The sequence below is a fragment of the Ictidomys tridecemlineatus genome, chromosome 7 (genome assembly GCF_052094955.1).
Source record: "Ictidomys tridecemlineatus isolate mIctTri1 chromosome 7, mIctTri1.hap1, whole genome shotgun sequence".
NCBI lineage: Eukaryota > Metazoa > Chordata > Mammalia > Rodentia > Sciuridae > Ictidomys > Ictidomys tridecemlineatus.
The window spans coordinates 37,555,485-37,659,393 of NC_135483.1; the positions used below are offsets into that span (position 1 = coordinate 37,555,485).

The following is a 103,909-nucleotide window of genomic DNA, read 5'->3' on the forward strand; positions in this document are numbered from 1 at the left end:
ACTAACCAAAAATATATTTTCTGAGAGCTGTCTCTTGTTTCAGTCAGATAACAAGGAACTGCTTCATGGAAGCTATGATAAATGTCAATTTTATAGGACTGTGTGGAAGAAAATAAGTAGTATGCCAGATGATTCATTAAAGAATCTGGATCTTATCCCAGTCGGGGTCAGGACAATGAAGGTCAGAATATGGGGCTGACTCCAGTCCTGAACTGCAGCCAAAGTAGAAGTCAAGAATCAGGATTGATACACTCTCAGAGGCCCATGTAATTAATCATGTATTTATTAAATCTCACATTTGGGCTTTGGTTAGGTCCGAACAGTGAAGGATATGGAAAACAACAATCCCCAGGGAGAAAAGGAGGGAGGGCAAAGGGTCCCAGGGAGAGCAAGAAAACAATGGGCTCTGGACTTTCACAATTTCCAGTTCTATAACTGTTTCCCTGACTGCCCAATGGACTCATTTTGCTATGATTACATCTCATTAGACCCTATAAAAAACCTTCTCCTGGGATTGCGGATATAACTCAGTTGGTTGAGTGCTTGCCTCACATGATACAAGACTCTAGGTTTGATCCCCAGCACCATCAAAAAAAAAAAAAAAAAATCAAACCCCTATTGTAACCAGTTGCCATTTTCTCTCTTGAAAATGTCCCACTCTGCTGATCCATTGTGGCCTGTCACTATTTCTTTTACTTTCTCTTTCATGGGCTTTCACACAGGAGTTTGAAAGACGGAGCAATAAGACACAATCTTTGCCTCCAAACACTCAAAGTGTTCCCAGAGTCCTTGGCGAAGGCCCCTTCTCCAGTAGTCCAACAGGCCAGATTCTGCTCTGTATCCCAATATGCCAATCAAACAGTCAGCAGTGGTGAAGGACGGGAGGAGTTTTTCATCAGCGTGGTCACACCAGGAAGAAATATAAGGGCCCAGTGACCAAAGATTTGTCTCCAAGGGACTGACAGGAACTTTGAGGGTTCCCCCACTTTCCTTGCCCTTTTCCTTTCCCCCTGGAACTTTGAGGTTTCATAGAAAAGGAGGACAAAGTCAAGGGTTGGGAGCTTGCATGACTGGGGGATTTGTATACCTGATAGAGTGAGTAATCCTGGTCAGGGGCTGGGAATGTGGCTCAGGCGGTAGCGTGCTCGTCTGGCATGCGTGCGGCCCGGGTTCGATCCCCAGCACCACATACCAACAATGATGTTGTGTCCGCCGAGAACTAAGAAATAAATATTAAAAAAATTCCTCTCTCTCTCTCTCTCTCTCTCTCTCTCTCTCTCCCCCCCCCCCTCTCACTCTCTCTTTAAAAAAAAAAAAAAAAAAAAAGTAATCCTGGTCAGACTGTGGTCTGGTTGATCTTTGTCTCCGGGGCCAGTTCTGTGAAGCTCTGGGAGGGTTATCATTGCTTGAGGGGATGATTTGATTCCCAGCAGGAGACAATTGTTCCTGCTTAGGGGCACAGCCTGAGTTCCCCTGAGTGGGGTAATTGCTTCCTTTTAGGCAAAGTCGACAGGGTGATCTGTTCTGCAAGAAGAGGCTCAAGTAGTTTCTTCTGTACCTCATCCTAAAAATGCTTATCAACCAGGCCTTTCGTTCCTGGAATCCAAAGTAATGATTAAGTTGGTTAGATCATTGATTGGGCCCTTCTTCATAATGAGAGAAACCACCGGTGAGCAGATGGAGTCCTTAGGAGGTAGGTAGAATGGCTAACAATAAAACAACATATTCTGATTAACAGTGATATTAAAATGGCACTCTATGTAATGATCAATGTTTAAAGATTTAGAATGCAACCAAATACATCTGTGTTGGTCAGAGTCCAGTCAGGAGAATAGAAACCATTCTAGATATTTCAGATGGAAGGAGTATAACATAGGGAATTGGTTGTTGTAATCAAACATTTCACAACTGTGATCTTGACCATGAAGTAAGTCATAAGCAAGTCATAAGTAAGTCATAACTCTTAATTCCCTGTCATAGGCAGTTCACTAGGCCCTGACTCCAACTGCTGACTCCAACTGCTCCTTTTGTGTGTGTGGTCCCAGGGATTGAACCCAGGGCCTTGTGCATGGGAGGCTAGCACCCTACCAACTGAGCTATATCTCCAATGTGTCTTAACTCCTTTCCTTATCAGCCTCTTTCACACACTGATTACAATACCCACATATCCAAGACTAGAGGCTCCTGATATCAAACACCAGGGATGGCACTTTCTTTCTTGGATCCAGGGAATTTTTCAAAATACCCAATCCCTGGGAAGCACATAAAACCTAGCTCACTCCACCCAGCTTGCCCTACAGAAGCACCTCCTATAGTTCCAACTTGCTTTTACCTTGTCCCCCTGCATGGCCCGGTGGGGCAGCTTTCTCTCTCGTGGGGATCTGTATGTATCAAAGAGTTCTGCCTTTTATCTATTGAAGTGTTACTGTGTTGTGTCTCAGCATCAAAAGAATCTTAAATTTTAGTTACACAGACATGGGAAGGCAGGAAAGAGACAGCCGGGTGATACAGAGGTTGGCGAAGGCAGAAAGGAAGCAGCTGGCTGGAGCTGAAACCTTGAGGGGAAGGGCTGTACAGACCCCTCCAGAAGCAGAGAGCGAAGAGCAGAAAGACCCTCCACTCTCCCTGTCTCTCCCCTTCTGATCTTCTCCCAGAGCTTTCCACTGGTCAAATTCCCAGAAACCAGCTGCCAAGGGGACCCGGAAGACATAACTTTCCACCACACAGGAGCAGGGGATATACCCATGTTCATAGCAGTACTCTGGACAGGAGTCAAAAGGGGGAAGCAACACAAGTATTCAGCGACAGATGAATGGACAAACAAAATGTGATATACACACAGAACGGAATATCATTCAGTCACAAAAAGGAAGGAAATTCTGACATCTGCTATGACATGGAACTTTGAGGACCTTAGGCTAAGTGAAAGAACCAGCCACTGTAGAATTCTATTTATCTGAGGTACTGAGAGTGGTCACAATCACAGAGACAGAAAGTAGAAGGATTATTGCCTTGGGCCATGAGGAGGCCAAGTTTCAGATTTGCAAGATGAAAAAGTTCTGGAGAGAGGTTTCACAACAGAGGGAATAAACTAAACACTGCTAAACTGTACACTTGATACGGTTGAAGATTTTTTTACCACGTTAAAAAATAAAATAAGGCATGAAATTGAAATACATATTACAACCTAGATAAACCTGAAAAAACACTGTTAAAGTGGAACAAACCAGATATAAATGAACAAATATTAAATGATTCCACTTGCACGAAGCCGCATAAAGTAGTCAAGTTCATAGAGGCCGGAAGTAGAATAGAAGTTACCAGAGACTGTGGGGAGGGTGGGAAATGATTGCTTAATGGATACAGTTTCTGTTTGGGGTGATGAAAAACATCTGCAAATGGGTAGTGGTGATGTTTGCACAACCTTATGTATGTACTTTTTAAAAATTTTTTTAAATGTTTATTTTTTAGTTTTTTAGGTGAACACAATATCTTTATTTTATTTTTATGTGGTGCTGAGGATCAAACCCAGTGCCTCACGCATGCCAAGCGAGCACACTACCACTTGAGCAATATCCCAAGCCCCGAATATACTTAATGTCACTGAATTGTAGAAGTAAAAATGGTTAAGTGCAAAAGTAATAAATTTTATGCTATATGTATTTTACTCAATTAAAAGAAAAAAAAAAAAACAGCAGGGAAAGGGGGAGACAGATTTGAGAGCAAGCAGACCCACCATCTAGGCAATGCATTATCTAACCCTGAAGTGATAGCAAGTACCTGCTCTGATGATGTCGAAAGACAGACTCTAGTAACGCCTTAGGCCATGGAGCGGAAAGACCAGCTAACCTCCTCTTTCTTGTTTTTATAGAATTTTTTAAAAAAATCTTTATTTTTTAGTTTTAGGTGCACACAATATCTTTATTTTATTTTTATGTGGTGTTGAGGATCCAACCCAGCGCCCTGCACATGCCAGGCAAGCGCGCTACACTTGAGCCACATCCCCAGCCCATAGAATTTTTTAAAAATATATTTTTAGTTATAAATGGCATAATACCTTTATTTTGTTAATTTATATTTATGTGGTGCTGAGGATCGAATCCAGTGCCTCACACATGCTAGGCAAGTGCCCTACCACTGACCGACAACCCCAGCCCCTGTAGAATTTTTTAATAAAAGGCATGAGCTCAATTATATAATTTGCAAATGATTGTGTCCTTGAGAAAATCACTTGTTCTCTCTGAATTTTACAAAATGGGAATGATAATCCTGCAGTTGTGATTGCTGAGAGGATTACAGTATAAACCATGTTAAGTGCTTGGCACATACTAAGTGTAGAGAATCATACATTTTAACAAAATTGACACTTACGGAGCGCTGCTAGTGTTTTATATGTGCAATTGGCCCTCTGAACCAGAGGGTTCCAAGTCCTTGGATTCAACCAACTGGTGATAGAAAATGTTTAGAAAAAAAAAAATGTCTGTACTGAGTATGAAACTATTTTCTAATCATTATTCCCTAAGTTATAAGGTACAATAATTTGTTAGATAGTAGCTAGTAGTGGTCAGTGAAATACATGGTAAGGTCATAAAGTGTTCTTTAAATTACTTTAGGGTCCTTCTTCAAACTATTTTAAGAAATCAAATGGTAGCAGTTAATCTGTAGATAACAAACAGAAGCAAGGGAGCTATTTGTAAAACACATGAGGAGAAAAGGATTAATGGGACTGACTCTTGACAGGACCCACTGAGGTCGATGTGAAGTTAGGAATTAGGGCTACAAGTGTCTCCAATTGTCTGGGAAGGAAGATTCCTTTAGTAGCTCAGGGGCACCAGGGTAACTTCTGACCAGCTACTGACCCCAGTGCCCACATTACCATGGGATTGACTTGTAGATGAAGCCCCCCTGAATAGGATGGCCACCATGACAGTTCCAGAGAGGACCAGCTAAGGTCAAAAACTCCACCACCCAACGTGAAGGAGGAGTTGAACACCTGATTGGGGAGGGTTGCTGAAGGAGGACTCAAGTCAACCATAAAACAGTAATAAATTGGGGGACAGCATTGTCTCCTTTGTTGTTCTCTGTTTGGAAGACGGCCGACTCTCTCTTTTTTTTAAAAATCTTTATTATTTTTTATTATTATCATTTTTATTATTATTAGTTGTTCAATACATTACAAAGCTCTTGACATATCATATTTCATACATTTGATTCAAGTGGATTATGAACTCCCATTTTTATCCCGTATACAGATTGCAGATTCACATCGGTTACACATCCATGTTTTTACATACTGCCATACTAGTGTCTATTGTATTAAAGGACTCTCTCTCTTGAGAGTGCTCTCTGCTTGAGCTCCACTTTGCTTCTACTTTACATTCACCTATAATAAGTTCTTTTGCATGACTTTTGGTGTCTGACTTTAAATTTTCTTTCACTGGAACATAAGAACCAAAGTTGGGAGTTTCAGCTCCCTGCTTTCCCGTGACAAATTTACTTAGAATTTACATTGAGGGCCTGGGGATGTGGCTCAAGCAGTAGCGCGCTCGCCTAGCATGCGTGTGGCCCGGTTCGATCCTCAGCACCACATACAAAGAAAGATGTTGTGTCCTCCGAGAACTAATATTAAAATTCTCTCTCTTTCTCTCTCTCTGTCCCCCTCTCTCTCTCACTCTCTCTTTAAAAAAAAAAAGAAAGAAAAAGAAAAAAAAATTTACATTGAATTAGGTGTTATAAATAAAATAGAGGTGATTTAAAGTATAGAGAAGGATGTATGTAGATGATGTGCAACTACTGTACCATAGACAAGGTACTTGATTATCAAAGGGATCCTAGAACAAGCTCCCTACCGAGACCAAGAAAGAACTATATTTAATAAGGATCACAACAAACCTGTGAAGTAGGCATTAAGAAATCCTCATTTTTCAGAGGAGAAAGCAGAGGTTCAAAGACTTTAAGTCACTTGCCTAGTGTCCTCTGCTAGGAATTGTCAGACTGGGATTGGCTTCAGGAGGGTCTCACTACATTCTGCTCTTGATGCACAATTCGAAGCACTTGTATAAAGCACTAATTTAAAATGTCAGCCAAGTACAGGTAGCCTTGTGTATAAAATATACACAGAGCTAGAATTGCTACATATTAACACAATAGAGTTTCTATTCCCAGAGACTTAAAAACATCTAATTACATCTCAACTTTTTTGTTTTGTGGTGCTGGGGATTGAACCCAGGGCCTTGGGCATGCAATGCAAGTATTTTACTAACTGAGCTATCCCTAGCCTTACATCTCAACTTTTTTTTTCCTCCTTAAATAGACCTTTATTTTATTTATTTATATATGGTGCTGAGAATCAAATCCAGTGCCTCACACATGCCAGACAAGTGCACTACCACTGAGCCCCAGCCCCAGCCCTTCATCTCAACTTTTAAGAACAAGCTTTAGTAGTTTTTTTCTGAACCAATGCATGTAATATAGTAGCAGGTGTTTTTGTGTTTCTGATCATGTAATGTACTACCTGTAAATACAGTTTTCTTTTCTTTTCTTTCTTTTTTTTTTTTTTTTTTGAGAGAGAGAGAGAGAGAGAGAGAGAGAGAGAGAGTGAGCTTGAGCCACATCTCCAGCCCCAATACAGTTTTCCATTTTGTAAAAGAAGAAGAAAAAGAAGTTTAAGTAACATTGATTTAGCTTTCTACATTTTTTAATTTGTTTCCTTCACAGCTGATCAGAGTCAGCTCAGAATGTCTGGGGATCCTCTAATTGAGATAGTCACATCTTCCATGTACCCAGGGTTTTGTCTCCAAGGCTTTAAGTTTATGAGACCTGTGTTTCTTATGACTCACATCAGCACTTTAATTTTTCACTTTCCATCCATGGCTGTAAATTTAGAAGGACTAAATTGCAATAAAATATTTAAATGTTTGCACAAATAGTTCATTAAGAGGGGAACACAGGGGCTAGAGTTGTAGCTCAGTGGTAGAGCGCTTGCCTAGCATGTGTGAGGCACTGAGTCTGATCCTCAGCATCACATAAAAATAAATAATGGTATCATGTCCATCTACCACACACACACACACACACACACACACACACATGCAAGGCAAATATATATCTATATCTATATAAAGATAGATAAATAAATATATATATATAGATATAGATATTTATGGAACTCTGCTGTGCTGCTGGCCTATGCCTATAATTCCAGCTACTCAGGAGGCTGAGGCAGGAGAATCACAGGTTCAAGGTTAGCCTGAGAAATATGAGACCATATTTCAAAATAAAATAAAGAAAGGACTAGGGATGTAGCTTAGCAGTGCTTGCCTGGCATACCTGAGGCCCTAGTTCTTCACCCAAACTGACAATACTAGCAAATGACATAATGGAACTGTTGCTTGTTAGCTGAGAGATGGAAATTCAAACTCAGCAGAAGTAACTTGCTCTACATGCGTGTGGTAGATAGTATTACTGTCCTGTTCACCAAACGATCGGTTCCCACTCCATGATGCCCCTCAAAAACATTTGGAATAATAATATGAACAATTTCTTGTTCTATCACTCAGATCTCATCACATCCTAAAATTTTGCCTTTTTTTCTTTTTTTTTGGTACTGGGATTGAACTCAGGAGCACTCGACCATTGGGCCACATCCCCAACTCTATTTTTTATTTTATTTAGGGACAGGGTCTCACTGAGTTGCTTAGTGCCTTGCCATTGCTGAAGCTCGTTTTGAACTCCGTGATCCTTCTGCCTTAGCCTTCCGAGTTGCTGGGATTACAGGTATATGCCACCTTACCTGGCCAAATTTTGTCATTTTTGCCTTGTATTATTTTAAAGAAATAAAACATTATAGACACACTTAGTTCAAGCTTCCTGCATAGCCCTCCCTATCATATTCCTCTCCTTCAAAAATCCATTGACCTAAGCAACTTAGTGAGATATAAAATTTAAAAAGGGGCTTGGGAGCCAGGTGCAGTGGCGCACACCTGTAATTCCAGCGGCATTAAGGCTGAGGCAGGAGGATCACGAGTTCAAAGCCAGCCTCAGCAATAACAAGGCGCTAAGCAACTCAGTGAGACCCTGCCTCTAAATAAAACAAAACATAGGGCTGACTCAGCGATTGCGAGTCCCTGAGTTCAATCAGTGGTACCCACCCAAGAGAAAAAGAGCTGGGGTTGTGGCTCATTGCTTAAGCACCCCCACGTACAATCCCTGGTACCAAAACAAAGAAAGAAACTAAAAACAAAAACAAAATCATTGAAAAGCTAGAAACCATCAAAATAAAAAACCCACTTTGAAAAAAATACACCTCTTTTTATGTAAATCGAGAAAGATTTTTAAAAATGAAACACAATTTCTTTTATTATTTATTTATTTATTTATTAGGTGGACACAATATCTTTATTTTATATTTATGTGGTGCTGAGGATCAAACCCAGTGCCTCATGCATGCTAGGTGAGCACTCTACCGCTGAGCCAGCCCCTTTCTTTTCTCTCTTTTTTAAAAAAAATATTTGTTTTAGTTGTTGATAGACCTTTATTTATTTACATGTGGTACTGAGAATCAAACCCAGTGCCTCATACATGACAGGCAAGTGTGCTACCGCTGAGCCCCAGCCCTAGCCCAGGATTTCTTTTATTTAGATGTAAACATCAGATAATCATTAAAAATGCCAGCCTGGTACATGGCAGCTTTTAGAGGTGGGAGAAGAGCAAACCTGAGGTGTTGGTAGTGGTGGTGGAAAAGGGAGCCAGGTGGCACTATGAAGAGTTCTTGTCTCCTTTCTGTGGAGGCTGATGACTTTAGGAAGTCAGAAAATGCCTACTGGTTGAACTAGAAGACCATGGTCCATGTGGTTGATGCCTGCAAGAGCCATCTTAAGAACCAGGAGCTTCCCTACCAGGAGAAGCTGGCCTTAGGATCTGGTTAGGGTGCAACTAAACAGGGTTCAAAGCTTTGGACTTCTGAGGCCTGTGAGGTCCCAAGGATGTTGCTTCCTCTTTGCCCTTTTTCTCAGAACAAATCACCCAGGGGTATGGTTCAAGTGTTTTGTTTTGGTTCTTATAGCCTAAGGAAAGTTATCTTTTTTTTTTTTTTTTTTTTGCATTGGTTCAAATACCACCAGTCTTTTGGCTGCAATTCAAATAACTGGAAACAAAGACGACATTTACATTTTCTTTTCTTCTTCAAATGAGGGATTAGATTAGATGAAGCAAATCCCAGGAAGTTTCTGCAAGGGTCTTTCCTTGTGGTATTCCACTATTTTAGATTGCATGAAGCAGTCTCTGGTTTCTGTGCCAAGTCCCTGCAGCACAAAGGATTTAACACTCTCCTGAGACCAGCTTGAAACAAGGCCGAGGGTACTTTGTTCATGGAAATGTTTGGCAGCCTTTCCTGTTTTCCCAACAGGGAAAAAAAATTGCTCTTTTAAAAATGAACTGCTCTAACATCCGGAAGTCCATACTGATATAAATAAATGAGTGAATAAATAAATATGGGAGAAGATGCATATTCTCCATGTAGAAAAATTCCAAATAATTTATGTAGATACTTTGCCCTCAAGGAAGTGAAGAACGATTTCCTACTCCTTGGGTGTGGGCTGTGCATAGTGACTGCCCCTCAAGAACTTGGTATGGCAAGAGAGGATAAGAAAAGTGATGTTAGGGATGGAGGTGTAGCTCAGTGGTAGAGTGCTTGCTTAGTATGTATGAAGCCCTGGGTTCAATCCCAGCACTTCCAAGAAACAACAACAAAACAAGAGTGACTTTGTAGTGGAGAAATTTGCTCTATACATCACTTTTCCCTCACTGTAATGAAATAGCTGAGATAACCAATTTATAAAGGGAAAAGGTCTATTTTGGCCCCCTGGTTTGGGAGGTTTCAGTCCATGATAAATTAGCCATTGCTTTGGGCCTGTGGCAAGGCAGCACATAATGGTATAGAGTACATGGTATAGAGCAAAATCACCTATTGGCCAAGAAGTGAAAGAGAGGAAGAATGAGGAACTGGGGACCCACAATTCCTTTTGAGGAATCCACGTCCCCTGACCTAAGGACCTCCAACAAGTCCCCACTTCTCAATGGTTCCACCACTTCCCAGTAGCACCTCTCTGGGAACAAACCTTTAACACATGGGTTTTTGAAGAACATCCTAGATCCAAACTACAGCACCTGCTTTCTTTCAAAAATAGTCACATGCTGGGGATGGGGTGTAGCTCAGTGGCAGTGAAAGGGTAAAGTTTCTAAGCTGGAAAGCTTGAATGTAAAAGATTAGGTATTATTAAATTCCTCTCTGGGGCTGGGGATGTGGCTCAAGCGGTAGCGCGCTCGCCTAGCATGCGTGCGGCCCGGGTTCGATCCTCAGCAGCACCACATGCCAACAAAGATGTTGTGTCCGCCAAGAACTAAGAAAAAAATAAATAAATGTTAAAATTCTCTCTCTCTCTCTCTCTGTCCCCCTCTGTCTCTCACTCTCTAAAAAAAAAAATAAAAAAAAATAAAATAAAATAAATTCCTCTGTTACACCCAGATTCCTGAGATAGTTAAGACAACGCCCTACTGGCCATTTAGCCTAGGGCCCTGTGCAGTTTGTCACAGGGACCCAACCAATCAGTTTGAATGTGTAACCCGCTTAGGAATGACCAATCACCCCTGCTCGACCTGTTCCCGCCAATGAATGTGCTAATCATGTCTCAGAGTTGTTGTTCAATTTTCCCATGCCTCATGATGATTTGTTCTGATGTATGCAAAGCCCACCACCCTCTCCAGAAAGTGTACTTAAGCTCTGCTTGACCTCTGCTCTGGGCTCTGGGCTGCTCTCCCTTCTTGAGTGAGTATAGAGCCCCAGCGCGCTGGAATAGATCCCCAATAAATCCCCTTTTGCCAATTGCATGGAGTAAGTCTCTTGTGTGGTCTCTCCCTCCGACGCTCCGCTGGACCCCTTTTACAGTACAGCACTTGCTTAGCATGTGCAAGGCCCTGAGTTTGATCACAGCACTATAAAATAAATAAATAAATAAATAAATAAATAAAAGGTAAAAAGGTCACATGCTGTCTAACAATATTTTGGTCAATGACATACATATGAGGGCAGTCCCACAAATTATAATACAATTGAAAAATTCCTGTTGCCTAGTTACATCACAGTCATGATGTAACTAAACAGTACAATACAATAACACCCTAGATACTTACTATGCTATAAATAAATACTTCTTAAAAAAAAAAAAGGAACAGTCTGCTGTTATGTTGGCAATGGCCTTGTAGATCCTTGGTTTGCCACATAGTGATGGCCCTATGTCATCATTCTATGGTGCTTGACCTAGATAATCGAGGTTTACATAAGAATTCACATGATAAAGTCACCTAATAAGCACTTTTGTCAGCAGCAGCTCATGTGTTAATCGGCATAGTGATTATAGTTCTGAAAAGTTTTTTTTTCCTTTTCTTTTCTTTTTTTTTTTTTTGCATTGCTGGGATCAAACCCAAGTCATCAATCATACCTGGCAAAGGGTCTATCATGGAGCTCCACCTCCAGCCCCACACAAAAGTTTTATATTCCCCAGGTCCACATTGTGGATCCCAATTTAAATCAATTTCAATTTGAAAATTCATATGGGAATCCAAAGCTAAACCAACTTTTCCTTTTTCTTTTCACTTATTTATTTTCCCTGTAGTACTAATGATTTCACCTGGGGTTTCAAGCATGCTAGGCCCAAAGACAATCCCAAAGAAATGTTAATGAACAGCCCCAGCAGATTTGAAGATAGCCCATCCCAAAAAAGTGTTCATGAAGTCCTTCCTGCCCAGATTACTTCTTTGGCCCACCTGTGTTCCACCCTTCAGGTCTTCCAACCTACATTTCATCACTGAAAGAACTATAAAAAGGGGAGACAACCACACTTCCATGGATTCCACCTCTTGGGTCCCCTTCTTCCTCCGGGAGAAGTCTTTTCTGCTGTCCTTTAATAAACTTCTAATTTATACTCTGACCTTGCCTCGGCGTGCTTCTCTGGTGTTATTCTTCAACATCCGGGAAGCAAGGACTTGTCACCAGTCAACAGCGGTAACAGTATCTCACTAAGTTGCCCAGCCTGGCCTCAGACTTGTGATCCTCCTACCTCAGCCTCCTGCATCACTGGGAGTTCAGGCAGCTGCCACAGTGATTGGCTTAAACTTTATTTAAAACAATGAAGGATCACCATGAACACCGTGCCCCTCTGGTTTTGCACGTTGCCCTTCGACTGCTCTCCACCTTTTCTCCTTACACAACTCTTCCTAGGGCTCAGATTACTCCCCACCTAACTTCTGCCTTCCTTATATAAAGAATTAGCACCAAGCATAACGTGTTGTATTCTCTAATTGATTTTGCAAGGTTTACAAGTGTGTTACTAAGTTCCTTCTTCCTCTCATTGCTTAAATAGGTGAGTGTTATCTAGACATGCTGATTGGCGGAGGAGCAGCTGGCATGGCAAATGGAAAGACATTGGATTTCCAGCTCCAGCACCTGGCTCTGGGATCTCGGTAAACATTCATGGACTATTTAGCATGGGCCAGGTGCTCTGCTGGATGTGGATTGAAAAGGAACTCACCAAAGCACATCTCCTTCCCTCTGCACACTCACATAAACCATGTTTCCCAGATTTTCTTGCCAAGAAAAACCTGCAAGGCCATGAGGCTGAGTTTGGGCAGTAGAATATGGTAAAAAGTGATGAAGGCCTCTTCCAGGCCCAGCCTATAAACACTCCCTAACAAGCATCCATTTCCCTCTTTCTTGACTAAAAACCATCTTAACATTTAGAAATTCTGGTTATGGAACATAGGAAGTATTAGACAAATACTTGGTAACTGGTTCATTTGCCTCTGTGATTTCAAAATGCTAATACCTGGAAGGGATATATTGTAAGGGTCCAGCGGAGCGTCGGAGGAAGAGACCACACAAGAGACCAGCTTCATGCAATAGGCAGGAGGGAGTTTATTGAACCAGCATGCTGGGGCTCAAGGCTCACTCAGGAAGGGAGAGCAGCCCAGAGCCCAGAGCAGAGGTCAAGCAGAGCTTAAGTACACTATTTGGAGAGGGTGGGGGGCTTTGCATACATCAGAACAAATCATCTTGAGGCGAGGGAAAATTGAACAACAACCCTGAGCCATGATTAGTACATCTATTGGCGGGAACAATCTGGGCAGGGGTGATTGGTCACCCCTGAGCGGGGTACACATTTAAACTGATTGGTTTTGTGGCCTGGATGCTTACGTCTGAGCTATTTGGAGCCCTTAGCTAATAAACAACCAGGGAATCAATGGAAATATTTACTGGGCAGTTCAGGTATTGTTCTTACAGAGATTACAGGTTCTGGGGGTAGCAGAGGAATTTTAACAATACCTGGCCTATTATTATTATTTTTAGCCCAAGCCTTTCAATTTAGAAACCTTACAATCCCCAGTCTTTTACACTTTAACTCAGACTCTTGCAGCTTAGAGTCAGCCTAGAAATTTTACCTTTACAATATTGGCTAACAGTGTCTGAAACGATTAAAACGGAGTTGCACATTGTAGACTGAGTTCTTTCCCAAACACACTGTTTGAGTTTGTTTGACCCACTAGGTGATGACTGAATTAAAATTTGTAAATATCATCCATCCCTTATTAAATCAACTACATGTTTTGTTATGTGTTCCATTTCTAGCAACATAATTCCAAAGCAGTTTATCTTGAAGTCATAGTCCGATTTTTTTTTTTTAAGAGAGAGAGAGAGAGAGAGAGAGAGAGAGAGAGAGAGAATTTTAATATTTATTTTTTAGTTTTTGGACACAACATCTTTGTTTGTATGTAGTGCTGAGGATCGAACCCTGGCCGCACACATGCCAGGTGAGCGGGCTACCGCTTGAGCCACATCCCCAGCCCATCAATCGTCCAATTTTTAAAAAAAATATTTTTAGTTGTAGATGGACACAATACCTTTATTTTATTAATTTTTTGTGTGTGGTGCTGAGGATCGAACCCAATGCCTCATATGTGCTAGGCAAGCACTCAACCACTGAGCCAGGACCCCAGCCTCATAGTCCAATCTTATTTTAAACATTTCCTCTGAGTTGTGGTGAATGTATTTATTTGGTCACTTGACAGTCAACCATTGTTGTTCTCATAAAATATTTGACTGAATAGCAAAACCGCCTAGATTCTGAGGCCTTAGTTTTTTCCTAAGCTATAATTTCCAGGTCATTATTGCAGTAAGTTTTCCTGGATTCCAGGGAATGTATAAAACTTGTAATAAAAAGGATAATTGAATACTTGGCATCTTGACACAGCTTTCCTCAAGATGTCCAGGCAGCTCCAGGGGAGGGTTAACAAGTTTGAGATGAGAACCAGATAAGAGCAGTGTCAGCAGACAGAATTCCTCAGTGCTTGGAAGCCTGTGGATCCACATCTATCTTAATGAAAAGGTGGCCCATCACTGTGAGATTAGAATAGGGGGTTCAAATCCAACTGTGCTTCATTTAGTTCTCAGTGTTCTGCCCAGAGCAGTTCAAGTAATATCAACCATCAAACAAGGATAATTGGCTTTTTAAAAAATTTTGCACAAAGAGATTGAACCCAGGGGCACTTAGCCACTAAGCCATGACCCAGCCCTTTTTTATACAGGGTCTTGCTAAGGTTCATAGGGCCTTGCTGAGTTGCTGAAGCTGGCTTTGAAAGTTAGATCCTCCTGCCCGACTCTCCTGAGTCACTGAGATTATAGGCATGTGCCACTGCGCCTGGCAAGAGACCAGTGATATTTTGATACATGTATGCATTGTGTAATAATCAAATCAGGGTATTTATCATATCTATCACCTCATATATTTATCATTTCTTGGTTGTAAAAACATTCCAAATCTTCTCTTTAGTTATTTTGAAATACTCAATACCATATTAACCATAGTTGACCTACTGTGCAATACAAGGCCAGACACTATGCTTTCCATCTGACTGTAACTGTGTCCCCATTGACCGATCTCTCTAAACCCCCCACCCCACTACCCTCTCCAGCCTCTGATAACAACTCTCTACCTCCATAGTATCACTTTCTTTAATTCCATATATGAGTCAGATCATGAAGTTTTTATCTTTTTTTTAAAGAGAGAGTGAGAGGAGAGAGAGAGAGAGAGAGAGAGAGAGAGAGAGAGAGAGAGAGAGAGAGAATTTTTAAAATATTTATTTATTTATTTATTTTTAAAGAGAGAGGGGAGAGAGAGAGAGAGAGAGAATTTTTAATATTTATTTTTTAGTTCTTGGCGGACACAACATCTTTGTTGGTATGTGGTGCTGAGGATCGAACCTGGGCCGCACGCATGCCAGGCGAGCGCACTACCACTTGAGCCACATCCCCAGCCCCATGAAGTTTTTATCTTGCTCTGTGCCTGATTTATCTCACTTAACATAATGTTGCCCAATATTATGAATTGGATATGAAGTGCCCCCAAAAAATTCTGTGTTAATGCAGGAATGTCTGGAGGAGAAAAAATTGTGAGAGCTGAAATCTAATCAGTCCATCCTAGTTTGAATGATCTGACTGGGTGGTAACCCTAGGCAGGTGGGGTGTCTGAGGAGGTGAGTCATAGGAGGCATTCTCTAGAAGGGTTCTTCTCCCCGCAGCCATTTCACCTCTTTCTCTGCTTCTTAGCCACCCTGAGATGAGCAGCTCTCCTCTGCCTTACCCTAATACCATGATTTACAGCTTCATCTTGGGCCCAGAGCAATGGACTTGGCCGACCATAGACCAAAACTCTGAGTCCAAATAAACTCTTCCTCTTCTAAGTTGTTCTTGTTGGATATTTTGGTCCCAGTAATAAAAAACCTAATATACCCAGATTCATCCACATTGCCTCAAGTAACAGGACTTTATTATTGTTAAGGCTGAATAGTTTTCCAGTATGTGTGCATGTGTCCTTTTCTGTACTCATTCATTCATTGATGGACACATAGGTGGATTCCATATCTTGGCTATTGTGAATCGCACTGCAATAAACATGGGAGCAAGCCCAGAGTCTTGAACATTGCAGGTACTCAGTACAAAAAACAGAAAGTGTATCTTTCTGGGGCTGGGGATATAGCTCAGTTGGTAGAGTGCTTGCCTTGCATGCACAAGGCCCTGGGTTCGATCTCCAACACACACATACACACACAAAAGAAAGTGTATCTTTCTGGTTCTGTTAGGTCAAATGCATCATCTTTGTAAGATAGGCAACACATAGACATGGATCCATCTGCTCATGTGTTAATGCCTACATCTGGCTAGTCACAGGTTTTGGGAGATCAAGAGGCAAGATCAACAGATGCAATCTTTTACACAGAGCTGTGTACAGAATAAATTCCTGGCATGCCAGGTATAGTGGTTCATGCCTGTGATCCCAGTGACTGAGGCTGAGGCAGGAGGATCAAAGCCAGCCTCCACAATTTAGTGAGACCCTAAGCAACTTAGTGAGAGCCTGCCTCAAAGTATAAAAATAAAAAGGGCTGGGGATGTAGCTCAGTGGTCAAAGCCCCCCCCCTCCTGGTTCAATCTCTGGTAAAAAAAAAAAAAAGAAAAGAATAAATTCCTGGCAGCATATCTGATCCTTGCTGGGTTCACCTTCTTTTTCCTTCAGAGGACTTTTAATTTTGTGCATTTTCATAGTAAGTATTCAATAAATCTCTATTGAGCTGTGGGTTGAAACAAGAAGGACAGAGTGGGAGATTTTAAATGTCCTCATTATCCTCCCAATTTCCTCTTTAAAAATGTCACTTGGTCATTGTTCCCTTTTAAGTTTTATAGCCCCAGAGAAATGAACAATTGGATAATACATGTTGGATATAAATTCTAATTCCCTTTCTGGGAATGTGTCTTGGTGACACTCTGTACTATTTTCCTTTGAACTTTGGATAGTGTAGAAATGTATGCAGAAGGTTTTTAGAGGCAGCTGAGCCACATAGCATCACCTAATGCCCCTGGCTCTATTCCTTAATATAAAGTTATGGTGGACATGAAGGCCCCTAGCTATCATCATGTCTTCCACACAGACTATGTGGAGATATTTCCTAAAGTCTAATTCCTGAGAAGATAAGTTCACTTCCAATTAGTTGTTAGAGTAAAAATGACATTTTATCTATGGGTACTAGGGATTGAACTCAGGGGCACTTGACCACTGAGTCACATCTCCAGCCCTACTTTGTATTTTTACTTAGAGACAGGGTCTCAATGAGTTGCTTAGCACCTTGCCATTGCTGAGGCTGGTTTTCACTTTTTTTTTTGGTGCTGGGAATCAAACTCAGGGCCTTATGCATGCAAGGCGAGCACTCTATCAACTGAGCTATATCCCCAGCCCTGCCTTTGAACTCTTTTTTTTTTTTTTTAATTAATTTTTAGTTGTTAATGGACCTTCATTTTATTTATTTATATGTGGTGCTGAGAATTGAACCCAGTGCCTCACACATGCTAGGCAAGTGCTGTACCACTGAGCCAGGACCCAAACCCCTCCCTTTGAACTCTTGATCCTCCTGTTTCAGCCTTCCAAGCCACTGGGCTTACAGGCTTGTGCCAGCATGCCTGGCTGACATTTTTATATTTTATTTATTTATTTTTATGTGGTGCTGAGGATTGAACCCAGGGCCTCACATGTGCTAGATGAGCGCTTTGCCACTGAGCTACAGCCCTAGCTCCTATATTTTAAATCATATGTATAATTTTTTTAAAATTTCTTTTTTCCCTCCAAAGGCATAGACAGAGGTTTATTTAGGAAGGTAGATATTTATTCAATGGAGAATGAGGCCGTCTCCAGAAAGAGAGAGAGTCTTAAAAAACATTTCTCAGCTCATCCATCTTTCTTATGGTCAGGTTGATAGAAGTAAGCAGGTAGTCCAGATCAGGTGTCTCTCCAACAGTATATTACCAGTTTGTTAGTGTTAATGAAACCAATGTAAAATTGGGGTCTCCCAAACACATTGCCATTTATATTAATTGATATAAGGTCGGTAGGGTCCAAACACAGATGGCTTTTACTCTTCTCATCAGCACCTTCATTTATTTTCTGATGATTCGAGACATCCTGGAAGATACCATCATTCCCCATTTTATTTATTTATTTACTTATTTAATATTTATTTTTTAGTTGTAGTTGGACACAATATCTTTATTTTATTTACATGGTGCTGAGGATCGAACCCAGGGCCTCCCACATGCTAGATGAGTTGTTTACCTCTGAGACACAACCCAGCCTCCCCCAGCGGCCCCATTTTAGTAATTAAGAATCCAGTCTGGTTTCTAACTCCAGCTTAGTCCTCATTCCTTATCCTATGCCAGCCCTGGCTAGGATATGACTTAGGGGCTTACAGATGGGTGGGGGTTTGCTCTGTGCATCCATTTCTCTCCCTCTCCCACCATGGAGTGGTATTTGGGACTTTGGGATTAACTCTGAGGTTTTATGAGCATCAGAGTTAATGTGCACACAGTACCTGCTATGGAATCAAGGTCCCATAGAGGATGGCTATTAATTAAAACTATCCAAGGTTCATGGACCTAGACTACACCTATTACTCATTCCACCCTTAATAAGTATATTTCACCAATGCATATTCAACAAATGTGTTTGTGATGTGTTATTAAGGAAAAAAATCCAAATTCCAAGATGTGTTTTCTTTTTGGTACTGGGTATTGAATCTAGGGATGCTTAACCACTGAGCCACATCCTCAGCCCTTTTTATTTTAAGACAGGGCCTTGCTAAGTTGTTGAGGCTGTTCTTGAACTTGCCATCCTCCTGCCTCAGCCTCTTGAGCAACTGGGATTACAGGAGTGTGCCACCGTGCCGGTTCAAATTTTGTTTTAAACACATTTCTACTCTAATCATCTTAATCATTCCATGTTCAAATTTGACATATAGAGGAAAACTGGTACATTTTTCCTAACTTCAAGAAGATCTGAACATTTGTTTAGACTGGTAAACTTAACTTTAAAGAGATGGGTGGGGTCTCAGAACATGGAATGAATATTAGAAACTCAATTTCCTATTACAAACATAAATGAATAAATACAATTTCACATAAATGAATGAATACAATTTCTTCCAACAAACAAGTAAATTCAAGGCATGACATTTCTGAGAAATCAGGGGATAATAAGATTGCTTTCTGAGCTCTTCCTGCCCTTGCTCAAGGGCAGAGAGAGAAAGTGTGGAGGGGAGTCTTTCTTTCCTGTGGGGCAGATTAAATAACTTTCTTGTGATGATCATTCTGAACCTTCTTGGATCAGGGTTTGGGTAGATTTGATAAGTTCTGTTATCTTTAGTTTTGTACTTGATTTTTTTTTTTTTTTTTTGGTGGTGTTGGGGATTGAACCCAGGGCCTTGTGCATGCAAGGTAAGCACTCTATCAACTGAGAATGTCCCCAGCCCCTAGTGTTGTGCTTTATGACACAGTAGAGACTGGCTGAGAGACAGTGGCTTTTGTTATTGTGCAAAAATCACCACCTCATATTTTATGTGACTTACATGAATAAAAATTTTGGATTGTATACACACATTATAGAAGGATGTATGCTGTATATCACATCCTTGAAGTTAAAGACATAACATTTAGTCATTAAAAGGTCTCAGATTGAGCTTCTTGTGAACAAATTATTTAAATTTATGGTGATAATATTCAGAGCACACATTTTCCAGGAAGGAGTTTCACTTGGAACTGACTACAGTCTATGTTGTTGTGTCTTCAAGGTAACTGACTTGTAGTTTCTCCAGCCCTTTCCTCTTATCTGTACTCCAAAAGCAATGGCTGGGTCAGTGCATTCTTTTCCCAAAGTCCAGTATCAGCTCAAAGATGCTCAGCTATCTCCAGGATGTTACTGTTACAGCCTTGTATTCTCCTGTTTGTACATGGATTTTATTTAATTTTTCAAAAACCTTTTTATTAGTGCATTACAATTACACATAATCTCAGGGTTCATTTTGACATAATCATATATGCATGGAGTCAGACTGTTTTATTGATTCTGACCAGTTCAGAATTCATGGGCCTCACATTTTTATTGGTTACCCACAGGGTGTCAGAGGCAATGACTGTTCAGACCTTTACGTTCACTTCAGTTATTTCTGATGTGAACATAAAGTTATTTCAAGCTCCAGGTGATAACAAACCAAACCTACCATCCCCAATTGGTGCCTATGGTCTGTCACACAGCAGCAGAATCTAACATGGAGAGATTCCAGAGTTTGCCTGGGTAGACAGTTTTTTTTTGGTACTGTAAGGGGGGTCCGGCGGAACGTCGGAGGGAGAGACCACACAAGAGACTTACTCCATGCAATTGGCAAAAGGGGATTTATTGGGGATCCATTCCAGCGCGCTGGGACTCTGTGCCCACTCAAGAAGGGAGAGCAGCCCAGAGCCCAGAGCAAAGGTCAAGCAGAGCTTAAGTACACTTTTTGGAGAGGGCGGTGGGCTTTGCATACATCAGAACAAATCATCATGAGGCGAGGGGAAATTGAACAACAACTCTGAGACGTGATTGGCAAATTCATGGGCGGGAACAGGTCAGGCGGGGGTGATTGGTCATTCCTAAGGGGGGGGGTACACATTCAAATTGATTGGTTCCGGCCCTGTGACAAACTGCACAGGGCCCTAGGCTAAATGGCCAGTAGGGTGTTGTCTTAACTATCTCAGGAATCTGGGTGTAACAGAGGAACTCAATAATACCTAATCTTTTACATTTTAATTCAAGCCTTCCAGCTTAGAAACTTTACCCTTTCAGTACCAGGAATTGAATTTAGGGGCACTGAGCCACATCCCCAACCTTATTTTGGATTTTATTTAGAGACAAGAGTCTCATTGAGGGCTGGGGATGTGGCTCAAGCGGTAGCGCACTTGCCTGGCATACGTGCGGCCCGGGTTCGATCCTCAGCACCACATACCAACAAAGATGTTGTGTCTGCCGAGAACTGAAAAAAAAAAAAATAAATATTTAAAAAAAAAAAAAAAAGAGTCTCATTGAGTTGCTTAGTGCCTTGACATTGCTGAGGCTGGCTTTGAACTTGCAATTCTCCTGTCTCACTGGGATTCCAGGCATGCGCCAACAAACCCGGCTTGGCCATTAATTGTCCTGTCCTGCAGGACACATCAACGTGGGCAGCGAACCTAGATGGGGAGGAATGAAGGGACAAGAGACAGGAAAGGTGACAGCAAGACAAAAGTTCTGATCAAGCTGCAAACTTTTATTGTTCACACAGGGGTATTTATATGCTGGGGATGGGGAAGCTCTCAAATCATCAATTGCTGGATGTGGGTGGGTATTCATATGCTAGGGATGGGGAAGGTCTCCAATCAGCAATTGCTGGATGTGGGTGGGTATTCATATGCTAGGGATGGGGAAGGTCTCCGCAATTGCTGGATGTGGGTGGTAAAACTGCCAGCTGCAAGATGTCTGATGATCCTGATAACCGCAGGATGTTCCAGGGAGATAGGTAGCTGCAGGATGCCTTCCGGGCAGGATGTCTCCCAGGGGGCTGTCAGGCTAATCTTTGAAGGAGAATGTCCTTCTAGTCCCAGACAATTAATTTACATTTTTATAAAACTATATAAGCAATAGCCATACAATAATTGCACGCCTGGGCATTCACTACAGATTATTGGAAACTTCTGTTCACACAAAAACATGTATAGAAGTTTTATTCATAAAAACTCAAAGCTGGAAAAAAAAATCTAATGTCCTTTCATAGATGAATATTTAAACCAACTGTGGTACATCTATATTATATCAGCAAAAAAGAGTGAGCTATTGATACATAATTTGAATCTTTCTCAAGGGAATTATGCTGAGTGAAAAAAGCCAATCTCCACAGGAATCTACTGTATGATTCCCTTTGTACTAACATTCTTAAAAAAAAACTTGAATATTTTAGTCACAAGTTTTTAATTTCTAGATTGTGCTTCAGGACAAGATAACTTACATCCCAGAGGCCATCCACTCCCTGGATGCTATCCAAAATGATCTATAATTTTTAACCTATTTGATTAGTCATAACAATGGGGTAAAGGATGGCAGACAGGCAAAAACACTGACCTCAAGGTTCTTCTCTGTGTAGTTCCGAGTGTCTAATAATTCTTTCTTCTTTTCTTTCAGTTTTGAAATAGTTTTCCAGATCTTCCTCCTCTTCCCCTTTTCTTCTTTTTCCTCCCCCTTTTTTCCTTTTCCCTTCTCCTCATCCTATTTTTCCTCTTCCTCCTTCTCTTCTTCCACCTTCTCTTCCCCTTCTTCTATCTCTCCTCTTCTTCTTCCTCGCCCCTTATACAACATTCTTTTTTTAAAGAATTTTTTTAGTTGTAGATGGACACAACCTTTATTTTATGTATTCATTTTTTTATGTGGTGTTGAGGATCAAACCCAGTGCCTCACATGTACAAGGCAAACGCTCTACCACTGAGCCAAACCCCAGCATTATACAACATTCTTGAGATGGCAAAATTGTAGAGAATAGATTCCAGGCTGCCACTGGTTAGGGACAGGGGTGGGTGGAGGGAGGTGGGTGTGGTTATAAAAGGGCAGCACCAGGGCTCAGTCCTGATAGGAGCCTGTGTCCTAACCGTGGTGCTCATTGCATGAATCTACAAGATAAGTCTTGCCATATTAAACACACACACAGAAGTGCACTGAAGAGCTTGGTGGATCACATCAATGTAATTTTCCTGGTTGTGATATTGTAGTGGCACCTCCTTTCTCCACAGGGAAAAAAAAAAAAAAAAAAAAACTGGGCTTCTCCAGAAATCTTCACCATGGCTGATTTTAGGACTGTCAGCAAAAGAGTCTCTACCAAAGAGTTCAGTGTAGAGAAACTTCCAATTTTCGTGTTGCCCTGTCTTACTTGGCCATTGGCGGGGAAGAAATCAGCACTCCAGATGCTGGACACCCCCCTACTAGTTCTTCACAAACATGTATAGTAATTTGTAGAAATGTGTAAACAAGGCCTCTGGCCTTGAGCTGGGCTTCACAGAGATGTCTACGTTTCTAAGATAAGTTACCAATTAGGCTCCCTGGTAACAGCTGGCAGGGGGAGGAAAGAAAGGGGAGAAGCTCTCCCCTTCCCAGGTGTTGTCCTTGAAGAGTGAACTTGCCCAAAACAGTGAGAGGAAAAAACTGCTTTTATGTGAATTTCTGAGCCCCTCCCCTTACATGCTGGGTATAAAATTCTGAAACTACATGAACTCGGGGTTCAGGGGATTGATGGATTACAGCAAAAGCTTTGCCCTCTGAACCTGGTTGCAGCCAAGTGAAACTGTTGCCTGCTGTCTTCAGTGCCTTGCCTCATCTGTCCTTACAACAATATTGTACTATAGTTTTATATGACTTTGGATGTGGTGGAGCATGTCTATAATCCCAGCTGCTTGGAAGGCTGATGCAAGAGGATTGCAAGTTTGAGACCAGCCTAGGCAACTTAGCAAGACCCTATCTCAAAATAAAAAATAAAACAGGCTGGAGAATTTGGCTCAGTGGTAGAGTACCCCTGAGTTCAATCCTCAGTACTGGGGGGAAAAAAAAAATCTAGTTCCTAAATTAACTAGGCACAATCAGCCACAAGTGGCTACAGTATTTGGCAGGAGGTCTTGCAGGGCTGGGCTGTCTCAGAACTGGACTATGCAGGGATGGGAATAGTATTCTGTGTGGCATGGATTATAAGAACAGGCAGTAAGGAGTGTGCAAAGGAGATCAGTGGAAAATGGAGGTAAAAGGTCAATTGGAATCAGATTTATGGGACTTGAATGGAAGATACAGAAGTGTCATAAGCAACCCCTTTCTTTTTTCATCCATTCCTGGGGACTAAGACATATCAGTAGGTATTTTCTTTATTCCTTTCTCCAGCTACAAAGACATCATCAGTGAATATAATGTAACATATTCAAGCAGCACCTCTTGATGGATATTTGGGTTGTTTCCAGTCTTAGTAAACACAATGCCTTATGTAGAAGACAATTTATATTTTATACAATGTTATCTTGGACCCGGTGGATCCAGGGGTGGCCTTCCGGTGCTCCTGCCTAGAATTCACTTCTAGCCCTTCAAGCAACTTTGCAAGTAATGGACAGGAAATCCCTGCTTCCTTCCGTAGATTCAAGGGTCAGCCTTATCCAGAGGAATGCAAGCAGATGCATCAGGGGGCATACAACTGCCTGCTCTAGTGCCACCACAGAGACCACACTTATCACTGCAGCATATCATTCACTCAAATGAAAGGGATAAGCTTCCCGATGGAGTTCTCCTATTCCCTGAAACCGAACAAGTGCCTTGTTGACAGTCTGCAGCTCAAAATCATTTTATTTTTTTGGGGGAAGGGTGGAGATTGAACTCCAGAATATTCTACCATGCCTCAAATCTGTTGGGTTACTGGGGATATGAGTGTGTATCACCACATCTGGCTCAAAATAACTTTATTTTTCTTTTACCTTTGTTTTTAATTATTTATTTTTATATGGTGCTGAGGATCAAACCCAGGGCCTTGCATGTGCTAAGTGAGCGCTCTACTGGTGAGCCACAACCCCAGCCCCTCAAAATAATTTTAATCAAATAGGGAGCATATGGAGAAAAAATGAAGTTGGGTCTTTACTTTATAGAAGGATAATTCCCAAACCTATAAATTTTTTTTTCATGCCTAATAATGAAACCAGAAAAACACTAGAAAAATGTACGAAAACTATTTAATAACCTGAATGAGAAAGTTTCTCTAACTATGAAAACAGAGCAGAAAGTCTTTGAGATTTATGGCTTGATACTGAAGACATGATTTATAGAAGAGTCAATAATTTGAACTTTTTCAAAATTCAAAACTCTTGTTCTGCAAAAGTCCCTGTTTAAGAAATGAAAACACAAGCTATAGAATGGGGAAAAAATTGTAAAGTATATATGTGACAAATGGGCTTTATCTAGATAGAATATGTAAAGAAATCTCAAAATCTAATTGTGGAAAACCAACAACCATTAAGAAAATGACCAAAAAACATCAGCAGACATTTCATCCAAGATGATACAGGGATGGCAAAGATGTTCAATAATATCACTAGCTGTTAGGGAAATGCAAATGAAAGCCACATGAAATATCACTGTATATCTATTAGAGTCTAAAGGGGGAAAAAAAAAGCATTACCAAATTCTGGATCTCTCTTCTATTGCTAGTGGAAATAAAGTGGTAGAGACACTCTGGAAAATAATTTGGCACTTCCTATAAGATCTCAAATCACACTCCTGGACATTTATCTCAAGAGAATGAAAAATTTACAAATTTTCAAACCCTGTACATGTTCATGGCACTTTTTTTGGCATGTGTGTTGCTGGGGATTGAAGCCAGGGCTTTGGGCATTTGAGACAAGCACTCTAACAACTGAGCCATATCCCAACCCTTGTTTTGTTTTTGGTACCAGGGATTGAACTGGGGGGCACTTGACCACAGAGTCACATCCCCAACCGTATTTTGTATTTTATTTAGAGACAGGGTCTCACTGAATTGCTTAGTGCATCACCATTGCTGAAGGCTGGCTGCTACTGCACACGCCTGTAATCTCAGTGACTTGGGAGTCTGAGACTGGAGGATTGCAAGTTCAAAGCCAGCCTCAGCAAAAAAAAAGCTTGGCGATAAACAACTCAGTGAGACCCTGTCTCTAAATAAAATACAAAAATTAGGACTGGGAATGTGGCTCAGTGGTTGAGTGCCCTTTAGTTCAATTCCTTGTACCCCCCTAAACAAAACAACAACAAAAAACCCCCCAAAACACTTTTCAGTCTTTTTTCTGTGAGTAGGATGGGTACTGGGGGTTGACCTCAGAGTTGCTTATCCCCAACCTTTTTTTTTTTTTTAGTGCTGGGGGTTGAACCCAAGGCCTTGTGCATGCAAGGCAAGCACTCTACCAACTGAGCTATATTCATTCCCAGCCCCCCAACCTTTTTTTAAAAAAAATTCTAAAACAGGAAGCTAGCTCAATTGGCAGAGTGCTTGCCTTGCATGCATAAGGCCCTGGGTTCCAATGCCCGGCACCAAAAAAAAAAAAAAAAAAAAAAGGAAAAAAAAAATCAAGAAAAAGTATCTCACTTGATCAGTATATACTTTTCCCACTCCCTTACTGCATCTGTTATACTAATGATGATGATTGGTAGTTTAGTAGTAAACCTGTCTTGCTCTGACTTTGATCATTTTACTTAGGTTAAAAAACAAAAACAAAAACAAACCAATTAAGTTGGGTGTGATGGCATATACCTGTAATCCAAGTGAGGCTGAGGTAGAACCACAAATTTGAGGCCAGCTGCAGCAACTGTCTCAAAGAAAAAAAAAAAAGTGGGGGGGATAGAAATAGCTATAGCTAGTGGTGGGTTCAATCCCCAGGACTGCAAAACCAACAAAACCCTGAATTGGGATGCCTATTGAATTTTGTTAGACATCTTCAACATAAATGTCATGACTGTGTACCTTTCCTGCTTTAATTTTGTAATGAAACCATGCATGTTAGATTTCCTACTATCAACCCACACTTGCATCCCTGGTCAGTTGTTATTAACAGAAATGCCAACTTCCTGGCATTCGGATGCCTCCTTTCCTAGTTTCAGGTAGATTTTCTTCCATGTTTCATCATTTTGGCTATTTCAATTTTGACTATGCAAGAAAACAACTGCAACTTTTCCAGTAATCTAATACTTGTTAATTACTAAAGATAACTCAGAAGATAAACAAATCATACACAATTCTGTTACCTTAAGTTCGCAAACAGTGCTTGCTTAACTTGCTACAAACTTCCTTTGGCGTTTATTAGTAAGTTTCCAGTCTCACAAAAACCTCAGGTATCCTAAATCTAAGTGGAGCACTTGATGCTTTTCTGGATTCTGGGGGATTACTGTTGCGAGAGCTCTGCCGCCTCTTCTCTTAAGGAAAAGCTGCCACTTAAGAGTTGTGCATTAAACTGGGTGTCAATGCCACTCACATTCAGCCATTGTGTTTATGTATACTTACAATTCCCCAGAAGGTATCAGCAGAAGGGGTGGCAATAAGGCCAGACAGATGTTACAAGGGACCCTTAGTCACTTCTGAAACTAAAAAGGACCTGGGCCTATTTAGGTTTTTGAGAATAGCCATTTTCATCCACGCCTTTCCTCCCATTATCAAACAGCAAAAGTCATGTTCACTCCCAGTGTTCTCCTATACGCAATATTCTATTTCTTAAGCAGAACGGTGGTTTCAGAGGTGTTCATTTTATTATGCTTTATGTACATGTTACATATATTCATTTTGAATGCCTTGATACAAATAAAGAAAAGCACATTTATACAAATAAGAATGCTGTTACCATGGAATGACCTCGAATCTACTTAAAATTTTCTTCAATTAACTTAACAAACCTCAGTACTTCAACAGTGAGGTGCTAAGCAACTCAATGAAACCCTGCCTCTTAACAAGGCTAGGGATGTGGCTCAGTGATAGAGTAGCTCTCATTTCAATCCCTGGTACCTCCTAAAACAACAACAAAAACTTGTTATAGACTTGGGTGCATGCCTGTAATCCCAGTAATTTAGGAGGCTGATACAGATGTAGCTCTGTAGCAAAGCACCCCTAGGTATCCAAAAATCAAAACCAGAAATAAACAAAAACTTGCTATAATCTGTAGTTGCAGTGTGTGAAAAGAGGCAAACATTCCTCTCATCCTGTCTCCAGAGTTAAAAGCAGTCACTGAGTGGCAGATATTTCTTCCAGAAATCGGGACATTATTAGCTGCATTTGAACAGGAAAAAAAAAAAAAAAAAAAAAAAAAAGAGCCTTCAAAATTCTGTTCAGCTGCAAAAGCTAAAACTTGACCTCAAAAAGGCTTGGGTGCAACAGATCATTTTACTGTGTGATAGAGTTTTCTAGCACTATTCAATATCCAATTCTCTTTCTCCTCAGCAATAAAATCCGTAAAAGTTAATTTGGTGCAGGGCAACGCAGAATAAAGACTAATTTCTCATCTTCCTTTGTAGCCAGTGGGACAAAGCAACTATGATTGTTAGCCTCTGGAGTGAGGATGGTAGCTGCCATCTTGGGGGGGTAGTGTTCAGATCCCTAAAGGAAGTTTCTAAAGGGAGCAGCTGTCCTGACCATGACATGAAAGCCACATGTTGAAATGGGGAGGAGCAATATGTAAGGGACTGGATAGCACTACAGAGCATCATCTTATCCTCAACTGTTTCGCAGATTTCTATAAGCAAGAGAAACAAACTTCTACTTTGTATAAATCACTACTGCTTGGAAACAGAGTGAAACTATCACATAAAAAAACCAATGGATGTCAGTTTTGGCTTAATTTCCTTAACTTAAATGGTTTATACAGGTGACACACTATATCTTGCTGTCCTTAAATCTATTGCTAAGATGCCCTAACATAACAGATATTTCCCATGGATAACACTATGTCAACAAATGGCCATTTTCAGAAGAACTCAATTCCAAATATATGGCTCCCCAGGGCAAAGTCTGAACTTTTTTTTTTTTGGGGGGTAGGGGTAGAGGTGGGAATCAAGAACAAAAAGTACCTGCCTTTGACTAGTTTAGGATGTTAAAAATGAAGTCCCTTCCCAAAAGAGAACTGTAACAAACAATTTAAACAAAACAAAATGGTTTGTTTTATTTACAATACTCAATGCATCTTACAAATGATATTTTCATTCCCTAAGCCTTTTGGAAAGTAATTCCATTTTGTGCAATGAGTTTACAGGAAAATCGTAAGATATCTGTTTGACATCTTAAACCTAAATCCTAAATTTTGAAAGATAATTCACACTATATTAATAAAGGACTATTTTTTAATTAAGAAAAACTAAACTCTGTAGTTAAATATTGCCCTCTGGCATCTTTAGCCCAAATACAAACTGGATTAGCCTATGAAATAATAATACCATTAGATTTGGATAAATTACTCTGACCTCCCCATCCCAACAAAATGCATGCACAAAGTAAACATAGTAAATTACATTAATCACATTTTATTTCAATACTTTCTTTTTGGACTCTCTCAACTATTATTTGCTCAATTCAGGGTATGGATAGATAGGATTCCAGTCTGGAGAAATCTGAAACCAGCCAGTAGTCCCTGTTCCAGAATAATGAAGAAAGACTTCAGTTAGGACCTGGAGACCGGCCAGGATTAGGGAGTTTTGGGAGGGTTTATTGGAGGGGTAGGAGGGCTTGCTTGTGAATAGCAATTCCCTCCAGAACTGGCAAAACCTGAAGGGGTCAGTTATTTTCCTACTAGCAGTCTGGGGAGCATCTAATTCATGCTTCCATAGAACAACAGGCTCCTCTTTCTCCCCTCCTCCCTGAATCATTACTTATAGTTTGGTGTCTTCTGAGTTGATAGAAGCCAGCTCCTCTGTTCAGATACCAGAAACTGCTTTGATGTCACATACACATTTTATGGAACAGGCAAGGAGCAATGAACAACACTTGTGCAAGGGTTTACACCTCATGCATGTAAGAGAACAGGATTAATTTTGTCATTCATATAGCTGCCACCTCTTAATACATAAAATGATGGCTTAACTACTGAGAGAAGGGACAGAGATTATCTCCATACTGGATCCATTCCAACTGAGTAATGTGTTTGTTTCTCCATCTCAACAATCATCACTCCTCAATTCTTTTTTTTTTTTTTTGTAGTGCTGAGTCTCGAACTCAGGGACTTGTGCATACCAGGCAAGCAACTCTACCACTGAGCTACTTTCCCAGCACTCTCCTCAATCTTTAACACCTGGCAAAGGTGGCTGAATGGGGAGATACTGAACTATTGTTTGACAGTCAAAAGAATTCTAAGATAAAGAAATAGTGAGGTAGAGTTGAGAGAGTTCAATTAAAATTTTAAGCATAGACATTTTGGCACATTCTAAAATTACAGACTCCCTATCAAATTCTCCTTTTGATACCTTTACAAAGTGCTGACAACTTAGGAATTTTCAGGTCTATTTAGGAAATATGTAAGTAAAGCTAACAAAATAAAGTTATTTGAAGAAATCCATTCCTGGCATTTTACCTAATATTTACCCCCATATTGAAGCAAATAAAAACAATGCTATCCATTTGCTGAATTTATTTAAACAAATCAATTTAGAAATATCATAGAATTAAACAAAACTCTGACATGTAAACATACTGCCATGTTCCTGAAACAGATGTTAACACCTGATGAAAGTTAATAATTGCCTATTAGGAAAGCTGTCCATTAATAAGGCCAGTCTTCAACAAAACTAAAACCATTCTGTTTCTTTAGCTTTCCTAGACTGACAATGCAATACTATCAAGCCACAATCAAATATAATAAAGACGACATTGGATGGATAGATCAGTACCATTGGTTACAGCTGTTAAACAGTTTCATTCTTGGTGCCACATAAAAACAAGCCAATCACATCAAATAAATCATGGCTTTTTTCTTTATCACAATTTACTAAGTGATGTTAATTATGGTCCTTGTCAAACACATCTGGTAAAGGCTATTTACAGTGTACATGGCCGAGCATGCACTATTTATAGTTACAAAGATACCTGCCAGTTTATTACAATAGAATTACACAGTGCCTGAAAATGGTGAAACATCTCACACATCATTTAAATCAATACAGTTTCAAGCAGAAAATGTTCCTTATTTGACCACAATTGCAATAATTACATGAAAATTCTTATAAAAACATGAATCCCCTTCAAGAAATTGATGCATATTCTACGCACTACAGGTTAAGGCAGTAAAAAAATGTATTCCTGATAACTGGAGGTCTTGACAATGTCAATTAAAGCTGTCTGACTCTAGTTTTTCATTCTCCATCACATACTCAAAGTTTGTGAATAATTTCATTTTTAAAGTCAAAAAATTATTAGCAAGTAAGAGTTGACACTGGAAAAAAAGTAACTGCTAGGGAAAGGAAAAATTCTAGGTTGGATTTGCTTGAAAGTTTTCAAATCATAAACAAGAGCATTATTTGTTAGTTTGAACCTTAAGTTTATAAAATGAATACATATAGTTTACTTTTTTAATTTAAAATATACTGTACTTTGAACAATTCAAGTAATGTAAGACTATCAAAAATAACTTCATAAGCCATACAAGTGTCAATTGCATTTGCAATGTTTTAATTAAGAACTTTTTAAAAATTGCAACTAAACCATGACAGTTTAGTTAAACAAATGGTAAATGACTTTTTATTTGCACTTGTGATTCCTTTAATACAAATTGCTACCAACAAATATGTAAAGATATGGCAGATTATGCATTTGATCAAAGCACTTTCATATAAGCATAAAACAGATTCAAATGGTACAAGTTCGTGCATAAGATCCAAGGAGTTGCCTACTAACTTAGAGGCAGCCCTCTCTCTAATCAGAATCCATTATTCCTCAGTTGCAGATGAGACAGGGCACAATCTGTTGTAAACAGGGAACTGTTGTAAAACCAGGATAATATTCTTAAATTAAGATCATTCTTGTTCAATTGAAAAGTCTTTCCCAAGTGTCTTCCAGCACTGTAGTATATTCTGCTGACCTCTTAATTTCATAAATTAACTCTCCTTTGATTCCATTTTTACGGTGGTTGTATTCACAGTTTTGTTTTAAAAATTGGTTTAAATTTATATAAAACTCTGTACATGTTCACAAATTATTGCATAAACAGCATAATCTTCAAGACAGTGTTTGCAAACACATGTCCAATTCAGGAAAAAAAAAAAATTCACGTTTCCCGTCTGGCTTTTTTCTTCTTTTTTATTTGTTTGGGAGATTCCCAGTTAGTTTCAGACTTGGCTAAAAGGGGGTGGGGGATGGAGAGAGAAAAAAAGTTAAGAGTATAATAAACATTGTTATGTTTCAATAATACAAAAATAGTAGCTGAAAAAAAAATGCTTTAAAATTCTCAAGTTTAAAAAAAATTCAAGTTTTATGTTTAGATTTTCAAGCCCTAATTGAATATTTTAAAGTTAGTCCATATCTGCCTCCCTTTTTTCTTTTTAATCCTAATGTATTATGAGATGTGATCATATGGAAGCTAAAATATTCAACCAATTTTGACCTAGAGAAAGCATTTTTTTTTTTTTTTGAGATGGGGGTCTGGTTGTATTGCCTAAATTACTCCTAAACATCTGGGCTTGAGTGATCTTCCTGCCTCAACTTCTCCAGTAGGTGGAACTACAGGTGTGTGCCATGTCACCCAGTCACCATTTAATATGGCTCAGCTTAACTAATACAAGAGAAAAATGGGTAATATGGACACTAGAGGTAGCTGTAGGGAGACAAGGAGGAGAAAAAGTACAGAACAATTTGATGTCACAATACATATACAAAGAAAAAGGGAGAAGGACCAGACAGATAGGTAGGCAGGAACCCAGTCTTCCTCTGTTCTTGGCCATTTGCTTTCTCCTTCAGTTATTTTAGCAACTTGGCCCTCACAACTGGAGTTCACAATATTCTAAGAAATCTAGCACTTGCAAGAGGAAGTAAGGGCTACTCAATTACTCCATTAAACTTCTTCTTTTTTTTTTCTAATATTTATTTCTTAGTTCTCGGCGGACACAACATTTTTGTTGGTATGTGGTGCTGAGGATCGAACCTGGGCCGCACGCATGCCAGGCGAGCGCGCTACCACCTGAGCCACATTCCCAGCCCTCCATTAAACTTCTAAGATCAGAATCTTCACACTTGTATACAAAAAAAAGTGAACAGTACAGAAGTAAACAAAATAACCAAAAAAGAAAATTTCTTACTCTGTGAAGGAGGCACACTATTTTGCTTGGTATTTGACTTGGATTTTTCTGTATCTTGTAGCATCGGTGGCACTTGGGAAGAGCTTTTGTCAGAATCACTCTTTGATAAGATAACAGATGGCTCGGTAGGAACAGCAGGTGGAAGAGTCTTGATAGGCTATTTTGGAATAAAATTACCTCAGATGTTTATAATATTTTCAAATAAAATTAAGTATACTAATATCAAGAGGTTATTTGGCAGGAAGTAAGATGTTCTAAGTTATCAGCAGAAGCACTGCAACTCATGTCTGCCCTCTAGTGACACGGCCAAATAAACCATGACTTCACATTACTTACGAATACAGGTTGAGATAAAAATGGAAGGTATAAAATAATAAAATATCTAATGAATCTCAAATAGGAGTCAATAATCCCATTTTCATTAATTTTTCTTTTTTTGGTACCGGGGATTGAACTCAGGGGCACTCCACCACTGAGCCATATCCCCAGCCCCATTTTATGTTTTATTTAGAGACAGGGTCTCACTGAGTTTCCCAGCAACTCACTTTTGCTGAGGCTGGCTCATGATCCTCCTGCCTTAGCCTGGGATAGTAGGTGAGTGTCACTGCACCCAGCTCATTAATTTTTATGATTTCTATTTCATTATAAATAGCACTTTTTAATATTTTTTAGACATTCAATGGTTCTGCTGACTTTCTACCAACTTTGAACTTTTACATCCCAGTGCTTTCAAACTCCCAATCCTTCTGCCTTAGTCTCTTGAGTTGCTGGCACTAGAGGTATGTGTCAGCACCCGCAGGAGGGCCTAAATTCTCCTTACTGAGGCATAACCATTAATGAATGGTCAGGACCAATTAATACTAAAAAGGCTAGTATTTGAAGTGTCTTGAGGCTGTGAGAGATCAGATTCTTTCACTAGCTAGCTCTACCTGCAATCATTATTTTGAATTTCCTATAGAAACAGGGTAAGTAATGTTTCCATTGTCCATCTTCCTTCCTCCAGTCTCCATGAGTTCAAGAAGGTCCAACAGGAAAAGAACTTCTTTAGAGAAGTGGTATGAGTAAAGGCAACTACTAGTATTCCTTTGTTCTATTTCAGGTGTCTGAAGTTACACTGGATTGCTTGGTTTATCTTTTATAATGTTACCTGTATTTATTCCATATGCAAAAGTTTTATTGCATATTTTCAATAATTTCCCCCTCTATCTTACCACTTATTTACAGTAAATCATAGAAGGTTTCAAATATTCTTTACAAGATGGCTTTTGAAAAGGATTTAAATACAACACCAAAATGTCAGCTGACTCTTTTCCATTTACCATTAAATTTCTACATATACTCAGATTGCATCTGTTTACCTGAAAACACTTATAGGGAATCAAGAACTTCACACCCAAATAGCAAATATTATTAAAGCTCTGTTTTAGTACAAGACGTTTAAAAATTCTTTCTTAGCAGTAACTCAATTTGTCAAAAGCTGTTTTACTAAATATGAAAGTTCTCACAAAGACAAGGATGTTTGACTGCTTTGTTCTCTTTGTTCACTTCAAACATGTAGTTGGTCCTCAGTAAAATTTCGGAATGGGCAAATAAAAGAACCAGGAAGGGGCTGGGGTTGTGGCTCAGGGGTAGAGCACTCATCTAGCACATTCGAGGCCCTGGGTTTGATCCTCAGTACCACATAAGACAGCATTCAAAAACTTTTTACCATGGGACTGGGGTTGTAGGTCAATGGTAGAGCACTTGCCTCAGCACCACATAAAAATAAAGGTATTGTGTTCATCTACAACTAAAAATATTAAACAATTTGTTATCAAATTTTGGAAGATTGAACCAATGATTTTATGTGTATACTCTGGGGATAATACAACCAGGCACATTTTTCTCTAAACCATCTATCCCTTATGTGCCTAGATATCCAGTAAAAGAAAAGTATATAGTACCCACCCCCATCTTTATCTGTGGGAGATATGTTCTAAGACCCTCAGTGGATGCTTGAAAACTGAGGTAGTACCAAATCTAATATACTATGCTTTTCCTATTCACTCTTCCTGTAGATCTTAGTCAAGAACTTTCTCTTTTCTTGTAAAGAAGCACTTTATATGGGCTGGAGTTGTGGCTCAGCGGTAGAGTGCTCGTCTTGCACATGTGGGACCTTGGGTTCGATCCTCGGCACCACATAGAAAAAATAAATGAGCGAAAAAAAAGGTATTGGGTCCAACTACAACTATAAAAAAATAAAATATCTTAATTAATTATTTTTTTACATTTGAATCAGATGGGATATAATTTCTCGTTTTTCTGAGTGTATAGGTTGCAGGATTACATTGGTCATGTAGTTACATGCAGTCTTACCTTTGGCACATTCAATTCACCAGCATCACTTCTCTTGTGCTTTGGGGCCATTATTATTTTTTTAAAAAATTTTAGTTGCAGATAGACACAATACCTTTATTTTAATCATTTATTTTTTATGTGGTACTGAGGATTGAACCCAGGCAAGAGCTAGGCAAGTGCTCTACCAATGAGTTATAACCACAGACCCATGGAGCCATTATTAAGTAGAATAAAAGTAAAGGTTATTTAAATTGCACTGTGATATTAAGACAGTTAAACTGATAACTGAGAGGGCTATTATGTGATTAACGAGCAGGTAACATATATGGCATTAATTAGCTGAACAAAGGGATGACTCATATCTGGGAAGGGCAAGAAATAATGCAATTTCAACATACCACTCAGAATGACAAGTACTTTAAAATATATGAGTTATTTATTTCTGAAAAATTCCACTTAATATTTTCAGACTACATGTGATCATAGAAACCAAAACTGGGTGAAGGGGAACTGCTGTGTAGTGGCTCCAATTTTATTACTGATAGATATGTAGCTATGGGCAAATTATTCAACTTCTCTAGCATCATTTATGATAGGTCTCACCTTCTCTTTGTTTTCTGGACTAGTTTGTGTTTAAAGTACTTACTGCAGTGCTTCAGCAAAATTTTAATGATACAATTCTTGAGTCAGTAAAACTACTACTATTCCTTAAAAATTACCTGGCTATTTTTGATGAGTACTTCAACTGGATCACTAGTGCTTGTGGTCTTCAAGGAAAATGCTTTTTCTTGTTTTGGACGGGCTTTAGAGGTATTCACTGGAAGCTCTTCTCTAATCTCTTTTTCTAATTCTTCTGTGTCCTTCAGAGAAAAGTAGTTTGTGTATTAGATAATAAAAATCATTCATTCTTTACTAATTAAAATTTATTTTTCTTATTGTCCTTAAGATGCCACAAGAAAATAATTTCATTTCAGAAGTTGTCCAAATGACTTTTAGAACATATTATTGATCACTTTTGATTTTTCCAGGGAGTTATATCAATTGTGAATGGAAAAAAAAAAAAGACATATACTGCTGTACATGGTCATGCATGTCTGAAATCCCAGCTCCCTGGGAGGCTGATGGAGAAGAATTACAAGTTTGAGCATGGCATCAGCAACATAGCAACACCTTGTTTCAAAATTAAAAATAAAGGGTTGGGGATGTAGCTTAAACATAAAATACTCCTATGGTTAATCCGTAGTACAAGAAAAAACAAACAAACAAAAAAATTCCACAAAGTTTTTCACTGAATGACTTTTTCAAGGAACAAAATATTTATACATACATAGTAGAAAGGACATAGATAGGGAATTCAAATTTTGGCCATACCACAATCTAGCTATTTAATTTCAGGGACAAATCAGTTGTTTTCCTGGGGTCTCAGTTTCCTCAACTGTATTAAATAAAGTCTGCCTATAAAATTTCTAAGCCCTATCTAAGTTTTAACATTTCCAGTCTTGTCCTTTAACTTTTCAAAAGATTTCAACAAAATAATTCTATGCTTAGGTATATGCAATAACTATAAATATATTAAACAGAACCATCACCGTGAATTGTACTATTTTTAATATTTTATTTGTTTGCATTAGTTATACATGACAGCAGAATGCATTTCGACTTATTGTACACAAATGGAGCACAAATTTTCACTTCTCTGGTCATATACAATGTAGAGTCACACCATTCATGCAATCATACATGTATACTGGTAATGTCCTCATCATTCCATCATCTTTCCCACCCCTGAATTAATATATTATTCTTTAGCTAACACATACATGTAAATGGTGGTGGTTCTTTTATCTTTTTTATTTTTATTTTATTTTAAAAAAATATTTATTTATTTTTTAGGTGTAGATGGACACAACACAATGCCTTTATTTTTATGTGGTGCTGAGGATGGAACCGGGGTCCTGCCCATGTTAGGCGAGCGCTCTACCACTGAGCCACAATCCCAGCCCCAGTTTTTATCTTTTTTTAAACATGCAAATTTGTTTAGGATAGTAGTAGGTTTAGATAGTAATCCAACACTGTGATGTGAATTTAAGCTTAGCAGGTAACTTTATAAGCATGCATCAGAAGACAATGATTTATTTCTATCCTAAATTGAACTTCAATAGTGAAAGACTCCACCAACCACATATCAACAATTGAAAATAATTAACCAAAAAAGAAAAATTCGAAAATGTAGTAATCGTTTATGAATAGGATACTATGTGGTATGTACTCTGTGTAGGACTTTACGGATATATCATTTTTTATTTTTTGGTACGGGGAATCAAACCCAGGACACTAAACCACTGAGCCACATACCAAGCACATTTTTATATTTTATTTTCAGATAGGTTCTTGCTAAGTTGCATAGATCCTCGCTAAATTGCTGAGACTGGCTTAGAACTTTTTTTTGCAATCATCTGATCATCTTGCCTCAGCCCCCTGAGGCTGATTATAGGAGTATGCCACTGTGTCCAGTTGATATTTCATTTTTTAAAACTATTTATTTATTTATCTTAGTTACAGGTGGACACTGTATCTTTATTCTACTTTCAGGGGTGCTGAGGATTGAACCCAGTGCCTCATGCATGCTAGGTGAGTGCTCTACCTCTGAGCCATAACCTATCCCTGATATTTCATTTAATTCTTAAAATATCCTAGGCAAGTAAGTAACTTTTGCAAAGCGAAAAACCAAACAAAAACAAAGTAAATGGCAGAATGGGTACCGGACACAGATCTGATTCTAAACCCAGAATACTTTACTCACATATTTTAAATTCTTATTTATTTATTTTTATTTCTTACTTAAATTCTTTTTTTGTGGTATTGGGGATTGAAGGCAGAGCCTGGTGCATATGAGGCTAGCACTCTATCCACTGAGCTATCGCCCCAGCCCCTACTTACTATATTAAAAAAAAAACACAGATCAAATAATTCTAAAAATATTCCTTATCCAAACTGCTTGGAACCAGAAGTGTTTCTGATTTCAGAATTTTTGGATTTTGGAATTTATATAGACAACAGTGGTCAAAAGTACCAAAGAAAACTTTAACACAATAATGATGTTTGCCATACATTGAGCTTTTGAAAGACATGTATCTATTCTACAAAATTTCTTCCAAAAGAAACTCTTCCCCCACCCCCGCAAAAAAATGTATTAGTAAAAGCCATAAATAGAAGCAGAATGGTGCTTGGGGTTGTTGCTCAGAATACTCAGCGGTAGAGCACTCACCTAGCACGTTCAAGACCCCTGGGTTCAATCCTCAGCACCACATAAAAATAAATAAATAAAGGTATTGTGTCTGACTACAACTAAAAAAAAAAAAAAAAAAAAAAAGAAAAGAAAGAAACAGAAAACTTAGAAAAAAACCTAGCTAAAACAGATTTCACATAGTATTACTAACAAAGAATATGTCAATAAATATTTATCACATAATTCTGGCTAAGAAGAAACCACACCTATTATGTAGTTTTAATTTTTCATAGCCATTGGTCTTATCCCTGTTAACCTTAATGCCTATTCATTTTTACAATTGGAAAATAAAAAACAAAACACTCTTGGGCGGGGTTTGGCTCAGTGGTGAAGGACACTTGCCTAGCACATGTGAGCACTGGGTTTGATCCCTAGCACCAATAAAAAAACTAAATAAAGAAATAAAAATAAAACCACAAGTTGTGATATAATGAAATAATGCTTTCAAAAATAAATCCATGTATACTTCTAACAATCTGATATGTTTGAAATTAAAATAACTTTAAAAACAATTTTTTGGGTACTGGGGATTAAACCTAGGAATGCCCTACCACTGAGCTACATCATTAGCCCTTTTTATTTTTTACTTTATTTTGAGAAATGGTATCCATAAATTGCCTAGTCTGGCCATGAACTTGAGACCCTCTTGCCTTAGCTTTCCAAGTAGGCTGGGATTTAAAGTGTGGGCTATCATGCTCAGCTGAAATAACATCTTTGATTTCATCTTTATTTTAATCTAATTTTTTTCCCAGATAGGAGAAAAGAAATGTAGGACTGATGCAAAACAACAACAACAAAAAACCAAAAAACAACTTTTTTTTTTTTTTTTTTAAAGATAGAGTGAGAGAGATGAGAGAGAGAGAGGGAGAGAGAATTTTTAATATTTATTTTTTAGTTCTCGGTGGACACAACATCTTTGTTGGTATGTGGTGCTGAGGATCGAACCCGGGCCACACGCATGCCAGGTGAGCGCGCTACCGCTTGAGCCACATCCCCAGCCCCAAAAAAACAACTTTCTAATGATCAGAAACCAAAAAACCTGAAGGAACACTAAGTGAAATAACCAGAAAACTCAGTAAAGTAGAAGATTCCATTTGTTATGCACATGGATTTTCTAATTGTGGTAAATATTAACCTTCCAGTTACTCAAAGGCAATTTTTTTTTTTTTTTTTTTGGATACTGTGGATTTAACCAACCAGGATGTTAATCACTGAGCTAGTCCCCAGTCCTTTTTATTATGAGACATGGTCTTATTAAGATGTTTATGGCCTCATTAAGTTGCTGAGGCTGGCTTTAACTTGCAATCTTCCTGTCTCAACCTCCCAAGCTGCTGGGATTATAGGGGTTCAAAAATCCAGCTCAAAGTGAATTTGTGTGTATAGAATAATGTACTTCCTTTTCCATTTTATCATTTTATTATAAAAAATGCATTTGAGTAATCTGGAAATTTTATTTTTAGGTTTAGTGACCCTCGTAATGAGTTTTTAGGGCAATAAAATTTTTATGACAATATAAGGTATCCATTCTTTAAAGTTTGTGATTTTTCAAATGCTTTTCAAGTAACTATCTGATATTTTGTCATTTATTTCTACCTATTTTTAGCATCTTTTTTTTTGAGAGAGAGAGAATTTTTTAATATATATTTTTAGTTTTTGGTGGACATAACATTTATTTCATTTTTATGTGGTGCTGAGGATCGAACCCAGCATCACGCGCATGCCAGGCGACCGCACTACCGCTTGAGCCACACCCCCAACCCTATTTTTTAGTATCTAAACACCATCTTTTCACATTTTCAACAACAGGTATGTAAAGAATACATATTATTTTGGTAATTTACCTGTGCAAGAGCGTTATCTTCACCTTGCTTCTTCTTTTTCTTTTTTTTCTTTTTAGATTTTCCAGTTGGAAGAGCTCCCTCTCCCTTTTCTTTATCATCATCTGAAACCTGATATTAAAAGCAAAAATATTGAGTGAACCAATAGGTTAAATTTCCACTATACAGTAAATTATTATGAAATAATTTCATTCATTAGGTTCAGCTTTATCCCCCCCAAATCTAAATAAGAATTAGTAATGAGTGATAAAACTGACCAAGAAGTACACAGAATTTCATGCTCCTGTTTTCTAGGATAGCCTCCTTTTTGCCATGTCTTTCATTCCTTATTACAAAAAAATTAGAGAGCTGTATAAACCTTCATGCTTTCTTTATTTATCTGGTGTAGATGGACACAACACAATGCCTTTATTTTTATGTGGTGCTGAGGATTGAACTCGGGTCCTGCCCATGCTAGGTGAGCACTCTATTGCTGAGCCACAATCCCAGCCCAACTTTCATGTTTCAACAACTTATTTGATGGGTAAATCAAATAGAATTTTGGAGTAAAAATGCAGAGTCACACACATTATTTGCAAAACCACACAACAGTTCCAACAAACTAGGATCTAGACTATATGAAGAACAAAGTAAATCGGTAGAAAGAGAAAAACAAGATCACACAAACACAGTCCATGGGAATGTAAAGTGATACAGCCATCACAGAAAACAGTTGGAAAGTTTCTTAACATAATAGTAAATATGTATCTACAAAACACCAGTGATTACACTCCTGGTTATTCATCCCAGAGAAATGAAAACTTATATTCACACAAAAACCCTTGAACTGTGTGTTTAGCAGTTTTATTCATAACACCCTGAAAATGCTTTTCAATAGGAGGATGGCTAAATTAACTGAGGTATGTTCAGATCACAGCTTATTACTCAGCAGTAAAATGGTACAAATTGCTGATACACACAACAAACTGGACGAATCTCCAAAAAATTCTGCTGGGTGGAAAATATGAACAGACAAACAAGAAATCCAAAATTCAATACCAAAAGGCCACATACTATATAATTCCATTAATATAACATTTTTTGTTTGAGGGGGCTATATATAAGGTTAATATGAGGAACCCTAACGTGGTGGTGGAAGAAAATGTTCTGTATCGTGACTGTATTAATGTCAATATCCTGGTTACAATGCTGTACCACAGTGTTTATAAAGATGTTACTGCTGATGAAAACTGGGTAAAGGGTACAGAAGATTGCTCAGCATCATTATTTGTTCTTATTTTTTAAAAAAATTTTTTAAACTTTTTTTTAACTTGTTTATAGACCTTTATTTATTAATTTATACATGGTGCTGAGAATCAAACCCAGTGCCTCACACATGCCAGGCAAGTGCACTGCCGCTGAGCCCCAGCCCCAGAATTCTTTTGTGTTTTTCTTTAAAAATACTTGTATTCACATGTACCACAGAGGTGAACTTTCCATGGAAAATGTTTCTTGCTTATTCTCACAGGTGACAACCTAGGTTTCTATATTATCCTTATAGCAAGAGATGATCTGGGTAATTGCAATTTTTCTGCTCAGCATCATAGTCACTAGGATGATTTTGGTGATGTCATAAACCACCAAATAGCTTTTACTAACAGATGGAAAAACAAAGTAACAAAGATGACTAACCAATTTTTAGTTCAAGTTAATTGCCAGTTGTGAGGAAACTTATAGAGGTTATAACACAGAAAGCATTTCATAAGCTTGAAAGGATTAAAACGTCACTGCACACGCCTATGATCTCAGCAACTCAGGAGCCTAAGGCAGGAGGATACCAAGTTTGAGGCCAGACTGGATAACTCTTCCTAAGGGCTGGAGGTATATATAGTTCAGTGGCAATGCTTTCCTGGGTTCATCCCCAGTACTGCAAAAACAAAACCTAACAACAAAAAAACCCTCACATGAATCTATGCAAACTATGAAGGATATTCAGGTCACAAGAACTGTCTTCCGTTTGTTTCTCAGACCATTATAATCAATTTCTTTCTTTCTTTTAAAAATATTTTTTAGGGCTGGGGATGTGGCTCAAGTCGTAGCGCACTCGCCTGGCATGCGTGCGGCCCGGGTTCGATCCTCAGCACAACATACAAACAAAGATGTTGTGTCCACCAAAAACTAGAAAATAAATATTTAAAAAAAAATATTTTTTAGTTGTAGATGGACATAATATATTTATTTATTTTTATGTGGTGCTGAGGATCAAACCCAGTGCCTTACAAGTGCAAGACAAGTGTTCTACAATAGAGCTACAGTCCCAGCCCTATCTATGATCCATTTCTTACAAATATGAAATATAAGTTCCCTAAGACAAAAGGCTTGTTTTGTTAATGAGAAGGCCAAAATCAACTCTATAGCATCTTTTAACCCATGTAACAGAGTTGACTTTACAAATAAAAAAAAAAAATTTTTTTTTCTTTTTTAAATTACAGTTAGACAACATTCCTTTATTTTATTTATTTTTATGTGGTGCTGAGGATCAAACCCAGTGCCTTGCATGTGCTAGGCAAGAGCTCTACCACTAAGTCACAACCCCAGTCCCCACTTTACAAATTTTTGACTGTAAAAAGAAGAAAGGCTGGGGTTGTAAATCAGTGGTAGAGTGCTTGCCTAGCACATGTGAGGTGCTGGGTTTGATCCTTAGCACCACATAAAAATAAATTAAGTATTGTGTCCAACCACACACAACTAAAAAATAAATGTTAAAAAAAAAGAAGAGAGGGCTGGGGATGTGGCTCAAGCGGTAGCGCGCTCGCCTGACATGCGTGCGGCCCGGGTTCGATCCTCAGCACCACATACCAACAAAGATGTTGTGTCCGCCGAGAACTAAACAATAAAACATTAAAAATTCTCTCTCTCTCTCTCTCTCTCCTCTCTCACTCTCTCTTAAAAAAAAAAAAAAAAAAAAAAAAAAAAAAAAAAAAAAAAGAAGAGAAAAGAAAAGAAAAAAGATGCTGGGCCAGGTGCGGTAGCACATGCCTATAAACCCAGAGGTTCAGGAGGCTGAGACGAGAAGATCGTGAGTTCAAGGCCAGCCTGAGCAACAGTGAGGTGCTAAGCAACTTGGTGAGACCCTGTCTCTGAATAAAATACAAAATAGGGATGGGGATGTGGTTAAGTGATTTGAGTGTCCCTGAAAGATGCTGAACATGGTGGTATTTACCTGTAATCCCAGCTATTTGGGAGGCTGAGGCAGGAGGATCACAAGTTTGAGGCTGGCCTAGGCAACTTAGCAAGACCCTGTCTCAAAATTTAAAAATATCTTTAAAAATTTATACGAATTTTATTTAAATCTATACCTAAAAGGGGTAGGGATGTAGCTCAGTGGTTGAACTTTCCCAGTTTGCACAATGACCTGGGTTCAATCCCTGATAGCATAACATTATGATAAATCTTAAAATCTTTTACAACTCTTGCTGATCCTGTTCTCATTTTGGTAACAATGACTGCAACTTCTTGTGTGTCCATCTAATCAATTTGTTTTTTTAAGTTGTAGATGGACATAATAATGTTATTTTATTTATTTATTTTTATGTGATGCTGAGGATTAAATCTAGTACTTCACACATGCTAGGCAAGCACTCTACCACTGAGCTACAACCCCAGCCCCATCCAAACAATTTTTCTATAAATTATGTGTCCACACATAAAAATTTTACATAAGTGGTACTACTGTGTCTTTCAGTAATTTGCATATTGTTCAGTATTTTTTTTTTGATGGGGGGTACTAGGGATTGAACTCAGGGCACTCAACCACTGAGCTGCATCCCTAGCCCTATTTTTGAATTTTATTTAGAGAAAGGATCTCACTGAGTTGCTTAATGCCTCAATTTTCCTGAGGACGGCTTTGTACTTGTGATCCTCCTGCCTCAGTGTCCCAAACCATTGGGATTACAGGCATGCACCACTGTGCCTGGTTTCAGTATGTCTTTGAGATTGTGTTCATACTGTTATTAATGTAACTTTAAAATATTTTTTTTGTTTTCATTGTTTTAGTTGGATACAATACCTTTATTTTTTATTTTTATGTGGTGATGAGGATAGAACCCAGTGCCCTGCATGTGCTACGCAAGTGCTGTACCGCTGAACCACAACCTCAGCCCCTAGTGTTGCTTTAATCTATTTATTTTTAATTTCTCTTTAATATGCCATTGGATGAACATACTAATTTTATTTACCCACTCTCCAATGAGGGACTTTTAGATGGCATCCTGTTTGCTTAGAAATATAAAGACAATCTGTAAATAGATTCAGGAAAAGAACTGTTATGATGTGTGATAAAGTCACTACTCATTGATTTTGCCAAATTCTAGTGATTAAGTACAGGGAAGTCCAGTTGGAGAAATACAGACTTTTGGTTATATACTCACTAAACATTCAACAAATACTGGAATGATTTCTGTGTGGAAAGGTAGTGTACAAGGAAGCTTTTGCAGACCTAGTTTAAATCTCATTTTTTTCCACCTCAAATTTCATATTCCTTACTAATTTTACATGTATTATAACTTGCCAACTCCTACCTACCATTAGTCCCTCTCCCTTTCTCTGGTCACTGAAGCTGAGTGGTAGTACACCTTATTAAAAGCCAATCCATTCACTTGTGCCCATGGCTTCCCCATCCCCTACTGCCTCTTCTAGATACTATTCTATTAGCCAAATATGATCTTTTATTTATGTTTAAATTTTTACTTTATTCCAGATTCTTTCTCTTTTGTCTACAAAGCAAGAGGAGTTGGGCAAACTACAAATTAATCCCAACACCAGCTTGAAAAACGTTCACTTCCATACTGTATGGATGCTTACAGCATAGTTGAATGGCTGCAAAAGATCATATGGTTTCTTTTATAAAAAGTCTGCCCAACTCGCACTAAAGCTTTTTCTTATCATTAAAATGCAAACAACCCTTTCCCCCACTACAAAATCCTGATACCACTATTACTGTCATCTACTACCTCTCTCCACCATTCCATTCCAAATTTATTTTTTAATTTTTGGGGTACTAGGAATGAAACCCAGGGATGCTTAACCACTGAACCACATCCCTAGCTCCCTTTTGTATTTTATTAGAGACAGGGTCTCACTGAGTTGCTCAGGACCTCAAAAAATTGCTGAAGCTGGTTCTGAACTCATGATCCTCCTGCCTCAGGCTCCGGAGCCACTGGGATTACAGGTGCGCACAACTGTGCTGGGCTCCACACCTATTTAAAAAAAATTGTTAGTACTACTTTCTATCCTTTAATCATTTCATATTCTAAAATATGGCTTCTATTTCAAGATTTATTTTCTCTCTCTTGTTTTTTTTTTGGGGGGGGGTCATGGGACTGAATCCAGGGTCTCATGCATGCTAAATACCAGTGCATTACACTCTAATCTACTATTCCAAGATTTGTAATGATGTTGCTCTAAATTACCAGGAAGGAAATCCAGTCATTTTTAAGTCCTAATGTTACCTGCTACTTGCTATTTCTGATGTTATCACTCTCTCTTTTTTTTTTTTGGTACTGGAGATTAGGGTGTTTAACCACTGAGCCACAACTCCCAATCCCTTTTTTATTTTTTTGGTACCAGGGATTAAACTCAGGGGCACTCAACCACTAAGCCACATCCCTAGCTCTATTTTGTATTTTATTTAAAGACAGGGTCTCACTGAGTTGCTTGGCATCTTATTTTTCACCGAGACTGGCTTTGAACTCGCGATCCTCCTGCCTCAGCCTCCGAGGCGCTGGATGGAATTATATATAGGTGTGCACCACTGTGCCTGGCCCAAATCATTTTATTTTGAGACAGGGCTTTACTAATTTGCTAAGGCTGGTTTTGAACCCGTGATCCTCCTGGTCTCAGCCTCTTGATTCATGGGATTATAGGCATATACTACCATACCCAGCACTGCCTCCTTGATACTTTCTTTCTTTCTTTTTTTTTTTTTAAAGAGAGAGTGAGAGAATTTTAACATTTATTTATTTTTTTCTTAGTTCTCGGCGGACACAACATCTTCGTTTGTATGTGGTGCTGAGGATGGAACCCGGGCCACACGCACGCTAGGCGAGTGCGCTACCGCTTGAGCCACATCCCCAGCCCCCTCCTTGATACTTTCAACTGCCTGAGCCTCTGTAACCCAGAACTCTCTACCCTTAGTCTCTTTCATTAACAAACACCCACTTATCCCTTATACTCACCTTTTGATCATCAGGAATTGGTTCCTGGGACTTCAGAAGTGAAGCTCTTTCATCTACCCAGTTCCCCCACTCTTCTGCTGGTGCATTCCAATCAGAACTGGGATCAGCAGAAGACAGACCATCTAAAATTAACAGTGTAAATTAGCTATCATTTCTGCCATAAACTAAAATGAAAAAACTAAAAATTCCTTATGTTGAACTAAACTGTAATTTTAAATTATTGTTGTTCTTTTTCCTCAAGCACATTTTAAGAGCTAGAAAAAATAGTAGCATAATGGCAACACACTTTATCCAAATTTTGCTAGGTATATAGTTAAGTGGTATTTCTAAGATAGTACAGAAAACTTATTAACCATTTAATTTTATCCTCCTTATTTCCTTTATCAGTCTCCTGAATTTGTACTTCCTCCTATCTTTATCTCAGTCTAGGATTTGGTTGGAATTTTGCTCTGATAATCATATATTTTTTAACTGATTTATTTTCTATGGTACAGAATTAACTTTTAACACCAGTATCAAAATTATACCTCCCCATTCTTGTGTACCTTTCAAGACGATGTTCTCCAAATCACAAAGTTATGTACTTCTATTTTTTTGATACTGGGGATTGAACTTAGGGGCACTCGACCACCGAGCCACATCTCCACTCCTATTTTGTATTTTATTTAGAGATAGAGTCTCACTGAGTTACTTAGTCTCACCATTGCTGAGGCTGGCTTTGAACTTGTGATTCTTTTGCTTCATCTCCCGAGCCACTGGAATTACAGGCATGCGACACCATGCCCCAGCCTTCTTCTCTTTTAATACTTGGTAATCTGTGTACTTTACAGATTATTCAATGCTTCCTAACCTGATGATTCACATAGATGTTTGAGACACTTTCAGGGCTTTAATCATCCTAGTCTCGCAAGTTATTTTTATTCTAGATTTCTAAATTCTTTTCTTTCGCTCTAGGCAGCACCAAATTTTTGCTGTGTGTATGTGCGTGTGCGTGTGTGTGTGTGTGTGTGTGTATGTGTTGGGAACAACTGGGAACTGAACCCAGGGTCTACAACAGAGCTACACCCATAACTCTTTCATTTTGAGAGATGGTTTTGCTAAGTTGCCCAGACCTACATTGAACTCAAGATCCTTCTTGTCTCATACTCCTGAGTAGTTGGGACTACAGGTATGTGCTACTGCACACTTGCTGGATTTTTACTATATTTATTTTGCAGTGTTGGTGATTAAACCCAGGACTTCCTGCATTCTAGACAAGGACTCTACCACTGAATTACAGCCCAGGGCTGAGTTTTACTTTCTTTAGGAAGTTCACTGGTTATTGTAAAAGGGGAAACCATTCTTTGATTTTTCCCTGAAACTAATAAGTAGTTCTCAAAGATAAATTTTTCCTCCTTTCTCTGCACACCATTATATTCTCATATACATTCCTGTAATATGTACTTACAGTTAAGTTTTAAGATAGAATAATAGACTTTAATTACAAATGGTCAATAAGCTGTCCTAACATTGTTTAAATTTAAAAAATTCAAGCCTTTCCCACTTCTTTTTATCAAGTACTAATTTTTTCATATGCACTTGGGTCTGTTCCTGAAATTTCTATTTCACTGATTCATTCCTAGGATACGGCCATACATAACTTTGTAATACATTTTAGCATCTGGAAGGACAAATGTGCTTATGTTACTCTTATTTTGCTATTCTTACTTTTCTAGATGAATTCTATTAAATATTTTTGTTGAAAAACAGATATGCTTTGAAAGACCATATAATAATCTGACAAAGTGCTCACAGAAAAACAAAGATAGACAAAACTGTTTGCTCAGTATGATCCCAAAATTTGTGTGAGGAAGAGGCAGAAGAAAAACACAATAATAAATATATATTAATAGTGGAATTACATCTAATTCAACTCTTATTAAGCACTTACTATGTACCATAATTGGAAGTTCGATAGACACAAAAATGAGAGAGAAATCCCTGTCCACATGTAGGGCACAGTCTGTCTATTCAGGGATGGAGCATAACAGACAAATGTAAGCATAACAGACAATTAAGAACAGAGCAATAGATCCATTAGGGGGCTATGGAAACAGAAAAGGGAAGCAAATCCCGTATAGGATAGGAAGAGACAGAGATTCAAGCAAAATTTATAGTCTAGTGGAGGAAAAACATAAAAAAGTGTGAAATATAAACAAAAAGTTTATATTTCTTCCTATATTTCTAAATTCATTAACATAAGGGGGTATTCTAGAGTCAGTATTACATAGTATTAACATAGGGGTTAAGAACCTGAGTTTTCTTTTTTCTTTTCCCCTTTTTTTAGTTGTAGTTGGACACAACACCTTTACTTTATCTATCTATCTATCTATCTATCTATCTATCTATCTATCTATCTATCTATCTATCTTTCTTTCTTTTTGTGGTGCTGAGGATCAATATCTATCTATCTATCTATCTATCTATCTATCTATCTTTCTTTCTTTCTTTCTTTTTGTGGTGCTGAGGATCAAACCCAGGGCCTCACACATGCCAGGCGAGCGCTCTGTCACTGAAATATAACCCCAGCTCAAGACCGTGGGTCTTATAGTCAAGCAGATCTACATTTGAATACTTTTTTTACCACTTAATAACAATATTATTTTGTTCAAGTTTTTTAATCATAATGGGCTATAAATCAATTTCAAGAAGTACTGATAGGATTATATAAGATACATGTAAGGCAGTTCACAACAATGCAGTAAGTGCTCAATAAATGGTAGCTATTGTTTTTATTATCACCGATGACATTAAAGCCATTTCTAAGCTATCAGTATATATAATTAAGACTTGATGTCTGACAATCCTAATATCTTAGTAAAATATACTTGATGTGTCTTTTTTTGAGGGAAAGGGGTCCTGGGGATTGAACCCAGGGTTTTTACCACTGAGCTACACTCCCAGCCCTTTTTATTTTTTAAAATTTTGAGACAGGGTCTTGCTGAGTTGTTGAGGCTATCCTCAAACTTGACAATCCTCCTGCCTCAGCCTCCCAAGTTGCTGGAATTAAAAGTATGCACCACCACACTTGGCAATATCTTAAATGTAGAACAATTTTTATAAGCATAACGGGATCTAGTAGATGTCAAGAACTAATTGCCCATATTACCCAAGCATTCATTAACCATAGTGTTCAGAGATTCAGAGCTGCCAATGGATTTACTTGAACCAAACAATTAAACTTCATAGATTAGAAACCCAGATTCAGAAAATTGTTGTCTATTAGCCTTACCTCTAAGACTGATTGCCAGAAAAGAAACAATCAAGTATAAAAAAATTTAAAAAGTTGAATGAATCATATACTAATATATGACCTACTTTCTTGATAAATATTGTAGGGGGATAGGGGTGAGGGATAAACATCTATTATAGTACTTAGGGAAAAGTTTTTTTTTTTTTGTACTGGGGATTGAACTCGGGGGCACTCAACTACTGAGCCACATCCACAGCCCTATTTTGTATTTTATTTAGAAACAGAGGCTCACTGAGTTGCTTAGTGCTTCACAACTGCTGAGAGTGACTTTGAACTCTCCATTCTCCTGTCTCAGCATCCCAAGCTGCTGGGAATACAGATGTGCGCCACTATGCCCGGCAAGAAAAGTATTTTTTAAAAATGCTTAGGTAGACATGAAGTTTGGATAACAACTGTAGCAGGTAGACATGAAGTCTGGGTAACAACTGTAGCCCATGGAATGACTTCCATATAAGATTATTAACAGAAACATAACATAATCCTAGATTGTTTTTTCTTCACTGGGATCAAATAAAACTACTTTAAAACAATAGCTCAATCACCTAAACCTAAAAATTATTACCAGGAAACTTGGTATTTGTAGACTAATACATTAGTTTCTCTTTGCCAGTTTCTATTTGGTTGCTAGCTATTTTTGCTAGAACTTAATTCAACATTAACAACTTTAGTAAAACAATTAAGAAAACAATTTAAAAAACACTCTCCAGTATTTTAACAGAAATATTGATTAATCCCCATAAGTGAACTACTAATTTTATCACCAGAATATCAACAGGAACAGCAGCACTAATTGAATACTGACTATGTATAAAGTAGTATTCTAAGTGCTTTATATGTACTAATCTATTTAACCCCCAACAACACTGCAGGGGAGGAATGACTGTCTTGACAGATGAGGAAACCAGGGCATTTTAGAATGATCATGCAACCTGTCTAAGAGCAAAGGCAAGAAACCTAGGATTTGAACCTAGTAGCATGTTTCCAAACCTTAACCACCTCAATATGATATAACTAATTCATTTACTCCTGTGCTTTGTGTTACCAAAAACAAAATCCTAGAAAACATTTGCTTTGTGGATTGTGGATTAATCTCAAATTACTAAATCACATTGTATAAATTCTGAAATAACAAATCCACTGGGTATAAAAAAAAAAACCTCAAAAAAAAAAAAAAAAAACCCCAAAACACCACACTAAAGATACTGACACAAAAAAATAAAATTCAGAGAAAATGAGGTTAAAGAAAAATTTTGGATTTAAAAGACTACTACAAACTTGAAGAACACCATCTTCCTCAAGTACAAAATTGCTGTGATACATGTTTTTAAAAATCTTTCATTTTAGCAGCCAATTACGTTTTTTTTCATATTTGAAGACTCCTAATAGAGATAAGATAAAAGTGAAGCAAGCTAGTCTGCAGCAGGGAAGCCTGGAACCCTGTTTGCTCAATTTTCCTCAGTGTCAACCTCAGCACCTCAAGATGGCTTACTGCCATTTTCCTATAGTCACTCCTTAATTCTGTTCTGCAAATAACTGAAAATTCTTCCTAAAGCAAGGATAAGACTATTTTTCCCCAAACAAGTGCTTTCACATTCTTATAATATCTTAAAATAAGATGAGACTTTATTTGCTCCATTTTATAGCTTAATTAACCTAGATTCCAAGATAAGTTACAAAGCCCAAGCAAGCCATATGAGAAACTAACTGTACTATATTACATTTATCTTAGAAATTAAACAAAAGTGGCTAGGCAAACAACTTTTTTAAAAAAATATAATTGCTTCAATACCAGAAAAAGTGATTACTATGAGATACTATATTTTAAAGTCAGGACTAAAATTCAGCTCTACCATTTAAACTAGTACTCCAACCCCCAGTTCCCTAATTTTCATAGGCAAATCAAGTCATTTCAAAATATGGCCCTCCCTTGTCTACTTTTTCAACTTCTTCTGCCCTAATCTGTAATTGTTGTGCTTCAACTACTGTGTTGCAAACTTAGTTCTCTGATTACTGTCATTTCCAAGACTAGCAACTTTGCATACATACTACCCTCTGCCATTTAACTAGCTAGCTATCCTGGTAAAACTTAGATAACTTTTCTTTGCCTCAGTTTCTTGAACCAGAAAGTAGAGGGGGAAAGAATCTTTCTTTATAGAATTGTTAAAAGTATTAAATAAGTTAATAAGACTTAGACTAGCGCTTGGTACATAGTTCAATGTTTTCTTTTATCATCATTATCAACAGTACTAAAATACCTATGTATACCATACTATAATAGGTACTGAGTATATAAAAGTATATAAAACCCTCCTTCAGAAGGTTTCAACCCTACTTGGAAAACAAAACAAAACAAAAAATATATTTTTTTAACATGCCAAAGAAAATATATTTTACTTATATTACTTCATGAGAGACTTAACTCTTTTTTTTTTAGTACTGAGAATTAAATTCAGGAGCACTCAGAAACTGAGACACATCCAGGGCCCTGCTAATTGTTGAGGCTGGCCTCGAACTTACAGTGCTCTTGCCTAAATCTCCTAAATTGCTGGGATTATAGTCATGCACCACAGTGCCCAGCAACTTTGTCCAATTTTCAAATTAATTTTTTAACTGATAAACAAAAATGTAAACACTGTACTTAAAAAAAAAAAGACAAAAATGGTAGAAAATCCCACAGGGTAGAATATAATTGCTTACCAAAAAAAAAAAAAAAAAAAAAAGTAAAAAGGAAAGTGATATAAAAATTCAGAAAAAGGAGCCAAGTTCTGCAATTTGGGATTATGAAGCAAAAATAATATCAGATACTTTTATTTTTAAATGAAAATGGTATGGGCTTTCTGAGTATGAAGACTGTATCCTCTTTCCCTTCTAATTTTTATCCCCTTTGTTGTTTTTTTGAGAAAGGATTTCACTAAGTTACCCAGGCTGGCCCTAAACTTGTCTCATCCTGCTTTAGCCTCCTGGAACAGGTGGAATTAAAGGTATATGGCACTGCACCTGGTTTCTCCCCATCTTTTAAAAATGATTTTTACCTTTAGCCTTCCCCATGTTCCTACTGGAAATTAGCTAAGAAAGTGGTTTTCTATAAGGACAAAAATGTGTACACTTCACAAATTCAAAGCCATTCCTGTATATTCTATTCCCTCTTATAACTAGAAGAAACAGAAAATTTATTTAAAACAAAAATTCTAAACTAGAAATACTATTAAGCAACTACAAAAAAATTTTAAATACTGCCTCAATCATTATGAAAACTCAGTTTTTTAACTACATGCATTCAATAAGCAGCTTTTAAGTAATACATTTGATATTGAACTATATTAATATGACCTTTAAAGATGAGAAAATTTAAATTAAATAATAAAGCATGAATTCAGGGTGCTGTAAAGAAAATTCTAACAAAACAAAACAAAACAAAAACTGATAATTTTTAAAAGGACATACTTAACCCAGACCATTCATCATCGATATAGGGTTGATTACGGCTAACATCCCACTGATAATCAGAAGTGGTAGACTGAGAAATTGGCTCAGCAGTAGACCCTTAAATGAAAAACGAATGCAATAAAATTAAAAATGGAATTTCCTAATGATGTTTCATAACAATAGTTCTATTTTGCACATGGAGACTTTACTTTTTTGTTTTTCCTAAAAGGAAAAATGCAGACATTAGAAAAAGAGTTAAATTAAAAGAAAAAGTAGTATTGAGGGTATTTTAAATTAAATATGATAATCATTAAATCTAATTTAATTGATCAGACACACTTTCCCTATAATTCCAATCCATTAGGTTTCATTTTTTTATAATAGATCCTTCCAACTAGTTACCTACAAATTTAAAGAATTCAAAAGAAAGTTGTTTTATTTTTCTTTTTAATGAAAAGTAATAAAACTCAAAGAAAATCTCTGGTTATTGATGATTTTGGCCTTAGATGTTTCAGGGTTTACCTATATCCTTAGAACCCTGAAAAGCAGAACTAGAAAACGTCTTGAGTTAGCTACAACTTTCTGGCCAAAAGAAAGTTAAAAGAAACAGATGATCTAGAAAGGTGAGAAAGAGAAAAGTCAAAGAAATAAGAGGATTGTTGAAGGTTTGGAGAGTTAAGTTTAGGTGCCTTTAAAAGAACAGAATATTTTAAATTTTGTCTCGTTCTTCTGTTTTTGTTTTATGGGGAATGGGGAAGGAATAGGTGGGATGATAGTACCATGTCACAGAGTACTTTTGGAACTCAATGAGAGTGCTGTGGTAGTCTAACATTTAGAACTTAACACAAAATTGTACATCTAATTTTGGGGGCATATAAATTTACAGATGCCAGGTCAAATTCCTTATTCTACGGCTACAAATTCATTTTGTAATGTTAACAGTGGTTCTCTACCATGTATATAAGCATGTATGTACATACAAATAGGTTCACTTTAGATTCAGAGCCAGTATCACAAAGAAATGGTTAAAAAGGAGAGATTTCTAATAGTATAAAAGACTATACAATCATTTCCTCCCCTCAGAGTCCTAATTTATAACTTTTCACTTGGTTACAGATAATCTTACTAGCATTCCACTAACATGACAACTGCTTGATACATACTCAAAATAGTTATATTTTTATAACTATTTATAAATTTAACTCTAAGTAACCATAGTATATATTTAGCACATTGGATACTAAAAAGCACTACTGTAATCCTGGTGCTTTTACTTTAAGAGCTTAAGCTTCTTTCTCCAACCGTGTTGTATAAAGTCATCAAATGAGGGAAACAATTAACTTGCACCTAAAGATCTACAAGGTGGTCTATGAGATCAAGGTTTGGCAGTTTGAGACCCATGGGCCAATTCATCCATCTTATTTTCACAAGGTCTATGAGTCAAAAATACTTTTTATATTTTTACATGGTTGAAAAAAACATACATAAAGAATATTATTTTGGAACCAGACACAATTATTTGTTTACATATTGTTTCTGGTGGCTTTACTGTTACCATGGCAGACTTAAGTAGCTGCAACAAAAAAACAACAACAAAAAAAAAAACACTATAGCTCATAAAGCCTAAAATATTTACTATTTATTCCATTATATAAAAAGTTTGCTGACCCTTATTCTAGGCTACTGATTCTAGACATTGTGGAACTACACAATTAGTAAACTGGGTCCATGAATTCTGATGTGTATCGAGCACTGCAAAGAGTGTCTCCCACATTTATGTAATATTTGTTTAAAAAAATTTTTTAAAATTATATCTTAGTTGTTGATGTATCTATATATATGTATATAAATATTAATATATAGTGCTGAGGATCAAACTCAGTGCTTCACACATGCCAGGCAAGTGCTCTGCCACTGAGCCACAACCCCAGCTCCTGTTTTTTAAAAATGTTAATACTTTCACATAATTTAGCCAATATGTAATATCTGTTAAATGTGTGTAGCTTCTAGGTGATTACTAAAAGGCATATCCACTTAAGTTATGATCAATCAATAGTTTTTTAAATAGTATACATTCTAAAACAATAGATACTCAAAGTAAAATTATTACGATGGGGTCTGCATAATCTGAAAGGTTTCCCTACCCATTCAAGATAAAGAAAAGGGAACAGAAACAAAACCCAAAAGAGCCAATATGCAACCACAAGTATAGTAGAAATAGACTAGAAACTGAAAATCCTAACCTAAAGGAAGGCCTTCTACGAGTATTTGTGCACTAACACATTGTCAGTGCTGTCTGGCCACAGAATCTTCCTTATTCCCCTGCAGAAAGGAGCTAAGCCACTAGCACATACAAGATTTAGGTTTTTCTCTCCCCAACCCCACACCCTTTTAAAGCTCTGACATTCTATTTATCTATTTTTTTTTAATGTTGATAGCATTATGTTGATGCTGATTATTTTTTTAAATAACAAGTGCTAAAATTTATTTAAACAGAATTTGTTGTTGTTGTTGTTAACTAAATGAAAGACTGTTTTCACATACCAGAAACAGCAGAGTTAAGTGTGAGAGATGCAAAAGAAGCAGAATTCTGTTCAGAGGTATTCATTCCCCTATCCACACTAGACCAAGCAGCTGTTAAAATAAAGAACGTCACTTGGAACCTTCAATTTGCAAAGAAACTTGAAAGATATGTACAGATTTAAAACTATGATAACAATATTTAAAGATAACTGTAGAAATCACAACCAATAATACAGCAATAGCTACTATTTACATCTGTCTATGGCTGAGCCCCATTCCACCAGCCATTGCTAATCCTTCTGGTAAACACTCTAGGCAGTTAAATAATTTTCTGACAGTTAGAACAACTGAGCTACGACTGGAACTTAATTTCCAAAGCTTATGCTCTTTCCTTTATATCGAACTATTTTATTATCTATCATAATTAAGCAACTACCTGGGTCACATACAGAACTTGGTATATGATGTTTATTATAATCAATCCTCACAAGTATAACATGAGGTCCCATATAGGTGAAATAACTAATCTAATGCACATAAAAGCTAGAGAGGTTATTTCACACCTAATACATGTGACCAGACAGTCCCATGTTACTATACCATGCTATCTAATCAATATTTTAAAGACATTTCTTCCTCATACATGGGTATAGTCATGTACCACAAAAATGATACTTTCATCAACTGCAGACCATGTGTTCCCATAAGACAGTATCACGTAGTGACATCATAGCCATCTTAAGTACGTTATGATGTTCACATGATTATGAAATAATCTAAGAATGCATCTTTTGAATGTGTCCCCATTGTTATGTGATATTTGACCATATTTTAAGGAGCATATATCTCCATGTGATCAGTCACATCTGTCTCCTTTTAGTGACCTACTGCAAACCTAATTTAATACATTTCCTTTTCAATTTCAACCAGTCTGAATCCAACAAGGGAGGAACTCTAATTTACTGCTTTATTTTATCTGTAGCATCTCTAAGGAAGGACTAACATTTAATCTCTGTCCTAATTATAATTAAAACATAAATTGCATATCAGAAAAGGTCACAGTTCCCAACATTACATCATAAAACCTGACCATTTCTCTTTTTATTAAATATAAAAGGATGCTTTTAGCACAGAGATTTGTGCTAACTGGTAGGAATTTACAGAATGTCTTCTTCAAACTAATTTTGATATTTCTACAGTCTTATGACATGGCAGGGAAGGAGAGGAAAGCAAGCATAAGAACAATATTAGTAAATGATCTATGAGTTTGTTTTGAAAAAAGTGGTGGGAAAACTAATAGAAAAAGAAGAAATTTTTCTCCACTTACAAACTAAAAACTTTCTAGTGTCTATAGCTCCCCAGATTAAAAGAAACAAAGTATTAAAATGCCTGCCATAAGAACAATAGGGGGAAAAAAGTATATTTAATGCACAAGAAATAATTCAAAAAAATAAAACACTAAGAGGCCATTAGACAAATGGCAGAGAACACAAACATAATTCACACACACACAAAAAATAGAAATAGAAATGATCAAGAAAGTATGAGAAAAAAGTCAACTTCACTAGTGATTTTAAAAACGTTACAAAAACCATTTATGTATTTTTGCTTATTAAATAAAATTTAAAAATTAAAAAAAAACCCTCAACCTTGGTAAGTATATAATAAATGAGCACATATACTGATGCTGAAAGTATAAGGAGAAAAACTCTGAGAAAATACTTTGCTAACATATAATGTGGCATTATAAACATTCATATTCCCTTGAGCCCTAATCATTCCCAGAAATCTATACTAAAGAAATGACCCTAAATCAAACATATTCAATGTAAAATCATATAAAACAGTTAAAAAAAGAAAAGAAAAATTATTTCTCCAATAATATGGGAATAGTTAACTATGGTATGCTTACTACATAATACACCATAGGGTCATTAAATAAAAATACAAAGAGTAAGGGAAATGTTTGTTACAATGTTGAGATGAGGGCAAAAGGAACATAACAATGCTTGTTTGAGTCGAGTCATATCAAAAAAAGAAAAATTATACACTGGCAGGAATAATTCTTAAAAAATTAAAACAAAAACAAACAAAAAAGCAAAAAAGTAACAGTGGTTGTCACTGGGTGGTAAGACAATAGTGAACTTTTCCCTTTATCTTTATACAGTTTTCCATATTTAACATGGATTTCTTTTCTATACTACAAATACACACCTAAAAATTAAGTTGTTTTTAATTTAATGGCTCTTACAGAAATAAATTTCTCAAACTATTAGTCTTTATCAAAGAAATCTAGGGAAAAATTTATAAACAGGCATTCTTCAGATTATAAAATACTCAAAAATGGATGCTGTACGATGTACTTCCACTTACTATTTTCACCAAGACTCAATAGAACTACTGAAATTAATTAAGTTTGCTTACACATTATATTTACCAAATCACAAACATACCAGTTATCTACATTGATAACCAAATATGATAATAGTTCTGAAAGCACTATGTAATGAGTAAATAATAAATGCTGTATTCACTTTAGTCCCACTTTGCTTCATGCAGATGATCTGAGATGAATTAATTATTTCTATCATTTCTGTTTAGAAGGACTAATGTATCTATAGACAGACTTTTTCCTCTCTTCTGAAAAATTAAAAATATACCAGGTTAGCAATTTTAAATGAACATACATTTTTCTAATGGTTCTTACCAATGCCAGAAAATATTGAACGGTCACTCCAGCTCCTTCCCCAGTCTTTTCCATTTGCATTAGCATCACCAGTGTCTTGAGTCCAAGCAGATGGCTCTGTTTTCCTCTTGCCTCCAGAAGCAGGTGGAACAGAGTTCCACTTCTCCTCACCTGCACTGATCTGTGAGGAGTGTTTTACAGACTTTTCATTCCAGCCTCCTCCATTGACAGTAAGGTTTTCATTCAATCCTGAAGAAACTTAAAGAAAAGAAATAAAGATTAAAAATAAGTATGCAACTTCTTGTTTAAAAATAAGTATTTTCAAATTTCTACAATTGTTTGGCTTATAATGACCATTCCTTTGTTTCTTCCTTTAAAGCTTGAGCTTTAAAGATAAAAATCAATTATAAAGTGACATAGTCACCATTCACCTTTTTCAATGGCAGAATTACTGCCTCAAAGGAAGTACAACAAAGTGAACAGGAAAATGCCATATATTCTAGTATACTCAAAATACTCACCCAACTCATATGAAGACTTCTCCCTAGTTAGATATTATTTCCTTAAACTATTCTATACATTATGTATAGGCAGCAATCCTAAAAACCCTGGCTTTACATTAAAATCAACTAATATTTTTCTTAAAAATAGGCTTTGGGGCTTTAGCCCAGACAAATTAAAAATCAGAATGTCTTGGGGTGAGGCCCAGGTATTTTAAGTATGCATGGAAACACACACAGGCGATTGAAAAGGACATGTTTCTTTTTATGTGCATGTAAGTATGTGTACATTTTTTTTTAGTTTCCTAGATGACTGTAATATGTAGCCAAGTTTGAGACTCATGGGCATGAAGGAAGATGACAGTGATTAAGAACAAGCCTAAAATGAAAAAGGTGCTTTTTTCACTTATGAATTTATGTTTTATTATAACTTTTGTTTCGTATCATGTATCATCTACTTAATCCAATCATCACCATAAATGAGTAAATAAATTTATTTTATGTTTGTGATATTCTGCGTACCTTACAGTCCATTTATTGTGATATATTAGATGCTATCAAAGAGGTAGTTAAAAATAATAACTAAGGCTTTTTTACTTAATATATGAGGTAAAGTTTTTATTTCACATGACTATATTATATTCACATTCAACAAAAATCCTTCTCTACTGGTTTAAGCAATACAAGCAAGAGACAAAATTGCATCTAAATGATTACTAAAAGAATGTTTCTATGTATGGGGATGGCAGAAAGCTAAAACATACCAAATGCTGTTAGAAGTGGGAGTAATTTTTCTTTTTATCTATTTTCCAAAATCTCTGGATTATGTTACTTTATTAATTAAAAAATCATTTTAAATCCTTTTATTTTTCTTCTGCATCACTCGTGTGAAGAAAAAAGACATGTATATAAGTTTCTATTTTGATGGGCCTTCAATTTAATTTACATGTAATTTCTCTCACCCTGAAGTGTAGAATCTCCTTTTCCAGACTTAAAGTTGCTAACTTGAACATTTAGATGAGAATCACCTGGTTGAAATAGAAATAAAATTTATTTAACACTAAAGGCCACTTGTGCACGTTAAGTTAGGAGTAATATACAAATTAATTTTTACTTATTATCTACAATAAATTGTTTCTTCAAGTGCCAGATTCTTACACAGGAAAAAAGTAAATTTACAACACATTTCACATGTTCATAAGTAACTGATTCTCTAATTACCATATCCTTAGTCAACTAAAATACCAATAAAGAAAATTTTCCAAGCATAAATAGGGTTTGCTATTTTGCAATAGTAATCTAGATTATTTTAAGTAGGAACTGCAGAATTGGCCTCCAAAATTGGATTCAACTTTGCCACCTCTCAAATACCAGTTGCCTTTTCAGCAATCCTAGAAACAAACACATCAAGTTCTTAAGAAGAACTTTACCAGTATTTGGGACGAGAACTTAGGAAATAAGGCAAAAGGTGAGAATGCAAGTTTTAAAACAAAATTACAATTTCTCTGTCACTAAAAAGCATAATGATCATAACGTATCAAAACAAAAACAAAAATACAATCCAGCATGAAACGGAATTGTGTGAGAAAGGAAGGCACAAGTACAAGACAGTGAAAAGGGCTACCAACTGAATTACTAAAGCATAGCTAACATGTGATAGTGAAAATGAGTAAGTAGAATTAAGTCACTGCTATATTGTGGCAATAAATTCCAACAAGTTACCAAGCAAAAAAGTAAAAAAGAGTAATAAGGCTAAGAAAGTGATCTGGAAACAACTGAGTGATGGTAAGATGAGAGGTCATTAACAAAAAGACAAGAGTGAGTTAAGTCAATGTTTTGAAGCAAATTGAACAGTATCACTTTGCAGACTGGTGTGTCTGGTGTAAAATGATGGCAATGTAAAGTGCTACCAAGAAGCCATCAATATTGATAGTTTGAACATCTGAAATATTTGGAAGATTATAAGCTTAATAACCTTTCAAGTTCTGCTTTACCAAACATCTGTGGTACTCTCAAAAAGCTAGAGTGATAAGAAATCCAGATGCAACCTGCACTAACCAGACCATGCCTGTTTTATCTTGGAATGAAAGCACCCAACATGCATAATGGTGATAAATAATTCCATTTAATAAATGTTTTATCTACTGTAAGAAATGGGGTGCAAGAGTTGGGGCAAAGTAATACATATGAAGAAAAGGAGCAACATCATTTTCTCATGTGACTCAAGGCAGAAAGGCAAATTTTAACAAGCCATTCACTGGGCAATATGTAAAAAATAATACTGATGGTATTAGGTAAACCAATACATGGTTCATAATATTCTCATGAAGAAGGGTATATCAGCACAATGACATTAGCAATTCAAAACAGATTTCGACATAATATTTTGTAAATCTGATTTAAAGGAGTTTGATTTGATGTACCACTCTTATGTTCCACTAATATACCTTTATTCTTCTTGGAACCAACAGGAAATGATGCAGTTGTAAGTTGATCGGTGGTAACTGTGATGGTATTTTCTATCCCAGGGATAGTTGAATCCAATGAACCAGAATCAGGCAGCACCTTATCACGTTTACGCTGTTGTCGTTTCTCTCTGTGACTAATTTTAGTTTCCCAGGCTCCTGACATAGCCCCAGAAAAAAAATGTTATTCAGTAAGGGGAAAACAAAAAAAGGTGTAGTTTTGAGGAAAAAATGGGGTGGGGCACACAAGGTATCATGATAAATATATATATTAAACTAAAAATGCAGAGGGTTGATTTTATTAATTTATCCTAAGAATTTATTCTAAGCTTATTGTTATAGGCAACAAACCATTATTATGTATTCTAGCATTTTTCTTAACCAAATATGTCATCTATAGAAAAAGTGATACAAATAAGTCATCATGTATCTTTTTATTTTGCTGGGTAGAAGTGATAGGAATGATATATATATATATATAAAATCACTAATAAACGGGTTTATTAGGTAATGATGATAAATGGCTTATTCAAGAATTTTACCAATAAAGGAAATTATCTAAGCATAAATAGGGTTTGCTATTTTGCAATAATAATCCAGATTATTTTAAGTAGGAACTGCAGAATTGGCCTCCAAAATTGGATTCAACTTTGCCACCCCTCAAATACCAGTTGCCATTTCAACAATCCTAGAAACAAACACATCAAGTTCTTAAGAAGAACTTTACCAGTATTTGGGACTAGAACTTAGGAAATAAGGCAAAAGGTGAGAATGCATGTTTCAAAACAAAATTACATCCCTGCCAGGGATGGTATATTTAAAAACAATGGGGGAAATCCCCCAAACCATACTTTTAGGAAACAAAGACAAGATGAATGGCTTTTCAGTTTGTTCAAAATACTGAGGTAGACCTAAATTTCAAGGTAGTTTCATTTAGGAAAAGCACTATTGAATTCTCAAATAATTTAGAAAACAAATTGTTTCCTACCAGTGTCATAGATCTGAATTTGAAAAACTATAGTAATTAAAAAGAAGAGCTAGATACAAGACTAACTAAAACAAATGAAGCTTTTACATGATACACTTTGGTTAAAAAAAAAAAAAAAAGGATTTAAAAAAATTTCTACAGTGCTTTCCCTTGCTCAAATACCTTCATCAACTTCCTTTCCATCATGGCGTGAACTGTTTTGCACTGCTTTAGCATCTGACTTTGATTTCTTCTTATTTTTCTTTGACTGAAAGTAAAATAGAACGTAACTTATTATTTTGTTATGTTTTTGAAAAGGTAGTAGTCAGTAAAATACATAATGAAATGTATGATGCTGACACTAAAAATTTTAATGAGTTTGATTTAAAAAACATAACATATTAACTGGCAATAATATGAAGTTACCATTTATTGAGTGGTTTCTAAGTGCTAAGTACTTTGCACTTATTTTCTTATTTATTGCTTTAAAAAAATCACTGGAAAAGGCATTATCTCATTTTAAAGATAAGAAAATGGAGACTTAGAGAAATATTTGTTAAATATTTAATAGGCAGTACTGGGTCACATTAAATTAGTAAGTTAAGTTGTAATTAGAAACTAATTCTGTCTGGCTCCAAGGCTGTGCTCATAGACATGTTATTCTACCTCATGGTACAAATAAGGTGCTGTAATATGCCGCTTTCACAGCAATAAAATTAAAACCCATTGCCTGTGTTCACAAGGAAAATGATGAGACAACTATTGGTTTTTGGATTGCATAAAGCACATTGCTGATAAACCCTACGTACAATAAATAAATTAATCAATTGTATAATGCAAGTAACATTTTGTTTCTTTCTTTTGGGGGGGTGAGTGGGTACCAGGGATTGAACTCAGGGTCACTCAACCACTGAGCCACACCTTCAGCCCTATTTTATATCTTATTAGAGACAGGCTCTCACCAAGTTGCTTAGCATCTCACCTTTACCGAGACTGGCTTTGAACTCCCAATCCTCATGTCTCAGACTCCTGAGCTACTGGGATTATACCATACCCAGCCACAAGTAATAATTTGTTACCTTCAAAGCAATGTGAAAATACTGAAGACTTATATATAGATGTTTAACAATTCAATGAAGATAAAATACCTACATGATACAAGATATGGACATTGGGGAATGGCCTTTCTGTTAAATTATAGTCTCCTCTCAAAAGCTGGCCAAAAATTCCATAAAGCCATGATTTCTACACTTAGATAAGTACTTACAGAAAAGAATTAACATGCATTGAAGTTTTTACATATACTTTGTACTCACTTATTTAGCCATGTATTAATATTGGCCATATATATTATTGTGGACTATCTGAAGTCTCAAACTAAATAAGAGATTGTATCTAAATGATAAGCCTTTTGAATGAGTAAGCAATTTCAGCTGAGCACTTTTCGTATCAATAAACAACTTGAAAATACAGTTAGTCCTTCATATCTTTGGGGAAAATGCACCTGTACTGAACATGTATACCTTTTTTTCTTGTCACTATTCCCGGAATATTAGAGTAGAAAAACTATTCATAGGCTGGAGATGCGGATCAGTGTTACAGCACTTGCCTAGCATGCACAAATCCTGGGTTTGACCCCTGGCCCCCCCCCCCCAAAATTAAGCCAGGTGTGGTGTCTCACACCTATAATCCCAGAGTCTTAGGAAGCTGAGGCAGGAAGATCACAAGTTTGAGGCTAGGCTTAGCAACTTAATGAGACTCTGTCTCAAAATAAAAAATAAAAACTGGGGATAGAGCTCAGTGATAAAATACCCCTGGGTTCAATCCCTAATACAAAAAAGAAAAAAAAAAATCTATTTACACAGTGTTTACATTATATTAAATATTACAATTAATCTAGACATCATTTAAAGTATATTAGAGAATGTGTATAAGGTACACTGTAAAATGGCATTATACTTGCTAAGAGATTTGGGTATCTGCAAATTTTGGTATCTGCATGGTTTCCTGGAAATATCCCACAGACACCAATGGACAACTGTGACACAAGCTTTTAAAAGTGATAAAAAAAAAAAAAACTATTTGTAATAAGGGAGTATATAAAAAACTATTTCTGAAAGTTTTTTTTTCTCATAACTGATTTTCATGTTTCTTTGCATGTTCTCATTATCATCAACATGTATCATGTTTAATATACTGCTTTATTATATAAACCAAACCAGGATTTTTAAAAGTTGAGGTATTGTCCACTTACAATAATATTGACCCTTTAAAAATACCAATTCAAATGTTTTATTATATTCAAAATAGCATAACTATTACCATTACCTTCTTAGACCATTATTAACACTCCCTACTCTCCTATTTTCCCCCGGCACCCTCTAATCTGTCTCTATTATAACCACTCAAAAGATAACATAGTGAACATTTGTCAACTACAGTCTAGAGTGGAGCAGCAAATTCGTTTTCTAAAGCATCAAATAGTATTTTAGGCTTAATGGGACCATCTGGTTTTGTAGTAACCACACAACTAACTTTAGTAGCATAAAAGCAAGTATACACAATATATAAATGAAGTGAATGGTACTAAGTTCCAATACAACTATTTACAAAAACAGTCCTCTGGTTGGAATTGGGGAGCCAGAGTTTGCTATTTGTAGTCTAGAGCAGAGCCGTCCAACAGAAACATAATGCAAGCCACATACATAGTTTAATGTTTTATAGTAAACACATTTCAAAAAACTTAAAATAGGTGACATTAATTTTAATAATATATAAATACTATTATTTGACCATATAATCAATATAAAAAACTATCAATAAAAAATGATAATATAGGCTGGGCATGGTGGCGCATGTCTGTAATCCCAGCCATTCAGGTAGGCTGAGACGGGAGGATTGAGAGTTGAAAGCTAACCTCAGCAAAAGCAAGGTGCTAAGCAACTCAGTGAGACCCTGTCTCTAAATAAAATACAAAACAGTTGTTGGGAGTGGCTCAGTGGTCAAGTGCCTCTGAGTTCAATCCTTGGTTATCCTCCCAAAATAAGACAATATAAAAATAAGATAAACTAAATCTAAAGATAAAGATAAGGGGATTGAGACCATTAAGAAATTACACAAGGGCTGGGGATGTGGCTCAAGGGGTAGCGCGCTCGCCTGGCATGCGTGCGACCCGGGTTTGATCCTCAGCACCACATACCAACAAAGATGTTGTGTCCGCTGAGAACTAAAAAATAAATATTAAAAAAAAAAAGAAAAGAAATTACACAAAATGTCTAAGTAATTACGTGGGAATACCAGGAAAGGTTCAGTTCTGACTCCAGACCCTACCCTTGCAAACACTCTGCTATTCTCCCTACATGTAACTAAAAATGCAAATCTAAACATGCATTAACTACATGGCTTTGGGTTAAGTCATAATAAATCCTTTCCTCCAACTGTCACACAGGACAAACACTTCTACTAACCTCAGATATAATTTTCTTTTAAGAATTAAAAAAAATTGAAAAAAGATTACTAACTAAAAGCATACATAAATAAAAATTTTAAAAAGAGGGAAACTATGAAAAAACGATAGAAATTACAGTCATAAATATATCCAGATCTGTCATTAAACATCTGTAGAAAAAGATTATCATCTTGGATGAGACATAAATATTGTTGAAATTTACTATTACTTTGAAAAGTAACTACCAAAAAAATAAGGCACATTCAGATGAGACTTAATATTACATTATGAAAAGTTTTAAGATAAATATATAATACATATACCTACTTGTCCCAGCCATTTTACTGAAGTGAATGTCTTGTTTCTAAGCAGTTCCACTTCAGTTAAATCTTCTGAAGAAAATCTGCAGCACTAAGTTATGGGTTCCTTGTTACTTTACTTTCTTTACCCCCATTTGTTTTCAGGCTCTGACAAGAAGCTGGGTAGATTATTAAAACTATCCTTCACCAAATAACTTGACAGCACAAAGATCTAATTTAAAAATGGATAAATGATTAGAATAGACATTTCTCAGAAGAAGATATACAAATGGCCAAGAAGTATATGAAGAAATGCTCCTTATCACTAATCATCAGGGAAATATAGATGAAACCACAATGAAATTGTACCTCAGTCCAGTTAAATGGCTATTATCAAAAGACAAAAAATAACAAATGCTGGTAAGGCTGTAGAGAAAGGGGAAATCTTATGTACTGTTGGCAGAAATGTAAATTAGTATAGCCATTATGGAAAACTGTACAGATGTTCCTCAAAAAAACTGAAAACAATAATCCCACCACTGTGTGTGTGTGTGTCTCCAAAGGAAATGAAATCATTGTATCAAAAGAGATATTTGCAATCCCTTCTTTACTGAAGCACCATTCATAATACCCAAGAAATGTAATCAACAAATAGATGGATAAAAAAATCTGGTGGTATCTATAGTGGAATATTATTCAAAAAGGATGAAATCCTGCAATTCATGGCAACACCGATAGAAGTGTAAGATATTATGTTAAATAGGCTAGGCAAATACTGTATACTCTCACTCATTTGTGGAAGCTTAAAAAACTGGTTACCCAAGTAGAAAGTAGAAAAAGAGTTACTAAAGGTAGGAAGGATAGGGGGAAGTGAGGGAGACAGAGAGTGGATAATAGGTACCAAAACACAGAGTCAGGGAATAGAGTTCAGATGTTCTATAGCACAGTAGTTCACAGTAGTTAAATACATATTTCAAAATAACTATAGGAAAAGGGTATGAAGGTTCCCAATGCACAAAAATGATAATATCTGAAGAGATGAAAATGCTAATTATCTGGATTTGATCATTACAAATTCATGTTATAATATGGTATCCCATAAGTACAAATATTATGTCAATTAAAATTTAAAAAGCAAGCCTTTCTTCATGGTCTTCATGTTATTAACATTTATGAAATGTTTACTATGTGCCAGACATTGTTTTAGGAGCTAAGTATTTAGAACTGAATAAATGTCTACTTATGGCAACTGTGCTAATTATCTAATAGCAAAGACATTTAATTGCTATTAGTAGAAATTCTCATCAAGGGTTTCCTTCCTAATGGTTACCTCCAAGATATCTACACCAATCCAATTAATTTTCTTTCCTAATTTTGAAAACAACTACAGGTATGTCCTATCACCTATAAAGTCTTAACTTATAAATTACTTATATGACATGTAAGGTCTCCTACAAATTAATTTCAACCTCTTTTACTCATATATGCATCTATTTGTTTTCTATATGACTGACCATCTCTTATACCATTTCCTGCTTTGCCTAGGTTGCATGACTTTGGACTTATTTTTTCTTGGAATGAAATGCTAGCCAGAGTGCTAGGGTGGATTTATCTTTGTATGTACCTTCAATCATCTGCTACCCTGCTGATACTCAGTGCATGAAATGATCTTCATTATATCTTTTGTCCCAGTTCAAGTTGTACTACTCCATTTACTTTATCTCTGTCAAGTTTTCTCATTCCTTTTCCCTAAATACAAAAAGTCTGGTATTTATAAACATTTAAAATTGCCACAAATTCAGTCATTTGTCCCAAACTTCCATGTGATATTTCCAGTACTGCTTTGAATTTCTGTATGTGAAAGCATTCAATTTTTTAAATAAAATTTTCTAAATAAATATGATCTTCTGGAAAGCAAGAGAGTAAAGAGGTATACTTCATTACTTTCACAACAGAATCTCTACTTTGTCTGAATGCTTCATGATCAGCACTGATATACAAGATGAAGAAATTTGTTCTTAAGGAAGTCTGTCTACCATTAGAAATCCTCAGGGACTCACATGTTGCATGAAGCAAACTACCTTTAATCAAAAACTCCCAATATTTCTTGAAACATATATCATTTAATAAATCATAAATGACTCTAAAAATCTGTGTATACAGCAAATCTTTTTTACTGGCTTCCTCTCATTTCATATATATGGTTCAAGTATTATAAAAATTTATATTATACTAATCCATTAAAAAGAAATGTGGCCAGGTATGGTGGTGTACACCTGTAATCCCAGCAGTTCAGGAGGCTGAGGCAGGAGGATTGTGTGTTCAAAGCCAGTCTCAGCAATGGTGAGGCGCTAAGCAATTCAGTGAGACCCTGTCTCTAAATAAATATAAAATAGGGCTGGGGGAGTGGCCCAGTGGTCAAGTGTCCCTGGGTTCAATCCCTGGTATTAATAAAAAAAAATAAAAGGTGTTTTTTTTATATGTTAAATATGTATATACATGCATGATCACGTATATGTATGTACCCACAAACACACCAAACTCCTAAAATAACAATGAGTTAAACAGACAATGAATGTATATTTACATAATACGTATTTGGTGGCTGGGGACTTACTACGAAAAACTTTGATAAATGATCCACTATTGCTACTTTCTAAAACTTGTAAAGAATATACACAAAATAAAATGGATTGATAACTCCTTAGAAATCAGAATGAATTTGAAGTAAAACTAGAAAATTTAAAAATATCATTAGAAGGAGTTATCCAAAATATGCCAACAGGCAACACTGGTACTCAGCTGAGAATACATGTCTGGGACATACTTAACTCACTTAAATACTTGAGGGGTCTGCCATATACAAAGGTCTGCTATAGCAATGGGTTAGATAAGCTAGCTGCTTGCTGGGTTTTTTTTGGTGGAGTGGGGGCGGGTAATAATGGAGATTGAACTCAGGGGTACTTAACCAATGAGTCACATCCCCAGTCCTTTATTACTTTTTTAAAATTTTTTTTAGTTGTCAATGGATCTTTATTTACTTATATATGGTGCTGAGAATCAAACCCTGTACCTCATACATGCTAGGCAAGTGCTCTACCACTGAGCAATGACCCAAGCCCTCCCCAGTCCCTTTACACATATACTTTATTTAGAGACAGTATCCTGCTGAATTACTTTTGGTCTTGCTAAATTGCTGGCTTTGAACTTGCAATCCTTCTTCTCAGCTTTACACATGTCAGACAGTGAGTGCTCTACCACTAAGCTACATCCTAGTCCACCTAGAAATTAAGCTAGTAAATTTTAATACCTCTCAACATTCACAAGTTCCCTCTGCAAACGAGAAGATTCTACATTTCGAGGGGTATTTTGAACAAACGGATTCACAAGAAAGACTTATTTTTTTTCCTTAAACTAGTTTATAGCTATCCCTTACATAGCTCTTTGTAATCAACCCATTTAATTGTTAAAACAACCCTAGAAGATGCTATTATCTCCACTATATGGATGAGAAAAGGGAGGCACAAATGATTACTAGTCAACCTAAAATCATATAACTAATGTTAGAGCTGGGATTAGATCTCAGATACTTGCACTCCAGAATCTGGGCTGTTAGGCTATTTTTCTGCTCCCAATGCTGTGAAGATATGAGGATTTTCACATCCAATAAAAAATAATTCTGGGGCTGGGGATGTGGCTCAAGTGGTAGCGCGCTCGCCTGGTATGCGTGCGGCCCGGGTTCGATCCTCAGCACCACATAAAAATAAAATAAAGATGTTGTGTCTGCCGAAAACTAAAAACTAAATATAAAAATCATCCTGTTAAAAAATAATAATTCTGAATAATAAAATCACATAATCATATAAAAATTTAAGAATATACTCTTCATTGGATGAGTTTCCCTCAAAAACCAGGTACCTTCTGACACTCTGTTAAACATTTCTTAACCCTGATGCAATGGATAAAGCCTAACCCTGCCTCCCCAAATACCTGCTAAATAGACAACAATTTGTCATAATAAAGAAGATCAATAGATTAAGAATACTTAATTTTTAGTAAAATAAAAATGTGAAGCTCAATTGTAAAAGTTGGTCTACTTTAAGGCTAGGAATGTAGCTTAGTGGAGCAGTGTTTACCTGGCATGCATGAGATCCTGGGTTTGACTAGCCCCTTCAAAATTGGTCTACTTTATAATAGTATTTTGCTACAATGTAACCAATATTCTTCTTCATGTGATTACCACCTTGTCCTTACTGAAATGCTTTAGATATGGTTTTCAAACTGTCTACAACTTTATCTTCCTAACCCCCCAATTTTATTCATTTTATTTATTTATTTTTTTGTTTTCCTGGTCAAAGCAGCCCCTCCATTAACATTCCTTTCTGTTCATGCATATTCAGAATACTGGGCTAATTTACTATAGTATATTTGTACATGCATATAATTTGACTAATTTCAACCCCGGTACTGCCCTTACCACTGCCCAACCCCCCCAACCTCCTTTTGCTTCTCTTCTGGTCTCTCTTCTATTTTCATAGGATTCCCCCCCTTTCTCCCCTTCTTTCTTTCTAGCTTCTATACATTAAGAGAAAACATATTATTTGTCTTTCTGAGCCTGGCTTATTTTGCTTAACATAATGCACTTCAGTTTCATTCATTTTCCTACAAATGTCACAATTCTGTTTCTTATGACTGAATAAAATACCTTATGTATGTATAAGTGTGTGTATATATGTTGTTTCAATAATTCGGCTACTGTGAATTGTACTGCTATAAACATGGGGATGTATGCACCTCTGAAGTATCAGAGCTCTCTAATTTTTTTGGATAGATATAATTTTTAGTTTTTGAGGAAAATGCATACTGATTTGGTTGTACTAATTTATACTTCCACCAACAGAAAAGATCCATTTTCCCTGCATGTTGGTCAGCATTGTTATTTGCATTATTTTAAAAATTTTATTGGTACATCATAATTACATATAGTAGTGGGAATCATTGTTTATATTCATTCAGGCACACAATGTTATTGTATTCTTTTTAAATTTTTAAATACTTATTTTTCAGTTTTTGGCGGACACAACATCTTTATTTTATTTGTATGTGGTGCTGAGGATTGAACCCAGTGCCCCGTGCTTGATGCGCGCTACCACTTGAGCCACATCCCCAGCCCGTTATTGTATTTTTTTTTTAAAGAGAGAATTTTAAAAATATTTATTTATTTATTTATTTAGTTCTCGGCGGACACAAATCTTTGTTTGTATGTGGTGCTGAGGATCGAACCCGGGCCGCACGCATTCCAGGCAAGCGTACTACCGCTTGAGCCACATCCCCAGCCCCCCTTATTATATTCTTGATGATTGCCATTCTGACTAGAATGAAGTGGAATTTCAGTGCAGTTTTTATTTGAATTCCCTGATGGCTTGAGAAGTTAAACATCTTTTCATACAATTCTTGGCCATCTGTATTCTTCTTTTGAGGGGTAGTTCATTCACCCATAAGTAAACAGGTTTTTTTTTCTTTTTTCTGGTGAGTTTTTTGAGTTCTTTTTTTCTCACATTTAAAAAAATTACAAATAGATCTCGGTGAACAGCTTTTATCATTAGTTGCTCACAAAAATAATTATGTATTTCACTACTGAAATAGAATCTACTAAGTTCTCCATGTTGTAATGCTAGAAACATTTGTATTTTTCCCTTCCCAGACAATGTATTTGCTCTGCTACTAATTTGTTTACATCATCAGCAATGTTTTTTTTAATGTTTTGCATCCAACTGTATGTGCTGATGAAGGATTATGTTTGTTCTGACACACTGTTTTCTGCTAATTTTACCAGGCAGAAAGAACAAATGTTTCCCCAAGAAACCTTAAGAGGCATCTAAGCATCTGTAATATTTAGTAAAATCTATCAGATAGAATATAAGTAAACATTTCTAAAAGAGCTATAAATGTTATCTTCACATTCTGAATGCTTAGAACTTTTGCTAAATGGGATAGTTTCAGAATATCATTAGCTAATATTTCAAAGCATGGTATGATTGTGCCTTAAGGAAAGTAGCAACTACCTCTGTTTTTATGGAGCAAAAAGAAGGCATAGATGATAATATGTGGCTGTCTTCCAAAATATTACAAACACAGCCAGAGAACCAGATTTGGACATAATTTGTGAAGTCCTGTTTTTTTGTTTGCTTTTAATTTTTTTATATCTTTATTTTATTTATTTTTATGTGATGCTGAAGATCAAACCCAGTGCCTCACTTGGGCTAAGCGAGCACTCTACCACTGAGCCCCAGCCCCAGCCTATGAAGTCCTAATTTTAAGTTATCATTTCTAAGATGTATTATGGAAGGTAAAATACTAATGTATATAAGCCCTCTGAGCATACAGATACTCAGTTTTGTGAAGAGTAGCTCTAGCTGACACTTGTTTCAAAGTATGCTGCCTCACAATTATTTTGGTTTTAGCTTTCTAGACTCCTGGAGCAACAATTCTTCAAATTCTTGGTCACAGTCCAGGTTTTTAGACTCTTAAAATGTACCGAGAATGTAGAGAGCCTTTGATTTGTGGACTGTGTTTATCATATCATAAATAAGCCAAGAAATTACTTAGACATATTAATGTATTTCAAAATAATCAGTTATGTATTATGCAAATATAACCATAAAAATGTAAGCGATATTTTCTAAAACAAAATCTGGCTATGTGCACTCACATATACGCACACATACACACTTTTTCTTTAATGCTGGGTTTGAACCCAGGACCTCGGGCATGCTAGGCAACCACCATACCACAGAGCTATATCTACAGGCAATATACAGTATACAACTGGAAAACGGAGGAGTATGTTAGTATTTTCAGATAATAGTGAGTATTCTTCCTTGATATCACACCAAGATTAGTGGTAGCCAGGACAGAGAATGAGTGGGGTAGAGGGGAAAATGGTGACTGACTGCTAATGGGCATAGATTTCTTTTTTAAAGTAAGGAAAATGTTCTAAAATTATATTGTAATGGTTATATAACTCTGTAAATATTTTTAAATTGTACACTTAAGTGAATTTTATGATATATCTCAAAATAAAGCTGTTTAACAAAAAAGAAAGAAAACCAAGGTAGCTGGAGTTGAGAAAGGGTAAGAAGCAGGAGATTAGACTGGTGTGTTTCCTAAGACACTGGGAAGGAAAAAAAAAAATCACATCAAAAGTAGTTATTAAAAGTTATTCCAACCTGGAATCTAAAACTGCATCAATGCACTTTTCATGCTGTACCATATTAATATCCATTGGTCCATCTTGCACTTTGAATATTTTATGCATGATTTTGTAACAGGAAAGCATTGATCAATTGGAAAATATTGATTCACTGAATTATGCAGATCTTCCAAAATGTTAAAGACACTCCATTATATATGTGTGTGTATATATATATGCATATATATTTTTTAAATATGGAATGCTTCACAAATTTGTGTGTCGTCCTTGTGCAGGAGCCATGCTAATCTTCTCTGTACCATTCCAATTTTAGTATCTGCACTGCTGAAAAGAGTACTATACTCTTCATTTTTAAGTCACATTTGTACTTTCTGATGTCATCAGAAATTCTTTAAGTACTGAAAAGTTGTCAAGATCATGGCAACAGATATAAGTCTTCCGAATTTCTACTTTTCACTCAGAAACAGATAATTTTATAATTTGCAACAAATATTTATCTGTTCTTCTCCTTGAAGTGACATGATAACTGTTGTTTATTTTGAAGAAAATGTATGCAAATACCCAAGTCTGCATATCCAGGGCTACTAATCATTCTTTCAAGTATAAATAGAGTAACATGAAATAAGTGTTAATTCAATTTACAACTCACTGTACAGTGTTTTTGCTTAAGATAATCACTGTCCTTCAGTATGTATCATATTCCAAACATATATTCTACTTTATCATACAGAATAGTTAAAAACCATGTATTTAATGATCAAGATTTAATAAAATTAATCAGTTTCTTGTTTTCTTGGTAAAGCACTATCTTTTTTGGCGGGGGTGGGGGTTATAGGGGATTGAACTCAGGGGTACTTGACCACTGAGCCACATCCCAGGACCTATTTTGATTTCTTCTTTTTGGGTAATGGGGATTGAACTCTGGGGCACTCAATCACTGAGTCACATCCCCAGCCCTATTTTGTTTTTTATTTAAAAAGAGGGCCTCACAATCCTCCTGTCTCATTCTCCTGAGCCACTGGGATTCCAGGCATGGGCAACCATGCGCAGATGGTGGCTTTTACTTAAGGTCTCTGAAAATCCAACTAGCTTTGGGCTGGGGTTATGGCTCAATGATAGAGCGCTTTTGCACATTCAAGGCCCTGGATTCGATCCTCAGCACCACATAAAAATAAATAAATAAAGTTATATATGTAAAAAGCTTCACGTGAAAATAATATTCTTTAAAAAAAATGCAACTAGCAGGGGCTGGGGTTGTAGTTGAAGGCTTGCTTGCCTTGCATGCGTGAGGCACTAAGTTCAATTTTCAGCACCACATTAAAAAAAATAAAGATAGTGGGTGCATCTATGGCTAAAAAATATTTTAAATAAGTGTAACTAGCAATTTTCTTCTCTCTTTTTAAATTGTGAATAAATGGCAGTAAAGAATAAAATGATATAATGACATTTGACTATTGTTTAATACCACTGCCTTGATTCAGAGTAAAGAGTTGGTTTTATCTGTTATTCCTTTTGTACCATTAGTGTAAGTCATCAACACAGTAAATACTATCTTAATTACTATGAAAATAATTCTGTCTTCAAGAATCTAACGAAAGGGTTACTGAGACCCCTTTCCAGGGATTCACTGAGAACTAGTAATGCATTAGAGAAATTGAAAAAGCATTACTTACTAGATCTTGGGCAACTCCCTATCCATACTGTGGTTTGAATGGAGGGGTAAGAGCACTCTACCATTAAGGCCTTTGTATTTTTAAATTTTGAGATAGGATTTTGCTAAGTTGCCAAAGCTGGTCTCAAATTTCTTCTTCTTCTTCTTTTTTTTGGTTTGGTACCAGGGATTGAACTTAGAGGCACTTAACCACTGAGCCACATCCCCAGCCCTATTTTTTGTATTTTGCTTAGAGACAGGGTCTCATTGAGTTGCTTAGAGCCTCACCTTTGCTGAGGCTGGCTTTGAGTTTGCAATCCTCTAGTCTCAAGACTCCCAAACTGTTGGGATTACAGGCATACACCACTGTGCCCAGGTGGTCTCAAACTTCTATCCTCCTGCCTCAGCCTTCCAAGTAGCTGGGATTACAGATATGTACCACCATGCCTGGCTGATTCTGGGCAATTTGCTAAACTCTTTTTATTGAGCTGTATGGGGAAAAAATGATGTCATTTTCCTTCAGAGTTGTTCATCAGAATTAAGGGATGTTAAACTATTTTGTACATTGTATAGCATCATAAAAATGTAGCATCTAATTAATAATGCAAGATATTAGGATTTCAGTGGATATTGACTTCATGTTAAACAACCTTGTAGTAACCAAATTTTATACAGTTTTCTTTCTTCTTATTTTTTTTTTAAATTATGCCAATGCCGACTATATTGAAAGTTGTCATGGTGGGGTACTGGAAAAGTTTTCAATTAGCAATAATTGTGCCTCAGATGGACTTCATTGGCTTCAATACTGCCACTGCACAAAGCTAATTTTATACATTTTGCTTCTGCTGTTTTTCTTACTAGCCATATTTATACTTCTACCTTAATTTAGACTCTTATAATCAATCACACATGCAACACTGACTCATTAATCATAAATATTGCTGCCAGCTAAACATATCTAAGTTTTTATTATAACCTCACCCCACCCTGACCTGTCAAGCTTTTCCTGTGTGTCTGAATATGCTCAATTGGTTTATCTGAATAAAATCTAATTGAGCTCCCCTTGTTTCTTTCCTTCTAAAATTGCCTCCTCACATCTACTTACTGAAATCCTATCCCATCCTTAATAAAAATCCAAATAAATCCATCTTTTCTGGCTATCCAAGGAGAATAACCTTTCTTCTCTGAATATCTAGCACTTAATGTGGTATGTTATCAGATATCTTCCTTTTGTATGCCTTCCTTACCAAACTGAAATGTCTCTGAGGGTAAGAGCATCTTATATTTCTCCTTATTCCTCTAAGCATCTACCAGCACAATGCATTCTGCCTGGCTAATGAATTTGTGTGACCTTTACCAGAAACTAGCATCAATGAGGCACTTACCTTCATATTCAAATAAAGACTTTGAAAACAATGATAGCTTAATCTGCTTTATAGACTTAAGCTCTTTATCTCTTGTCATATATAGTTTCTGAATAAAGTTTTATCTAGACTTACTAAAATGACAAGGGAAGGTAATAAACAACACAGTTTAACATGAAATTTTTGCCAGGCGTGGTGGCGCATGCCTGTAATCCCAGCGGCTCAGGAGGCTAAGGCAGGAGGATCATGTGTTCAAAGCCAGCCTCAGCAACAGTGAGGTGCTAAGCAACTCAGTGAGAACCTGTCTCTAAATAAAATACAAAACAGGGCTGTGGATGTGTCTCATTGGTCGAGTGACCATGAGTTCAATCCCCAGTACCAAAAAAAAAAAAAAAAAAAAAAAAAAGCCACTTTTACTCTCTGGGCAAATATCGTTACTTTTCAAAGTGCCCAAGATGTGGCTCTGAGAGGAAAATGAAGATATGGTAATATATATATTAAAGTGTATAAGTAAACCTAAAATGTTTCTTTATAAGGAATGGTAATAAATCTAAATAATAGCAACTAAAAGGCAGTACTTTTAGGTGAGACAAAAAACAAGTTTTGGCATTAGAACAAGCTGAGTTCAAATCCTAGTACAAAAATTGTATGAAAATACAAAGGTGATCAGGCTTTGAAGTCCTTATCTGTAAATGGCACTGTTACTATCTGTCTGGAAGTTTTTATGAGGATTAGATATGACAGTAGAAATACAGACATTGAACTTAAGATGGGCCTGGGTTAGAACTGATCACCTTTCATAGTTTAGGTAATTAAGTCTCAGGTTTCTCATTTGTAAAATAGGTTTGAATCCATCTCTTCAGTGTTGTTGTGAGAATAAATAATGAATATAAATCATTAAAAAATGTCCACAAAGTCTTAAAAATGCATCTACTAAGTGCTCAATAAATTGTCCTCACAAGATATATAGGTAAATATATTCATACATATATACACATCTCACCTTGCATAATTCTGGCTGTATTACACTTTATAAATGTCCACTATTATAATTACTTCCTAACATAAATTTCAGAATGATAATTATAAACTTTGAACTGAATTTTATATCCTGTTACATCTAATTGGTATATAATTAATCAGAGATTAATGATAGCTCATTAATTATTCCAATTATAAAATTTTCAGGACAAATCAGGGAGGAGAAACAGAATTAAATAGAAATACTAATAGAAAGCCTAAGAACAAGAAAATAATGGGGGGATGTACATCTATACTAGGCACATGAACTATTTACTCTGTAAACACACAATCTGTTGTTATACTTTTATTTGTTAAAGCAAGTAATTTCTTATTCATTTTTCTGCCCAAAGCAAAGTCAGACATAAATTTAATTATTTCCCATAACCATCCTTTTATTTCAAGCCATTCCACCTACAGCTATTTTGCTCTATACCAATTTCACTGGGTTACAGTGGGAGAACTGATCTCACCAATTCTTCAAAGACATTCTGAAACTGCAAACATTAAGGAACTATAGGAACAATTTTGTACTACTATTCCATGGGGCTGGAGCTGCTGCATGCTAGCTTCTTAAAACCACTTACCTCTCTGCAGTTGTCACCACTCCCCCAAATGGGTAATGCATGGTTAAAAAAGACAGGTGGGTGGAGTAGTGGCCATTCAATGTACAAAAAGAAATTCAACAAGTCTCCCTCACAGCAGAAGGAACAATGTTAAGAGCTTCTTGTTTATTTTGCCAAATTCCAAACCAGATAAGTCAAGTAAATTTGGGCCAGTTCTAAAACCAGCAATTGGAAAATAAGATTTCAGGCAGGTAACATTTATGGGGTATTACATTTCTATTTTGGAAAACTTCACATCCAAAACAATGTGTTCATCCAAAACTTTTAATAACTTATTTTCCTAAGCAATGAACACTTGGTTAAATAAAACCAAACTGTCTAATAAAGGAGACAATTAGGTTTCCACCATGACAGAAATCTATTTTAACACTTAATACCACTGGACAAGTCTCCTAAGTATTTACAAGTACACTATCAACAAAGGAAACAACTCTATTTTTGAATAAGGGATAATATATAAATATGGATCTTACTCATACAAAAGGTGTTCAAGTCATGAATTATATAAATTATGATTGATGTAATGAATATTTACTAATACCGGCAATATTTAAAATATTTAGTGACACATCTTCTCTTTAAAAAAACAAACAAAAAAATAATAATAATGATAAAATAATCCAACAAACTTTCACCATCCATCCACTATGATTAATTCAGATTTACAGAGTTTCCTTAAATTGAAGATATACATAAAATCTTGTGAAACAGGAAAGCATCATTTTCATGTAACTGTCCTTATTAAAGCTTTATATCTAATTTCATACACTCCAAAACTTACCTTTTCATTTTTCTTGTCTGTCTCTGGTTGCTGCTTTGTTGTTACATTTCTAGGAGTTCGTACAATTTCATCCTCAGCCACTTCCACTGTTCGACCATTTGGCTGCATAGGCAACAAGAAAACATCATGTATCAAACTGATTGGCAGATCAAACCAAAGACTTAGGAAACAATGTTATCAATGAATACTACAATCAAAATATGGTCCCCTACCTAAATTCACAAGGTTGCTTTATATAGCAACATTATGGAAGACTTGATGGACCACTGTCCCTAATAACAGTCTTATATAACTATAATGAATTATAAACAAAATTATATACCAAAAATTTTCTGATCTCACTCAGGTATCAGCCCCTTCAAACAACAAAATAGAGGCACTGAAAAAATCTAAACTACATTTGTACCATAACCACCAGTTAGCCATGTAATCAAAACATCTGAGCCTTATTTCTATTTCTATAAAATGATACGATTGAGCTATTAAAAAGTCACCCCCCCATACTGCGGACTGAACCCCAGGGTACTTTACCATTGAACTAAGTATCTCCTCCACCCCCCACAGGGTCTAAGTTTCTTAGAGCCTAAGTTGCTGAGTCTGGCATCAAACTTTGCAATCCTCCTGCCTCAGCCTCTTGAGTCACTGAGATTACAGGTATGTGTCACCATGCTCAGCTCACAAAGCTTTTTAAAAGGCCAGAGAAAATATTTTAGGCTTTGTAGGCCATACAGACTCCACTTCAACAGAGTTCATTAACTCTTCCACTGTAGCACAAAAACAGCCTCAGATGATATATAAAGGAATGTTAGACAATCTCTAATATTACCTCTAATTATATAATTTAATGGCTCTACTGTTTTGGAATTAAGCAGATTTACCAATTCATTGCCAAAGGCTACCTCAGCTTTCCTAACATTCCTAAAATCATAAATAGCACTTAGAGGTATTCATGAGTAGAATAATGTCTGTGATGTCCAAATCCAGCTTTTTTTTTTCTTTTCAGATAAATATTTCTGAGCCCCATCAACGGAAATGCATATAGATTGATAAGTCTGAAGAATGGAGCCAAGGTATTCTTAACCTTTCTGAATCCTATCACTTCTTGTCACTTGTACATTCCCCTCATATTCAACAATATAGTAAATCAACACACTAGTTTTAAAGGCTTTACTTCCAGGGGCTGAGGTTGTGGCTCAGCAATAGAGGGCTCTCCTAGCATGTGTGAGACCCTGGATTCAATCCTCAGCACTACATAAAAATAATTAAAGGTATTGTGTCCAACTACAATAAGTTTATTATATAAACTAATATTTACATTAAAAAAATAAATATTTTTTTAAAAGCTTCACTTCCAGTTCTTGAATTAAAAAAAAAATTAATTGTAGATGGACACAGTATCTTCATTTATTTTTTTTAAATGTGATGCTGAGAATTGAACCCAGTGCTTCATACATGCTAGGCAACAGCTCTACCACTGAGCCATAAACCCAGCCCACAGAATAGAATTTGCTAGAATGCCTATCATTATAACACAGCTACACTCAAGAAAACAGTATGAATGTTTTAAGTTTCTATAATGTGATTTTTATCTGGATTTGTTAAAAAAAATCATGAATGTGGTTGTAGAAAAGAGACCATTTATATTTTGAAACTCAATTTGTAGGCTTTCCAAAGATTAGTGGCATAAAAACCAAAACAAAAGCTGTCTTTTAGGTGATTAAATTCCTAATGAATCAAAATTTAATCTGCCGGGTCTTAAGCAACTTGTTAAGTCAGACTGCTAATACCACTATCAGATTTCCTCACTCTTGATTTGGTTTTCTTTCTTTTGTTTTGCTTTGCCACTTTAATGTTGCCTCCTCTAATCTTTCTTTCTGTATCTGTGTTTATCCACAGAGTGGAGAGAGAGTGAGTGTGGATGAAGAAAAGGGATAACAAACCTTAGTAAGGCAGGTGAACTTATGGATGGATCTGTATCAGGAATTTAAAGCTGTTTAATTCTACTTTCCAATATCACCATATTACTTGTCTAGTCTCATGTGCTGTTTTTTTTTTTTTTTTTCCTTTTCTTTTCTATTCAGTAGAGGTAGGGTCTTACAGTGTTGCCTAGGCTGACCTCAAACAACTCATGCCTCAGTCTCCTAAGCAGCTGGGTCTATAGGTGTACACTGTCACACCCTGCTATCAGGCTATTCTTAGTTTATGCTATCCTCTCTAGCCAAACTTTTCTGATATCCTGTGGTTAGCCTCATCTAAGTAAGTCTTAAACTAATTGAATGATCTTGTGGCTACAATTCCACAGCTTCTTATATCTTCAACTAACAACTCACAAGGGTTACATCTGCAAAATTTCGTTTTAATTAATCCCTTCAGGCACTGTCATGGACAGTTATATACCATCTCTATTTAACTCATGTAAATGACTAGTAAGTCATTTAAATTTATTTATTAAAGGCTAAGTGATAAAAAAAAAAATCAAGTGGTCAAAGATGTCTTTAAAACTTATACTATATATTTGAGACCAGCTGTAAACATTGTTGATGGAGTCTCCTAAATAAAAGATGAAGCAATCTTTCCTTTCAAACAAATTCAAGTCTAAAGTCCTCAATCAGTGATCAACAGTGCTCTTACAATTGGGAACATTCAGCTTCCATTTCATAGACTCTGAAATGATCACCAAACTAGAGGTGTTCACATGCTCCTACAAAATGCCAAGTTCAATTTTGTCTTGTCTTTATAACATTAACCTATGTAATGTCTATGTCTGCAGCTAGACCAGTTTGGGTCTAACACTGGTCTGTAATAGAGAGAAAAACTGGTCTATTACAGACCTCTATTTTCCACCAACCCTGGGGATTTATATAGTTCTCACCACTACTGGGATTCCCAAAGCCATTAACAACCCTCCCACACACCTGATTTTTTTTAATTTTTAAAATTAAATAATTAAACAATAAGCTTCCTACCCCCCAAGACTAAAGCCCATAGAATTCTTGGATAGCAGGAACAAATAAACACTACAGTGGTTGTCCTATCAAATAGCAGCACCAATATATGTTCTGCCACTAGCTGTTCCAGAGAAATTAACCATATTTAAATTAGCAGATTTCTAAATCAGAGCATATTATATAGATCTACTCACATGAAAAGGAAATAATTGCAGACCAACACTTACCTAATATGTCTGCCCCTGTGACTGTCAATATGCATTTTATAAGAAAATATTGTTTTCTCTTATCCTGGAGCTTTATATTTATTTACTGGATTTCTACAGATTAGCAATTACATGGACCTCTCTTTATGACCTAGTTTTAAATTCTCTGGAGAGCTTTAATGTGTTCCCCTCCAGAGTCAAAATTAATTTCATATGTAGTGAACAATCTGTATATTTAAGCCAAAGAGGTCTTTTAAATTTTGTGAGAATCAACCAGTAATAGTAAAATGATAAAACCATTTCATTTATATGGATAAACTCCTTAGAGGCATCACAATATAACTTATTGTTATAACCCCTCAACTCCCTCCTTGGATTCTTTTTTCAAATGCATGCACAGAAGAACATATTGTGTGTGTGTGTGCTAGCAGGGGTGGTAGTAAATCAGAACAAGAATACCTAGCTGAAACCAGAATGGAATGGACAAGGGGGCCACAAAGCAGGAGAACTGTTTATTTTATTATTCCCATTTTCAAGGAAATAAAATTGTTCATGTTAACCAATCGATAGTTTATTAGTTCCATACAATTTTATAAATATTTAGTTAAGTAAGGGCTAGGGACTGTGGGAACAGGAATATATAAAAAGAATTTACCCTGAAGGAGTTTTAAGGTTCAGGATGACAGGTATGTTTAATAATAGACTTTTACTTCATTTGAGACTTTACTTGTGAAACTGATTTTAAATTGCAAAAGAAATCTATATTGGAGGCAAGAATTTAAAAGGTTTAATATTAGACTTCTAAAATGAAATTATGTGGAACCCTATTTTCACTTAGTTAAGTAAATTTTTTTTCTAGTCACAAAATGTAAAGATCATAAATTACTTCTTTAGGTTTAAAAATTAGAAGGGTAGCCTACCAACTACCCCCAACACCAAAAAAAAAAAAAAAAAAAAGGAATATGAAAAGACCAGGGGTTTTAGAATTGGACAAACCTGGGATCAAGGCCTAACATTTATGGTTAATCACTGTGATTTTAAGCATTTCCCTTGACTTAATCCTTGATTTCAACATTTAGTAAATATGAGTTGTACTTGACTTACAGATTCTCACCAAATCAGAGCCCATGTGAAAGCATACTTGCTCAAGAAATAGTTTCTTTCCTTCTAATATCTTTTATTCTGCAAAACTATAATGGTCCACCATCCTCTAACCTCATGTTCAAGTATTAAGGTCACTTTTATACTAGTAAGTTCAAAATAAATGTTAAGTCCTGGTGGTCAAAAGGACATGGATATGCACCTGTCAGGCCCAATGCTGCAGAATCAAATTCTTTTGGTAAGTTAATAGACTACAAATGATAAGAAACTATATCTTTTCAGAGGCTGAAAATAGTTTAGGCTTGTTCTATAGACAGCACTGTTAACTTTTAAAAACAGTGCTTAGAGTCTGTTGCAGTGGTACGTACCTATAATCCCTGTGGCTTGGGTCGCTGAAGTAGGAGAGTCACAAGTCTGAGGGCAGCCTCAGCAACTTAGCAAGGCCTTAAACAACTTAGTAAGACCCCACCTCAAACAAACAAACAAACAAGCAAACAAATAGGGCTACAGATGTATTTCAGTGGTAAAAATCACCCAGTACAGGGTTCAATCCCCCAGTACTCCAAAACAACAATAACAGCAACAACAACAAACCATTGCTTATAGTTCTATTGTTTTCTAAAACAAAAAAATCAGGGGCTGGGGATGTGGCTCAAGCGGTAGCGCGCTTGCGTAGCATGTGTGCGGCCCGGGTTCGATCCTCAGCAGCACCACATACCAAAGATGTTGTGTCCGCCGAGAACTAAAAAAAAATAAATAAATGTTAAAATTCTCTCTCTCTCACTCTCTCTTAGAAAAAAAAAAAAAAAGAGACAAGACAGTCTCATGGAACATGTAGGTCTCAGGCAGGGCCTGGGACCAAGGAAGCTTTAAATCAGACTATTCACTCATGTGTTCATTCACCAAATATTCAATAAGCAAACAACGCAGTAGAATAACATGTAAATCCTTAAAAAAGAAAAGCCAAAATCTCTGCTCTCAAAAATCTTAGAACCCAGCAAGGGAAGACAAGTATACAATAAAACATACTAAAATACAAGACAAAAAGCACATCCCCCCCCCTTCAAGAGTATGAGTTTGGGGGCTGTGGCTACGGCTCTGCGGTAGCACACTTGCCTGGCATGTGTGAGCACTGGGTTCTATTCTCAGCACCACATATAAATAAGTAAAATAAAGGTGATCAATAACTCTGGACAAGTTACTAATTTATTAGATTCTCAATTTGCTTAACTGAAAGTTATGCATATAGGAGGCAAAAGTGTGTGTATGTTTGTGTGTCTAAAGCTTTGAATATACACATATTCAATACACATACATACACATCTATAATATAATGCATACATATGTAATGTTCATCATAAAAAAGAAAAGGCAAGTCATTATGGAAATTCAGAATAGGCATCAGTACAAGGCTGACAAGTTAGACCATAATACAGCCTAATGAGTTGATACAAATTCCAGATAGAGTAATTTGTCATTTTGTTTGAAAATACAAATTATGTATTTTTCTTCCTGCCAAATGTTTTGCACATTATCAACTACATAAACTACAGTTTCAGTCAGGTAATTTACCTACTATTTTAAAATTCAACCCCAATTTTAAACTTCTTAGAACTCAAAGAACAATCTTACAAATAGTATCTACAACTAAAATTTTTCTAAATCTTATTATATATCCTGAGATATTTCATGTAGCAGTAAAGATCTATGTGTTCCCAAACAACTGGCCAAAAGTTCATATCTTTTTGGAGATTACCCACTATTCTTCTTATTAACAGTATCAGGAATGTTCAGGGCTACTTTTATGGGATGGGGAGATGAAAATATCTATCATGTGACTGAATTATGTTAAGGATGATCTTTAAATAATGAAACCCAATCACTGATTTTCAGTTTTACTCTGATGGGTACTGAGATGAGGACTACAGGTGACAGAGCAGACACATTAATGAGACACTTCTTTCTTAAATCCTGACAGATATATTCTAGATGGCCAGCATTCAGTGCAATAATTTGAAAACTACAAGGAGAGTTGGAAAGAAAATAGTAAGTTTTTAAACTGGTCAAATAAACACCAACTGCTCACTCAGATCCTTGATTTTGCTTGAATAATAATTTAAAGGCTGCTCTACCTTGAGTAGTAGTATACTAATTAACAAAGCTAAAACACAATAAAAACAAGTGTTCAGAGAGTTTATTGCTGGTTTTGGTAGCTGAAAGTGAATAAAACTATTAAAAAGGTCTTTTATGTTAGGACTCTGATGGAATACAAAAGATGAAAAAGTTCTGTCATATAAGCCAATAGAGCTAAAATTCTGGAGCTTTTGTAAAGGTCATTATAATTGTCAGTGGAAACTTCTGATTACTCTAAAAGTAAAATTTAAAAGCAATAAAGTTATAACTCACTGGGTAAACTGGATTTGTTCTCTGAGTAAAATTTAATATCCTGGAACATGGCATTAAAACCATAGAGGTATAGTGGAAATAACACAAAGTTCTTAGAGTAGAAATTAGGATACTGTTTTGCCTTTGAAACTCCTTTACTCTACATACTTTGACTAAGTCACTAAATCTCTCTAAATCTCAAGATTTCTCTTTGTGAAATCAGGAATATTTGCTTTACTCATCACTTGCAGATTCTTAACCAAATGATTATTCTTTAAGAATTAAAACAAAGAGGGATAGTGATTTAAAAATTAAAAAAAAAAAAACTATGCAAGTGACACTTTTAATATTGCCAGCAAAAACCACTGTCTAAAAATAAAGAAAACCAACATTGCTACTGGGAATATAATAAAAGGCAAATTTATTTAGGTTAATAACAGATCACCCAATTAAACCATGAGCTGTCATTTCAGCCACTTCATTCAGCATTTAGTTCAACAAATAATTAATGAAGTCTTCATATGTCAGGCAATATTTGCCACTGGCTTACAATCTTGTCTAAGAATAGTCTAGGAAAAGACCTCAAAAAAGAAATGGATAAGTAAGTAAATAAGTTACAAACTGATAATTATGAAGGAAAGATAACAGTCTTAGGACAGAAAATAGAAGAGGACACCTATTTCAAATAGGGTTATCAGGAAAGGATTTTCTGGGAAGTTTTTATTTTTTGACATTCCCAAAGAATGAAGCCAGGGGTGCTCTACCACATAGCTAAATACTAAATACTTTTTCCAATTTTTTTATTTTGAGACAAGATCTCTCTAAATTGCTAAGGCTGGCCTTGGATTTACAATCCTCCTGCCTTAGCCTCTTGAGTCACTAGGATTATAATTAGTACCATGAGTTCTGGTACTGCTGGTCTTGGGTTCAATGTTAATGAATCAAGTTTATTAAATAAGCCAACTGGGAAGGTCATATGTAAAGGTAAGATCTAAAGGCTGATTAGAGTAGTGAGGAAAAGACTGTTCCAGAAACATCAGTTCATGTAAAAGCAATCGACTGTCAAAGAGTCCAAAGAACTGAAAAAATATCACCATGGTCATAAATGAGAGGAAACTAACCCAATCAGCTTGATGGGGAGGTGGGAAACAGGTGCTGAGCTATGTTGGACAAGAAAAGAGGTTTTGATTTTGAGTACAAAAGCTACTCAAGTGATGGTTTTAGGCAAGACGGTGACTCTGAGCTTGGAGGAGTGGCTCAGTAGTACAGAGCTTGCCTTACATCTGGTTAGATCCTAGATTAGATCCTCAGCATTAAAAAAAAAAGAATTTTTGGTAAGACGTTAAGAACTGGAGGCAGTCAAGGGATGGTTACTGCAGAAGCTGATGAGCTAAGGTGACAGTAGCAAGACAGAGAAGTCAGACTGAATATATTATGAAGATAAAACTGATGGTACTTTGTTTATGGATTAGACACGAAGTTAAAAAAAGGTTAAAATCAAGGATGATTCAAAACGCTTGAATATGGGTATAATTTACCACTTACAGAAATGGGGAAGACTTGGGGAGGACAGGAAACATTTGTTATGAGGATGTTGAAGTTTGATATAAATGTCAAAATTCAAACTACAGAAAAGTATACATTAGACATGAGGTTCTGGAGATGAGAAGAAGAGTTCAAATACAGACACAGACTAATAAAGGTCGATCTCACTATTCATAGATTCTGCATTGGTGATTTTTGCCTACTCACTAAAATTTGTAACCACAAAAACCAATACTTGCTGTCATTTGAGAACATGCACAGAGCTGCAAATAATTTGCATTGCCCTACAGACAATTCCTAGCTAAGGTCAAGGTAATATTCCATCTTCAAATTTCAGTTCTCATATTTAATATTTATTTTTTTAGGTGGTGCTGGGGATTGAACCCAGGGCCTTGCTAGGCAAGCATTCTACCAACTGAGCTATATGCCCAGCCCCAGCAGTTCTCATAAACAAGTGTCCTTTTTGAAGTCTATTTAAAGTCATATATTTTGCATTTTTAAGCTTTTTTTTTTTGGGGGGGGGGGCAATTCTGTTTTAATATGGCCCCCAATTATAGTGCTGTTTAATGTTCCGAAGTGATTTACAAAAAGGATGCAATGTACCTTACAGAAAATATGCATGAGTTCTGGTACTGCTGGTCATGGGTTCAATGTTAATGAATCAAGTTTATTAAATAAGGTGTCTTTAAACAGAAGCATACATAAAGCAAGACTATGTATTAATTGGTTGTTGATAATATTGTTTTACAGGCTTCAGGAACCTAACCTTGCATTTTCTCTGAGTTCTAGTCAGTACTCAATAACTGAATGTTTGCAGAGACTTCATTGAACATAACTATGTAAATAATAAGATTCAACTACATTGATTTGTTCCATTGCTGATTATAAAGTACCTCCTATATGTGTAACCACTATCAATGTACTCTATGCTGCCAAAATGCACAATGAGGAGATATTTAGATACTTGCTGAATGATTACAGATACATGTGAAAGGGGAGTATCAGGCCATTTTGATTTAAAAACATGGCAACAGCTTCTGCTAAATACAGGATATTTTGCTATATGTTCCAGAAACATACAACTGTAGCTGAAGAGCTAGGAAGACTTTAAAGTTGAGGTGGCACTGCAGCTGGGTCTTGAAGGAAAAGTAAAAATTGGTAGAAAGAAAGAAAGGGCTTTTTCATAGACAACAGAGGGAGACAGAGAAGTGTAACTGAGCGGAATTCCTTCTTAGGGATAATGATGAGAGACAAACATAAGACAGGGTTAGATAATGAAGAGACTTGCTGCCATATCTTATACTATGGATTTTATTCAACATATGTCAGAGAAACTTACTGAAAAGAGGTAAACATGAAAGTCAAATGATTAGGGCTGGACTTCAAAAGATTCAACTAGCATGAGTAGGTAGAAAAGTTTGGCAATAAAGACAGGAAGCAGGAAAACCAGTCAGGATACTGTTTGAACAGTCTACGCAAAAAGCAATAAAATTCCTAAAGTAGGGCATTGTCATTAGTACTAGAATAATTTATTGGATGTAGAAGGATGGACCTTTCAAAATCATAGCCAGATTAGGCAAACAACATCTCAAATGTAAAAATAAAAAGGCGGCTCATATGACTATTTATCTGGCCTGATTAAAAGTTGTATAGGGCTGGGGTTGTAGCACAGTGGTAGAGAGCTTGCCTGGCAAGTGTGAGGTCCTGTGTTCAACCTCTGCACTGCATACAAATAAATAAATAAAATACAAGATCCATTAACAACTATTAAAAAAAAAGTTGTATAAATACTCTGGTGGGATATCTTACTATATCATACATTTAATAATAATTTTACTAGTGCCAAGTACTATGCACAGTTATATAGTAGCAAACAAGACTAAATACTACTGTTTATTAAGTTTCAAGATACTGACAATTACACTACAGCAAATCTTCTTACATTAATATGTAAACTTGTTCACTAAAATAAATTTTCTTAAGTTGATTTTGTGAAAAATTCATGTTTCACTTTATTTACTGAGTGTCTATTTAAAATCCACATTAAACTATGTATTATAAAAAATACATGGAAAAACTTATTCCTAAATATACCAAGAACTAATCCAGTGAAAAGTGTTCCCCTTTCTCACTTTAAAAGTGGAACATCTGCAATTCATACCCTAAAGGGCTTATGGCAAGACATTATTAGGGGATAAAAACCAAATTGATAAAAGAATTTTTAAAAATGTTCAAGAATAGGTTGAAATTAATATAGATTTAAGAAGCTAAATACCACCTACTGTACAAATGAAGACAAACTATTACAGACAAATTTCGAAAAGGAGGATCCAAAAATTTGGAATGATTTAAAAGAAACTAAAAATAATGAAATTAGGGCTGAGGTTGTGGCTCAGTGGTTGACCCCTTGCTTTGCATGCATGAGGCAATGGGTTTAGTCCTCAGCAACACACACACACACACACAAAAAATAAATACACAATGAAATTTTAAAAAGAAAGATGAAAGTTACATTACATTTAAGCAAAATGTCCTAAAGCAATATGAAATGTCCTTTCAAAGAAATCACAGTAGATCTTATGTTATACTATGGATCCCAAAGCCCTATTCCAGTGTGTAAATTTTGAAATATAGAAAATAGTACTGGGATCAAGGAACCCAGGGGTGCTTACCACTCAGCTATACTTGCAGTCCCTTTTTTCAAGAGCGGCCCCGCCCCCCAGCCTAACTAAGTAGCCCAGCTGGCCTTAAACTTGCAATCCTCCTGCTGCATCCTCTAAAATAGTTAGGATGAGTAACTATTTGCAGGGTGCTACCAGTTTGGCCAACACAACCAGACCCAGTCACAAAACACAAACAAGAACAAAATAAAAAATTGTAACAACAACAACAACAACAAAAGCATATTTCCCTAGACCCAGGCTCAGAGATTTTTAATGTTTAAAATCTGTGGTAACACTCAGAGATCTATATCTATATATCTATATCTATATATAAAATGAGTATTCTAAGTTACTCTTATTACAAATAGCCAGGACACTTTGAGGACTCCTTCAGGGTTTTAACTCAACTAAGATCTTCAATTTATAAACAAGATAAGCTAAAAAGATAAGGTTAAACTCGTTACAAGTTTAGAGTTCCCCGTTCCTGCCAGGCTGGTAAATTGTCTTCCTCCAACCCTGGGCCTTTGTGGTATCTCAGGCCTGCCTCTCCCACTACCTGGCTCCTACCCCTTACCCACTTTAAAAGCCAACTTTGTGATTAGGTATTTGGTGCCTACCTGGAATAACAGGTACTGTTAAGTTTTTTGAGTACAGTAGTCCCTTGGCATCCATAAGGGACTGGTTGGGATCCCTAACGATATAAAAATCTGCAGATGCAGTTCCTTACATAAAATGTAGTATTGCTTATTACCTATACACATCCTCACATTCTTTAAATCATCGTTAGATTACATGTAAGGCTTAATACAATGTAAATGCTAAGTAAGTAGTGTTGTACTATATATTGGTTAGTGAATAATTATAAGAAGAGTCTATGGTATTTAGCGCATGTATAATTTTATAAATTTAAAAATATATGTTTTGCTCCCCAGTTGGTTGAATTCATGGATGCAGAACCCACTGTGTATCTTCTATAACTGAAATAAAGAACTCCCTGGGGAGAAAGAGAGCTTTTACTTTTGTATCCCCTTCAGAGTGACATAAAATATTGTATCTCTTTTTACTGCCTTTTATTTGTAGGTAGTACCTTGATTTTTCTTCAAGTAAATCCTTAGAGTACACTGCAAGGTACATAATGAGTACTAAACAAAGGGTGGATTATACTTAGCCACATAAAGCAGTATTTTTCTGTGGATCATGCCTCACAATCAAATGTGAAACCAACAAATGTGATCCAATTTAGAATACTGTATCTCTTTTTACTGCCTTTTATTTGTAGGTAATACCTTGATAACATCTTCAACATTTTGATAAGTGAACATTTACTTTCTCACCCAATTAATATTTCATCATCCAGTCAGTGTCCCTATTCTCCACTTCTCAAAGCCAATTCTAGGTTTATTTACTTATTCATTTCCCCATTTCTTAACTCAAAAGAGGCGGTAAGCCCTAAATCAAATGTGCATTTTTCATAGTGTCAAGTGTTCACCAATCTGTTCCTTCTTCAGATGAGTCATCTGAATGTTATGATGCACTTCAGATGGGCTCTTTGGAGCACCTGTCTCTTGCCTCAAGTCCATCTGAAATTCTAGATGTCCCAAATAGGGCCTTGAAATTTTCACAACCTGCCACATCTGCACAGGGTTTAGGATTAATACGTGTGGGTCGTCCCCCCCAACCCCAAGATCACCTTCTTTACCCTAGAGCCAGGTTCTTTAATTCATCATAACATTACTTTCTGGCAATCCTTGGTGCTCTCTGCATTTTTATTATGTTCCAAGTCAGTTCTATTTCTTTCTTCTCCTAAGTTGTGCCCTTTCTAGCTTTCATATCTTGCACTTCCTAATCAGCAAGCAAAACATCAATGTTTAACTAATTGATTGTGACCTGTCACATCTCTAATATAGCCTTATTTTTGTATTGTTACCAACAATATTCTCATAAGTTTGAATTTATACTCCACTTCCCTCAATAACTTTTCTAAATCCATCCAATGGAATGAGTCTCCCACCCTCCAAACCTCATTAATACTCTGTTCACATCTCTGTTAGCACCTAGCAGTCTGCAATATTATAGTTATTTATGAATCGGTATCCTGTGATTGACTCTTAACTCCTATGTGCATACCTCATACTGCCAACCAAACACAACAGCGTGCACTTTTCATAGTAAGGATTACTGAATTAGAGCTTTGTAATGTTGTGAACAACCAATAAAAAAAATAAAAAATTAAAAAAAAAGGATTACTGAATTATACTGAAAGGCAAAAATTAATTACGTGAATAAAAAAATAGGATAAGGGATATTTCTAACTCTGCATGACCTCCATATTCTCAATGTGCTCAACTTGTAAAGCATTTTAAAAATATGAAACTAAGAAAGATATAAAGGGGAAAACCACCAGAAAAATGGCAATAAAGAATGTACAAGTAAAACATGAAGGTATGACAAAAGGGATACGATGCCCTCTGCATTTCCACACGTGGTCCAGTAAATTGGTGCCTGAAACCCTCAACCTTCACCATTCTGCCCCGTCATCCCCTTTTATCCTATTTCAAAAACCTCCCACATCATGGAGTGCACAACAGTCCACTTCGCTTAGCTTGCCTGAGCTCTTTCTCTTTGTGGCCAAATACCCCTGAAGAATATTGGGAAGCCGACTCTCACTTGCCTTGTTTCTGTTCTGGCCTCCCTTGGCCCAACTCACCAGACCAAGAGTGGGCAACCATTTCCCTTTAAAGTCCCAACTAAAATGGAAGCGGGTCTAGATCTGGACACCCTTAATCCTCTGTAAGCCCGAGTTTTTAGGTCACCGAATTTCTGGCTACGGTCTTAGTGTGACTTGAGAGCGATCTTCCAGGTGTACTCTTTGCACAACTTCCCAACACCGCCTTTAAGGTCCCATTACCCTCCACGTGCAGCCTACCCTTAAGGTAGGCCTTAAGGTAAGGTATGTTATTCTAGTGTCAAGGTTCCTGAAGGTGGTTTGACCTCTGAGTATTCTTGTTTATACTTAACTCAGAGCATCTAACTTCCTTCCTGGAAAACTGGGCTTCTCTACCCGCCCTTATACCTCCGGAGTTTCCCCTACTCCCCAAAGTAACATGCCCACCTATCACTTATTCCTCCACTTTGGCAGATCTGCGCCTCGGCTGTCGCCTAACCACACTCTATTTGCTCCCTGGCTGGAGCTCGGCCCTCCCCTCGCTCGAAGGTCGCGGCGCCGGCACGCTGTACCTGTCCCTCACCCCTACTCACTTTGGGTTTCTCGGGCAGCTTCTTCCGGTTCTTCTTCTTTTGCTCCTCGCCTCGGAGATTCTTTAGCAAGGTTAGGTCGTCAGGGGCTGAAGCTGGCACGGCTGCCGCCTCCTCCCGCTTGCGGGGCGGGCTCCTCCGCTTCTTGCGGGCGCCGGCGCAAGCTGCGGCCCAGCCATAGCCCAGTAGGAAGAGCAGCAGCAGCCCGAGTGCGCCGGTGCCTACCAGGATCACCCAGCCCGGGTACCGCTTCGGCTCCAGCCCCAGGTCTAGGCCCAGCTCCGTGCGCAGGAAGCCTAGGCCGACCGACAGCATTTCCCGCAGCCGGGCCGAGCCCTCCTCGGCCTGCTGGGCCAGCTCGTCCTGCCAGCTTCGTGCAGCCATCTTCCCTCCGGTCAGGGGGACTTGAAGGATGACGCTGGGCGCAGAGACGCCGTGGAAGAGTCAAAGGAAGCGACGATTGCCGGGCCACCTCAGGCCGAGCGCATCGCGGCCGCTCTTCGCGCCGGAGCCGGCGATCGGCCGCTGCCGCCGCGGGGAGGACAGAGGGGCTCCCAGGTTCCCCCTATCAGCCTCACTCCGCCGCCGCCGCCAGGAGGAGAGCGGGGCGAAGGGAGGGAGTGTCTCCAGTGGCGACCGCTAAGCGGCGTCTCGGCGCTAGCGCCAGGCCCCGCTGTCCTCCCTCGGCGGAACAATGGCGGCTCCGGCCGCGATCCACGCCGCGCGCGGGGATGGCCGCGGGTCACGTGGGTGCGGTGGGCGGGGCGTGGGTGTCACGTGGGCGCGGGAGGGGCTGGGCGGGAAGAGAACCGTGGCGCGAAGGCGTGGCGGTGGCGGGTACCGGCCCGGCAGAGAAGTGGAACCTAGGGATTGGTGACCCGGGACTGGGGGCTGGAAGACTTAATTGGAGGAAGCCCCGCAGGTGGGCCGGTAACACAGAGATAGTCGGGATGCTCTGAATGAGTGCAACGGAAGGGTGCTCGTGGAGGGCGGGCTCGGGGAGAATGGTGAAGAGCGAGGAACCCGAGCACGGGGTCTGGGTCAAATTCTCTCTGGGTAGAGGTGTAGGGCTTTTCATTCTTATTTTTCTTTTCTTTTCCTTTCTTCTTTCTTTCTTTTTTTTCTTTCTTGGAGTGATGTTGAAACGAAAGCGCCTTTTTCTTCCTTAGGTTACCAGTCAGCTAGATGCTTCCAGAGTGCATTCAGTGGAGTCGGAAGCCAGGCACCCACCCCTCCTCCTAGGGTGAAGCTGGGTTTAATTCACCAAGTGGATATTTATCTTCGGGCCAACTGTTAATATTGAGTGTCTGCCCTCTGCTAGCCATTCTAGAGCGTGTTTGCGTTGTTGAGCTCATTCAGTCGTGCTGTTTTTAGTATCCAGAATAAAAAATTCTGAAAGCTTGTGGGCGGTACTATTATTTTGCTGCTAATTTGTAACTTTCTATAAGAAATAATGAGAGGAAGCTCATTAGATTGTGTTTACGTGTAGAGGTAGCTTCCTCGTTACGTTTTATTTTAAGGTTTTTTACAACGCATTAAAAGGAGTTTTAAAAATTCTATTTTTGTGTGCTCTGTGGACCAACTGTGAGATGTAGCTTTAGAAGGGAATGAATTGCCTTTTCAGATTTTAATTTCAAAGATGTTTGGGGACTGCCTTAGGGTGTTTAAATTTCATTTTTTTCTGTAAGAAAACAATGTTTTAGCATTAAATGATCATTAGTATGTAAACAAGTGAACTAAGTACAAGAACCCAATGCCAAAAATATGTCAAGTATTTTGACCTACTTTTTAGCAGTTGTAGCATGTTGTGATTAGTGGGTGGAAGGGAGTTTTGTAATAATAAAAATAAACTTCTGCTAAACTTTATGTAGGCTTATAATTAAATGCTGTAAATTATAAAGTCAGAAACTTAGAAGATGTCATTGGAATCTGCTTAAGCTCTAAAAATTAACAAATTCCATTCATATTTTTGAAAAAAGATTTACATATTTGTTATGGTTCCAGACATGAAGGGTCATGATTTCCTAAGAAGTTCCGCTGGCCAGTCTAGATTTAACTCCTGTGAATTTATAGATTAAACTTACAATAATAGTAGTGAAGTATTCGACTCCCAAATCATATTATTTTTTTTTGTAACTGTAATCTTAAAAACAGGAAACAAATGTTTCCTATATTGATAATACAAATATACTCATTTTTTAAGTTTCTCCTCATCTTTCCATGTATTTATATTTTGAAAAGAAAAATGGGGTCATCTGCTGTTTACTGTTTTCCACTTAATATAGACATGAGCGTTCATGTCAATTAATAAAAATCATCTGATAAAGCCTACCAAGAACTCTGCTGCTGCAGTCACACAAAGTTATGTTTATTGATTTGCAGAGGGATAAAATTTAGGTAAAATTTTAAAAGAAACCATGTTTCGAAAGACGGAAAGCAAAGCAAAGTTGTATGTAATATTAAGTTAATACCAACTCTGGTCTAAGTAGACTGGGAATCCCTTCTGAATGGTAAAGTTGAGATAAATGTAAAATGTGTCTGAAACCAAACCTGGGTTGGAAATAAGGACTGCTTTTTCTGGAAGTGGCCCATAAAAGGGAATACCACTCAGCTATAAAAAGGAATGAACTATAAATACATGGAACAACATGAATGAATCTCAATTATGCTGAATGAAAGAATCTAGGATCTCTCCCTCACTGCCCCTCCCCCTCCAAAGAACATATTGTATGTTTCCATTTATGTAAAATTAGAACATGCAAAATAATCCTTGGTGACAGAAAGCCAATAAGTGGTTACTTGGGGATGCTAGGTAAGAACAAAAAGGTAGGAGGGGGAGATACTAGGAGTACCAGGAAACTTGGGGTGATTAATATGTTCATTATCTTGATTGTGGTGATGATTTTGAAGCCAAAATTAAAAAACAGGTAGTTAGCCTAGATTGATAAATCAGGCCAGATTGTAGAAAACAGACCAAACCGGTTTGGATCCAAAGGTTGGAAATTGTGCCCTTGGGAGATTGGCCTATACTGCCCATCCTAAAGAATTGTTAATGAAGCAACTTCTGAGCAGACTGGAGTTGGAACTGCTAATTCACCCTAGGCCCCCTTTCCTACCCAGACCACTCCTCCCTGACCCCTCTACCTTTTGGCCATCCCATGCAGTATCTACTGGGCCTAGTCATATAGATATGCAGAAAGGAGAGAGAGAAGCGGGAGAAGAAAAGTCGGAAAACCTAGGACAGATAAAAAGGCAGAACACCCTGACTTCTGGGGATACCAGCTATGGTCCCCTTCTCCCTCCCAGGAGAAGTAGCCCTTTTTTAAATAAACCCTGCTTTATATGCTTGCCTCTCAGTGCTTCTCTAATGTTATACTTCAATATGTGAGGAAGCAGGACTCATCACCAGTAACAGATGGTATCAGTTTTACAGTTGTATACGTATTTTAAAACTTTACCAAAGTACCAAATTGTGTACTTTAAGTATTATAGTTTATATTAACTATATTTCAAAAAAGCAGTTCAAAAAATTTTAAAAGTGATTCATATGAGTTGGGGCTGATGGGATTTCAAACAAGTTATTTTTGCTGATACATGATTTCTCAATACTATAACCTTGATGTTATAATTATAACCAAAGCAGGTTTTTTTTAAACAGTTTTCTCAATAAATAAAGTATCATTTTTAATGCAAAGATACTGCATTGTTTGTCTCTACTATAATTTAACATACTTTAATTTTGGATAGTTTTTTGTTTGTTTGTATTTTTCAACAGATTTTATTTTGCCATCAAATGTAATTCTGTCATGGATATTCTGTAACTAAATCTATGACTATTATTCATTTTTTCTTTAAGATAGAATCCTGGCACTGTAATGCCTAAGTCATAGCCCACAACATATGTGTTAAATACATTCAGTTTTAAGGGACCTGAAAAAAGTGCTACTTAATGCCACTCATTTTATTGACAAGAAGATTTAATGTCAAACCCTAGAATCAGAATGATTGAGCTTAGACTAGAATCCAGACTTCCCATTGCTTTCCTCCTCTTTTTCAGTATGCAGTCAGGTCTGGAGTTAGTGCATGTATTAGTTTGCTACAACAATCACAACAAAATGCCACAGAATAAGCCAGGCTTTAAGGTACATATCTGTGATCCTAGCTACTTCAGGCAGCTGAGGCAGAAGGATCCCAAGTTTGAGGCCATCCTGGGCAATTTACGAAAACTGTATTAAAAAGAAAGGGCTGGTGATATAGCTCAGTGGTAGAAGGCCCCTGGATTCAGTTCTCAGTACTGAATAAAATAAAATAAATTTTAAGAAGGGGCCAGGGTTGTTGCTCAGTGGCAGAGTCCTCTGGGTTCAGTCCCCAGTATTGCAAAGGAAAACAACAACAACAACAAAATGGACCAAGTTGCTTAAACAGCTAAAGTTTATTTTCTCTCAGTTCTGGAAATCCAATGTCAAGCATGGTTGGCAGCAAGTGAACTTACATTATTTCTTCTCATAAGGACACCAATTTTATAAAATCAGAATCCCATTTAACCCTAATTACTTCTATAAAAGTTCTCTGTCCAAATAGAATCACATTGGGGTTAGGGATTCAGCATACAGATTTTGTGAGAAATAGAAACATTCAGACCATAGCAGTGTGGGAAGCCAACTTCCACACAAGCAGCCTTTGTTTGAAGACAGATCAACAAAAATTGTTGATTTGCATCTTCAAAATGTAGATTCTTGCCATTATAAACTGCTGGGTCACAGAATTAAATACCTAGGAGGATAATTTTACAGCAAAGCAGGGATCTGTAGTTTAGTGAACCAAAAATTTGGAAGTAATGTGAGGAAAGGGTCATCCTCAGAATAAATAATAATTAGTAAACAAGGAAATTATCCTAAAAGATAGTTTATGTGTGTTTCTAAGTCTTCTAAGAGATCAGACAATATGGTTAGAACTTGTGTGGAACTAAAAACTGGAATTTATCAATCCTACCTCACTGGAACATCAGGGTGGGGGCCATGGGAAGCAAAAAGTCTATCCAAGTGATGACTAGGAAAAGTGTGATATATTCATTCAGGGAATGCCATACAACAATAACAATACCAAAGAATGCTTACATTTTGATACCGTGCTTTGAAAATTTATAAAACAAGTTTATACATATGTATTGAAAATGTAAAATCATACGCAGAAATAACACCAAATAATTTCTAGTGATGAAGGGAGAAAAATGGGATTGGGGGATTGGTGTGGAGTATTCAGGGGGCTACAGATGTTTCTGCAAAGTTTTATCCCTCCAGCTAGGTTATAGGTACAAAGGTGTTTATATGACTCTAACAAAAATTATATTATATTATATACATACACATACATAGACATATGGAGAGAGAGAGAGACAAATGTAGTAAGTCGTGTGGAATCTAGGCAAAGTAATGGTATCTCCCTTGACTATACAGTTACTGATTTACTATAATCTTATAGTGAGAAAATGAGTATTGGGTAATCTTAACTCCATAATTAACCTCTTAAAATCATTTAACCCCGTTTGACCTGATTTCATTCTCAACATATCACATTTAGTAATATGAGTTCTCACATGGATTTTGCTACATAAGAGAATGGGTCAAAGAGCTGACTTAGGAAATCAGATCCTCTTAGCAGTCACTAAGGCAATTCATGCATTCTCAACTGAGCTATACGGCTCCCATGGGGTTGAAAATTACTAGTTCTTGGAAGTAAAACAAAAATTGTATAAAGTTGACATACATTGTATATACTAATAAAATTCAGGTGGGCATTGGGGGGCAAAAGTCTAAATAACCTCTTTTTTTTTTTTTTAAGAGAGAGAGAGAGAGAATTTCAATATTTATTTTTTAGTTTTCATCGGACACAACATTTTTGTATGTGGTGCTGAGGATCGAACCTGGGCCGCACGCATGCCAGGCGAGTGCGCTACTGCTACATCCCCAGCCCTGAATAACCTCTTTCAGTGTTGAGAAACTCACAATCTGTTTGTGAGTCAATTTAGACTCCTGTGTTATGGTTAACTGGGCTCCTGGATCATTTATTCAAGCATTCCTTCACTAGATTTTATTAAATCTCAATGCTTTACTTTAAATACGGTATCTGTCCTCAAAAGTCTCAAAATCAAAATTAACACTTTCTAAAAGGAAAAAAAAAACCTGAAAACTTAGTGAAGATATAGCCCTTGCTTAATACAAGGGAATATGGCTAAAGTTAATTGCTTTGAGCTTGGAGATTGTAGTGATTGCTGTAACCCACCCCTCCATTCCCCTTCAGGAATGAAGACCTTGTTCCTCAACGCCAGGTGTATTTCCAGAAGATATCTCTTAGCTGTCATTCATTTGGGGACATTCCTCACCCAAGGTCATGTTTCCTTCAGGGAGACCTGGCATTCACTGACTCTTCAGCCTCCGGGATGGGGTATAAGTTCTAGCCTTACCCCAACTTGGAATAGTTCCAAGGATGTTCCCCATCCCAGAACAATTTATGGGTTTGGCTGAGGAAGGTTGGTACTGCATCTCGACTCAATTTGCCATCTGCCCAATCCTGCGACCTTCTCTTTCCACTGGTTCTAAGACCACTTCCCAATACATGTCTTCAAGCTGATTTGTCTCAAAGTCAGCTTCCCAGATGACCAACCTATAATAGGGATGAGAATGAGGTATCTACAAAGTATTTGATATCATTAAGGAGAGAGATTATTTCTGCATAGGTATAGTGGAACACTAGGTGTAGTATGTTTTTAGGTTAAGTTTTAAAGAATGAGTTAGGCTATTGCTAAGAAGAGAGACTCATAAGGATGGAGAGGAATTTGTAGGCATGAGGGCCAGCAAAGTGGAGGACTGGGGATATGATAGAAGATGGTATATTCTCACTCTCTCTGCTTCTTGGTGGCCGTATTCCCAACTGCTTTCCGCCACTACACCCTTCCACCATTATCTTCTGTCACCTCAGGCCCAGAGCAATGGAGTTGGCTGTCTATGGACTAAGACTTCTGAAACCACATTTTGACTGTTAATCAGGATTAGATCTTCTAAGAATGTGCAAGTTGGGTTATAGCTCAGTGGTAGAGTGCTTGCCTAGTACATGTGAGGCACTGGGTTTGATCCTCTGCACCACATAAAAATGAAAGATATTGTGTCTACCACCTACAATTAAAAAATAAATATTAATTATTCATTATTCAATATTCACATTCATTAATCCCATAGAATCCTCACACCAAGGCTCTGGGGGAGTTTTCCTTTTACAGATGAAGAAATGGAAGTTCAAAGAAATTAAGTCCAAATTTAAACAGTAAAAATTTAAAAAAACTCCTTGTAGAACCGTTGACCAGGTGTTCTCCGTAGGTACTCTTGCAAACCTCCAGGAACACTGGTTGAGACTGAGTAAAAGCTCCCCTCTCCCACCAGAAATATGCCACTCCTCATTCTCACTAGAAAATGAAGGCTTTTCTCTTTGGAGTTGACCCCTGGCACAGTGGAGGGCTGGAGGGAGGTGATGTTCTGAAGCTAAGGAGGGACTAAGGACCTTCATACTAAGTGAGGACCGCAGTGCCCTTCCCCTATTTGGCTACCAGAAGGATAACAAATGCCCATCTATACAGGACTCTGGAGCTTTTGCTTATGGGGAAACTGCCCTATTCTAGGAAAGAGACTGACAGATGTTTGGGAATTCTCCACCTCCCAAACTGGGTGTCTGCTCTATTTTGTTCCTGATGGTGAAGCCCACAATGTAGGGAATCCCTTCCACACACAAGTGCATCATTCCTGATCATAAACTACCATGGATATCCACTACACATTTGAGAAAAAGTCCCTAAAGACACCATTGGGAGGGCAGATAGAGGGCTTTTTAGAATGAGAAGTCTCAACATTTTTATCACCATTGCACTTTCATTAGAAAGCTACTAGAGGGCTGGGGATGTGGCTCAAGTGGTAGCGCGCTTGCCTGGCATGCGTGCGACCCGGGTTCCATCCTCAGCACCACATACCAACAAACATGTTGTGTCCGCCGAGAACTAAACAATAAATATTGAAAATTCTCTCTCTCTCTCTCTCTTTAAAAAAAAAAAAAAGCTACTAGAGGATGGGCTTCTCTGAAGTAAGAGATTAAATCAAGAGGAAAGCTGCTAAGAAAGAAGGAATCCAACACAAAAGAAAGGGGAAGGAATTCCCAAATGTGGATGTATTAACAGGGTTAGAAAGCAACTCAGGCAGGTAGAAGCAGGAATTCTAAAGATTCTAGGAAGGCTGTCTCCTAGAAAAACAAGAAACCAATTGACTCACACACATTGAGAGGGGTTTATTCTTCTTTTTGTTTGTTTGTTTTAGTTGTCAATAGACCTTTATTTTACTTATTGATACTGGTGCTGAGAATCAAACCCAGTGAATTACACATGGTAGGCAAGTGCTCTGCAACTGAGCTACAACCCCAGCCTGAGAGGGGTTTATACTTCTTTTGGAGGGCTTGAAATGAATTAGTGATAAATATATAGAAAATCAGTAGGTAAAAAAAATGCAGTTATTGAATGCTAGAGAAAAAGAAACTTGTACAAGAGAAGGAAAGTAACCAAAGTATATTACATGGCTCAGCTGTGAATAATATATACATAGAGAATAGCATACATAAGGAAATACTGTGATGTCATTTTTTTTTTTTTCAGGGAATGAGGGTAGATGATTTGCCTATGTGTAAGAAACCTGAGTTCCCATCTTTCATCGGAGTGAAAGCACAAAAACTAAAGCTGAAAATTATACATAGTTATATAAGTATGTTATTTAGCCATAGGAGGTAAATATAAGAAACAGCAGCAAGAATAATGAACAGAAATTGTCTATGGACAAGTTTGGGCTGGAAGAATGATATAGGGACTTCCATTTTTTAAAGAACTGTTTAGCTGTCTAATTTGTGAATGTGTATTGCTAGACATGAAATTTAAAAAAAATTAAATTTAATAAAAAAAATGGCAAGTCTGCATTATGGTGAACATTGGTGTGTAAGTAATGGTAAGTTCATAAGATTTGGTGAGGGACTGAAGTAGAGAGCACTGTTAAGAATGACTCCGGTTTCTCACTTCCAATTGGACAGAAGGTGGTACCATGCACTGAAATGGGGAATACAGGGAAAGAACTAAGTTTTATGAGCCAAGATTGGTTTTGCATACATTGATTTTGAGAAATATGAAATATCCAGATGCAGATTCCAAATAGGCAGACAGATACAAGGGTGCAGATCCCAGAGGAGAGATCAGAGTTGGAGGTACCTGTTGGTTTCCTTGCTCCAGCTTTTCATGCCTCAATCTTTTGATGCTCTCCATAGTCCTAGCTCCTGGCACTTGTTCTTCCCTGTGCATCCAGTTTATTTTTTTGCTCTTCCTAATTACTGCTCATTTTACTTATTTCAGGGGAAATATCATTTTCTCTCAAAAGCTGTGCTTAAACCCTAGGTCAGGTCACTTCCTCATGTTATATATTTTCATAGAACTTTTCATCATATTTGTCAGAATTGTGATTTCACCTTTATTCATGTAATTATTTTCTGTTTCCTGATCATAATTTCCATGAGTACAGGAACTGTGTCTATTTTTGCTCACTCTTATACTATACCCTATACCTATCATAATACCTAGTTCATAATAGGTGCTCATAACATGGCTAAAAAGACTAATAACTACTTACACATGGAACAAAGACATATCACTAATTGAAGGCATTAGTATTTTGTGGAAGAAAGACTACCATGCTGCCCAGTGATCCTTGAAGCCTAATATCTTTGTGTAATCCCCTCCCCTTGAGAATGAGGGACCTGTGACTTCCTTCTAATCAATAGAATATGGCAAAAGGGGATGGAATCACTTCCATGGTTATGCTCCATATGACTGTAACCTCCATCTAGCTGGTAGACTATTTTCTTCTTCCCTTGTTGGCTTTGGTGAAATAAGCTTCCATGAGGAAAGGCCCATATGGCAAGAAACTGATGGTGGCCTCCTGCCAGTTGCCTTCAAGAAAACAAGACCCCTCAGGGAGAAATGAAAGACAGAGACCAGGCAAAGATACATACGAGAGAGTTTATTTGTCAGAGCTGATAAAAAACAGGCTTGGGGTTTGGGACTTTTATGGGGCAGGCACAGGGATTAGAGCCGGTGGGGTCCTAATATGGGCAGTTAAGGATGGAGTTAGTATGAGGGAGTGGTGAGCCTTTCTCAGAAATGTCCTTGGGCAGGAAAGCAAAATTTTTCTTAAAATGGCGGTGGTCACTTAAGATGGCCATCCAGATGCTAAGCAAGGGCCTTACATATAGTTGCTTTCCTTTTCCTGTATCAACAATGTATGTTGGGTATCTAGGAGGAAGAAAACTGTCTCTGGTTTGCAGGTCCATAAATTTGTGAAGAATTGTGCTACAGGAGGTGTAGTTAAACTGCATGTAAAGTGTCTCAGCCATATTTCAGCTTGTTGCTTGCTTGATTTTTTAGGTGGGTGCAGAGTACCAGGGATTGAACTCAGAGGCACTCAAGTACTGAGCCACATCCCCAGCCCTATTTTGCATTTTAGTTAGAGACAGGTTCTCACTGAGTTGCTTAGTGCCTTACCATTGCTGAGGCTGTCTTTGAACTCCAAGCCACTGGGATTACAGACGTGCCCACACTTGTTTGATTTTGAGACAGGGTCTCCCTAACCTTGTTGCCTATATTGCCCAGCCGGCCTCTGCACCATGGCAATTTGCCTCATTAAAACCATCAAGGATGAATCAAGGATGAATGTCTGCTAGCCACACAGAATCTTTTGTAATCTGATCACACAAGTAATATTCCCTCAATGTTGAAGTATTCTATTGGTTAAAAGCAAGTTACTTGCTCACTTCTGCAGCACATACACTGAAATTGGAACGATACAGAGAAGATTAGCATGGCCCCTACGCAGATGACTCGCAAATTCGTGAAGCGTTCCATATTTTTAAATCACATACTGGGAAAATCACTTGCATAAGACTAAAGCAATTTTGACATTATTTCACTGCTATCATTCTCCCATTTATTAATTTTGTATGAGTTAATTCACACTACTGAAACACATGTGGCAACAGAAAAGACTGTTTT

The 103,909-nt window shown here is 37.0% G+C and overlaps 1 protein-coding gene, 1 long non-coding RNA gene and 3 other non-coding genes across 11 annotated transcripts; 2 read left to right on the top strand and 3 right to left on the bottom strand.

The window, feature by feature from the left end:
* Window positions 1–28,601: 28,601 nt before the first annotated feature.
* On the bottom strand, window positions 28,602–93,504 carry Mtdh (metadherin). 7 transcript variants are annotated; one of them, XM_013356998.4, is made up of 13 exons: window positions 92,791–93,499; window positions 78,685–78,786; window positions 62,466–62,550; window positions 61,298–61,474; window positions 59,813–59,878; window positions 58,372–58,608; window positions 55,686–55,775; window positions 53,160–53,258; window positions 46,424–46,545; window positions 40,212–40,319; window positions 35,801–35,941; window positions 32,745–32,901; window positions 28,602–31,788 (listed from the first exon to the last, which is right to left on the bottom strand). In XM_013356998.4, exons 1-13 carry the CDS (start codon window positions 93,169–93,171, stop codon window positions 31,718–31,720), a joined length of 1,836 nt encoding a protein of 611 aa, XP_013212452.2. In that variant the 5' UTR covers window positions 93,172–93,499; the 3' UTR covers window positions 28,602–31,717. The 7 variants fall into 7 exon arrangements, with proteins under 7 accessions (XP_013212452.2, XP_077873015.1, XP_013212455.2 ...); XM_078016889.1 differs by lacking the exon at window positions 32,745–32,901 and having other exon boundaries at window positions 92,791–93,504; XM_013357001.4 differs by lacking the exon at window positions 59,813–59,878.
* Window positions 73,473–73,579, bottom strand: LOC120883763 (U6 spliceosomal RNA). The gene has a single exon (XR_005725961.1). It is a non-coding gene; the product is annotated as a U6 spliceosomal RNA (small nuclear RNA).
* On the bottom strand, window positions 75,581–75,716 carry LOC120883854 (U4 spliceosomal RNA). The gene has a single exon (XR_013424522.1). It is a non-coding gene; the product is annotated as a U4 spliceosomal RNA (small nuclear RNA).
* A 62-nt stretch (window positions 93,505–93,566) lies between the features above and the next one.
* On the top strand, window positions 93,567–94,188 carry LOC110597584 (uncharacterized). The gene is made up of 2 exons (XR_002483327.3): window positions 93,567–93,709; window positions 93,957–94,188. It is a non-coding gene; the product is annotated as an uncharacterized LOC110597584 (long non-coding RNA).
* A 9,475-nt stretch (window positions 94,189–103,663) lies between these two features.
* Window positions 103,664–103,768, top strand: LOC120883766 (U6 spliceosomal RNA). The gene has a single exon (XR_005725963.1). It is a non-coding gene; the product is annotated as a U6 spliceosomal RNA (small nuclear RNA).
* Window positions 103,769–103,909: the final 141 nt, after the last annotated feature.

Excerpts from the sequence above, each read along its gene's own strand:
- Mtdh (XM_013356998.4), bottom strand. The coding sequence starts at position 93,171 with ATGGCTGCACGAAGCTGGCAGGACGAGCTGGCCCAGCAGGCCGAGGAG. Across the intron at positions 61,475-62,465 it reads TGGAAAGGAAGTTGATGAAG|GAGCCTGGGAAACTAAAATT; the intron begins GTATTTGAGCAA and ends GGGCTATGTCAG. Across the intron at positions 40,320-46,423 it reads CAATTCCTGATGATCAAAAG|GTTTCAGATGATGATAAAGA; the intron begins GTGAGTATAAGG and ends TTTTAATATCAG.